The sequence below is a fragment of the Plectropomus leopardus genome, chromosome 16 (assembly GCF_026936395.1).
Source record: "Plectropomus leopardus strain MGB_pleo_1.0 chromosome 16, ASM2693639v1, whole genome shotgun sequence".
NCBI lineage: Eukaryota > Metazoa > Chordata > Actinopteri > Perciformes > Serranidae > Plectropomus > Plectropomus leopardus.
Window position 1 is genome coordinate 34,139,282 of NC_142191.1, and position 142,874 is coordinate 34,282,155.

General features: G+C 44.1%; 3 protein-coding genes, 1 long non-coding RNA gene, 12 other non-coding genes and 2 pseudogenes across 16 annotated transcripts; 10 read left to right on the top strand and 8 right to left on the bottom strand.

Moving 5' to 3' along the window:
• Positions 1–10,915: 10,915 nt before the first annotated feature.
• On the top strand, positions 10,916–17,298 carry LOC148187013 (uncharacterized). Its single transcript, XR_015779164.1, has 4 exons — positions 10,916–11,346; positions 11,456–11,603; positions 16,225–16,406; positions 17,083–17,298. It is a non-coding gene; the product is annotated as an uncharacterized LOC148187013 (long non-coding RNA).
• Positions 17,299–20,420: 3,122 nt separating this feature from the next.
• Positions 20,421–27,095, bottom strand: LOC148187014 (uncharacterized). Its single transcript, XM_088089218.1, has 6 exons — positions 26,991–27,095; positions 26,182–26,340; positions 25,837–25,929; positions 24,872–25,070; positions 22,032–22,208; positions 20,421–20,470 (listed from the first exon to the last, which is right to left on the bottom strand). Exons 1-6 carry the CDS (start codon positions 27,093–27,095, stop codon positions 20,421–20,423), a joined length of 783 nt encoding a protein of 260 aa, XP_087945344.1.
• A 6,764-nt stretch (positions 27,096–33,859) lies between these two features.
• On the bottom strand, positions 33,860–37,189 carry LOC148187015 (uncharacterized). Its single transcript, XM_088089512.1, has 3 exons — positions 36,541–37,189; positions 35,605–35,843; positions 33,860–35,126 (listed from the first exon to the last, which is right to left on the bottom strand). The coding sequence occupies exons 1-3, from the start codon at positions 36,641–36,643 to the stop codon at positions 34,734–34,736; spliced, it is 735 nt and encodes a 244-aa protein (XP_087945638.1). The 5' UTR covers positions 36,644–37,189; the 3' UTR covers positions 33,860–34,733.
• Positions 37,190–46,540: 9,351 nt separating this feature from the next.
• trnav-aac (transfer RNA valine (anticodon AAC)) lies at positions 46,541–46,613 on the top strand. The gene has a single exon. It is a non-coding gene; the product is annotated as a tRNA-Val (tRNA).
• Positions 46,614–47,003: 390 nt separating this feature from the next.
• trnag-gcc (transfer RNA glycine (anticodon GCC)) lies at positions 47,004–47,074 on the bottom strand. Its single transcript has one exon. It is a non-coding gene; the product is annotated as a tRNA-Gly (tRNA).
• An 8,149-nt stretch (positions 47,075–55,223) lies between these two features.
• Positions 55,224–62,414, bottom strand: LOC148187016 (uncharacterized). Its single transcript, XM_088089219.1, has 8 exons — positions 62,229–62,414; positions 61,536–62,085; positions 61,265–61,437; positions 60,805–61,170; positions 60,389–60,651; positions 60,075–60,305; positions 59,441–59,973; positions 55,224–55,399 (listed from the first exon to the last, which is right to left on the bottom strand). The coding sequence occupies exons 1-8, from the start codon at positions 62,406–62,408 to the stop codon at positions 55,224–55,226; spliced, it is 2,472 nt and encodes an 823-aa protein (XP_087945345.1). The 5' UTR covers positions 62,409–62,414.
• Positions 62,415–67,745: 5,331 nt separating this feature from the next.
• Positions 67,746–67,818, top strand: trnav-cac (transfer RNA valine (anticodon CAC)). The gene has a single exon. It is a non-coding gene; the product is annotated as a tRNA-Val (tRNA).
• A 679-nt stretch (positions 67,819–68,497) lies between these two features.
• On the bottom strand, positions 68,498–68,568 carry trnag-gcc (transfer RNA glycine (anticodon GCC)). Its single transcript has one exon. It is a non-coding gene; the product is annotated as a tRNA-Gly (tRNA).
• A 1,517-nt stretch (positions 68,569–70,085) lies between these two features.
• trnav-aac (transfer RNA valine (anticodon AAC)) lies at positions 70,086–70,158 on the top strand. The gene has a single exon. It is a non-coding gene; the product is annotated as a tRNA-Val (tRNA).
• Positions 70,159–71,346: 1,188 nt separating this feature from the next.
• trnag-gcc (transfer RNA glycine (anticodon GCC)) lies at positions 71,347–71,417 on the bottom strand. The gene has a single exon. It is a non-coding gene; the product is annotated as a tRNA-Gly (tRNA).
• A 1,838-nt stretch (positions 71,418–73,255) lies between these two features.
• On the top strand, positions 73,256–73,328 carry trnav-aac (transfer RNA valine (anticodon AAC)). Its single transcript has one exon. It is a non-coding gene; the product is annotated as a tRNA-Val (tRNA).
• A 2,242-nt stretch (positions 73,329–75,570) lies between these two features.
• Positions 75,571–75,643, top strand: trnav-cac (transfer RNA valine (anticodon CAC)). Its single transcript has one exon. It is a non-coding gene; the product is annotated as a tRNA-Val (tRNA).
• A 3,037-nt stretch (positions 75,644–78,680) lies between these two features.
• On the top strand, positions 78,681–78,753 carry trnav-cac (transfer RNA valine (anticodon CAC)). The gene has a single exon. It is a non-coding gene; the product is annotated as a tRNA-Val (tRNA).
• Positions 78,754–79,016: 263 nt separating this feature from the next.
• On the top strand, positions 79,017–79,089 carry trnav-cac (transfer RNA valine (anticodon CAC)). Its single transcript has one exon. It is a non-coding gene; the product is annotated as a tRNA-Val (tRNA).
• A 2,387-nt stretch (positions 79,090–81,476) lies between these two features.
• On the top strand, positions 81,477–81,549 carry trnav-cac (transfer RNA valine (anticodon CAC)). The gene has a single exon. It is a non-coding gene; the product is annotated as a tRNA-Val (tRNA).
• A 994-nt stretch (positions 81,550–82,543) lies between these two features.
• trnag-gcc (transfer RNA glycine (anticodon GCC)) lies at positions 82,544–82,614 on the bottom strand. Its single transcript has one exon. It is a non-coding gene; the product is annotated as a tRNA-Gly (tRNA).
• Positions 82,615–87,899: 5,285 nt separating this feature from the next.
• LOC148187021 (uncharacterized) lies at positions 87,900–91,501 on the bottom strand (annotated as a pseudogene).
• A 4,343-nt stretch (positions 91,502–95,844) lies between these two features.
• On the top strand, positions 95,845–97,877 carry LOC148187022 (18S ribosomal RNA; annotated as a pseudogene).
• Positions 97,878–142,874: the final 44,997 nt, after the last annotated feature.

The window sequence follows — 142,874 nt, forward strand, 5'->3', positions numbered from 1 at the left end:
AAATGCAGCCTTCACCTGCCTGTTTTTGAAGGATACGCCGCTACTATCCTTCGCAGCCTCTCATATCCCAAGAGTCATTGCGCGCTGCACTTAAATGCTGAAAAAAATTGTCACCATGGCGACAGGTAACAGAGACCCGAGCGACGAGTTGACTTTTAAATGTATTTATGTTTTTAGTTAGCGTTAGCTTGTTTCAGCTTATAACGTCGGATATTTTAACCATCAAGGAACCATCATAAAAACTCTGATAACTTTTTGATAAAAGTAGGGCTGTCAACAATTGTAGTTGATTCAGAGATTTTAATGCGCTACTTTTTTTTTTTTATCAATGCGAATGAATCACATGACCAGAAATACGAGTTAATCACCCGACATTGTGTCACAGCTGCACAGGAAGCAGACAGAAAGCTGGCTAGATCCAGTCAGTCTTCAGTAGCTGTGTCCCAATTCAGGGTCTGCATCCTTCGGAGGCTGCAGCCTACGCAGCCTTCGGAGGCGCCTCCGAAGGCTGCATCAACGGTTGTTAATTGGGACGGTCTAGCCTTCGGAGGATTTCCTGGTTACGTCACGAGATATTCCCGCCCTTACCCTACGTCACAAAGGAGTTCTATTGTCAAGGCTCGCGCTCGCGGGAAAGAGAAGAGGGACAACTCAAAAACGAAAAGAAGTTATGGAGCCTGAGCTAATCGTTTTTTTATTTTTAATTTTTATTTTGCTGGAGGAAGAGGAGAAGCGCCTCCGTCAGCGCCAGCGTCGGCGGCTGATTTATCTCCGGCTGAGAGCGGACCATGGAGAGGTAAACCTGTTATTTTAACCCAAAGTAATGTTATCATTAGCTAGATAACAGTTATGCTAGTTAGCAGTAACTAGCATACCTGTATACATTTATTACCAAGAAGTGACAATAACGCTAATTATAGAAACTATTGTGATGTCTTTTATAAGGGTTTTTATTTGTTTGTTCATTAAATAAAGTGCTGAGATGTCAGGCTACAATATTCAAATGTACATTGATGTCCAATATTATTTAGTTAATGTGCAGTACATTACTTTCTACAGTGTATTGTGCTGTATTTGTTTCATTTTATTTCTAATAATTAATATATTCCAAATTAATAAAGTGACTGATAACCTGATGTTGATCATAAGAAAGATCAAGTGATCAAGACAGATCTTTCAAGTGGATAGACAGAATAAGCATTATCTATCTAAGCTATGAAATTAACTAAAAGATCTCGTTAACTCAAATTAAATAGCTTTTGTTGAGATAATCATTTTTTATCCCCTGTTCTCCTCCTTTCCCAATTCAGACCAGACCCCTGTACTGCAGGATAAACCTGGCCGTCCCTGTGCTGGACAGGTTTTTTGGGCAGGGTGACACCAGGCAGGACTTCAGGCTGAGCAGAGAGTCTCTGGCAGTGCTGCTGGATCTTCTCCACCAGGAGCGGAGACACGGATGGGGAGCCACAATAGAGACCTTGGTGTTGCTCTTCTGGCTGGCGAGTGGGGCGTCATACAGGGTGGTCTCCAGAGTGTTTGGGATGCCTCGCTCCACTGTCCACCGCATCGTCCACCGAGTTACTGAGGAGGTGGTGGCGATTCGCCACAAGGTCATCTGCCTCCCAAGGACTGCAGAAGACCTGGCGACAGTAACTCGTGGATTTGCAGGGCTGGCAAGACACAGAGCTTTTGTAAAAGCTGCTGGAGCAATCGACGGCTGCCATGTCAGGATCAAGCCACCAAGCGGCCCTGATGGTCACTGTTACAAGAACAGGAAACTGTTCGCATCAGTTATCCTGCAGGCAGTTTGTGACCATCAGGGCCGTTTCATCGACACGTACGTGGGCTGGCCGGGGTCGGTGCACGACTCCAGAGTACTCCGGCACAGCCCACTGTACAGGCGGGCCATCTACCCTCCTCCAGGGCACTTCATCCTCGCAGACGGCGGGTACCCGTGCCTCCAACAGCCACTCCCCCTCATCACTCCCTACAAGCGGCCGGTACAAGGTGTGGGAGCCCAGCGCTTCAACCACCATCATTCCAGGGCACGCGCTATCATCGAGCGTGCCTTTGGAATGATGAAGACCAGGTTTCGCTCCATCTTCTTGCAGGCGCTGGAGGTGCACCACACCTTTGTGCCTCAGGTACGTCATCACTCAACAGGATTTCATTTTAATAGTGAAGCAGAGTAAATCAAAATTAATGAATTTTTTTTTTCATTTCAGGTCATAACAGCATGTGCCGTCCTGCACAACATCTGCCTGGGGGCGGGAGACATCATGGCCCCACAGGATGAGCTGCAGGACGACATGCAGGATGAGGATGAGGGGGAGAACGGGTTGGAGGCTGTCAGTGGTGCTCGGTGGCGGGACCAGCTGTCTGCGGAGGTGTCTGCCCTGGAGGAGGCTCACCCCGACCATGACTATCTGTAGTCGGCAAGTAAAATCATTTGAAAGCTGATATTCCCTTTTAAAGTGTTTTGTAGGGTGTTTTGTGGTGGGATGTATTTTGTCTTTATAAAGGAGTTTGCACTTTGTTTAATTCTCACCTCTATCTTAAAAAATTCTTAGTGACGTGGCAGCCGTCGAATGAGTCAGCCCTGCAAATCCAGTTGATGGACGATGTGGTGGACAGTGGAGAGAAGCATCCCCAAACACACTCTGGAGACCACCCCAGATGATGTCCCAAGGACAGACAGAAGACACCAGGGTCTTCATTGCGGCATCCCATCCAGTCCAGCAGCACTGCCAGGGACTCCTGCTCAGCCTATTTTATTTTATTTTCACAAGATTAATATTTTTTTTTAACAGCAAACTGTAAATAATTTCATTTAATTTGTAAATAGTAATTTCTGTTGTATTTTTGTAAATAATTGTAAATTTTAAGACTGCTTCCTTGTAAATAGTTAGAAATGTTCTGATTTTTGTAAATAAAAGAAAACATTTGTAAATACTAAATGGAATACACGTGTTACAAAGTAACAATATTTTAATAAATACAACATAAAATCTTAAATGTGAAACAACTATACAAAATAATTCAAAAATATAAACAATATAAAACAGAACTCAAACACTTTCAGCAAAAAACAACAACAAAAAAAAAATCACCGCCTGTCCACCATTCTCTCAAGTAGAGAGAAGAGCCTCTCCATCCTCTCTCTGCTCTCCTGAGCTCTCCTCTCCTCTGCCTCTCTTTGCTGCCTCATGTCCTCCTTAATTAAATTAAGGAGTTCATCCTCTCTCCCTCTCTTTCTCTTCCTCGCTGGCCCTGGTTGGCTCTCCTCCTCATCATCCTCCTCCTCCTCATCCTCGTGATCAGCCCCCGCAGCACTTGGCCCTGGTGTGTCCTCAGGGATGGAGGCAATTAGGACAGGGGGAGCCATGGAAGGCGTCTGTCCTAATATCTCATCCATGAGGACAAACCAGGGCCAAGTTGCAGCGGTGGGCTTCCCGCTGACTCCCTCACCTGTCCCTGGATATTTGCAATCCTGAGGCAAAGGAAATCAATCATGTCAACAGCAGCAGTTTTCAGCAAGTCAGTTTTATTAAAAAGGCCATTATCACAAACCACAGTTTTCCTCAGAGGGCTTTACAGCATAACAGAGTATTTATTAACTTGAATGCGTAAAACAAATATAATTTAGTTTTGAAATCATCATCCAAACCTGTACATACTTTGTATTTTTTTTTAAGATTGTCCCATTTTTTTTTTGCCTGTTGGGGCTCAACCTTCCCCTCCAGGCCCATTTTTTCCAGGATTGTTCTAAACACAGACAAACATCATCAGGACAGACACAAAATCTCTCAAACATTTACATGATGCAATTTGTTCTTTAAATTATCATTTTAGTTTAGACTTTATAAAGGATTTTGGTTAATTTAAGTATCTTTAACATTAAATATTTATAGAATACAAGAGCTATTTTTATTGCCTTACCTCCATCCCACAGTGGCGGTGTTTTTGGCCCCTGTGAACAGATGGCCGTTCTCTCCACGCAGCTTTATGAAGCTTTCAGTTTGCTCCTTGCTCCCTAAAGCAAGATGAAATGTAAAGCATGACAAACATAAAAGTTCTTATGTCACAGAAATAATAATATTTTTTATTATTCTTAATATTATTTTAATTATGTTGAATTAATCTAATATTCAATCCAAACAGTTAACTTGACTCTACAGTTGCACAGTTTAAATAAAGCAGGACTCAAACTTCAGTCTTGGTCCATTTATATAGCTAGTGTTATGAAGCATAAATAACATCTCCACAGTCACAAGAACATTTAAGTCAACCTCTGGACATGTGACATTTGAAAGTGAAGCTTTTAAGGCTTTACATCCAAAGGCTGAGAGCTCCTGGCATCAAGCTAAACGGGCAGCAGAGCCTCGCTCAGTGGGCGGAGCTCTCCTCTGCTGCGGGCAGCACAGCGGGGCTACAGCGCCGAGCTGCTCTACATAGCTACTATGCTAGGTGGCTACATGTTAGCATTACTAGCGTCGCAAATTATTACAAGAAACTGATGTTTTAAGGTCCCTCAAAGTTTAAAATATCTGGCGTTTAATTTTCAAATGGTTTAAAACCCAATACTTACACTTGAATGTAAAATCTGCGCTCCGATCTCCGCTCTGTGCCGCCATGATGACAAAGGAGTTTAACCGGCACGCAAGGAATCTTGGGAAATGGAAGGCCGCGAAGGATAGTAGCGATGCATCCTCCAAACAGAGGGAAAAGGAGGACGCGTTTGTGGGCTGCGAAAGGAGGAGCCTTTGACTTGTGACCAAATGGGACAGCCTTTCACAAGAAGCGCCAGGACGTAATCGGCCTTCGAATGCAGCCTCCGAAGGATGCAGACCCTGAATTGGGACACAGCTAGTCAGTGATGTTACCTTCATTGTCTGCTGGATGAAACAGCTCCGTCACCTCTGGCTGCTGCTGCAGCTGCAGGACAGGTCGTCTGCTCAGAGCAGCCTCCTTAAGTGACCTGAAACATTGCAGACAGTCCCAATGTGATGTGTGATCCGATGTTGAAATCCGTGTTGAAAAATAAAAGCTAATTATCGAACTGAACGAGGTGTTATAAGGTTACATCATGTGTTCAAGGTCGGCTCGAAAAAATGACAATTAGGCAATGGTAACCAAAAAAGTCATCATGGTGTGTTCAAATGCAATTTCAAGAAAAAGAAAATGTAGGTACACAACAGTAATAAAGCTGTATGGTGCACAGTAACGATAAAATTAAAGCAAGTATTTATAGTAATGTAATAGTTACTTTTATCTTGTCATAATCACTTTTACATGCAGTAATTGATAAGTAACAATAATTTGCATGAATAAGGGGTATTTTAAAAATGTGATTTATCATGATTAATCACAGCCTAAAACTGTGATTAATCAGATTACATTTTTTTAATCGATTAGCAGCACTAGCACTCCCCCTTGCAGCACCAACAAGCTGTGTCCCAATTCAGGGTCTGCATCCTTCGGAGGACGCAGCCTTCGGAGGCGACTCCTTCGGAGGCGACTCCTTCGGAGGCGGCATTAACGGTTGTTAATTGGGACAGTCTAGCCTTCGGAGGATTTCCTGGTTACGTCACCAGATGTTCCCGCCCTTACCCCACATCAGCTGATTCCTGCTGTCAAGGCCAGAGAGGGGGGGGGATTATTGTATTTTTAAAATGTACTTTTTATTTAAATTTTGCTGGAGGAGGAGGACATGTGCCTCTGTCCGCGTCGGAAGCTGATTTTTCGCGCAGTAGAGCCTCCGTCAGCGGACGGAGCTCTCCGCTGCTGCGGGCAGCACAGCGGGGCTGCTAGGTGGCTACATGTTAGCATTACTAACGTCACGTATTATGAATGAAATTATGAGATTTTAATGTCCCTCTACGTTTAACATATCTGGCGTTTGATTTTCAAATGAGTAAAAACCCACATTAAGTTAAATCAACGCTCCGATCTCCGCTCTGTGCCGCCATTATTTTTGAAGATCGCGGGCGCGCAAGGAATCTTGGGAAATGGAAGGCCGCGAAGGATAGTAGCGATGTGTCCTCCAAACAGAGGGAAAAGGAGGACGCGTTTGTGGGCTGCGAAAGGAGGAGCCTTTGACTTGTGACCAAATGGGACAGCCTCACAAAGCGCCAGGACGTAATCGGCCTTGAATGCAGCCTCCGAAGGATGCAGACCCTGAATTGGGACACAGTTTATGTGTCTTTTTTTTTAAAACTTTATTTAACCCCATACAACTCCTGTCAAATTCGCCTAAAACGCCTGTCCAAGACACACCCAAAGTAAACTGAAAGCTATTCTTGTTTCTTTTGTAGTACATGAACTTGCATGGTCTCATTTGAAAGGTAACACTTTGACGTTTTATCCCCAGCAGTCAAAATCACTGTAAGTGCTTTGGTCTTTGAGTGACCAAAAAAAAAACTTCTTATTTTAGTGTGTTTACACTAAAATAAGAAGTTTTTTTTTTATCCTCGCCCAATTTTTGGGCTGATACTCACTGTGGGTCCATAGTATAAGTGCTTATCTGCCCTGCCCATCACTCCCATCATCACGAAACCAGTGCACCCTGATGAAGCGGTTGTTGAGTATATTAACAAACTGTTGTTAAGAGTCTACACATGCACACACACCAACACACACCAGCTGGAGTTCATCTCCTCACAGCTCACACTCTGCCTTTTTATTTACTACTCTACTTCACTTGTTTTAACAGTTGATAACTATGATTTTGTATTTATATATTGCTATTAATTGTTTCTTTAATGACCCTGAAGAAACTTGAATTACATATACAGCAAATCTATGCACACAAACACACAGTCTATACACACACACACACACACACAATATGAATGAACAGGTTAGAAAAAAAAGAACTACAGAAACAAATACAAACACCAACGTATATCTCTGAGAAAATGAGTTAAAGCTGCCTTCATTCTCAAGTCACAAGGCATCATCATCTTACCCCACATCCTAAACATAATCAAAAGGATCAGGTAATTGGAGTTTGTATTGAATAAGCAGTTTAGAAAAAAAGACACCTCAATGTGCTTTGAATCAAAGTAGGGCTGGGCGATATGGCCTAAAACAAAAATCTCCGATTTTTTTACTAAAAAAATCCCGATTCACGATTTAAATCGATTTTTTTCACCCCCTACCTAAAACCAATTTGCAGATGACAAAGAAATTGTTCAAAACAAGTTTCAATTTTATTTTGTTTAAATTTTCCCTTCTGGGGTTTAAGTTACACAAACAAGCCACAAAAAAGAGATGGCAAGCCCTGCCTGCCATTGTAAACAGTGACAATGTAACTTTTCAGTAAGCTTTATCTAGTTTCAAAATGACACAATGCACTCTAAAACTAACTTAAAAAAATAAAACAGAAAATTATAAGACCCTTTTTTGAGGTTGATAAAATAAAGTGCAAACAAAACTCTCAAATCCGAGACCATGGTTCTCAGCCGGAAAAGGGTGGCGTGCCCCCTCTGGATCGGGGATGAAGTCCTGCCCCAAGTGGAGGAGTTTAAGTACCTCGGGGTCTTGTTCATGAGTGAGGGAAGGATGGAACGGGAGATCGACAGGCGGATCGGTGCAGCGTCTGCAGTAATGCGGACTCTGCACCGGTCTGTCGTGGTGAAGAGGGAGCTGAGCCGAAAGGCAAAGCTCTCGATTTACCAGTCGATCTTCGTTCCTACCCTCACCTATGGTCATGAGCTTTGGGTAGTGACCGAAAGAACAAGATCGCGGGTACAAGCGGCCGAAATGAGTTTCCTCCGTAGGGTGGCTGGGCTCTCCCTTAGAGATAGGGTGAGAAGCTCGGTCATCCGGGAGGAGCTCGGAGTAGAGCCGCTGCTCCTCCGCGTTGAGAAGAGCCACATGAGGTGGCTCGGGCATCTAATTAGGACGCCTCCAGGACGCCTCCCTGGTGAGGTGTTCAGGGCACGTCCCACCGGTAGGAGGCCCCGGGGAAGACCCAGGACACGCTGGAGAGACTACGTCTCACAGCTGGCCTGGGAACGCCTCGGGGTCCCCCGGGAAGAGCTGGACGAAGTAATCGGGGAGAGGGAAGTCTGGGTTTCCCTGCTTAGGCTGCTGCCCCCGCGACCCGACCCCGGATAAGCGGAAGAAAATGGATGGATGGATGGACAAAACTCTCAGTTTCCTGAACATGTTTTGCATAATAAAGAGGTACTTGTGTGGTAAACAAAAGTATTTGGTCACTATTTTAATTCCCTGAATCATGTTAACTAAATTAAACATCTGCATCAAATAAAATTAAACATAACATTTCTTCTTTCTGCATTAAATAGTAGCTTTCCACTGTAAACAACTGTGAAAATGTAACTTTTCAGTAAGCTTTTCTTACTGACAGTGACATAAACATAACATGAAATAAAATGTATGTAAGCCTTTTTGACAAAACATTTACAAAAGTTTAACAACTTGCTATTCAGTATCCAGTTACCTTAACATATTTTGCATAGTAAAAAAGTGCATGTTCACAAAATGAAACATCTGCATTCACAGCATTATCAACAGCATCAAATAGTAGTGCATGAGGTGCTTCTTTGCTGTTTTTAAACATTTTTAGCCAGGAAGACAAGCCTGTCTACCACCTCTGGCATGAGGCATGCACGGTGGCATGTAACAATGGGGTCCAAAACTTTCAGCAGGTGAATAAACCCCGGCTTTTCCACAGTGTATATATGGGCACCATATCTCTTGCGATATACATCGTGACTGCATCCCTGACAGCTTTCCACCGGGCTCCTTTCTTATCATACAGGATACAGTTTGTCAATGTTTCCAAGACGGTAGGTTGTTTTTTGGTCGCGGTGCTTGGGCTGCCGCGGTCTTGTTCCTTTCGTAGGGAGTAACACCTCTCCCACTCGGCAGCATGCTTCTGTTTGAGGTGCTGCAGTAAATTGGTAGTACTGCTACCTTTTGTAGCAACAGCCTTTAAACAGACTTTGCAGCAAGGTGCTGTTTGTTCAGTGTCTGATGCCACAAACCCGAACCAATTCCAATGACTGAAGTTACGTTTCCGTTCTTCGGAGTGAGATCTGCACCGCTTGCCGCCATGTTGTTTGTGTATCAAGCGCGTGGGGGAGGGGGGCGCGCACTCTGAACTACGGGAGCCCAGCAGGCAGGCGTTGGTTGCGGATGTTGATGAGAAAATCAATTTTCATTAAAACAAATCGACATTAAGTACAAATTGGAATTAATCGATAAAATCGATTTATCGCCCAGCCCTAAATCAAAGCAACAAAGTAAAACACTAAACTCTGACTAGGCAGCTGTGATCTATTCTGCCCTCCCTTCCCATCAACATGATCTTGTCACAAGACATCATCATCTTACCCCACATCCTAAACATAATCAAAAGGATCAGTTAATTGGAGTTTGTATTGAATAAGCAGTTTAGAAAAGAAAGACACCTCGATGTGCTTTGAATCAAAGCAACAAAGTAAAACACTAAACTCTGATTATCTTGTATTTTCCCCACAGTGGCATCAAGGACTTGTGATATTGAGGCAAAACAGATGAAAAAAAAAATAATAATATGCAAGTGGTCAAATTCAGTTCATTGAGAGTTTATTGTAGAAAAAGAGGATAAACTGATAAATTGAAGATCAGCAAAGCAAGTTCCAGGTTCTCAATTCTTCTCCTCAGTCTTCTCCTTTTTATCGTCTACTTTCTTCTCTGTCTCCTTTTTGACCGATTCCTTTCCTTCAGATGCCTTTTACAGAGAGTTCCTCCAGAAGAATTAATTGCAGAAATTAATGATAGTAAAAGATAGTAGCAGATGGTAAAAGATCATACTCAAAGTGATTCGGATGAAGTCTTTGGAGGGTATGACTCTGCAGTGAGGCAGATACTGGCTAAAGCAGAAAAAAGAGGAACTAAGACACTGAGGAAAATGGATCCAGGATAGGACAGCACAACTGAGAGTGAGAATGGAGGCAGTGACTCTGAGGATCAGCGGTTCATAAAGATTATGATTTCAACGCAAGGACAGGGACGATCACGAATGGTGCAGATGACACCTGAAGCAGTTTTCAGTGCAAAGTTGGACTAAAACCCTATGAGAGAGGAAATGATGAAACAGGTTGCAGAGAGTCTGTGGTTACAGCCTCCGGTGTCATTGGTGAAGCACTGAAGATGTCTCACCGTAGGTTGTTTGCCAGACTGCTTTGGCAGCAGAGTGGAGTCAGACACTGTTATACAAGAAAAAGACAAAACCTCTACATCAGTAAGAACATGAAGGACATCTGCCAAGGTCTCACAGGGAGATAAAGCTGCTGACGAGGCTGCAAAAGCAGTTATAGGAGCAGACAGATTGGGAAAGGTCTTTTTGGTTCATTAACATTGCCTGCTTTGAAGCTGTCTTGGTTACTGATACAACTCCTCAGGAGGAGAAGATGAAGCATTGTCCAAAATCCAGGTCATCAACATCTCCATGATCCTTGCAGAAGCCATCCATAGAACTCACAACAGCGAGTCTGTGTCATATCTATTCAGTCATGTTCGCTTGTAACAAATGGTATTTAGCATCTAGTGTGTGCTGTTCCACCAAGAAAAAGAGAAGAGGGAAATCCCCAAGCCAAACACAACCATGAGCAAAGATGTTCTGCTAACTAACCATGAAAGAAAAAAAAGGGGAAAAAAACAACAACTAAACTGTCATGTCTGTTACTAATGCTGACTCCTCTCCTCTGAGTTTCTTACACCTTGAGCAGTGTCCTGTCATGTCTGGGCACCAAAGCATTTGCAAGCTACTAAGTTAGGCTACCATTTGTCTGAAAAATAATGTTTGGAGAGGTGAGAAAGAGCTATCAATCTGTCAACCCTTTCCGTGTCCGGGCCGGGTGAGGTTTCCCGTGTCGAGTCAAATTAAGCCGCAGGCTACACTCCTCCCCAAGTTAGACGTTGTTGACCTCCTGAAGAATGGCAGGACTTTTAATTATAAAGTCCTCAGACAAATTCTAGCAGATGCATGCCCATTGCAAAGGTAGGTGGCTTTACTTCAATATTACCTCCTCCTTCCTCACTGCTCATGCCCCCACTCCCCATTTTCAAATATTTTGTTTTACTATTTCTTTGAGTTTTAGTTTCACAAACTTTATTTCATTAACCATTTCCAAAAATCTTGTTTTCCTTTTTGAAAGACTGACTGAGGAGCTGGAGCGTCATCACTTGTATGTGACTGGAGCCCCCCCCCCCTCTGCCCAATGCAAATGTAGACACCAGGCGGCCAACTGTGGCCGAAGTCCAGGCTGAGCCGTCTCAAGTGTTTGAGCCATCGGACGAGGCGTCAAACAGCAGTGGAGAGCTGTTTCAATGGTGAGAACCTCAGTTTCACAACTTTTCTGATGATGTGTGTTTTTGAGAGTGGCTCACATTATAGCATTATTATGCAAAGCATTATAACAAGTGTTATCCCACATTGCAGTGACCGAGATGTGAACTACTCTGTCACGGCCAGGAGTCACATGCTGGAGAAGGGGCTTTATCAAAAGCATCCCTTGGACCATCCCCTGCTGAGGGACTTTGCCACACACCTTAAGATTGAGCTCCTCAATCAAAGTTTCAAACAGGAGGTGAGGACCATCTTTACACACCCTGTTTATTAGAAATGTTAATTAGAAAGTTAATAAAAGATGAAGCAAGGAGCAAAAGTCATGATTAGAATGTATTTTAAAATTGTGTATTTTTACAGTTTTATTTGGCCTAACACTGCAGAGTGGTCTGTGGAACCCTTTCTTATGACACCTCATGTCTTTTTATGGTGTTTTTGCCCATTTTCAGGACACTTGGTGCATTTTCAGTGCATGCGCTGCAAATGCAGCACATACGTTGCTTGCGACAGGACCCTTCTGGAAAAAAAAAATTTAAAAAATGAATAAATACAATTTTATTTGGGCTAACATTGCAGACTGGTCTGTGGAATCCTTTCTTATGACCCCAGGACCTGTAGATGTGATTTAAGGTATAATAAGCTGTATTCCACCCCAGAGTATTTCTTTACTCCATTGAATAACCTCACTTCTTCAGCAAAGCTAAATTCACTTTCGTGGGGAAGTATCAGCATTTATGCTGACAATCCCCAAATGAGTTAACTGTAGACCTCAATGGTCAGCCTGTAGGTTAGGGGTCAGGGTTATAATGCCATTAAATACTGTGGGCTCCAAATACTATCAGGGCACTGTGCTGGCTCTCTACTACTACTGCTGCTCTGCCATGTCCCATCCCCCGATGAGCCACGTTCCTGTAACGACCCTGCTTTTGTTCTGGCCCTCACTCTTACCTGTGCTGACATTCCCCAAATGATACACAGGAGACAAATAATTGCATTAGCAACACCACACTTTACTAAGACAGACATATTTAAAAAGTACAGTCACAATATATGTTGCCAAAGTGCACAGTGATATATATACTATTATAAATTATAGTACATATATAATAGTGCTATTCATCTGATATACCCAAACTGGAAAGTGATCTGTTGCGGTCTCTGGAGAGAGTGGGAGGGAGGGGAGGTGCAATGTACAGGTGGTGCAGTATTCATGCAGTGCACTGTAGACAGAAGTGCAACAGAAGGTCTAAAGCATGACGCTCGGCAAGTTAGTTGAGCCTGTCGAGTCCTTGACCCTCTCCCTTAAGAGTTCTTGTTGACACCATAATCAAACAGAACTTCTTCATTGACCATCAAAGTCCTGGTTGCGGGGAAAAGGATTACATCTCTTTGCGCTCCGTCTATTTCCACGCTAAAGTACTTCGGCTTGATGTTGGCTTTTTTCTTCGAGTGGTTGATCAACCTGCCGATAGTCTGCATCCCAGGGTGGCAATCACACGTTTCTGATTTTGCATCAATGCACATTTTCTCACCCTTTTATTTGTAAAAAGAAGCCATGGCCAGTCTCTTTGCCAGTGGTGCTTTTGTGAATTTTCTGTCCCTCACGATGCGTGACAACCGTTCCGTGGTAGTCGCAGAGCACCTCGCCAGCCTCAAATCTGCGGGTCGTGGACGATCCCTCTGCCCTTGTCTTCACATTGGTTGATATGAAGTCCTTCCCACTTCTGTGTCTTCACCAACATCTGAATCTGTTTACTGTCCATGATGGTGTCCTCCGATCCAGACGGTGCCCAGTTGTTGAGTACTTCATCAGCGATGCAGCCAGTGTTTTTCCATCCCTGCTTCTTTATCCAAGCCTCGAGACGATCTCTTGTTGGCGCACGCCGACTGAATTGTGCTGTCAAAATAAATAACAAAAGTTTTGTTAGTCATGAATACAATCATTGAAAACTTTGAATAGTGCAATCATTTTTGCTTGAAAATAATGTGAAATATGGTAAGAAAACTACTTACAGCGGACACGTTCAACACGCTTTTCAAACTGCTTCCTCCTCCAGTATGTGTAAAGTTTCCGCTCAAATTCTTCAGACACATCCTGCCGGTGTTTCACGCGTGGCCCTTTCCCAGACAGTGACAGAGGGTACGTTTTCAGTAGGGTTTCAAATGCGGTGAAGAATTTGACCTTCTCATTATCAGCAGGGAGCCTTGGCAGACAGATCACTGGCTGTTTGGTTGGTGAGTCTTGGACAGCATGGCTGGAACAGGCATCAGAAAGCTCACATCCAGTACCTTCCCCAGAAGCCTCAGCACTACATGAAACAAAAGAAATTACTGAGATTATAAGAAAAACATTAGACTTTCAGATATTTGCCTAAATATAGATTATGGTGTGTTTGGTTATGTTTGCATTGTGTTGGCAAATATAAAACATGCTCACCTTGAAACTTTGCTCATCGTGATCAACAGCTGAGAAGTCCTCACAATGAGGTTACGTTGCTTCAAGACCTGTAGATGTGATTTAATATCAAAATGGGCATGGTACTCCCTTCTAGTGAGATTTTTCATGACAAATGGACATGCTTTCTAAATTTACCATGACAAATTTGAATAGTCTGCCCATAGTTTTAGGGTCCCCCTTCATCCAGAAAGCTTTAAAAACTGTCTATACTTATGTTTTCTGAAAGCCCAGGACCTGTAGATGTGGTTTAAAATAAAATATTTCATGGTAAACCCTCCTAGTGAGATTATTTATTGTGAATATACATGCTTTCACATTTTGGCATCAGAAATCTCACTAGTCAGAATGTAGTTTTAAACTAATCCTTCATTTAGAAAGCTTTGAAATGAGTCTATACACACAAGTCTGATACTGTTGGAAAGAGCACAATCTAAGCTTTATTTTGGTGTGTTGTGAGTTGTGCGTTGTGGGTTGTGAGTTGTGAGTGTCTTTTTTCTTGATGTTGAGATTTTGGGTGCACAAATTGGTTACCCATTCCCTTTTAATTAATTTGTACACATTATTGTGAGAGAAATTTGACATTTTGAACAGTTGTTGAAAATAGCACACCGTTGTGTTTATCCTCCAATCATTTAAAAATATTTGTCTCCCAGTCTAAAAAGTCAAAAACTAAATCAAAACTAAAGCCTTATTTAACCAAATAAGCTCACTTACATTGTCCCTGATCTCCATTACCTACACTATATGATTGCATTTAGCACACAGCTGGCTGGCAAAGAGCAAACCAGAATGAAAAAAAACAGAACAGTGAGAAAGTTTGAGAGAAAAATGGAGGAGGAAATGAATGCAGTAAATTAAAAATGTATAATTTGTAGAATAGTTCTGCAATTTGCTCCACAACACAGCTGCTGAGCCACAACAGCCTGTGACCTAATTTAAAGGGGGACTGAGTCAAGAGCACATGACAGTAATTCATGCATATGAATTATTCATATTCTTGATACTTGCTGGACATTACGTGTAACCTGAAGATCTGACGGATTCCCTGGTAAAGACCTCTCTGCTCTGCTCCGACGATTCTCCTGCCTGATCCCTGCCGGTACTGTTGTTTCCGTGGACGGACTTCCCGGTAACCGAACCCCTGCCTGCCCTCGACCACTCCTCCGCTTGATCCCCGACAACGCTCACACACGTGTTGTCGGCTCATGAGCTACGGGTTTCCTCGTCACCAGCCACAGTGGGTACAAGCTTCGTGTCTTCGCTTCGTGTGATTCCCAGAGACATTGCTTGGGCTCACAGCCCGAAGAACGAACTCTCAGTCTGTATCCTGTTTACCATTCGTGTTGGTATTAATAAAGGTTATTACCAACTGCCAGTGAAGCGTACTGTACTGCATCTGGGTCCTCAATACACCCGTTACACAACCTTTTTAATGATTAGTAGATCAGTCAAATCATAGTTTTACTGATTAGTCATTAAAGGTCCACTGTGTCGAGTTTAGGAGGATATACTGGCAGAAATTGAATATTATATGTTTTCTTTTATGAGTAATCAAGTGTCATCACCTAAGAATAAGCTGCTAATAAATACATAGGGAGCGGGTCCTCGTCTACAGAGAAGCGTCATGTGTACTGCCATGTTTCTACAGTAGCCCAGACCAGACAAACTGGCTCTATATAGGGCCAATGGCATTTTTGCCTCAGCCACCGGAGAGAGAAGTGCCTTCCTGACGAGCTGAACAGCGTCGAACAAACAATAGTTTCTCACATGAAACTGCTTTGTTCAGTGTTGTTACCGGTTTAAATGATCCGGGTCAGTTTGTTTTGGAGACAAAGAGACCTCTGCAGATAATTCAGCCCCCAAAGGAATCTTAACCAGGAGTTAAAGCTCATCGTTGAAGTTTCAACTGCTTACAATCTACAACCCTCACTGCTAGATGTCATTACATTTCACACACTGCTCCTTTAAAGTATTTTTTGAGCAAAAAGGCCAAAAAGTTTTATCCTCATCCTGGTTCCAAATTCGAGATTTTTTTTCTCTCTTTTTTAAACTGGTGCAGAGGTACCGTACATAAACACTGGCAGAGGTAGAAACATAAGAGATGAAAAATTACCCTGTAACGGGAACGGCATATTTCTACCGTTTACCATGGTTATTGTTTTGAAATCCTGCCTGTGAGTTTTAGTTTTTTCTCAAACTGGACTTCCTGGACTGTATTTTATTGTTTCACTCACAGCTGAAACATCACAACACATCCCCTCTAATGTGTCGAGGCTGTGTTTGTAGTTATTGTGTTCTGTTGCAACATATTCCACACAGTTATTCCCATCTCATTTCCCCATGGTGCATTCAGCAGGTTAACTAATTCCTGGAATTTTATTTTCATCCTCTCCTTCATCAACAGTCATAAAACCTTCACCAGCCACCGAAATGCACGCCGACCCTGAAGTGATTATGCAGAACGGCACCACGGGAACCCTTCGATGCACCTTTAAGTCTGGTGAGGTGGTCAGCCAGTCCACCTCGGTGACCTGGAGTTTTCAGTCGAGTCAGCCCGATAATCAGTTCTTCAAAGCTCCGTATGTGGTGAGTCCTCGTTGGTCATATCTGTTGCAGAGACAAGTTCCCACAGCTGCAGGACATTTTCCTGTGATCATTAATCTATACTGACAAATGAAGAGCCGCTCATTGTGATGGAATGGTTTCCATTTACAGGTGGCTGCCCTTAACCCTAATGTAACCCCCTTGAAACCTGTTAAAATATGTGCAATTCCTTTCAAAAACATGGAGAGAAAGGGCAACGAGCAACGTAGTAAGAAATTATCAATAAATTGCAAGAGATACATTTTTAATAATAATATTTTTAAAATAGCAGGGGAAAGTGTCTAGGACAAAAGAGAAAACGATGGTAAAAACTTAAATACTTTTCTTGGACTTTTTAGTAATTTCTTACTAATTGTTAGGTTATTTGTACTTTAGTTCCTCATTTCCCTCTTGCTGTGGTTTTGAATGATTTCAAGCCAAATTACTCAGGTTTCAAAGGCTTCAAGAACCGGGCTCAGTACATCTTTAATTAAAAAAGAAAACCATCAAATCCTCACATTTGAGAAGCTGGCATTGGTGCTGTCTTTTTTGCTTGAAAAAATATGAAAATAAGTTATCTTTCAAAATAGCTGTTAAATAATTTTCTGTCAACTGATTAACTGACTAATTGCTGCAACTTGAATAATTTCCATAATGATTCTTCTACAACTTTTTGTAGATTGTCTACTTTTCCAATGGAAAAGCATTCCCGGGACAAGACGAGTACAGAGACAGATTGCAGTTTATCGGAGACATACAAAAGAGGGATGTCTCGATACAGCTGAGTCCAGCTCGGTTCAGCGACATTGGGACCTTCTTCTGTGACGTGAAGAACCCACCAGACGTAACAGGAAATCCAGCACAAACGAAGCTCAGCGTTGTTCTGAAAGGTGAACGACTTTTTATTAAAATTAAATGAATGTTAATAAAAATACGTGTATTGTAAAGGATTTCTTTCTATGTCAGATTTAGCTTCAGCTTGAGGCAGGCAAACTTTGAGATTTTAACTGCACAAGATGCTTTTTAGATGGGCCTGCTTCCTGTTGTGGTATGAGCAGGTGTGTGGTCTCGGCCTTCACTTGTCAGTTGTGTTCACCCACTCACAACTGCACACTCACATGCTGATTGGACGGTGTGAAAACGCTGCACTCTGCTCGACTGTCCCGTCTGTCACGTTTCCAGGCAAAGAGGGGGACTTTTTCCTCTCATTGTGGCTTTTAGTCATATGAAAGGTGCCATTTTTGACATGGTTAGTTGTTTGCACCCCTTACAATTATTAAATCTATGATGAAGTTATGGTTTATCTTAAAATGCTGCTGCTCCAAGCTTAGAATACATACATTGTGCTGGTCACACACATGTATTTTTGGAAGCAAACAGCCTTACACATCTGGCTCAGTGAGCCTCCAATAGATGGGAGAGCCAAAAAAAATCCCATGTACTCCAACTTACAGATTCTATCTCGTCCTTTTGCCGACATTTTCTGACAAAACAAAAGACAAATATGTTCTTGATATGTGTGCATTCGCAGGAATCTCCTCTTTTTTGTGAATGTGTTATTTTGACAATAATTTGGCGGAAAAAGGAGTTTGAGAGCTCACATCTTCCTTAAATTAACCTCTACTCTCCTCTCCCACAGGTGGCGCTTTAATTACCATCGCAATGGCCATAGCACACAGATACACAGACATGTGCGCGCGCATGTGTGTGTGTGTGTGTGCTGAATCTTAAATGAAAAACTACCAAGAGCTGAAGCTTTTAAGACCATGTAAACATTATATATCAGCATTTTTCCTCTATCATATAGTACTGCTTCTACTTTACTGCTTCTTTTCATACTGTTAAGTACTGTGCTGTACTGTGTAGTACTCAGCCGGCACCAGTCGAAAAAAAAAAAATTCTTGGGAAATTGTCTGCATCTTTGAGGTAACAGCACAAAGTCAATGTACAATCACGAGGTTGTTTTTTTGCCACTTACAGACTCAGATTGTTCTATTTATCTGACAACATTAACAACTAACCCTAACCCTGGAAGATAAAGGTTAATCTGAGAAATTGTCACTGATAAAAGACCACCCTCTTCCTGTTTTAAAGGCCACTTTGATAAACTTTGATAAAAGCTGTCAAAAATGAGTCAATGTTTTAGACAAGAACAAGATAGAAGTTATGCGTCGGTTATATTTAAATGATTCTTAAATATATGTGGACTTGTATATGTGGGCTGAGTTTGTTACTTTGTGTCTGACAACAATATGGAATTTTTTCTTCAACTTTTTCATGCATCTAATTCTAGTTCAAAAAAATTTCTCTTTCTGAAGTGTAGCAAGTTCTGTCATTGTGGGCAGGATCATTTTATGCATAATATGCTGTTTCTTACAGAACACGTGTGCTCTCTAAAGGATGTCAGACCTCTAAAGGAGGTCAGACCTCTAAAGGAGGTCAGATATTAGATGGGTTTCAAAATGGAAAGGCCTTTGCCAGAAATACACTACACATACTGTCTAATTACACAGCAGTACTACTAGATATACACACAAGTCTGATACTGTTGGAAAGAGCACAATCTAAGCTTTATGTTGGTGTCTAACATGTTGGGTTTAAGGCACATATGCTGTCACAAATGCTGAGGCTTCCCCAAAAGAGCGAATTGGAGCCCTAAATGGTCAGCCTGTAGGTTAGGTTAGGGATAGTTTTAGGGTCCCCCTTCATCCAGACAGCTTTAAAAAGTGTCTATACTTATATTTTCTGAAAGCCCAGGACCTGTAGATGTGATTTAAGGTATAATAAGCCATATTCAAAGTCCCTCGGTAGGAGATGGTCCAAGGAATGCTTTTGATAAAGCCCCTTCTCCAGCATGTGACTCCTGGGCGTGACAGAGCACTTCACATCTCGGTCACTGCAATGTGGGATAACACTTGTTATAATACTTTGCATAATAATGATATAATGTGAGCCACTCTCAAAAACACACATCGTCAGAATCATGTTACTGCTCATGTCCCAGCTCCCAATGGGCCACTTTGTTTTAGTTAACGACCATCCTTTTGTTCTAGTTGATGGCTCTGTGCTGCTGTGTGAGTGTGTGTCAAAAGCCTTCATAACATGCTTTCACACTCAAGTATTTTTTGCTTTCATCACAGTCCCCTGTAATATTTCTTTTGAGTTTAGTTTCACACACTTTAGTTTCATTCACTTCATGAACCATTTTCAAATATGTTTTTCCTTATTGAAAGACTGACTGAGGAGCTGGAGCGTCATCACCTGATTGTGACTGGAGCTCCTCAACCACTGCCCAGCGCAAATGCAACAGTTGGACCACCGACCAGGCAGCCACCTGAAGATGCTCACACGCTGCCTGATGCCAGTGCTATAGCTGGACCATCCACAAGACAGACTCCTGACAGTGAAGAGGGTGAGCTGTCTGAGGCCGCTGTGGACTGTGGCGAGGTGATTCAATGGTGAGTCTCAGTTTTTCTACTTATCTGATGCTTGTTTTTGCATGTGGCTCACATCAATAACTATGATGCACTATTAAAACAAAACTCTTATCCCTCATTGCAGTGTCCAAGCTCCAAAATACAGCATCCAGACCAAGCAGCTCATGCTTGAGAAGGGCCTATATCAGAGGCATTCTCTGGACCATCCATACATACATATATACTTAAATCCTCTTCCTTCCCCTGACAGATTCCTGGGTTTCCACACGGTCCAAACCAACATGAGGCATGAGGATGAGGCCTTTTTTAAAGAGTGCCAGCACTTCACTGAGTTCACTGGATCTTTGCAGGAAATCATTTCCAAGCAATCGAAGAAGGAGATCATCCAGCTGAGGTTTGTTATTGTACCCATGTAAATGGTGAAGAACTGGTAGTCCTCTCTCTGTCTGCTGTAATATGATGTGTTTTTAAATATTTGTTTGTTTCTTTTATCATAGGCACACCATGTTGATTGACAAACACCAGTTGTCAACAACAGACTGCGTGGCTGTTCTTGAAACATCATGAACTGCCCAAAGATTCAGAGACTTGTGAAGAAACAGAAGTGGAAAGGACTTTGCATCCCACACTCTGAAGGGAAGGGCACAAGAGTTTTCACAAAGCGCACATTTTGTACTGGTGAGGTGGTCTGTGATGATCATGGACGTGTTGTCACAGCCAGTGAGGGCCAAGAAGTGAGCAGCTGTGATTGCCACCCTGGACAGCAGACTCCAGGCCGGTTTATCAAGCGTTCAAAAAAGAAGGCCAACGTCATGCCCAAACATTTCACGTTTGAAATGGATGGAGAGGAACGGCATGTGACTCTTTTCCTTGCAACCAGGACGATTTCAGCACATCAAGAAGTGTTGCTTCCCGGTGGAGTCACCAAGAAATCTTTTGGAGGAGAGGGAGGAGGGCTCCCATAATCTGCCAGACATCAGCCTTCAGTCATTCTGTTACATGTCCCAGACCCGCTGAACTGTAATCGAATACTCTTAGCCAGCCCTGAAGGCTCCATCTCGACACGCAAAGACATTAAACCAGGTCCTAGTTTATTATGCAAAGTGGCCTGCTCTTCTTCACCTGCCTGCATTCTCTAAGTATACAATGTAAATACTGTAATTACAATTATACAAAGCCACATTCTGCTGCTCTTGCTGTCATACACTTTTTGTCAAGTCCACCTCTTTTTCCCACCAAATTGACGCGAGGACAACTCGATTCAAGGTTCCAACTCAAACTTTTATTTTATTTTTAGTTGGTTGGTCGTCTTGTTTCATAGGTTGTAAACCTTTAAAGACAGAAAACAAAATTACCATCCAGCACAGAACCAAAAAGTTGGCACATTACCCATTAATTAATTAATTAATTAATCATTTAAGCCTTTTAAATTGAATAAAGAATAATCAAGAAAAAAAGTAGTGTTTTAACATTTAACAGAATATATATGCTATATTTTTACTCTATTTAAGCTCAAAATTAAATATCTTAATAGCTTATTGGACAGAAAATCAAATCAAATAAATGCTGCACATTTCAGACGACAAGAAGCAAATAAACATTCTACAGACCATTGGCGTCTTTGGCCTGAATCCAAAGGTGGACTTGGGTCTCCTCTCCTTTGTCTCCTCTTGCTCCTTTCTCCTCTGTGTGTGTGTGACTGTTGAGCTCCCCCAGTCCTTCCCAGGTGCTCTAAATCAGAGTGCAATCAAGCACCCTCTTGCCTCTCGCTGTTGCACTCTGGGAAGTGTAGTCCCATGTACTGAGACTCAGCTCAACACTTTTACTGCTCTTACAATGTTATTGTTAATGCACACATGTACAGGTCACATACTTAAATCATCTGTCTGTGCTGTTCATAATGGATATCCATATTGATCTATTTTAACAATGTTACTGCCAATAGACTGCCTGTTTTATATATATAATATATTCTGTCTACAGTGCACTGCATGAATACTGCACCACCTGTACATTGCACCTCCCCTCCCTCCCACTCTCTCCAGAGACCGCAACAGATCACTTTCCAGTTTGGGCATATCAGATGAACATTTATTTTATTTCTCTCCTTTTTTGTTTCGTTGTTTTGGTTTCTGAATGTATATATATCACCGTGCACTTTGGCAACATATATTGTGACTTGTCTTTTTACTTTTTCCTGCGTTACAGGAAGGTGGCTCATCGGGGGATGGGACATGGCAGCTGCCCACAGAGCAGCAGTAGTTGCAGTAGTAGTAAGCCTGGACCCTGGCTTGCTGTGGGGGGAGGGGGGCTTTCAAGTGGGTAGGCTCATTCTGTGTAAGATACAGGTCACTGAAGGCAAGGAAGCCTGACAAAGTGATCACAATTATGGGGAGGTGTGTGGAACAATATCCCCCTGGCTGAGTCTCACCTCCTACACAAAGGCTGCTACTGTATGAGAGGGCCAGAACAAAGTCGACCTCCATGCCAAATACTACATAGACATGCCCCAGACAGTGCCCTGACTGAGGGGACCAAATGGTAAAGAGTGAAGGGTGGATGAGTTCACTTCCAGGAAAAGGACTTCTGTGATAAGACAACCTGGAAAATGACTTGGTAATTTTGAATTTGGCGGCTTTTATGTGATTGGTTGACGGCCAATCGCATTACTTCTGGGAGCGGCCAAGGGTATATATATAGACCTACATGTGCATACACTGTAAATTCTAACAAGTTGAGTTTACTTAATGAAACTTAGGAAACCGAGTACCTTGGGAAAACTAAGTAAACGAACTTATTTGTGTGAAGTAGCTTGAAATTATTATATTCAAGTAAACTATACTTTTTTTTGAAGTTGTGAGCACTTAATGTATCTCAGTATAGTTAAATTCAAACCAAGCTATTACAACTCAAATATTTTGAGTCACATTAACTTAATATATTCTGCCAAAACAAGTGGGCATTACTTGAATTTTGTAATACACTACACTTAAGGGATCTTAGTGTAATCCACTTCAATAAAATTGACACAAACTCAATAAAGATAAGTCACATGAACTTAATATACTGTGCCAAAGTGAGTGAGCAGTACTTAATTTTAAATAAATGCACTAAACATACCTTAGTTTAGCTAACTTAAAATAGGAACTCACAAAATGGCATTATGAAAACCACAATTTATTTTGTATTTCTGTATTTATAATCAACAACAACAATCAACATGCTGTTAATTTTGAAACATGTCTAGAAAGAGACCATCAAAATTCAAGTTTGGGTCAACAATGGGTGGGGGGCTGATAGATAAATAAAATAGTGTTATCCACTGCTACATTGACAATACATTTCCTATACAATACAATCTTTAGGTCAGACCATCTCTGTAGCATAACAATACTTAGACTTTAAAAGGGGTTAACCAAATTTGACCTTTATCAAAAAATATACTGTAATTTGAATAATAGTACTTGGCTATATGGTGAGTTTTCTTAATACTGCAATGAATTGTTCAGCTCTAGTTGAAACCTTTCTGTTAGTGGCGAACCAGGCCAGTCAGTGAGTAGAGGAGAGAAAACGGGGCATAAATGATGCTAAGCAATTGGAGGCAAATCCATCCTTGTTTGCTGATTGGTTCAGATTCCAGCTAAGTTCTGCATTTCTCTAAATTATTTCCTCATTATTATGTGTTTGTAAGTGAGATTGAGTGTATGAGCATTCATGTGTGCGAGTAACTGTGTGTGCATGCATGCAAGTCTGTGCGTGTGCGTGCGTGTGTGAGACAGAAAGTGTATGTCAGTGAGTGATGTATGACAAAATGGGTGAGACTTAAGAGTGAGAATGAGTGTGAGTGAGGTGGGCCGATTGGTCTGGGTGTAAGCTAACAGAAGGCTTTCGACTCAAAATGGACACTTTCCTGTATGTCTCACAGCAACAAACAGACCTGGCAACATTTAGTCTGTAAAAGTTTAAAACCTGAATAAAACCTGAGAATTAAAACTAGATTACTGTACATAGAACTGTACTTGGACATACACCTTCAAAGCAGCTAAACACAAGTCAGCTCTTAGCAATTTAACAACTTTGACATATATTGAACCTGACCTGTGTTACAGAAGCACAAATACTAAACATCAAATACTGTACGCTCATTTCAACAGTTTTTACTCACTAGAAATCCCTGAATACCTTGCTTTGATGGCAGGGTCATGTGACCTACAGAAGGTGTTTTTCTGCTATCTAACTTTTTTTTATGCTTTCCAATCACAAATGTGAAAACAGTGAACAAATACAAAACCGTGTACTCCAATAGAATACTTTGGTTTACTTTTGGTCTTCATGAACTTTTTTTTTCTACTGTTGGCCCCCCAAGTACCTCCTCCCTTTCAGCAATTTTGAGGTAGCAGTAACTGAGCACTTGTAATACTGAGCCAGATGAGAATGAAATGAAAAAAGGCTGAACCAAAAAAACACAAAACAAACGTACTGCTATTCTTTTAACAGTTTTTGTGACTATTCATAATTTTGAGAGCGGGATCATTGTCATTGCGTTGTCCATCAATTCTGTCAGAGTTTCATTATCAAAACATTAAAAAAAGATGAAAGTAAAAAACAATATTCAATTAAGTAAAAATAAATGTTCAGCCACATCACACTCACACTTGTGTAGACAACCAGTATACAGTGTCATGCAATAGTTTTGGTGCCCCTGGTCAAAATTTCTGTTTTTGTGAACAATTAAACAAGTAGAAGATGAAATGTTCTTTAAAAGGCATAACGTTAAACATGAAACACTCTTTTCAATATTTGTCTGTAACTTTATGCCTTTTAAAGGTCATTTCATCTTCTACTTGTTTAATTGTTCACAAAAGAAATTTTGACCAAGGGGTCCCAAACGTGTGCATGCCACTATAGCTATCCCTAGCCACAACATCTAGCCCAGAAGAGCATTTTTTAATGTTTGCAGTTTTGGGCTGAGCTTTTGCTGTCCCATGTTCAACAATATCTTCTGGATGAACTCAAATGTGCTCTTCATACCTTTGGGGTAATCCAGATGGAGTGCATTTATTAAGCCAAAGAGAAGACAAAGTGCTTGAGAGGTTGTAGGAATGTCATCCATGACGATGTTTCCTTCTAGGATGATAGCAACGCTGTTGATCAATGGTGGCATGTCCTCAGTCATGACTCTAAGAACCCCAACAGGCACCTGGGTGAAGTCATCTTCAGTGTCTGAATCCTGTGTTCAAAATGAAAGAACACAAATAAATTTAGGTAGAATGTTATGACCCACGCTTATAATGTCACTCCTGTAATCATAGTCTCTGCAGGAATCATAATTTAAAAATCACATCGAAAAAAACAGCACTCAGGAATAGTGTCTTACAGAGCTCTTTTGAAAGACTGTGAGCAGGTGGAACTGGCCGCATTTCAGCACCAAGCCTTAACAAAATGCATTTTTAAAAAGTCCATAAAGGCTGTTTGTGTACCAAATTTTTGAGCTAATTTTCCTACGGTACTACTCAATGGTGCGATGTACATTTTACGACATCAGACCTCAGTCTCAGTTCTCTGGCATCAGACAAATAATATTGGTGTTTAGACTAAAAAGCTTCAGGTCACTGGGAAAACTTTGTCAGGCCGATGGGCTAGTACAAAGAGGCCTCAAACAAAACGGCTTCAGACCAAGCAGTCTCAAGCCAAACAGACCAAACAGGATCATGCCAAACAGTGCAGCAGCACATGCTCAAAAGAGATCTTTATTTATTTATTTATTTTTTAGATATTTCAACCCAAAGTTTAACAAAACAAAGCCATTATTTTATTACTGTATCCTTTAAGAAATGAGTGTTCTGCAAAATGATTTTACTGCAAAGGGCATCACATCAGTGGGGTTTATTTATATCAGACCTGAACAATGTGTTTTTCTCTGAAATCTGAGAACTGAACCTGAAGATGAAGATGTCCTAAAATGTGCACTGTACGATGGTCATAAATGTACTTACTGAGCAGCTGAGGAAGAATTTGCTGGAATTATCTCCAAGATACAGGGGCAGACATTGCAGGACAGCAGTGCGTGTTGTGGTGATGTCATTGGTCTCATGGAAAAGATGACAAAAACAAATAAGCAGAAGACCATATGAAAGGCAACATTATTTAGAAAACAAAATTTGTGCATATATGCGTGCTCAAGTTACAACTTTGTGCTTGAGGTAGTTCAAGAATTACTTGTACTGTAGTAGTTGAAGTAGTAGTTGTTTTACAAAGTAGTAGCAGCAGCTGTAGGCGTAATTGAAGCAAGCAAGCACACTACCATAAGGTGGTAATAATGAAGAATCTGAAACACTTACTTGTGTACTGATTGGCTGGAGGAGGTGATCAAGTGATTGGCCGACAACTCCTTTTCTGGATTTGAAGAGGTCAGTGAGACGAGTGGTGTGGTGGTCAAGAGCTTCATAGAAGTCTTTCTTGAGGTTCTTACTGGCAACCCTGTAGAACTCAGCAAACACCTTAAAAAACAAAAAACACATCCAAAGGATTGTTTACTCCACTATGGCAGTCATTTTAATGCCAATAGTCTATTTGACTGTTGTATACATTTCTCAAAAAGCAAAGACCAAATTGCAGAAACTGACGATGTGTTAGGTCTACTAAATGATTAATCAAGGAATCTAAAGAACCAACAGAGTAATCTACAATGAAATTAATGATTGGTTGTGGTGTGGTTCAGTACCTAGCTTCAATGATTAATCAATGAACTGATGATCCAATTGATCAACAACTATTTTGGTATTTAATAAATCATTATTTGATTTAAAATGTAAAAAGCCCTCTGATTTCAGCCTCTCAAATGTGAATATTTTCTGATTTCCTTTGTCCTCCATGAAAGCAGACCTATTATCTTTGTGTTTTAGGTAAAACAAGACATTTACACACACCAGCTTGAACTTTGGGAAACAGTGATCAATATTTTTGCCATTTTTCTGATATGTTGCAGACCAAGCCACTAACTTTGGGTTTGGTTCATATTGGTTTGATCCCTCTAGGGCCCAACCAATTACCTGATTAATCAAAACAGTAATTGGCAGATTAATCGATTGTGAAAGTAATCGTTAGTTGCAGCCCTAGGTCAGCGTAGTGCAGTGTAAGTAAGTCATACCTGACTTTCTGTGAACAGTGCAGGCCAGCGTTCCATCATCCTTCTGACTGAAGGCTGTTCTTCCACGATTTCTTTACGTCGCAAAGAAAATGTCTGGTCCATCATTTTCTTCACATTAGCTGAGTCCGGAAGCCTTTTCTTTGCTTCACTTTCAAGCTGTCTTCTAACTGACTCTAGAGTATCTGCATTTTCACCATCAGGAAAATTTGGCAAGAAATTTGTCTCACTTCTTTTGCCCTTTTATGTTACTACATGATGGCTGTCCTTCAGGGAAACCCCTTTTCAACTTGTTGCTATTCACTGTGACATCGGCCATTCCAGATCTTCTCATTTTTGTTCGGAAATTCCCATCTTGAACTTAATGCTATTCTTCCATCCACAATATCCAGTGAGTGATCCAGCTTCTTTCAGGCAGGGATGTTTTGCAATCAGTGCAGAGGCTACTTCTCGACAGTGTCCCTCCGTGGGGTATGCCGTGTACTTGTACATTGTCTCTGCAAGTCTCTCTAAGATCACGTGTTATGTCCCGAGAAACATCCATCCGAGTTCCATCCTTCATATAGGCAAGGTCTCCCTGTCTCAGTCGGTAATTTACATCCACAGAGAATGCTGGAATATCAAATGCAGAAGGCCAAGGATCCGGCCTCATCATTTGAGATTTTTCTTCACTTGCATACAGTATATCTGTATCAGATGTGCTCGGTGAGGACAGTGCGCTAGAGACTGAAGAGAGGGACTCAAGACTTAAAATTTTCAGCGTAGCTCGATCTGGCAGTTCTGACACATCTGTCAGGTTGCAGAGGGCATTGTTAAACAGTGGGTCTTCAAACTGTAGTTTGAAGTCATATGGTAGTTCCAGTTTAACTTTTAAGTGATCCAAAAGAGACTCAAGGTTGCTTGGTTTCTGATCAAGACTGATTCTTCTAATGTCACAATCAGTGACGATGACTCTGATTGGCCACTTCTGTTCCATCATCCTACAAAGAACAGAGTCATAAATTTAGTCCAGTTAACATAATATGTAATGTTTCAAAGAAACAAACAATGTGCCTCTGACTCGGTACGCTGACAAAGGAAAAACATCATTGAACTCAGTCAACTGCGTGGCAACCAAGCCTGTGCTGCTTTGTGTCAATTCATAAGCACGAAGATGCTCATGATACCATGCAGTCATTGGTTTGCACAAGAAAACAATGTCTGCATTAAGCACTAGCACTTGCTTAATTTGCCTGAACTCTGGAAGCCCTCCACATGAACCTACAGAAACCACCATATCTGCAGCGTAGTTCATTCCATCAATAGTGACAGACACAGCTGACAGGACTGTGTTTTGGAGACCACATCTTTGGTGCAAAATGTCTTGGATGTTCTGTGGGAGGGATGCAATTAATATGCTCTTTACTTTGTTTGCTTGGAGTGCTGGTTTGAAGAAGGAAGCACAGTCCAAGTGGTAAGCCATCATCTTTTGATGTCGCCTCGCCAAAGTTAGGGGAACATTTTTGAAGTTCTGAGTTTCATGGATGACTTTTTTAAAGAACTTGTGCTTCCCTTCGAATCTCATTGTCCACATGTCTATGAGAGGTCCAAACACTTTTGTCAAGTGGGGATAGTGCTCGATATAGTGATGCTTTGGACGGAGTCTGCAATCTGGAAAAACATTCAGTCGTAACTTCCTATGCTCTGACACTTTAGACTCTAAATAGAACAAAGATTCATCTGTGAATCTCAGAGATACAGCCAATTCAAGCACATCTTTTAAGACCACGAGCACCTCCCATGCCTCATCTCCCTCAGGTACATGATGCCCAATCATTAAAGGAAGCAACCTGATCAGACACCAGTTTTCATGGCCATTCCCTCCTATTGTCGTCTTTGAAGCAAATGTCTTTGGAACTGGTTGAGGTTTGTCCGTTTTGTCAGAAAAGGAATATGGGAATTCTTTGATGGCTTGATTTAGTGTCTCAAGAGAGATGTACTTCTTTTTAATCAGATCTTGAATGCACAGGTACAATTCAAATGGGACTACTCCCTCCAAAAAATCATGAAGAATATCTGGAGGAAATCCATCCACAGCATGGAAATATTTCAAGCTTTCACTAAGCACACATTCGCCTTTGACTCCATAATGTGCTACTTTAGATTGGTCTTGCTTGACCTCCTGAACCTGTCTGTCATGGGCATCTTTGGTTCTCAGTATGTAAAAACCTGAGCTGACATTCTTTGTTTGTATTTCCTCTCGGCATTGGCCATACAAAACCTGCACATTTTCTCCACAATAAAGCTCTGTTGAAATCCTGCCAATGCATGGGCAGTCAAGTTATCTGCTGCAACATACAGCACAGTCCCCTTTATACTTGCTCCCAACTTTTCAACATAAACTCCATTCTCCTCAAGTGATACTAGGTCGTCAATAAGTGGACGTAGGACTTCATGATACCCCTTCTCTTTAACTGTGTTGACCTTGCATAAAACAGCTAACTGTATGGCATGAAGGGATGAGCGGTACTTTGGGTGTAGATTGGCAAGAACCCAATACACTCCACACAGCTTATGCTTCTTCTTAGATGTTCCAAGTGGGTTTGCAACCTCAAAGTCATCAATATATAAGCCCAGGGCAATTCTGAATTCGTCTTCTGCTAAAATGGCATTTTCACTAAAGTGAGAACCATCCCTATAGTTACTGTATTCACTTCCTTTAGAGCTGCTTGTGGTTAGAGCCTTGTCTAAAACATCATCTTTGCTCAACAGTGCCTGCAGCATTTTAATCAGTGGAATGTAAACTATATTTTGACCCTGCTTGTCAGTGACAAACTCCACAGGTTCCACAACAGGAAATTCTTTTGCTATGTAAGTTGCTCTCCTATTGGAAGTTGAAAGTGAGCCTCCAGTTGATGTGTGTTTCAAAAACACATTTGAGTCAGTTACTGCAGACACTACCTCCTTAACAACAGCATTATCAATATCAGGGTAATGGCGTCTGAGCATCTCCTGAACCACAGAAAACATCAGCGGTTCTGAAAGTTCAAATACCTGTCGTATTTGCTGGATGATTTCTTGGAGAGCACTTTCAGGTATGTTCAGTATTGTCTGCATTTTCAGGAAAAGTGAAGCTAAATTATGCTCAAGTTGAGAGTCGAGGTCATTGACATCAACACCAACATCTGTAAGCTCCTCTTCCCCTAAAATAGTCACATCTTCAGTCACAGGTTCAGCTGGGACAGAGGTGTTCTCCTCAGTGCCACAGCGCTGCAAAGCTATTCCTGGTTTGAACTGCAGACTAGATGTAGAATATTTCTGGTCATGATTCCTACTTTTGTGTGTGTTAAAAGTCGAGTAGACATTTGTCTCAAAGTCACAATCCAGATAGGGGCACTGCACTTTTTGCATCAACTTCAGATGCTTGCGTAAATGTGTAAAAAAATCCTTTTCACTGCAGGGCTCGTTAAACTCACACACTTGACAATTAAATGTTTGCACATCATCTTTTTCACTAGTCACCTGTGAGTGAAATCTGGATAAATGAACCTTCAAGGCATTAAATGATTTGAATGTGCAAATACACTGCTGATGAAGACATGGTATTGGGGAAGTTCTTGTGAAGCCACCATGCTTCAATCTGTAATGCTTTAATAGCTGGCCACGTTTTAAAGAGACAAAAGTGCAAAACCTACATGTCCACTGCATGCCTCTTCCAGTAGACACTTGAAAAAAAAAAATACAGGACAACAATAAATTAGACTAAAAGAGACAGTAACCACCTATCGTAATGACTAATGTTGAAATATTTGGGATCAGCAACCCGTCCCTTTGAAATGTTACTAATTATTCATCATTGTTAGAATTTGAATGATCAAATTTGAAATATAACACAATGATGTTTTGAATAATTTCACAGAGAAAACATGAAAAGAATTTTTAAATAAAGGACAACAAACCTGATTTGCTCCTCAGTGGAGGACAGTTGGCCACAATCCAAGATTTTCTTTTTTACTTGTGAATTTGTACTGTCTGAATCTGTTTTGGAAAGAGCAAACAGTTGTCTATAAAACAATTCCAAACAACTTTTTAGTCACATTTATCATAATTATTTTCATAAAACTTTTTAATATAATAATTTTGCAATGGTGGATCAAATTAAGACACAAAAATAAAATAAACATGAAATAAAACTTACCAAGAAAGACAATACCGTCTCTGAAAGATTTTTGGTCAAGTCAATTGAGAGAGCTTCTTACCAATGACGCAGCAGTGAGGAGGCTGTGTACAGGGACGAAAAACTGCGGTTACTGAGCTGGTCTGGCTGGGTAAGACGATTATCTGGTACCCTGGTGGCCAACACAGTCTTGGTGACTGAGGGTACCTCTTTTTCAAATTGCCACCAACTTCTCTGCCAGAGACACAACCTAAGATAGGCTATATTGAGAAAAAAATAAACACAAAAAAATGATTAAATAAGTACAATTTTAACAGTCATGTGTTACCTCATTCTCATGTCTTTCATATCTAAACAAGATTAAATGATGAACTGATTAATACTACAGACCTGACAACCTTTGACAGTGTTTTGAGTACCACCTCTTTACTATTAATAATAATATTTATATTTATAATAATAATACTTTACTGCACCACTCTTATGGCATCAGGTGGATGTTTACTAGTGTTTAGATATTCATTACACTAATACTAACAATGTTAATACTTTATTATCATGATAGAAAGACCCACAAAGTGAGAATTAGGTAAATTTAAATATGATGCAAAATTCATAATTCACAATTGCATTGTTTAAGACATAAATAATGTTAAAAAAGCTGAAAACAAATTCATGTTGGACATCGATTACATATGCTCCTTTCTACAAAACTTGCATATAGTAGCTTTAATTTGGTGAGTCGCATCGTGTGCAGTGTGCAGTTTAGTGAGGCAAAGAGCTGCACCAGCACGGGAGCAGATAGTTTTTCTACTGTGTGTCTGACTGCAATTGAACTCAGCGACGTGATAGATCAAACTATTCTGCTTCTCTCGTCCATGGCGACTCAGCGTGCACAGACTTGGAAAGGCGAGCCCGTTGAAAATCCACGAGGCATTACCGAGCATTATGCGTACTTTTAGAGCATTAATTCTTACCAGTGTAACTGAATTTCAAAATACGTACAGGCTACGCAAAATGCAGGTCGGTAGGTCGGCTAACGCTCGCTACCTGCCTGCAAGTGAAGCCCGGAGCCGCTTCTGCACAGCCCGTTAAAATAACTGGTTAGCTTAAAAACTGCTGAATTAGCGGCGCGCTTATCCAGCCGCTAACAGAATAGGGGGAGACTTGTTACAGATTAACACGACACTATTGTTGGCTCCAGACTGTTTAGACCAAGTCAAAGCACTTTCATTCAGATTCGCTCATGTTGAGTTGCTGCTAACTTTTTAACGTCTGCTCTTTCAACAGGCGCGCACCCACACACACATACACAGACTGACATGCCAACGGTCTCAGTAAGTCGGAGTTTTTGGCTGGTTTCTTTGAACAATTAGCATTCCAAAAATAATGTTACATTGATAAGACTATGAATAAAAGATTTACACTTACCGAAATCAACGTTAGAGCCAACTTTCCGTGAGAGCCCTGGGTCTGCGTAAACGGCTTTGACCTCTTGCCTCCAGAAGTAGATGCGCGCTAACCGGAAATGGACATGCGCACTGGGGCGCACAGTTCTGAAACTTAAGTCTCATCCCACGAACCATGCTGCATACTCAGAAAAACCAAGTACATATAATTGAATGAAACAAGTATGTGGGTAAAAAGTGCAGAAAACTCGGTGTAAGAAAGTAAAATTATAAAACTAGTGTAAATTAAGTGAAATGCACTATTCCATCTTTAGTCAGGGCAAAGTTGACATTTACAGTGTATGCATCTGTAACGTCAGCAGCCAGGATTGATGCTTCAATTCATGGAAATGCCACGTCTAGGCCGGCCAGATGAAATCTTTGAAATTGTTCCTTTTGCACATTTTTTTGTCTGGTTATATATTGCCTAATGTAGAGTTTATTTGTCCTTCATTCTGCAGTGCAAGCCCCAGATTCACTCTGGATCCCAGGGGATGTGGAAACCGGACAACAACAGCGGCCACCTGAACCGACCGAGGAACCTGGGCAAGTGTAATTCCCGGAAAGATACATTGATATGTGTAATTCAACCAGAAGCGGAGTGATATATGTTTAAATTGAGGATTTTTTGTTTTCCCTTTAGATGCAGTTGCAATTACAGCGAAAACTGTCTTCTTGTGACGCTCGTTACCTTTAACCTGTTTGGAGTGGCGTACATGATCGGCTTTTTCCTTCTTCGCATTCATGGATACATATAATGATGGCGTCAGAGACTGAGCATGGCCAGAGGCTACTGCAGCAGCAACAGTTCAACAACTGAGTTTGCATTATGATAAAACAGGGGTGATGTTTCTATTTGAGTATTTGCTGTTTGTTCTGTTTGGATATGTACATCACCAAATAAAAATATGTTCATGACAGAGACCCAGTGTCTTCTTCCAGGTTTTCAACATTAAACATCATAGAGTAAGTCACATCCCTGAAAAAATTTAAACAAGACTGTAGGTTCATGTTCGGGGAGTGAGACAGCTATGTGATAAATTTGACCACAGTCAAGTAACCTGACTGTGGACCTCCATGCGGTTCTTACCTCTGACACATGCCCTGGGGAAGTCTCTTGATGGGGCGTAAAGTTCCAGGTCCAACTGTGGCTGAATTCACGTTCCAGGAAATGGACCTCCAGGTGGTGCATACCTCGGACACAAGCCCCAGACAGTGCACTCACTCCCGGGAGAAAGGCTGAAGAGTCCCCGGTTGTAATGGAGGTGAATGAATTTAGGAGCTGACTCTGAATTACTGCAGTCACCACAGGTTGTCCGGTTAGAACATCATGGCTTAATGACAAGATGAAAGAATCCACACTCTCTCTCTCTTATGACCACTCATTTATTGTAGAAATGGGTGTACATGTGAGTGTGTGTGTGTGTGTGTGTGGTTACTATAAAGAGAAAACAGAAAAACAACATGCATGTTAGTTATTAATCAAACGTGCAATAATACAAACAATAGGTATAAATAACACAACATTATCCACTGCAAAAATCAATCATTTAAATATAAAATATTAACAATGAAGTATCAAAGCAGAAATGAATGAAATCAATAGGATACTGAAACTGAAGTTATGTCAAAGAAACATGATCCAAATGCAGTGGTCAACTGTAAGGGACCGTCAGCAAATAGCCGTCTCTCAGCTCAAACAGGCTCTCACATACTGTTACACACAGAGGGTGAGGTAAGGAAGTGCGCTACGGTCCCTAAATGGATGCGTCGGCTGGATACACTCGCTAACACACCACAAATAAAACAAATAAATAAATAAATAAAAACTCCGCATGCATGAAGACACAGCTGTGCATTACACACAAAATTATAGCCACTTCTTTGTGACAAAAGTTGTTCATAACACTATTCCAGCATATGTCCGTCAAGTATCAAAAAACACCGGAGCCTCGTTACAGCAACACTAGCAACTGTCAAACTAATGGATACTCACATCCTCATGGACGCACACAAGGGAGTACACTAATCCTGATCAAACTTCACGAGTGGCTGTGCTAAATAGTCCATCAGTGAAGTGTGGCGACATGCTTCTCTCTCCGTCTCAGACCGACAAAGGCCCACGAAGCTGCAGAACTGATACTAACTAACTAATGAAGATTGACAGGTAAAGGAGGATCGTGATTGGTGCAAAGTTGATCGATCCTGGCAACGTCTGTTTGCGCGAAGTACGCATGTCAAGTGGATGGCCTTTTGCACACACACAGATAACACACCCATGTTGAAATTGCGGTGCGCATATCCCGCAGTGTCGGGGCCCCTGGCAGCCCAAGGTCCTCCCAAGCCTTGGTGAAATAATCCCCCATTTTGTCTAACTGTGTCTCTGCCTTTGTGAAAAAAAAATGTTTGTGGGTGTTTTTTGAAGCCAGCAAGCTTCGGCCTCAGGTCCCCAAAGGTCTTCAGTTGCTCCATCATTTTCCCGTTCAAAGACACCATTGCTGGGCCGAAGGATTGAATGGTCTTGTGTTCGTTGACCTGGAAAAGTAAGAAGAAGAAATGGATGAGTAAGTTCAATGTCCGGAAAATGGTCTTTCAATTCCTGGAATTCTACCTTATAATACCACCAAGGGGTAAGTGCTGCAGACATGTCCCTGATTGTTTCCTGACAGAGGAGAAAGGGTTTGTAGTGAACGGGCAGTATTTTGCATTCCAGGAAAGACACCTCTATGTGGTAAGTACCTCGGACTCGTGCCCAGGACAGTTGCTTGACAGAGGGGAAGAATAAGAGTGAAGAGTGGGTAAGTTCATGTTCTGGAAAAGGATCTTTCGATTCTTGGAATTCTACCTTATAATACCACCAAGCGGTAAGGGCTGCACACATGTCCCAGATTGTTTCCTGACAGAGGGGAAAAGGTTAGGAGCATATGGGCGGCAGGCTCCTGTTCTGGAAAACACATTATGGATTCCAGGTATTCTACTTCAAAAAATCTCCATCATTAACCAAAATACTCACTGGAAAGACGTAGGTGTTTTTATAATCCTTGGCCTTGGCGATGTCCTTTGCCGTCATCCCTAGAAAAACACATTTTCGGTGGCCTGTAGCCACCACCATCTGGCCGACCAACAAACCCACAGCGTGGGCAAAGTTTGTGTGATTGTGTGGTTCCCTGGCAAGGTCTTGTAGGGCAATGTCCTGCTCAGCCTCTGCCTTTTTGGTGAATGCTATTATGTCCATGGGCTGAACCAGATTAGCTGCAGAAAAATACAAAGAAAAATACACATCGACCTTAGAGTTTCAGTGGATCAATCTTTCTAACCTCTTTAAGATCGAAACAAACCTTTCTTTTTAGCTTTATATTCTGTCCTTTGGATGACGACTTGAGGGCCCAACCCCTTTCTCCAGTGTAAGAGCTTGTCCAAAATGTAATTGATTGATTTGACTGTCAACCGTACTTTAGGGACATCTCGACCCTCACAAATTTCAAAACACCTCGATGTCCACGAGGACATGTTTTTGACTTGTGGGCTTCAATCTGGAATTGAGGTTTTTCAGGTACCTAATGACGGAATGATGGAATTAATGAGAACTGTGAATATGGTGCTGAATTTTATGACTTGGATTTGGAGAGTAGAAAGCTGAGCTACGTACCTGTTCAGTTTTTTCATCTCTTTAAGAAATATAAGTGTCGGATTGATGTCGGTTTCTCCCCCAGACATGTAGAGCAGGAACTTTTTGACATATGACGTTCTCTGTTTAATGTTCCTCTTAGCTTTCTTGGAATGGTTGGGCCCTATTTGGTTTTCCTCAAACATATCCAACATATTATCTAAGCAAAATAAAAGAGCGAAGGGTGGGTAAGTTCATGTTCCGGAAAAAAACTCTTTCGATTCCTGGAATTCTACCTTTTAATACTCACATGAGGTCAATTTCAACAGTTGTATTACTCACCCAGGTTTGGTGTCAGGCTCCCACTCCGGGCTTTGCTTATGCTGCAGGAGTCAGGGGTTGATGACGGCCCGGCCACTGGTTGTTGAGGGTCGGTGGTTGTCATTGAGGATGGAGCAGGAGGTGGTCCGGCCTCAGGTTTCTGTGAGTTGGGAGTGGGAGTAGGTGGAGAAGCAGCTGCACCCTCGTTGGATACAGCAGTAGGAGGAGATGCACTGGCCTGAGGTTCTTCACATAATGAAGAAGTTACCTCCTCCAAAAACTCCACTTCCTGACAGAGTGTTTTTAGCTTCTCCTTCACCAACTTTAAACTTGTCACCACAAATTTCAGCTTTTCTTGTGGCAGTTGAAGAGCTGGCAGCTGATGGAGGCAGAGAGTGAGGTTCAAGAGCAGGCAGAGAGGCGTGATGTTGACGTGATGGAGGAGCAGGAGGTTGTGATGGAGGTGCAGGGGGTGGTGATGGACGTGCCGGGGGTTGTGATGGAGGCGCAGGGGGTGGTAATGGAGGCACCAGGCGTGTTGATGGAGGTGCAGTGCGTCTTGATGTTCGAGGCAGTGATGGTGTTCCAGAGTATTTCTTCAGGCTTTCCCTGATGGCCAGTTTCTTCGCCTTTGACATCAATTTACTCAAGTGTTTTCCCTGTGGAAAGAGTGAAGAGCGAGAGTGAAGGGTGGATGAGTTCACTTCCAGGAAAAGGACCTCCATGCGGTAAGTATCTCGGACACACGCCCCAGACAGTGCCCTGACTCAGGGGACCAATGGCAAACACTCAGGGATGGATAAGTTCACTTCCAGCTAAAAGGACTTCCATGTGGTAAGTACTGCACACATGCCCCAGACAGTGCCCTGACTGAGGGAAACAACAGTAAAGAGTGAAGGGTGGATGAGTTCACTTCCAGGAAAAGGACCTACATGCGGTAAGTATCTCGGACACACGCCCCAGACAGTGCCCTGACTGTGGGGTGCAAAGGTTAAGAGCGATCGGTGGTGGAGGTCAGTTCCAGGAAATGAACCTCCAATAAGCCCTTTGAGACAAACTGGTTGTAAAAATTGGCCATACAAATAAAATTACACTGCCTTGCTTTGCCTTACAATGAACATTGAAGTCAACTCTATTTTAAAAACAATTTTGTGGTAATTGTATCATACCGCTTTTTTCCCGTGGGAGGACATCAGGTGTTTGTCGAGCCTTACGTATTCTTTCCCTGTCTTGCAGGACTCAATGGGGCAGGTCAGTTTCCCCCCATACCGTAGGCTCCTCTTGCTAATTAGGAGACGCCTCACTGTGGAATCATCCACCTTGTGGACCTCGCGCAGATGGCGGGACACTGAAATGAATCTGTGTCCACATTGTGGACACTAACCCTTGTGCTAGAGTAAGGTAAGTCATGACATGAATGTAAATGAATAAAAAATATTTTCATTTCCAGGAAAAGTACATCTACATCCAGGATATGGTGTGATCTTACCGGCATGGTTGCTAAACAATCCGTTCCAGGACACGTTACAAAGGCTCCTATTTATAGTGGACAGGGTTAGGGAAAATTGACTTAAATGTGTTAAAACTATACAAATGTCCTCACATTTTGATCAGTTACAAAAATTTACAGATGTTTCCATTTCCGGAAATAGTACGTCAAAATCCAGGATTTAGTGTGTTCTTGCCTTTATGGCTGTGCAGAATTTCAAATAGGTGACAAAAGCTCCTATTTATACGATGCAGGGTTAGGGAAAATTCACTTAAACGTGTTAAATCAATAAAAACGTACTCATATTTAAAGGAGTGACATAAATTTACACACGTTTCCATTTCCGGAAATAGTACATCAATATCCAGGAATTAGTGTGGTCTTACCTCAAGGGTTGCAGAGTCATCAATGGCAGAACAGCTAACAAATGTTCCTACTTATAGGGGCGGGTTAACTTTCTATCGACCAATCACAGAAATGGTCACCTTCCAGGGCATCAACTTCACTTTCAGATTGAGTTTTAAAGTGGCAATAACATGAGTGAGGGGAAGAATGGTAAAGAGTTAAGGGTGGATGATTTTAATTCCAGGAAATCGACCTCGATGCCAAATACTGCATAGACATTCCCCAGACAGTGCCTTGAGTGAGGGGAACAATGGTAAAGAGTGAAGGGTTGTTGATTTCACTTTCCTGGAAGTGGACTTTCATGCGTTCTAGGTTCCAAGTTTTCTACCCTGGACAAATTCAGATGACTTTTTAGTCAGAAAATTATTACGTGGTCTCGTGCTGCCATCTAGTGGTAAAAAAGCGCCGGTACAAAAATGCTGATTTTTAAAAAGGCTGTATTTGCTCCAAAAATCATTTATATTCACAGGAAAAAACATTATATATTGTCTCTTAAGTGTAAAGCATTTATTTTGCCCTTTTCCACATCTTTATTGCTTTTAAATCAACAGTTACAGCCCTGTTAGAAATTTCCACATTACGTGCCTTGCCGTTCCATGATTTCGACCCCCGGGAGGATAACCGCGAGCTAACATCTCCTAAATTAGGGTTAGGGGTTAGGGGTTAGGGTTAGGGTTAGGGTCAGGGTTAGGCGTCAAAAACGAAATCCCGTACATCCATATGAAATAATGACAATCATAATAAAATATTAAATCCAGAAAGGAAATATTATGCCCTGAAATACATCCTCTCATTTAAACCCTGTGGATAAGTTGTACCCAGTTTGTTGATCCAGTCTGTCTCTGCTCTGCGTCTTTGTTGTGTGGACCAATGTAGATTGCATTGTAATATCGAGGCCTGTACTGAATCCCAACCATGAGAAATAAAATGTGCTACCACGTGGCGGTCTGTATTTTTTTGTTTAATTATATTATATTTATGACAGGTGAATCTGACTTGGATTGTTAATCTGGTTTCCCCCACATATTTCTTATTACATTGTTTACATATACTTAAATAAACACAATTTTTGGTATGAATGTTTCCCTGAGTGGCCGTTGTAAAAACTTTTTGGAGGGAGGAGTCATAAACATATTTAATTTGTTTGAAATAATTGTTGTTTGTGTCAATTTGGGAGATCTTGTGTGATTTAAGTTTAGCTCGGACTAAATGATCCTGTAAATTTTTATTTTTTCTATAAGCAGCGATTATTTTTATATCTAATTGGGGGTTATTTAAATTAATGATATGCTCAAAATTGTTTTTAATTTTTCTCACCAGAGATACAGATGACGGTGAGTAAGTTGTTATAAAGGGGAGGGCCGTAGTGACTGTAATAGGCTTAGTTTGCAGATAGAGCCTGAAACACTTCCTCAGAAAAGACCTGGAGTACCCTCTGCTGGACAAAGCACGAAACAGCACTCTGGTGGATGTGAGAAAATCCTCTTTCTGTGTGCAGACTCTGTGAAACCTGAGGAGCTGTGATTTGATTAAACCACTAAAGGTGTGTTTAGGATGATAACTGCTTTTGTATAGGAGAGCATGAGTATCAGTTTCTTTGAAAAAAACTTTTATATCCAATTTATGTTCGGTGGCGAATTTAGGTCCCTTAAATGTAGTGGTATCTAAAAAATCTACTGAATTACCATCGGTGGTGGCTTTTAATTTTATAGATGGGTTGTGATTATTTAAAGTATTTAAAAAATTATCAAATTCACCAGCAGAGTGAGTCCAGACTCCCCATATATCATCTAAATATCTAAAATAATATAAAGGTTTAATATTGCATTTTTCTAGCGCTGCTGTTTCCCAGGCTGCCTTAAAAATATCTGCATATGCCGGTGCAAATTTTTTGCCCGTGGCTGTTCCCTTTGTCTGAAGATAAAATTTGTCGTCAAATTCAAAATCATTTTTAGTTAAATTAATTTCTAATAATTTAATTAATTCTTTATCCGGTCTATTTTTGACATAGTATTTTTGAAAAATATCTTTAATAGCTTGTATGCCCTCAACTGTGTCTATATTCGTGTATAAGCTATCTACATCTATAGTAAAAAGAATGGAGTGTTCTGGAATAATCACGTTTTTAATTTTATCTATAAAATCATATGTGTCTTTAATATAACTTTTATGTAATTTGGCTAGCGAGTTAACAAAGTAATCAATATATTCAGCTGATCTATAGGTTTCACTATTACAATCAGACACTATGGGGCGACCTGGTGGAATTTCAAAGGGTTTAGGCCATTTGTTGGGATCTTTATGGATTTTAGGGAGTAAATAAAATCGTCTAGGCCTTGGTTCTGTGTCGCCAATTAAATAATTCCTTTGTTTTGCATTAATACATTTTTTATCATAAATTTTTTGAAAAATCTGTGCTATTTCGGTGAATGTCTCCATGTAAATAGGTCTGTTTAATTTGGAATAATATTTTTTATCTTCTAATTGTTTATGCCCCTCCCATAAATATTGAACCCTGTCCATGACGACGACCATACTGCCTTTGTCGGCTGGTTTAATAACAATATCAGGGTTATTGATTAATTCTTTAAGGGCGGTCTTTTCTCCTGAGGTTAAGTTAGGTCGTATGCTCTTAATATGGAAAGAATTTTCAAAATATGTCAGATCTAGTTTGATTAGGTCTCTGACATACGCTGGGAGCTGAAGCTCAGGAGGGGTCCAGCTTGAAGATGGAGTAAAGGGCTGTTGGGTGGTCTCGTTGGGTGGTCTCGTCATCCCCATAATAGGCCCATAATTTCAACCGTCTGTGATAATTTTGTAAGTCTAATCTGGCCTGTGGCGTCAGATTTTTATTATTCATGGTGGTTGGGATGAAGTTTAGTCCCCTATTTAACAGTGAGAGCTGTTGTATTGTAAGTTTAACTTTTTTAGATAATATCATTACATTTTTGAACCCCTCCTGGTGAAACAGGCTTGTGGGGTCCTTTAGTTTAAAGTGTTTTTCCAGTGGGTTAAAATATTGACGGCTGTGCCGCGGGTCCAGTGGATATTGTCTCTTTCAGTCTTAAAATCTGACCCTGGCAGTGCCGTAAAGTGGTCGTAGTGTTTTATGATGTGAGTTCAGTACCTGGAGGTTGTGTTTCTCCCCGTAGGGTAGGTCAGGAGAGAAGTTGATTTCAGGGATGAAAACCATGGTGTCCGGGAATCTCTCTGCTGCCGTCTGAACAGTCTTTTTCAGTTGTCTGATGATGGTGGGCCTGGCTTTTTGCCGTCTGTTGTTCAGGCCAAAGGAGAGAATGATGATCTCCGGTGCTTGGGTGCAGATCGCTCTCCTCAGGAGAGACTCTGCGTGCCTGAAAGTGGCACCAGGAAAACTGTCCACTTGGACCTGTTTGTTGGCGAAGGGGGGGACTCTGGAAAGGTTGGAGTCCCCCATGATGACCACCTTGTGTGTGATGGTCAGATTCCAGTCTCTTAGTTTGTTGTTGGTGGAGATGTGCCTGGTGAGTCTGCGTCTGAGGAGGTGTGAGTCAAACAGCTCGAGGAGCTGTGAGTCGTCCTCTGCTGCAGCAGGGGTCCCCCGATGGACCAGGCTGGGATGGAGGCTGTGAAGCTGCTCTCTGGGCCACAGATCGGGTCCTGAGTCGGATGGGTGTAAGCCTCACGGGGGGAGGAGGAGGGTGAGGAGGAGGAGGGCTGGGAAGGCCGCTGGACTTGTCTCCCTCACCCGACAGGATCACGGTGTCGAGGGGTTGGACGCATGGATTCTGCGTGCGGGCGGTGGAGGTGGAGGCTGCTACTGGTGCCGTTGCCATGGTAACCGCATGTTGTTGATCCCTCCCGGGCTGCTGCTGCCGTGGCTGGTTCTGAGCCTGTGTTGTAGAAGAGTGGAAAATAGGAAAAAGACCCGAGCGAGGAGCTCTTTGGGGGAGAGGAGAAGCAGGAGGAGGAGGAGAAACAGAGGGAGTAATAGGGGTGGGAATGAGCTCCGGGACGCCGTCTGTCGTCCCATCTTCATCCCGGTCAGGGGTCCAGCCGCTGCCTCTCTGGTCGGTCATCGTGCCAGTCATGGTGTGGATTATAGCGGAGGTCGTGGTCTGGTGTCTGGATGAGGCCTCTGGAGGACAGAGAGTTACTTCGTCTGGGGCGGGTTGTTGGGCTGGAGCTGCTGCCGGCTGCTGGACGGTTGCTGCCTGGACCGTAGGTGGCTGAGCTGCGGCGGGTTGCTGGATCGGAGCTGCCTGGACCGTAGAGGGATGAAATGCTGGACAACATGTCGGTCTGTATGCTTTTGTCTAATTATATTATGTTTGTGACATGTAACCCGTACATGAATAGTATGTCTCGTTTCCCCCACATATCTCAAATTTTTAGTGAAAATAGTCCCCTGTAAAGCCGTCCTAAACACCTTTTGTTTATGTGAATCATACACCCATTTTAATTGTTTGAAATAATTATTCCTAGGAACAGCTCTTTGATTGACCCGTGACCTGACCTTTGCCCTTACCAAAAAATCTTGAAGATTTTTATTTTTTCAGAACGCAGCAATAATTCTAACATGCAGTCTCCCATGAGGCCATAAAAATATCAGCGTATGCTGGAGCAAATTTCTTGCCCATGGCTGTACCTTTTATTTGGAGAAAAAATTGTCCATCAAATTCAAAATCGTTGCGGGTCAGATTAATTTCCAATAATTTGAATAATTCCTTATCTGGTCTTCTTTTGTCGTGAAATTTATTAAAAATGTCTCTAACGGCTTGGATGCCTTCTTGTGTGTCTATATTAGTGTAAAGGCTCTCGACATCAGTAGTGAACAAAAGGGACCCTGTGGGGATGGTGAGGTTTTTAATTTTATCTATGAAATCACAAGTGTCCTTAATATAGCTTTTATGTTTTTTTGCCAATGGGTTTAAATAATAATCAATAAATTCAGCAGACCTGTATGTCTCGCTGCTACAGTCAGACACTATAGGTCGCCCTGGAGGAGTTTGAAACGGTTTGCTCCAAGTGCTCGGATCCTTATGGATTTTGGGAAGGAAATAAAATCTTCTGGGTCTAGGTTCTGAGTCTCCAGTTAAATAATTCCTTTGTTTAGCATTAATCAATTTTTTCCTCATATGTTTTGTTAACAATTTGGGTGATCTGAGTGAAAGTCTCCAGAAAAATGGGTTTATTTAATTTAGAATAATATCTAGTATGACTCAGTTGTCTACGTCCTTCCCATAAATACTGGTCAAGGTCCATCACCACCACCACACTCCCTTTGTCAGCTGGTTTAATAATGATGTTGTTATTGTTCCTAAGTTCCTCAAGAGCCAAATTTTCTTCTGGTGTCAGATTAGATTTAACCCTGAGAACTTCAAATGAATTTTCAAAGAAGCTGAGATCCATCTTAATCAAATCACGAATGTGAGAAGGTAAATTTAATTCTGGGGGGGTCCAATTGGAAGCAGGAGTAAAAGGCTGTTTGACTGAGGTCCCCTTATCTTCATAATAAGCTAAAAGTTTTAATCTCCTGTGATAGGTTTGGAGGTCCAGCCTAGATTGGGGTTTGATATTTTTATTACTGCCCCTGGTGGGAATGAAATTCAAACCTCTGTTGAGTAGAGATATTTGACGAGTGGATAATTCAGTATGTTTTGCTAGGATCAAAACATTTTTAACCCCCTCCTGGAAAACCGGGCTCTCGGGGGCCTCTAGTTTACCCGGCGCATCCAATGGTCCAACATTTTAGAGGCTGTGCGGTGAGTCCAGTGGGTTGTGTCCCTTTCCGTGTCGAAATCTTTGCTGGGAAGCTCCGCAATGAAATCACAGTTTTTCATGATGTGGTTGTTCAGTACCTGCAGGTTAAGCTGTTCCTTCTGTGGAAGAGCGGTGGAAAAGTTTATGACAGGTACGAGGATCGTGGCGTCAGGGAATCTGTGTTTTGTCACTCTCAGGGCTCCCTGCAGCTGTTTGATGGTGGTGACACGGGTCTTCTGCTGCCTGTTGTTGAGTCCAAAGGCCAGGATGATCACCTCAGCCTCGGCAGTGCAGACAAACTTACGCAGGAGAGCCTCGGCGTGGTGGAACGTTGCTCCAGGATAGCTGTCGACCTGCAAGTCCTGGATCTGAAAGGGAGGAAACCTGGACACATTGGAGTCGCCGATAATGAGGAATTTTTTCCGCACACACAGACTCCAGTCTTTAAGTTTTTTTGTGGTGTTAACGTGTCTTGTAGGATCTGTCCCAGACCGGATGGCGTCCGTCTGAAGAGCAGCGACGTCCTGTCTCAGAAGTAACAAATATGGAGTACATCACAGAAAAGATACAATATTTTTGGGGGGATGGATGGCAGACAACATGTGTCACTGTAAAGTGGTTGATTCTCAATGGTAACAAGTACATGAGTGAACGGTCTCTGATAGTCACCAATGTAAATGAGACAGTACCTGTCTTTGGACTTATAAAAAACATTTATGTTCATTGTATTGTTTTGAATATCAGCTGTCCACTAGGACATTGATATGTTGCAGTAGTGATGAGGAATGTGGGTAAAAAAGACAGAGTGTAGGTGATAAAAAGTCAGGTAAGAAGGCAGTGGAGATTATGAAAGCCATTTATTTATCTGTCAAATCAGAAATGTAGTTATGCTGGTGTGGAGCAACTGTTTGAGAGTTTAGGGTTAGATCAAGCAACCTTTGAGGCGGAGTATTATATTAATGTATTAGCAGAAATACACATACTGTATTAAAAAGACAGGTGGATGAAGTATTTATTAACCAATACAGCAAACAACTTTTAAAATGATGTTAACATGAAAATCCAGTATGTTGTTAATGCATGTGTGTTTTGTGGATATTATTTCTTACATTTCTAAAGAAGAGAAGAAAATGGGATTATTGTTCGGGAATGCACATAGAGAAGCATCTAAACAGGGTAATGTGGATTCACTTAAAGGATGCACTGAAAAAATTAGGGAGTGTTTATTTGCATAACAGAGATGTTTAGCTGCAGAGGCTGTGTATAGATGAACAAATATGCCTTTACAGGAATGTTGACAGAAGGTTCAGTTTGTGCCAACAGGACACAGTACTGTAAAAATCAGTTTGTCTTGCAGAATTTTAATTTATTTTTTTTCTCATTTTAATGTTTTGCTAATAAAAGCTGCTTTACAGCAAACTTAGATATGTTAGTCATATGTTAATTTGCAAACTAGACAAATGGGATAACAAAATCTCTGTTTCACATTTTAAAAGTAATCTAACACTGTGTTTGCAAATAAACCCCGATCTTACGTGCAGACAATGAAAATGACATATGTTATAATATTCACCTACTAAAAATGAATGAACTTGCCCACAAGACAAAATCAACTTAAAAAAAATACAAAGGGACAAAAGGCTCCATTCTTACAGCAGGCCTAACTTTAGAAAACATGATAAATGGGTCGAAAAAAAAGCACGATTATATATCAGTCTGAGCAAGAGAGAAATTGAGAACTCCGATTGTCAGCTCTTCCACAGTGACATGTGACGATACATACGATATATAGCCCGAATTAACATTACAAACAATAAAAAAACGTTCATTTCGTATTGCCTGGCAAAAAAAACCTGAGTTAAACAATAAAGTTGAGCCTATTTTTAACAATAGTATACAGTTTACGCACATATACATCTAAATTTAGTACTTAAAAAACAGCTCACTTACATTCGTCGAGTTTGACTTTACGTTTGACACCGCAGTCGGAAAAAAAACACTGTCAAATGGAAAATCCCCACTGAAATCACTGCTGCTCCAGTCGTCTGTCACTCAAAGGACAAGATAAACTCATCTCTTTAAAAAAAGTGGGGGAAACAGCGCCACCACAATTCCACTTTTGGCCAAAAATATATTGCATCTGTAGTGATAATCACTACCATAGACAATGAATGGGAAAAGTTAGTAAAGTTAGTGATCACTATATCCGGCTCCTGCACGAAAGGTCCCCGGTTTCTAAACCGGGCGGAAACATATGACACGTTTTGGAACAACTTGTTGTTTAAACTGTACAACGTGACCATAGGTCGCTTTCAGCACTTATTAACCAAGCATGGAAGACTAATATCTGATTTTCACTTGATGCAGCACAAAGCTAGATATCAAGTTTCTGTAGTGTAGTGGTTATCACGTTCGCCTAACACGCGAAAGGTCCCCGGTTCGAGACCGGGCGGAAACAATAAGATGTTTTCATTATCATGTTTCAAACATCACACATTTCCTGACACCAACTGACTAGCTGCTGCTGCTGGCGATGATCAAGAGGTCTGTAACTTCAGATGTGGCCCTGAACGTGGCCCTCAGGGGGAGTACATGTGTGGTGGTGCTCTGCTGTTTGGTGGCATGTTGCAGAGCTGTAGAGCCTCGTGAGGAGTCGTAGGCTACAAAACTAAACGAACATATACTTCATTCAAATTTACAACCACAGGGGACGCCGGTTATTCCTCTGGTCTTTGGTAAGTGCTCCTGTGTAGCCCGTCTGTGTGAAGTACTACAAAGGACAACTGCATTGGCTGACTAGACAAGGAAGTTGTGCAACCATTGAGTCCATACAGCAGTAAAGACACAGTGCATTGGCCGGGAATCGGACCCGGGTCTCCCGCGTGGCAGGCGAGAATTCTACCACTGAACCACCAATGCTCACATGGCAGTGACAGCCACAGCCACCACTGCTTCTTTGACGCAATCTTGTCTTCATATTCTTCCTAGGCCGAATCAGGCGGGACACGACCGATCCATTTTGTGCCCATCAAGACTGCAACGGTGCACCAAACGTCTTCTTTCATGGGGACCTGCACAGAGCCTGAGGGAGAGAAAGCCTGGGTAAACAAAGCTAGTTGATCGCCACCGTCGTGGTGCCAAGTTATTATGATCATATGACTACTGTAACTCACATTCATATGGTCACAAAAAATATACAAATAGTTATGAAAATGAATAATAATTTGGCAACTAAAATAACAGAAATATAAAGTAGAACTATTTAAAATCCAAAGCCAAACAAAGGAACTTATATAATGAATAAAACAATTCTGATGAATATTAGGATTACTGTCATTTATTCAAAAAAATTTAGTTCAGATAATTCTTACGGGTGGCAGGGAGCACCAACGAGACAGAAGAGGCAGGAAAACATCAAGAGTGAACCCCTGCTTGTTTATACATGAAGACAGAAATGAATGGTTGTCACCAGTGCTCATGTGACAGTGCTGAAAGTTGTCCCTAATCCGTCTACGTCTGTTGAAGATTAAAGAGGAGTTCCACATCCTCGGGAATGAAGCTCCTCCCAAGGTTTAACACAGAATAATCTCTGTTGCTCCTCTGTAGAAGTTAACCAGGATCTTGCTCCAGAATGTAGCCTTGCCAATGTGGCAGGATAGCGCTGCGCTCCCTGCCGTGAGGGGCAGTGTGGCAGACAATTGCGCATCGCCTATAAATAGACCAGGTCGGACCCGTCTCGTTCTTTCCGCTTCCTCTTCCTCCTTCACGGAGCCGACAGCGTGTGTGGTGGCGTCTCGCTGGTTTGCAGGTTAGATCTCCAAACAAAGCGCGGTGTTACCTGGAGCCGAGCTGTCTCCCTCGGGGCAGTGTGTGTGTGGTGCACTCTCTGCGGAGTCTGGGGTGTGCGCTTCCTCCTCCTGCCTCGGTGACATCTCTGATCCTGCTCTCCGTACGCGGCCGTCACGCGCCGCTGTGAGCCTTGCTGCTGTCCTGGCTCTTTATGTGTCCTGGCTCTTTATGTGTCCTGGCTCTTTATGTGTCCTGGCTCTTTATGTGTCCTGGCTATTTCTGTGTCCGGGCTCTTCCTTTGGCCTGGGTTTTGTTTTCTTTTTTTAGTTCATCTTGGCTTCGGCGTTGTTTCGGCTCATGGCTGACCCCCTCTCGTCCATTCTGCGGGGGTAACTGTCCTCCGTGTGGCTCTTCGTGGGACTCCAGCCGCTTTGACTCGGCGCTCCGGGTCGGCCTGCATTTGACTCTCCGATCCGGTCCTGTTGACTGCAGTCAAAGGCTGTGGCAACACAGCCTAGCCAAAAGTTGCCGGCGTGCGCCCAGAGGGGCGTCCTAACTTTTATTGCCACGGAGCCACACCCACCAAGACTGTTTTAAATTAGAGTGGCAGACATTTATTGATTATTATTGGATTATTATTGTGTCTCAGTGTTATATTGGATTTATTGTTTGAATTTATTTGTTATTTCTTTTCATTGGATTATTATTGCTTGAGTTTCTGTTATATCGGATTAATTGTTTAGAAATATTTCTTTTCTTGATTTTGATAATTTGCGATTTAGTATAGTTTCTTTTGGCTTTGGGGTGTTATTTTTGATTATGTTGTGTGTGAGGACTGCCTTGATTTTATGGTTTTAATATTGTTTTCTTCCTGTTGACAGGTGCTGAGGCCCAGAGCGGCAGCGGTTCCCCTGGTGGTGGTTCCTTTTTCACGTTTTGGTTTGCAGTGTCACGGGTGAAGTGTAGTTTTGGATCCCTCCTTTTTTGTTACCGCTGTCGTGGTAAGCCCCAGCCCTGTCCCTTATTTCCTTTAAGTGGCTCCTCACATCATTTCAACATCTTTTATGTTGATTCATTTAGTCTGTTACTCAGTTTAAAAATAATTGTTTAATAAAATATATTTTTATAATTGGAAATCACGCTCTCGTCCTGTGGAGTTATTTTGACCTGCGTGCCTTGTTTCAAATCGAAAACTGGTAACTTATGAAGTCCCGTTATATCCTGGGGTGAAAGCCCCCAGGTGGCGTTGTCAGCAACCTTATGATTCCGCTCGCCTTGCCACAATCTGGCGTTGTCGGCAGGGTCCACAGTTTTAAAGGACAGAGATGTGATTTCCATTTTTAAAAAAAAATTTTGTAGTGTTTGTGTGTAAGCTTTCTAGCTAGGGTTTGTTATAGAGCCAAGACAGCAGTAACGCAACAGTCGTTGTTTTAAAATCATCCCCTCTTTCCTATCAGAGGGGTAGGTGTGGTAGATTTTTGTTGTCGGTATGGAGGAGGAAGTGCAGCAGCTCAAAGAGCTTGTGTTGCAGCTAAGGGCAGACAACGAGCGACTCCGTCAGGAGCATGCTGCGCCTCATTTGGCCCCTGATGGGGCAGCGTCGGTGTCCTCGGAGACAACTAGTGGTGCTAGTGCTAGTGAGGCTCCTCCTCCTGTTGTGTGGAGCGGCTGGTGGTGATTCCCAGGGACCGTAGATGTCCTGTGTTTAATGGTAGGTCAGGTATCGGTGTAGCTGAGTGGGTTGAGGAGATACAGACATGCATGCGAGCCCGCCACCTCTCTGCTGCTGATCAGGCCCTCTTCATCCTTGACCATTTGGAGGGAGAGGCGCGTGAGGAGATTAGGTTTCGACCGGGTGTAGAGCGCGAGGATCCAGCTCGCATTTTTTCCATCTTGCGAGAGCTGTATGGCCATTCGCTGTCTTATGTCATCCTGCAGCAGGCTTTCTTTGCGAGGCAGCAACAGGAAGGTGAGACACTGCAGGAGTTCTCACTGGCTTTGTTAGCTCTAATGGAGAGTATCAAGCAGTGCGCCCCTGATAAGATGCCGAACTCTGAGGTTCTGCTGCGCGATCAGTTCGTAGAGAATGTCCTTGACGGCTCTCTACGCCGTGAATTAAAACAAATGGTCCGGCGCGAGCCCACAGCTTCATTGTTAAAGGTGCGCTGGGAGGCCATTAGATGGGAGAGGGAGGGTTTTCCTGGAGGTGCTCGTGGGCGCAGCTGCTCTCTTCCATCTGCTCATGGTTTGCAGTTTAGTGTCCAGAGTCGCTCCACCCCGGCCCCGGTGGTTGTCCCACAGGGGCCCGGTTTAACTGAACTGATGGACCTCTTAAAGCGCCAACAAGAACAGCTTAACCATCTAACCCGCACCATGGCTGCCTTACAGGCCCCCCAATCTCAAGGTCGGACAGCACGCAACCCAGTTATATGTCGCAGGTGTCAGCAGCCCGGGCACTTTGCCCGTGAGTGTGATGGTGAGCGTGTTCCATCACGTGTTCGCGCTCACTCTGCTACGGGGCCAAATTCCCACCCCTCTAGGCCTGCTTTGTCCACTCAGCAGCCGTCGGAAAACTGAAGCCCGCTGAGCTTCTGAGCCACAGCTCAGTGGGGGCACCTCCAGGCTCTGAAGGAAGTAAACTGTCTGGTTTAATGTCCTCTTGTCCCACTACAAATGTTTTGATGGGCGATGTCTCTGTGCCATGCTTGGTGGACACTGGGTCCATGGTTTCCACCATCACAGAAAGTTTCTTTCAGGAGCACTTTGCATCCTGGGAACATGATCGCCTGCAGTCCTGTAATTGGTTGCGGCTCCGGGCAGCTAATGGCCTACCTATTCCGTATGTTGGCTATTTAGAGCTTGATGTGACCCTTTGTGCCAAGGTGATGTCCCGTTGTGGGATCCTGGTTGTTAAAGACCCCCCTGAAGCTGTGACCTCAGTCCCTGGAGTTTTGGGGATGAACGTGATCAGACGTTGTTATCAAGATCTTTTTGGGGCCTATGGTCGGTCTCTGTTCGATGCACCCCCTGTGTTACAGGCCCCTGGCCCAGTCATTGAGGCCCTTCAGAAATGTCACCAGGTTGCAGCCCAGGGTCTTAAACACCCTACTGGTTCAGTCAGGGTGCAAGGTAAACGGGCCCTTCGCATCCCTGGTGGGGTAATGAAGCTTGTTGCCAGCACTTGCTCCTCGCAGTTTTCAGAGCAGGCTGTGCTGTTTGAGCCCCCTGAGTCTGGTCTGCCAGATGGGTTGCTGGCATCTCCCTGTTTGGTTCGTGTTGTCCGGGGTACGGCTTACATCCCAGTGGTCAATGTGGGGACAACTGACATTCTCTTGTACCCACGGACCTGTCTGGGTGCTCTCAGCAGCGCCCAAGTTGTGAGTTTACCCACAGGGGTAACAGAGGTGCGGCAGGCTACAGCTACCGTCTCTTCCCACGTAGCTTCTAGCTCAATTTCCGGGGTTGCTCCACAGGTAGATCTGTCAATGTTGACAGAGGAAGAGCAGGGGGAGGTGAGGTCCTTGTTGCAGGAGTACAGTTCAGTTTTTGCAACCCATGATGGTGACTTGGGCTGTACCAACCTCATCTCCCATGACATTCCGCTCCTGGATGATGTCCCGGTGAGGCAGAGGTACCGTCGCATCCCCCCCTCTGAGTACGAAGCGGTAAAAGCTCACATCAACCAGCTTCTCGAAGCGCAGGTCATTAAGGAGAGCAGTAGCCCTTATGCCTCGCCCATTGTTTTGGTCCGTAAGAAGGACGGCAGTTTGCGCTTGTGCGTAGACTACCGTCTTCTGAATAGTAAGACCCGTAAGGATGCTTTCCCTTTGCCTCGCATTGAGGAAAGCCTTGATGCACTTGGTGGTGCCCGCTGGTTCTCAACCATTGATCTTGCCAGTGGGTACAACCAAGTGCCAGTTTCGGAGCCCGATCGGCCCAAGACTGCCTTTTGCACTCCATTTGGGCTGTTTGAGTTCAACAGGATGCCTTTTGGACTGTGTAACGCCCCGAGTACGTTCCAGCGGCTGATGCAGAGGATGTTTGGGGATCAGCAAGGTCAGTCTCTTCTTCTGTACCTTGATGACATTGTCATCTTCTCCTCCTCTGTGTCTCAACATCTGCAGCGGCTGAAGGTTGTGCTCGGTCGCCTTCAGAAGGAAGGCTTGAAGGCCAAATTGGAGAAGTGCACCTTCTTCCAGAAGGAAGTTAAGTACTTGGGCCATGTGATCTCCAGTGAGGGTGTCTCCACAGACCCCGAAAAGATTGAGGCTGTGTCCAAGTGGGAGCGGCCTCGTCATGTCTCTGAGTTGCGTTCCTTTTTGGGTTTTGCCAGCTACTACCGGCGTTTTGTTGAGGGCTTTGCGCAACTCGCTAGTCCTCTGCATAAGTTAGTGGCTGAGCTTACCAACAAGAAGTCCAGAAAAGGTTCTGAGCAGGCTCTTAGTGCTGCTTGGACGACCCAGTGTGAGACCAGTTTTGAGGCCTTGAAGTCGAGGTTAGTGTCAGCACCTGTTCTAACTTATGCCGACTTTTCTCGTCCTTTCATTTTGGAGGTCGACGCTAGTCACAGTGGCCTTGGGGCAGTGCTCTCCCAAGAGACCGACAGAGGTGTGCAGCCTGTGGCTTATGCCAGCCGAGGTCTCAGGCCCACTGAGCGCAACATGGATAACTACAGCTCCATGAAGTTAGAATTCTTGGCATTGAAGTGGGCCATGACCGAAAAGTTCCGTGAGTATTTGTTGGGCCATAAGTGTCTGGTTTTTACTGATAACAATCCGTTGAGTTACCTGCAGTCCGCCAAGCTTGGAGCCACTGAGCATCGTTGGGCTGCTCAGTTGGCTGCATTTGATTTTGACATCAAGTATCGTTCAGGTCGCAGTAATCGCAACGCTGACGCACTTTCTCGGCAGTATATGTCTGGTTCTGGCTTGGCTGAGGGTGTTGTGCCAGGCACTTCAATCCCCAATGCCCTCCAGCTTACAGCTGGCCCAGACCCGGTAGTTGCGGCAACCCAGAGTGTGGTATCGGTTTTTCCATCTCATTCTCCTGCTGATATTTGTGCCTTGCAGGAGGCAGATCCCCTTGTAGGGGAAGTCCTGGTGTTCTGGCGGAGACGGGCTAAGCCAACTCCCGCTGAGAGGCTGCAGGTTTCTAAACCGGCAATGGCTTTGTTGCGTCAGTGGGACCGCTTGGTCGAAAGAGAGGGTGTGCTCCACCGACGAGTCTATCAGCCTGATGGCGGGAGTGAATTTTTCCAGTTGATTTTGCCCGCTGCTCTGCAGCACGAGACCTTAAATCGGTTACACCAGGAGCATGGCCACCAGGGCATTGATCGGACCACCGACCTGGTGAGGCAGCGCTGCTATTGGCCGGGGATGTCCGCGGACATTAAACAGTGGGTCCAAGAGTGCGAGCGTTGCCAGGTTGCCAAGGACTCCGGCTCAGTTCCACATAGTTACATGGGTCACTTGCTTGCCTCCGAGCCCAATGAAATTGTGGCTGTTGACTTTACCCTGCTTGAGCCGTCCCGCAATGGTGTTGAAAATGTCCTGATCATGACAGATGTTTTTAGCAAGTTCACTGTTGCTGTCCCCACACGAGACCAACGGGCCTCCACTGTGGCTCAGGTCCTCCTTACTGAGTGGTTCTACAAATTTGGTGTTCCAAGCCGCCTGCACTCAGACCAGGGTAGGAGTTTTGAGAGCGCCTTGATTCACCAGCTCTGTGGTTTGTATGAGGTCGCTAAATCTCGCTTTCACGCCTGCACCATCCGGGCGGGCAACGGGCAGTGTGAGCGGTTTAATCGAACCCTTCATAACCTGTTGCGCACTCTTCCAGCTTCCAGGAAGCGGGACTGGGTCCCCTGTTTGCCTCAAGTGTTGTTTTCATACAATACCACACCTCATCAGGGTACAGGAGAGTCACCTTTCTACCTGATGTTTGGTAGAGAACCTCGTCTTCCCATTGACTTCCTCTTAGGGCGAGTTCAGGATCCTGTACGTGGGGAAGTACAGGACTGGGTTGTGGAGCATCGAGCCAGGCTTAATGTGGCTTTTGAGGGTGCTCGGGAGCGATTGTTGGCTGCTGCTGGTCGCCGGAAGGAGCGCCATGATCAGTGTGTTCGTGAGGCGCCTCTACCAGTGGGCCAGTTGGTGTATGTAAAAGATCATAGTGCCAGGGGTCGGCATAAAATCCAGGATATCTGGAGTTCTGTTGTTCACCAGGTGTTAAAAGCCCCAGTAGATCAAGGAGCGGTCTACACTGTTGCTCCCGTACGTAATCTGCACCAGGTACGAACGGTCCATCGAGATATGTTGAAGGCTGTTCGTGGCCATGTGAATCTAGTAGCCCCTCCTAGGGCCCAACCGCCTTGTAGATCAGAACAGGTGGAGGCTGACTCCCTTAGTGATGGTGACTTGTGGCTCTTGGTACCTGAAACACCTTTGCCTTCTGCGGGTCCGAGTCGTCCCTCTGCCGAAATCTGTTCAGAGGTTCAGGCTAGTTCAAGTGCAGTTCCTACATCGAGGGGCACTGTGCCATCCGTTCATTCGTTGTCCCCCTCAGAGCAACCCAGCACCAGTCAGCAGGTTCTGCGTCGGACTGCTCGCGCTACAGCCGGCCAGCATTCCAACCCCCACCATCTTCCCTTGCCTGCAGGCCCGCATGGTAGCCCCCCACAGCCTGTGTCTAATGCCCAAATGGCCATTTTTAGACCTTGGTGTTAGCTTCCGTAATTTTCTGCTTATCGTCGGGCCGACGACGCAAAATCTGGGGGTAGATGTGGCAGGATAGCGCTGCGCTCCCTGCCGTGAGGGGCAGTGTGGCAGACAATTGCGCATCGCCTATAAATAGACCAGGTCGGACCCGTCTCGTTCTTTCCGCTTCCTCTTCCTCCTTCACGGAGCCGACAGCGTGTGTGGTGGCGTCTCGCTGGTTTGCAGGTTAGATCTCCAAACAAAGCGCGGTGTTACCTGGAGCCGAGCTGTCTCCCTCGGGGCAGTGTGTGTGTGGTGCACTCTCTGCGGAGTCTGGGGTGTGCGCTTCCTCCTCCTGCCTCGGTGACATCTCTGATCCTGCTCTCCGTACGCGGCCGTCACGCGCCGCTGTGAGCCTTGCTGCTGTCCTGGCTCTTTATGTGTCCTGGCTCTTTATGTGTCCTGGCTCTTTATGTGTCCTGGCTCTTTATGTGTCCTGGCTCTTTATGTGTCCTGGCTCTTTATGTGTCCTGGCTATTTCTGTGTCCGGGCTCTTCCTTTGGCCTGGGTTTTGTTTTCTTTTTTTAGTTCATCTTGGCTTCGGCGTTGTTTCGGCTCATGGCTGACCCCCTCTCGTCCATTCTGCGGGGGTAACTGTCCTCCGTGTGGCTCTTCGTGGGACTCCAGCCGCTTTGACTCGGCGCTCCGGGTCGGCCTGCATTTGACTCTCCGATCCGGTCCTGTTGACTGCAGTCAAAGGCTGTGGCAACACAGCCTAGCCAAAAGTTGCCGGCGTGCGCCCAGAGGGGCGTCCTAACTTTTATTGCCACGGAGCCACACCCACCAAGACTGTTTTAAATTAGAGTGGCAGACATTTATTGATTATTATTGGATTATTATTGTGTCTCAGTGTTATATTGGATTTATTGTTTGAATTTATTTGTTATTTCTTTTCATTGGATTATTATTGCTTGAGTTTCTGTTATATCGGATTAATTGTTTAGAAATATTTCTTTTCTTGATTTTGATAATTTGCGATTTAGTATAGTTTCTTTTGGCTTTGGGGTGTTATTTTTGATTATGTTGTGTGTGAGGACTGCCTTGATTTTATGGTTTTAATATTGTTTTCTTCCTGTTGACAGGTGCTGAGGCCCAGAGCGGCAGCGGTTCCCCTGGTGGTGGTTCCTTTTTCACGTTTTGGTTTGCAGTGTCACGGGTGAAGTGTAGTTTTGGATCCCTCCTTTTTTTGTTACCGCTGTCGTGGTAAGCCCCAGCCCTGTCCCTTATTTCCTTTAAGTGGCTCCTCACATCATTTCAACATCTTTTATGTTGATTCATTTAGTCTGTTACTCAGTTTAAAAATAATTGTTTAATAAAATATATTTTTATAATTGGAAATCACGCTCTCGTCCTGTGGAGTTATTTTGACCTGCGTGCCTTGTTTCAAATCGAAAACTGGTAACTTATGAAGTCCCGTTATATCCTGGGGTGAAAGCCCCCAGGTGGCGTTGTCAGCAACCTTATGATTCCGCTCGCCTTGCCACACCAAGTTTCTGTAGGATGTAGAGCCTATTCTGTCCTTTTCTTTTAGCCTGGATGGTGATGTGTGATGACCAACATATGCTCTCAGTGACTGTGATATTAAGGAACGTACAGCTGTTCACCTGCTGCACCTCAACTCAACTGATGTAGACAGGGTCTGTGTTTTTGCCTCCTTCTTTCTACAATCAACAGTCGCCTCAGTGGTTCAGCTGATGTTGAGCAGGAGGTACTTCTCTGTGCACCACTCTGCCAGATTTATTCCCTCCCAGGTAAGGGTTATATGTGTTTGCAAGGCTCAGCCTGACCATGATTTTTTAAAATTTTCCCCGTACAAGGACAAGGCCCGTCAATGGCTGACTGGCGCCAGCGGTGCAAGACACAGCCAAACCTAGGTCGACAAATGCTTACCAACGGTCCGACATTGAGTGTCGGACGACCGTGGGCTCGGTGTGTCAGGGCCCAAAGTGTGTCTTACCTGTCGAAATGAGCAGCCTAGACACGGGAACTGCAAGGAAATTTGGGATGTTTTCTCCTAATTATTTTTTTAAAGCAATTATTAGCTACATAACAAACCTGACACTGCAATTTCAGTCTTGCCAAAAGGTGTTGCACTGACCGGGAATCGAACCCGCGTCTACTCCATGGAGGGCTATGCCCTCCAGACATCTCCTTGTTAGTATAGTGGTGAGTATCCCCGCCTGTGGATATGGTTCAATCTTCTCTGTAGGGGTGAGTAGAAAAAAAAGAGGGGGGCTGGATGAACAGGTAAGTTGCAGGTGGTTGACAGGTAAGGTGCAACTGGATGGAAGGTAAGGTGCAGCTAGTGCAACTGGACAGACTGTAAGGTGCAACTGGTGTAAATGGATGGAAGGTGAGATACAGGTGGATGATAGGTAAAGTGCAGGTAAATTGCAGGTAGTTGACAAGTAAGGTGCAGCTAAATAACTGGTGAGTTGCAACTGTATTACAGGTAAAGTGTAACTGGATGGAAGGTAAATTGCAGGTGCATGTAAGTTGAAGGTGGTTGACAGATAAGATGCAACTGTACACAAGGTACAGTGCAACTGGACGGATTGTAGGGTACAACTGGTGCAAATGGATGGAAGGTGAGATACAGGTGGATGATAGGTACAGTGCAGTTAAGTTGCAGGTGGTTGACAAGTAAGGTGCAGCTAAATAACAGGTAAGTTGCAACTGGATGGATGGTGAATGCTGTGATCCTGCCTTTGGTTGTGCTCGTGCTGTGGCTGTACTGATTCTGTGCCCCCCACTCGCCCTGATCGTGGTGTGGTCCTGGTTGCGCCGATGCTGTGATCTTGCCTTTGGACACCTCTCTTTCAACATATGCATGAGACTATTATCATCTCTCTCAACATCATCAGAGTGCAATTACTAATTTCACACCTACCATTATTGTAATATGACATGCATCTGTTTCTATTATTGCTGTGCCCCCCCCCCTCCTCTCTCCTCCTCTCTCTTTCTCTTTCCTTTTTTGCCATGATTGTATTTCATTTGCTATTTACGACATCTATTGCTCGTCTGTCCGTCCTGGAAGAGGGATCCCTCATCATCCTCTACCGCTCTTCCTGAGGTTTCTTCCTTTTTTTTCCCCCCGTTACAGGGGTTCTTTTTGGGGAGTTTTTCCTTGGGTGATGTGAGGGTCTAAGGGCAGAGGGATGTCGTACACTGTAAAGCCCTCTGAGGCAAACCATGTTTTGTGATAATGGGCTATATAAAAAAAACTGACTTGACTTAAGATTCAGGGATATAAAGTTCTAAAGTTTTATAGTTTTTTTTTTTTTTATAAAGTTTTTCAGGGAGGTAAAGTGCAGGTAAGTTGAAGGTGGTTGACAGATAAGATGCAGCTGATTTTATAGGTAAGTGGCAACTGGATGTAAAGTAAGGTGCAGGTACTTGCTATTAACAGCCCCACCACTTACCTGTCAACCACTTGCTACTTAAAAGTAAGGTGCAGGTAAGTAGCAAGTGGTTGACAGGTAAGTGGTGGGGCTGTTAATTAATGTATGACTGTAATGTATTCTAAATCATCAGAAATAATAAAGCTTCTCAAATGCAAATTGAAGGTTTTTTATTTATATTTTTTCATATGTTGTTTACCAGAAATACTGTCATACAATGGTTCAAAATACTTTCTCAGTGGCTCTCAGACAAATAAGAGGAGGGAGGTCCCGGCCGAAAGAAACAAAAGATGGAAAGCAGCTGAGCCAGCCCACAGAGGGCCGTCAGACTCAGCGTTTTCCCCCTAACTACCTATGAAATAAAGACAAATCTAACTGATGTTAAACAAAACCGAAAACTGAACTACCGGAAACCTCCAACCCAAACTAAAATAACAAAACTCAGCAATCTAAAACATGCTGGGGAAAAGTAAAAAGAGAGCAGTATGCAAGCAGCATGTTTTTCTGACCCACAATGACTTGCTCAGTGGCAGATACGTCACATCAATAAAGCCATAAACAGATACAACTCAATAACAGCTGATTAACAGCTGACAGAGGCCACAGTGATGGATGTCAGCACACTGAAGTGACTGCTGTCCAGAGAGCAGACAGTAATAATAGGAACTGTTTAAGTGGACCAAATAACCCACAATATATCGACATAATTATAATAATAAATAAATAAATAAATAAATAAATAAATAAATAAATAAATAAATTCTCAGCACATTGAAGTGACTGCTATCCAAGAGCAGACAGTAATAATAGGAATTGTTTAAGTGGACCAAATAACCCACAATAAAACGACATAATTATAATAAAAAATAAATAAATAAATAAATAAATTCTCAGCACATTGAAGTGACTGCTGTCCAAGAGCAGACAGTAATAATAGGAATTGTTTAAGTGGACCAAATAACCCACAATAAAACGACATAATTATAATAAAAAAAAAAATAATAAATTCTCAGCACATTGAAGTGACTGCTGTCCAAGAGCAGACAGTAATAATAGGAATTGTTTAAGTGGACCAAATATAAAAACATAAATAAATAATAAAGAAATTAACATAAAGGCAACAATAAAAACACACATATTCAAATTAGAAATGTAACTAATGTTTAAAAAAAGGAAACAAATATGGTTAAGAAAAAAAACTGAAATGATATTTATTCCCCCCCCTGCTTTGCCCCATAAGTTCTTTTCATTTCCTCTCTCCATTCCTCCACGGATTTTCCTCCGACCGATGCGCAGTACGCCACCCCATACAGTCTCGTGTGGCCAGTTTTTCGTACTGCGACATCGGCCGGCGGGTTTTGCTCCCGGTGGTGGCCCCTGCCCTGCAGCAGCAGCCTCGGCCGCCTTCCTCTTCCTGTAGGCTGTAGTTCTTGGTGTTCTTAAAGGTACAGGAAGAGGAGGCGGACCAGCAGGGGCAGGAGCGATGAGGACACCTGGGAGCTGTGCTGCTGTAGGAGGAGGAGGAGGAGGAGGAGGAGGAGGAGGAGGGAGAAGGCCAGAGGGTCCAGGGCCAACAGGAGCAGGAGGAGGGGGAAAAACACCACCAGTTGAGGGCCCTGGCTGCTCCTCATCTGGCGGTGGCGGTGGAGGAGGAGGAGGAGGAGGAGGAGGAGGAGGTGGTAGACCCCTGGTGGAGGGCCCTGGCTGCTCCTCGGGGACTTTAAAGTTAAAGGGCTGCCCTTGTCCCACCTGGACAAAGGACAGCCCTTCGCTTCTGAGCAGGGGCAGTGCTGCTACAGCTGCTGCAGGGACGACCCCAGTTCCCTGCAGCAGCACAGTCCTCACTGCCCCTTTCTGGCGCCTCATGTACCTGGAAGACAAACACGGCTGGTTTTAGATTAATCACAGGACAGATTACAGCAGAGCTTCGTGTTAAAAGTCTCACCACTGGGACAGGGTCCGCTGGTTCACTTCAAAAAGCCAAAAAGCTGAATGTCAGTCTGAGCCATCAGCCTCGGGCTGGCCAGCACTGTCTCTCTGATGGCCACGTAGTCCGAGAGGACAAGGGACCACCGAGTCCTGGTGACCCCCTCGAACCGCGTGGCCCCGGGGTGGAGTTGGCAGAGCCGGCTGCAAATGGCCTCCACCAGGCGGCTGGCACTGGGCCAAGTTGCAGGGCCCGAGGCCTGTCCGAGAAGGCAGCTGAAAGAGTCACGGAGAGGACAGCGTGGGTTAAACAGCAGAACTTTGTGAGAAGAGACAGTAAAATTTGAAATGAGTCTTACCGTTCGACACTCTCCTTGCCAGGACAGGAGGTGTTTTTCCCCTTGGCTGCCTTGAACCGCCCCTTGTGTTGCCTCTCCCGGTACCTGGGAGGGTAGACAACCCGCTTTTTGTCGCGCTCTGGCAGGCGATGCCAGAGCGCGATGAGTTTGTCTACCCTCGAGTCAGGAAGCCCCCGAAGGCTCCGCCCCTCCACCAGGACCTGGGCCAGCTTCAGGACCCGCTGGAACCCTGGCTGGCCGTCAGGCCCGTCGATGTTCTCCTCCTGAGAAGAAACACAAGAGGGGGAAGAGAAAGGAGGAGTGTCTTTAAAAATTTAAACACGTTATTGTTACTATGATTATAGTTAAAACTCTTATCATCAATCTTATCGTCGTTATCATCAGCAGCAGCAGTAGTTTGTGGTCAGTAAACTCACCTCAGGGTCTGAAGAGGGCTGCTGGGGAGCGGGAGCCTGAACCTCAGGGGCCCCGGGGGGGGCATCTTGGTTAGGGGCGGCCGGACGGGAAGGCTCAGACTGGGGTGCGTCAGCTGGATCACCTGACCGGGCTGCTGCCACTGTGCTGGTGGAGGGGATCTCGGCCTCGAAGACGGTCGGGTCCTCAACGTCTCCCTCGATCCCCTCGTCGTCCTCGAGGGACTCGATGGCAGCAGCCTCGTCCGGAGTGTCAGGGTCCAAGCTGACATCCTCAAGCACTTTTCCTGTCTGCTGGTACAGGTACTCAACCCCGATGAGCTCCCCTGTCACACTGCAGAGGCAGAAAGTAAGACTCAGTAAATACTCCTTTGCTCACAGTTACCATGTTGAAATAAAGTAGTGCACATCACATGTACTCAGCAGGCCTGGTGAAGTCCTTAACCATCTGAAGGCCAAGCACCCTTTGGCTCTTCTGGTTAAGGTGCTTGAGGTGGCCACTGTAGGAGTGCAGAGGTGCCATGCCTTCCTCAGCTGCGTCCGGTGGTGCAGCTGCCGCTGCTGCGCGGTCCTCATTCCACCTCACCAGTCCTTCAACCAGGAACGCCTGGAAGTGTTTAGCACTAGCTTGTGTTCCTGAAAAGGCAGGTTTTGGATCAAATATTAATTCATGTCTGCCTGAAATGCGAATACAGAATTGATTTGAGGAGGAGCTGAGAGACACATGAAAGTACCTGGGATGAACCGGTTGAGGTGGAGGTGGAAGGACTCCAGCGACGTGGAGCCCCTCGCGCAGCGATAAACCGGCAGGCTGACTCCGCCCTTCGTCAGTCTGCCAGTCTGGGTGTAAAGCTGCACCCCCGGTGGGTCCTGGATGCAGCTGAGGTGGCACCTCTGCGTACTCCAGATGTCCTGGATGCGGAGAGCGTTCAGCAACGGGACGTCCAGGTTGTTGAGTCCTGCTGGTCCGTTGAAGGTGTCAAGAAGATCCTTGATGAGGAGTGCGGTTTCCATGGCCCCACGTGTCCTGAGCCGACAGTGGAACCTCCACACCTCCTTGGAGATCCTCTTCATCACCTCAGCATCAGTCAGGCCAACCATCCCGTGCTTCCCCTCCAGCTCGGACCGCTTAGCCTCGGTGAGACGGCGGGCATCTTCGGGGTCGACCTCGAAGATGCAATGAGACAGCTGCCTCATGAAGGTTGGGTACAGGTCGTGGCACTCTGTGGTCACACCTGATGCGAAGCGTCGCATCAGGTGCCAGATGTCAAGGCGCACCACGAGCTGTCCCCACTCCTGTGATAGAAGAACGTAGTGCGGTTTAATTTTCATAAACTGTTTGATTATTTCATTTAGGTTTTTGAATGTTGTGAACACAGTGTGATTAGTGTCATGTAAATCTTGTTATTATCAATATCAATATAAACATTCTCAGTTTCAGACCGAAAACAAGCAGCTGTCTTCGACACGCAGTCTCTGTTGCAGCAGTCGCGGTCCACGTAGATGAGCTGGGGGGGTTGTACCCCGGCGAGTCGGTACCGCCTCATCAATCCAGCCGCCATCCTGGACAGGCCCTCAGAGCTCTCAGCGCAGGTGAGGACGCTCATGAGGACCTGCCCGTGCTCATTGTGCCGATGTTGGTGGCCCAGGCGGTCGTGTCGAGCGGTACCTGCGAGCTTCTTCGTTACCTGGACAGAGGGAGGGAGATTTTAAATAAACACACAGCTGTGGTGTAAAAGCAGCTGTGAGAAAAGTGTGAGAAGCTTTACTCGCCTTCTTGGTGGAATCCATCTTCAAGATGGATCCAAAGGTTGAAGTGATCCTGGCCTTGTACTCATCCAGCCGCGTCAGGATGTCGTAGCTGTACACCGTCAGCAGCCAGATGGGTGATGGCAGAGGGGGCATCTCTGGTGGTGGTGGAAATTGCCCCCTCACAGAGGACAAGCCTAGGAACTGCTCGCACACGCCGAGGTACTGGATCGCTCTCCGCATCCAGGCGTCTGAATGTTGCTCCCCCAGGGTGTTGTACAGCCGATTAGCACTGTTGGCCAGGGTGCGAGACTTCAGCTGTCCAACAACCCTGTGGTCACAGGACAGCCTGCAGAAACACAAACATTATGTACAGCTTTGTCACCACATAAATACATCAAACAGGTCACTCAATACAAACACACACCTCTCTCTCTAACTGTATATATATATATATATATATATATATATATATATATATATATATATATATATATATATATATATATATGTATATATTTGTGTGTGTGTGTGTGTGTGTGTGTGTGTGTGTGTTTGTTTAACATGTTTTTTAAATTGATTATAATGTCTTACCTGTACGTGAGTACAGCTGGGAACTGGCAGCTGTAGGTGGGGGGAAGCTGCCTCATGATGCCCTGTGACCACCCGCCGACCTTCTTCTTACATCAACGGCACTCCAGGTATTCAGTGGCCATGAGATACCAGCCGTCAATGTCTAGGACCCTCCGGATGGTCCTGTACAGCCCAGCCTTTGTCATGGACCCTTTGCACAAAGGCTGGGGGCATGTCAGCTGTAGATGCCAGATGCGGTGTGGCATCCATAGGAACAGCCGACATGCAAAGAAGGGGTCGGGGGACGCGGGAGGCTGGTTGTAGACCGGCCGGGGTTGGGGGGGTACCACCAGATGTTCAGCTCACTGATGAGCCGAGGCCTCCCCTAGCTGTCCCTGGAAAACAGCACCCGACAGATCCACTGCTGCTGCTCCACAGTGAGAGCTGCCCGCCAGGACTCTGGCAACAGCTGAAAAACAGAGGAACACAGAACGCAGAATGTTATGATGTAACTAGAATGTTAGAGTTCTAGAATGTTGTTACTGTAGAATGTTACAGTTCTAGAATGTTGATGTAACTGAAGAATGTTACAGTTCTACAATGTTATGATGTAACTATAGAATGTTAATGTTCTAGAATGTTGCTGTTATTGTTGAATGTTACAGTTCTAGAATGTTGCTGTAACTGTAGAATGTTAAAGTAATAAAATGTTATGATGTAAGTGTAGGATGTTACAGTTCTACATTGTTATGATGTAACTAGAATGTTACAGTTGTAGAATGTTATGATGTAACTAGAATGTTACAGTTGTAGAATGTTGTTTTTACTTTAGAATGTTACAGTTCTAGAATGTTGCTGTTACTGTAGAATGTTACAGTTCTACAATGTTATGATGTAACTATAGAATGTTAATGTTCTAGAATGTTGCTGTTATTGTTGAATGTTATAGTTGTAGAATGTTGCTGTGAGTGTAGAATGTTACAGTTGTAGAATGTTGCTGTTACTGTAGAATGTTACAGTTCTAGAATGTTATGATGTAACTAGAATGTTACAGTTCTAGAATGTTGTTGTTACTGTAGAATGTTACAGTTCTAGAATGTTGCTGTTGCTGTAGAATGTTACAGTTCTACAATGTTATGATGTAACTGTAGAATGTTAATGTTCTAGAATGTTGCTGTTACTAATGAATGTTACAGTTCTAGAATGTTGCTGTAACTGTAGAATGTTAAAGTAAGAAAATGTTATCATGTAAGTGTAGAATGTTACAGTTTTAGAATGTTGATAGAACTGTAGAATGTGACAGTTCTACAATTTTTATGATGTAACTGTAGAATGTTACAGTTCTAGAATGTTGATGTCACTGAAGAATGTTACAGTTCTAGAATGTTGCTGTTACTGTAGAATGTTACAGTTCCACAATGTTATGATGTAACTGTAGAATGTTAATATTCTAGAATGTTGCTGTTATTGTTCAGTGTAACAGTTCTAGAATGTTGCTGTAACTGTAGAATGTTAAAGTAATAAAATGTTATGATGTATCTGTAGAATATTACAATTATAGAATGTCTAGAAGGCTACAAAACAAACATATACTTCATTCACATTTACAACCACAGGGGACGCTGGTTATTCTTCTGGTCTTTGGTAAGCGCTCCTGTGTAGCCCGTATGCGATAAGGACAACTGCATTGGCTGGAAATCGAACCCAGGCCTCCCGCATAGCAGGTGAGAATTCTCCTACTGAACCACCAATGCTCATTGACTCCAATGCCACTTTGGTGATGGCACGTGCATACACCTGGAAGTTTGACTCACCGCCTTCTGTGCTTTTGCGTTTTGACTGGTGATGTGAGTTGAGTGTGTGTTGGAAGTGAGCTTCTTCTTTTGGCCGTTCATTTAGTTTCCCCTCTATTCACTGACTCCCACTTTACTTTGGTTTGGGGAGCAAATCTTTGCTTTGTCTATCAGTCAGAGAGAATCAGTGGAGGCTGCTGGGAGCTTTATTTATATGTGATGAGGTTCTATCTGCCGCCTCTTGTGCAGCTCACGACGTTCTTGTAGAACTCTGCAGAATCCTGCACAGACTCTGAGGAGGGAAACTCAGTCTCATTTCAGGATAGTTGAAATAATTTCAGAGAATGAATCTCAGCAGTGACAGGTGAAGGATTTTGGAGCTCTTGACACAATAGTTGGCAATTCACTCACGTTTGTACAATAAAGTAAAGCAAACCAAAAATATACAATATATCCTAACAATTAATAAATGCTTGTGTGTGTGTACTCGGTTATATGCACAACACTGATGAGGCAGTACATGGATTTGCCAAATGTGCATGAGGCTCAGCAGACTGCACAACACTATAATGAGGCACACAGAAAACCCCAGGCCTATGGAGCATGGATCTATTATAAATCTGGATACAGCCGTGGGGGCGGGGCCTCATTCATTCCCATGAGAGCTGCTCAGTGGCACATGAAGCAGAGAAAACTCTTTTTCCGGGTTTAGAAAAGTTCAAAATACCCACATCCACTGGCCCATAGAGCATCCGTAGAAGTGACTAATGACAGCTGAACGCGGCCGAGTGTACCCGAGCACGGACTCCGACTCACTGGCTCACTCACACAGATGATCCAAGAAGCTCGCTTACATTTGTCAAGTTTGACTTTACGTTTGACACCGCAGTCGTAAAAAAAACACTGTCAAATGGAAAATCCCCACTGAAATAAGATAAGATAAGATAAGATAATCCATTTATTAGTCCCACAGTGGGGAAGTTTCCAACATTGCAGTAGCAAAGGGATAGCAAAGTAGCAAGATAACTGTGCAAAATAAACTTAATAATAATAAAAAATTAATAAATAAGTACAAAAACGTGCAGGATGAAGATGAAGGAAATAAGCACACAGGACGACATAAACAAACAATATATACAGTATTTACAACGCCGAGAAACTCAACAGTTAAATAAAGAATGTTCACAGTTGCATGGGTGAAAGTGAAATTGCACTTGTGGTATTAAGCTGTACAAGTGGAGTCAGTTATTGTTGTGTGTGGTCTACTGGGAGCAGTGCTGGTTGTACAGTCTGACTGCAGCAGGGAGGAAGGACCTGCGGTAACGCTCCTTCACACACTTGGGGTGAAGCAGTCTGTCACTGAAGGAGCTTTCCAGTGCAGTCAGGGTGTCATGCATGGGATGGGAGTCGTTCTCCAGCATGGACGACAGCTTAGCCATCATCCTCCTTTCTCCCACCACCTGCACTGAGTCTAAGGGGCACCCCAGGACAGAGCTGGCCTTCTTGATAAGTTTGTCAAGTCTCTTCCTCTCAGCAGTCGTGATGCTGCTGCTCCAGCAGACCACTCCATAGTAAATGGCTGATGCCACTACAGAGTCAAAGAAGGTCCTCAGGAGTGCTCCCTGCACTCCAAAGGACCTGAGTCTCCTCAGCAGGTATAGTCTGCTCTGACCCTTTTTGTAAAGTGACGTTGTGTTGATTGACCAGTCCAGTTTATTGTTCAGGTGAACACCCAGGTACTTGTAAGAGTCCACTATCTCAATGTCCATTCCCTGGATGTTCACCGGTGTCAGAGGGGAGCGTCTGCACCTGCGGAAATCCACCACCAACTCTTTGGTTTTCCCCGCACTGATGTGGAGGCGGTTCCGCTGGCACCAGTCCACAAAGTCCTGAGTCAGTTCTCTGTACTCACTGTCGTCCTCATCTATGATGAGACCGACAATTGCAGAGTCATCAGAGAACTTTTGCAGGTGGCAGTTGGTGGAGTTGTACATGAAGTCTGCAGTGTAGAGGGTGAAGAGGAAAGGAGCCAAGACGGTTCCCTGCGGGGCCCCCGTGCTGCAGACGACCATGTCGGAAACACAGTCCTTAGCCCTCACGTACTGCGGTCGGTCCGTGAGGTAGTTTAAGATCCAGGATGAAAGGTGGGAGTCCACACCTGAGTCCTCCAGCTTGTCCCTCAGAAGCTCAGGCTGAATGGTATTGAAAGCACTGGAGAAATCAAAAAACATGATTCTCACAGTGCTCCCAGGCTTTTCCAGGTTAGAGAGAGAAATCACTGCTGCTCCAGTCGTCTGTCACTCAAAGGACAAGATAAACTCATCTCTTTAAAAAAAGTGGGGGAAACAGCGCCACCACAATTCCACCTTTGGACAAAAATATATTGCATCTGTAATAATAATCACTACCATAGACAATGAATGGGAAAAGTTAGTAAAGTTAGTGATCACTATATCCGGCTCCTGCACGAAAGGTCCCCGGTTTCGAAACCGGGCGGAAACCTATGACACGTTTTGGAACAACTTGTTGTTTAAACTGTACAACGTGACCATAGGTCTCTTTCAGCACTTATTGACCAAGCATGGAAGACTAATATCTGATTGTGGCTTGTGTGGTCTGATGTCCTGACACCGAATGACTAGCTGCTGCTGGCGATGATCAAGAGGTCTGTAACTTCTAATGTGTCCCTAAACGTGGCCCTCAGGGGGAGTACATGTGTGGTGGTGTGCTGTTTGGCGGCATGTCGCAGAACATGAAAATGTACTGCTGGTATAAATCTGATCAGGTGGTCCCACAGCTTTGATATAGAAAGGCTCCCATTGATATCACGTTTCCGTAGTGTAGTGGTTATCACGTTCGCCTCACACGCGAAAGGTCCCCAGTTCAAAACTGGGCGGAAACATTGATAGACTTTAATTATCATATCTCAAAAGATCACACATTTCCTGACGCCTCATGACGCCTCTGCTGGCGTTGATCAAGAGGTCTGTAACTTCTGATGCGTCCCTGAACGTGGCCCTCAGGGGGAGTACATGTGTGGTGGTGCTCTGCTGTTTGGTGGCATGTTGCAGAGCTGTAGAACCTCGTGAGGAGTCGAAAGGCTACAAAACTAAACAAACATATACTTCATTCACATTAACAACCACAGGGGACGCCGGTTATTCCTCTGGTCTTTGGTAAGTGCTCCGGTGTAGCCCGTCTGTGCTAAGTATTACAAAGGACAACTGCATTGGCTGGAAATCAAACCCAGGCCTCCCACATAGCAGGTGAGAATTCTCCCACTGAACCACCAATGCTCATTACTCCAATACCACTTTGGTGATGGCACGTGCATACACCTGGAAGTTTGACTCTCCGCCTTCTGCGCCAAACAGGCACAAAATGCAGCTAGATTTAAGATAGCAGCAAGCCTTTTCTTACCCAAGAAAAGCAGGGGGAAAAGAGTCACAAGTGTTGCTTCTGGTGTGGTGTGTGACGTGTCACTAACGCCAGCATCTTCTAATGCTCCTCTCCCGGGTATTAACTGTAAGAAGACAAAGAAGTTGTGCAACCATTGAGTCCATAAAGCAGTAAAGACACAGTGCATTGGCCGGGAATCGGACCCGGGTCTCCCGCGTGGCAGGCGAGAATTCTACCACTGAACCACCAATGCTCACATGGCAGTGACAGCCACAGCCACCACTGCTTCTTTGACGCAATCTGCGCCCATCAAGACTGCAACGGTGCGCAAAACGTCTTCTTTCATGGGGACCTGCACAGAGCCTGAGGGAGAGAAAGCGTGGGTAAACAAAGCTAGTTGATCGCCACCGTCGTGGTGCCAAGTTATTACGATCATATGACTACTGTAACTCACATTCATATGGTCACAAAAAATATACAAATAGTTATGAAAATGAATAATAATTTGGCAACTAAAATAACAGAAATATAAAGTAGAACTATTTAAAATCCAGAGCCAAACAAAGGAACTTATATAATGAATAAAACAATTCTGATGAATATTAGGATTACTGTCATTTATTCAAAAAAATTTAGTTCAGATAATTCTTACGGGTGGCAGGGAGCACCAACGAGACAGAAGAGGCAGGAAAACATCAAGAGTGAACCCCTGCCTGTTTATACATGAAGACAGAAATGAATGGTTGTCACCAGTGCTCATGTGACAGTGCTGAAAGTTGTCCCTAATCCGTCTACGTCTGTTGAAGATTAAAGAGGACTTCCACATCCTCGGGAATGAAGCTCCTCCCAAGGTTTAAGACAGAATAATCTCTGTTGCTCCTCTGTAGAAGTTAACCAGGATCTTGCTCCAGAATGTAGCCTTGCCAAGTTTCCGTAGGATGTAGAGCCTATTCTGTCCTTTTCTTTTAGCCTGGATGGTGATGTGTGATGACCAACATATGCTCTCAGTGACTGTGATATTAAGGAACGTACAGCTGTTCACCTGCTGCACCTCAGCTCAACTGATGCAGACAGGGTCTGTGTTTTTGCCTCCTTCTTTCTACAATCAACAGTCGCCTCAGTGGTTCAGCTGATGTTGAGCAGGAGGTACTTCTCTGTGCACCACTCTGCCAGATTTATTCCCTCCCAGGTAAGGGTTATATTTGTTTGCAAGGCTCAGCCTGACCATGATTTTTTTAATTTTCCCCGTACAAGGACAAGGCCCGTCAATGGCTGACCGGCGCCAACGGTGCAAGACACAGCCAAACCTAGGTCAACAAATGCTCACCAAAGGTCCGACATTGAGCGTCGGACGACCGTGGGCTCAGTGTGTCAGGGCGCAAAGTGTGTCTTACCTGGACTATTCCCTACATCTTCTTGTTAGTGTAGTGGTGAGTATCTCCGCCTGTCACGCAGGAGACTGGGGTTCAATTCCCGACTGGGAGGGTAGTTTCCTATTTCCTATTCCTATTATAACCACTGTGTCCGATGGCGAAATTGCTGAATTGGCAAAAAAGTACTGACAATAGCAAGAGCACTGTAACAGTCATTGCCTGATTGCCCACTGACATAAAACACATAAAAGAGAATTGAACCACCAATGCTCACATGGTTGTATTACCCACAGCCACAATGCAATCTTTTACCATAGGTCGCTTTCAGCACTTATTAACCAAGCATGGACGACTAATATCTGATTTTCGCTTGACGCAGCACAAAGCTAGATATCAAGTTTCCGTAGTGTAGTGGTTATCACGTTCGCCTAACACGCGAAAGGTCCCCGGTTCGAGACCGGGCGGAAACAATAAGATATTTTCATTGTCATGTTTCAAACATCACACATTTCTGCTGTTTGCTCACATGCACAACACTGATGAGGCAGTACATGGATGAGGCTCAGCAGACTGCACAACACTATAATGAGGCACACAGAAAACCTCACACGCGAAAGGTCCCCGGTTTGAAACCGGGCAGAAACAATAAGAGATTTTCATTATCGTGTCTCAAACATCACACATGTCTGTGTGGTCTGATGTCCTGACACCGAACGACTAGCTGCTGCTGGCGATGATCAAGAGGTCCGTAACTTCTAATGTGTCCCTAAACGTGGCCCTCAGGGGGAGTACATGTGTGGTGGTGTGCTGTTTGGTGGCATGTCGCAGAACATGAAAATGTACTGCTGGTATAAATCTGGTCAGGTGGTCCCACAGCTTTGATATAGAAAGGCTCCCATTGATATCACGTTTCCGTAGTGTAGTGGTTATCACGTTAGCCTCACCTGAAAGGTCCCCAGTTCAAAACTGGGCGGAAACATTGATAGACTTTAATTATCATATCTCAAAAGATCACACATTTCCTGACGCCTCATGACGCCTCTGCTGGCGTTGATCAAGAGGTCTGTAACTTCTGATGCGGCCCTGAACGTGGCCCTCAGGGGGAGTACATGTGTGGTGGTGCTCTGCTGTTTGGTGGCATGTTGCAGAGCTGTAGAGCCTCGTGAGGAGTCGTAGGCTACAAAACTAAACAAACATATACTTCATTCACATTTACAACCACAGGGGACGCCGGTTATTCCTCTGGTCTTTGGTAAGTGCTCCGGTGTAGCCCGTCTGTGCTAAGTACTACAAAGGACAACTGCATTGGCTGGAAATCAAACCCAGGCCTCCCACATAGCAGGTGAGAATTCTCCCACTGAACCACCAATGCTCATTGACTCCAATACCACTTTGGTGATGGCACGTGCATACACCTGGAAGTTTGACTCACCGCCTTCTGCGCCAAACAGGCACAAAATGCAGCTAAATTTAAGATCGGACCAAGCCTTTTCTTACCCAAGTAAAACAGCGGGAGAAGAGTCACAAGTGTTGCTTCTGGTGTGGTGTATGACGTGTCACCAACGCCAGCATCTTCTAATGCTCCTCTCTGGGGTATTAACTGTAAGAAGACAAAGAAGTTGTGCAACCATTGAGTCCATAAAGCAGTAAAGACTCAGTGCATTGGCCGGGAATCGGACCCGGGTCTCCCGCGTGGCAGGCGAGAATTTTACCACTGAACCACCAATGCTCACATGGCAGTGACAGCCACAGCCACCACTGCTTCTTTGACGCAATCTTGTCTTCATATTCTTCCTAGGCCGAATCAGGCGGGACACGACCGATCCATTTTGTGCCCATCAAGACTGCAACGGTGCGCCAAACGTCTTCTTTCATGGGGACCTGCACAGAGCTTGAGGGAGAGAAAGCCTGGGTAAACAAAGCTAGTTGATCGCCACCGTCGTGGTGCCAAGTTATTATGATCATATGACTACTGTAACTCACATTCATATGGTCACAAAAAATATACAAATAGTTATGAAAATTAATAATAATTTGGCAACTAAAATAACAGAAATATAAAGTAGAACTATTTAAAATCCAGAGCCAAACAAAGGAACTTATATAATGAATAAAACAATTCTGATGAATATTAGGATTACTGTCATTTATTCAAAAAAATTTGGTTCAGATAATTCTTACGGGTGGCAGGGAGCACCAACGAGACAGAAAAGGCAGGAAAACATCAAGAGTGAACCCCTGCTTGTTTATACATGAAGACAGAAATGAATGGTTGCCACCAGTGCTCATGTGACAGTGCTGAAAGTTGTCCCTAATCCGTCTACGTCTGTTGAAGATTAAAGAGGACTTCCACATCCTCGGGAATGAAGCTCCTCCCAAGGTTTAAGACAGAATAATCTCTGTTGCTCCTCTGTAGAAGTTAACCAGGATCTTGCTCCAGAATGTAGCCTTGCCAAGTTTCCGTAGGATGTAGAGCCTATTCTGTCCTTTTCTTTTAGCCTGGATGGTGATGTGTGATGACCAACATATGCTCTCAGTGACTGTGATATTAAGGAACGTACAGCTGTTCACCTGCTGCACCTCAGCTCAACTGATGCAGACAGGGTCTGTGTTTTTGCCTCCTTCTTTCTACAATCAACAGTCGCCTCAGTGGTTCAGCTGATGTTGAGCAGGAGGTACTTCTCTGTGCACCACTCTGCCAGATTTATTCCCTCCCAGGTAAGGGTTATATGTGTTTGCAAGGCTCAGCCTGACCATGATTTTTTTTTAATTTTCCCCGTACAAGGACAAGGCCCGTCAATGGCTGACCGGCGCCAACGGTGCAAGACACAGCCAAACCTAGGTCGACAAATGCTCACCAACAGTCCAACATTGAGCGTCGGACGACCGTGGGCTCGGTGTGTCAGGGCCCAAAGTGTGTCTTACCTGTCGAAATGAGCAGCCTAGACACGGGAACTGCAAGGAAATTTGGGCTGTTTTCTCCTAATTTTTTTTTGAAAGCAATTATGTGCTACATAACAAACCTGACACCGCAATTTCAGTCTTGCCAAAAGGTGTTGCACTGACCGGGAATCGAACCCACGTCTACTCCGTGGAGGGCTATTCCCTACAGACATCTCCTTGTTAGTATAGTGGTGAGTATCCCCGCCTGTCACGTGGGAGACCGGGGTTCAATTCCCTGACTGGGAGGGTTGTTTCCTATGCGAACCCACTGTGTCAGATGGCAACAACAAAAACAAAAACGAAACAACGTACCTGAATTGGCAGGAAAGTGCCGACAATAGCAAGAGCACTGTAACAGTCATTGCCTGATTGCCCATTGACATAAAACACATAAAAGGCCCTATGATACAGTGTCAATGAAGCAACTGACAACTACATTGGCTGAGAATCGAATGCAAGGCCTCCTGCATGGCAGTTGAGAATTGAACCACCAATGCTCACATGGTTGTATTACCCACAGCCACAATGCAATCTTTTACCATAGGTCGCTTTTAGCACTTATTAACCAAGCATGGACGACTAATATCTGATTTTCGCTTGACGCAGCACAATGCTAGATATCAAGTTTCCGTAGTGTAGTGGTTATCACGTTCGCCTAACACGCGAAAGGTCCCCGGTTCGAGACCGGGCGGAAACAATAAGATCTTTTCATTGTCATGTTTCAAACATCACACATTTCCTGACACCGAATGACTAGCTCCTGCTGCTGGAGATGATCAAGAGGTCTGTAACTTCAGATGCGGCCCTGAACGTGGCCCTCAGGGGGAGTACATGTGTGGTGGTGCTCTGCTGTTTGGTGGCATGTTGCAGAGCTGTAGAGCCTCGTGAGGAGTCGTAGGCTACAAAACTAAACAAACATATACTTCATTCACATTAACAACCACAGGGGACGCCGGTTATTCCTCTGGTCTTTGGTAAGTACTCCGGTGTAGCCCGTCTGTGCTAAGTACTACAAAGGACAACTGCATTGGCTGACAAGACAAAGAAGTTGTGCAACCATTGAGTCCATACAGCAATAAAGACTCAGTGCATTGGCCGGGAATCTGTCTAACTTACAAAGAAGTACTAAGTGGTTCAAAACCTGCCAATTGCAAATGACTTTGAGGTGCTTTCTGATGGTGTTCAACATTTCTGCTGTTTGCTCACATGCACAACACTGATGAGGCAGTACATGGATTTGCCAAATGTGCATGAGGCTCAGCAGATTCTTGATTCTGACTTAGGGATAGCATTGGTGGTTCAGTGGTAGAGTTCTCGCCTGCCTGACTGTAGAATGTTACAGTTCTACAATGTTGATGTAACTGAAGAATGTTACAGTTCTAGAATGTTATGATGTAACTGTGGAATGTAAAAGTAATAGAATGTTATGATGTAAGTTTTGAATGTTAAAGTTCTAGAATGTTATGATGTAACTACAATGTTACAGTTGAAGAATGTTGCTGTTACTGTAGAATGTTACAGTTCTAGAATGTTATGATGTAACTGTAGAATGTTAATATTCTAGAATGTTGCTGTTATTGTTCAATGTAATTGTTCTAGAATGTTATGATGTAACTGTGGAATGTAAAAGTAATAGAATGTTATGATGTAAGTTTTGAATATTAGAGTTCTAGAATGTTATGATGTAACTAGAATGTTACAGTTGAAGAATGTTGCTGTTACTGTAGAATGTTACAGTTCTAGAATGTTGTGATGTACCTAGAATGTTACAGTTGTAGAATGTTGCTGTTACTGTAGAATGTTACAGTTCTAGAATGTTATGATGTAACTGTGGAATGTTAAAGTTCTAGAATGTTGCTATTACTGTAAATTGTTACAGTTCTAGAATGTTATGATGTAACTGTGGAATGTAAAAGTAATAGAATGTTTTATGTAAGTGTAGAATGTTAAGGTTCTAGAATGTTATGATGTAACTAGAATGTTACAGTTCTAGAATGTTGTTGTGACTGTAGAATGTTACAGTTCTACAATGTTATGATGTAACTGTAGAATGTTAATGTTCTAGAATGTTGCTGTTACTAATGAATGTTACAGTTCTAGAATGTTGCTGTAACTGTAGAATGTTAAAGTAAGAAAATGTTATAATGTAAGTGTAGAATGTTACAGTTTTAGAATGTTGATATAACTGTAGAATGTGACAGCTCTACATTTTTTATGATGTAACTGCAGAATGTTACAGTTCTAGAATGTTGATGTAACTGAAGAGTGTTACAGTTCTAGAATATTGCTGTTAATGTAGAATGTTACAGTTCCACAATGTTATGATGTAACTGTAGAATGTTAATATTCTAGAATGTTGCTGTTATTGTTCAGTGTAACAGTTCTAGAATGTTGCTGTAACTGTAGAATGTTAAAGTAATAAAATGTTATGATGTAAGTGTAGAATGTTACAGTTCTACATTGTTATGATGTAACTGTAGAATGCTACAGTTCTAGAATGTTATGATGTATCTGTAGAATATTACAATTCTAGAATGTCTAGAAGGCTACAAAACTAAACAAACATATACTTCATTCACATTTACAACCACAGGGAACGCTGGTTATTCTTCTGGTCTTTGGTAAGTGCTCCTGTGTAGCCCGTATGCGATAAGGACAACTGCATTGGCTGGAAATCGAACCCAGGCCTCCCGCATAGCAGGTGAGAATTCTCCTACTGAACCACCAATGCTCATTGACACTGAATGACTAGCTGCTGCTGGCAATGATCAAGAGGTCTGTAACTTCTAATGTGTCCCTAAACGTGGCCCTCAGGGGGAGTACATGTGTGGTGGTGTGCTGCTTGGCGGCATGTCGCAGAACATGAAAATGTACTGCTGGTATAAATCTGGTCAGGTGGTCCCACAGCTTTGATATAGAAAGGCTCCCATTGATATCACGTTTCCGTAGTGTAGTGGTTATCACGTTCGCCTCACACGCGAAAGGTCCCCAGTTCAAAACTGGGCGGAAACATTGATAGACTTTAATTATCATATCTCAAAAGATCACACATTTCCTGACGCCTCATGACGCCTCTGCTGGCGTTGATCAAGAGGTCTGTAACTTCTGATGCGTCCCTGAACGTGGCCCTCAGGGGGGGTATATGTGTGGTGGTGCTCTGCTGTTTGGTGGCATGTTGCAGAGCTGTAGAGCCTCGTGAGGAGTCGTAGGCTACAAAACTAAACAAACATATACTTCATTCACATTTACAACCACAGGGAACGCTGGTTATTCTTCTGGTCTTTGGTAAGCGCTCCTGTGTAGCCCGTATGCGATAAGGACAACTGCATTGGCTGGAAATCGAACCCAGGCCTCCCGCATAGCAGGTGAGAATTCTCCTACTGAACCACCAATGCTCATTGACTCCAATGCCACTTTGGTGATGGCACGTGCATACACCTGGAAGTTTGACTCACCGCCTTCTGTGCTTTTGCGTTTTGACTGGTGATGTGAGTTGAGTGTGTGTTGGAAGTGAGCTTCTTCTTTGGCCGTTCATTTAGTTTCCCCTCTATTCACTGACTCCCACTTTACTTTGGTTTGGGGAGCAAATCTTTGCTTTGTCTATCAGTCAGAGAGAATCAGTGGAGGCTGCTGGGAGCTTTATTTATATGTGATGAGGTTCTATCTGCCGCCTCTTGTGCAGCTCACGACGTTCTTGTAGAACTCTGCAGAATCCTGCACAGACTCTGAGGAGGGAAACTCAGTCTCATTTCAGGATAGTTGAAATAATTTCAGAGAATGAATCTCAGCAGTGACAGGTGAAGGATTTTGGAGCTCTTGACACAATAGTTGGCAATTCACTCACGTTTGTACAATAAAGTAAAGCAAACCAAAAATATACAATATATCCTAACAATTAATAAATGCTTGTGTGTGTGTACTCGGTTATATGCACAACACTGATGAGGCAGTACATGGATTTGCCAAATGTGCATGAGGCTCAGCAGACTGCACAACACTATAATGAGGCACACAGAAAACCCCAGGCCTATGGAGCATGGATCTATTATAAATCTGGATACAGCCGTGGGGGCGGGGCCTCATTCATTCCTATGAGAGCTGCTAAGTGGCACATGAAGCAGAGAAAACTCTTTTTCCGGTTTAGAAAAGTTCAAAATACCCACATCCACTGGCCCATAGAGCATCCGTAGAAGTGACTAATGACAGCTGAACGCGGCCGAGTGTACCCGAGCACGGACTCCGACTCACTGGCTCACTCACACAGATGATCCAAGAAGCTCGCTTACATTTGTCAAGTTTGACTTTACGTTTGACACCGCAGTCGTAAAAAACACTGTCAAATGGAAAATCCCCACTGAAATAAGATAAGATAAGATAAGATAATCCATTTATTAGTCCCACAGTGGGGAAGTTTCCAACATTGCAGTAGCAAAGGGATAGCAAAGTAGCAAGATAACTGTGCAAAATAAACTTAATAATAATAAAAAATTAATAAATAAGTACAAAAACGTGCAGGATGAAGATGAAGGAAATAAGCACACAGGACGACATAAACAAACAATATATACAGTATTTACAACGCCGAGAAACTCAACAGTTAAATAAAGAATGTTCACAGTTGCATGGGTGAAAGTGAAATTGCACTTATGGTATTAAGCTGTACAAGTGGAGTCAGTTATTGTTGTGTGTGGTCTACTGGGAGCAGTGCTGGTTGTACAGTCTGACTGCAGCAGGGAGGAAGGACCTGCGGTAACTCTCCTTCACACACTTGGGGTGAAGCAGTCTGTCACTGAAGGAGCTTTCCAGTGCAGTCAGGGTGTCATGCATGGGATGGGAGTCGTTCTCCAGCATGGATGACAGCTTAGCCATCATCCTCCTTTCTCCCACCACCTGCACTGAGTCTAAGGGCACCCCAGGACAGAGCTGGCCTTCTTGATAAGTTTGTCAAGTCTCTTCCTCTCAGCAGTCGTGATGCTGCTGCTCCAGCAGACCACTCCATAGTAAATGGCTGATGCCACTACAGAGTCAAAGAAGGTCCTCAGGAGTGCTCCCTGCACTCCAAAGGACCTGAGTCTCCTCAGCAGGTATAGTCTGCTCTGACCCTTTTTGTAAAGTGACGTTGTGTTGATTGACCAGTCCAGTTTATTGTTCAGGTGAACACCCAGGTACTTGTAAGAGTCCACTATCTCAATGTCCATTCCTGGATGTTCACGGTGTCAGAGGGGAGCGTCTGCACCTGCGGAAATCCACCACCAACTCTTTGGTTTTCCCTCAAGACTGATGTGGAGGCGGTTCCGCTGGCACCAGTCCACAAAGTCCTGAGTCAGTTCTCTGTACTCACTGTTGTCCTCATCTATGATGAGACTGACAATTGCAGAGTCATCAGAGAACTTTTGCAGGTGGCAGTTGGTGGAGTTGTACATGAAGTCTGCAGTGTAGAGGGTGAAGAGGAAAGGAGCCAAGACGGTTCCCTGCGGGGCCCCCGTGCTGCAGACGACCATGTCGGAAACACAGTCCTTAGCCCTCACGTACTGCGGTCGGTCCGTGAGGTAGTTTAAGATCCAGGATGAAAGGTGGGAGTCCACACCTGAGTCCTCCAGCTTGTCCCTCAGAAGCTCAGGCTGAATGGTATTGAAAGCACTGGAGAAATCAAAAAACATGATTCTCACAGTGCTCCCAGGCTTTTCCAGGTTAGAGAGAGAAATCACTGCTGCTCCAGTCGTCTGTCACTCAAAGGACAAGATAAACTCATCTCTTTAAAAAAAGTGGGGGAAACAGCGCCACCACAATTCCACCTTTGGACAAAAATATATTGCATCTGTAATAATAATCACTGCCATAGACAATGAATGGGAAAAGTTAGTAAAGTTAGTGATCACTATATCCGGCTCCTGCATCGAAAGGTCCCGGTTTGAAACCGGGCGGAAACCTATGACACGTTTTGGAACAACTTGTTGTTTAAACTGTACAACGTGACCATAGGTCTCTTTCAGCACTTATTGACCAAGCATGGAAGACTAATATCTGATTGTGGCTTGACACAGCACGTGTTTCCGTAGTGTAGTGGTTATCACGTTCGCCTCACACGCGAAAGGTCCCCGGTTCGAAACCGGGCGGAAACAATAAGAGGTTTTCATTATCGTGTCTCAAACATCACACATGTCTGTGTGGTCTAATGTCCTGACACCGAATGACTAGCTGCTGCTGGCGATGATCAAGAGGTCTGTAACTTCTAATGTGTCCCTAAACGTGGCCCTCAGGGGGAGTACATGTGTGGTGGTGTGCTGTTTGGCGGCATGTCGCAGAACATGAAAATGTACTGCTGGTATAAATCTGGTCAGGTGGTCCCACAGCTTTGATATAGAAAGGCTCCCATTGATATCACGTTTCCGTAGTGTAGTGGTTATCACGTTCGCCTCACACGCGAAAGGTCCCCAGTTCAAAACTGGGCGGAAACATTGATAGACTTTAATTATCATATCTCAAAAGATCACACATTTCCTGACGCCTCATGACGCCTCTGCTGGCGTTGATCAAGAGATCTGTAACTTCTGATGCGTCCCTGAACGTGGCCCTCAGGGGGAGCACATGTGTGGTGGTGCTCTGCTGTTTGGTGGCATGTTGCAGAGCTGTAGAGCCTCGTGAGGAGTCGAAAGGCTACAAAACTAAACAAACATATACTTCATTCACATTTACAACCACAGGGGACGCCGGTTATTCCTCTGGTCTTTGGTAAGTGCTCCGGTGTAGCCCGTCTGTGCTAAGTACTACAAAGGACAACTGCATTGGCTGGAAATCAAACCCAGGCCTCCCACATAGCAGGTGAGAATTCTCCCACTGAACCACCAATGCTCATTGACTCCAATGCCACTTTGGTGATGGCACGTGCATACACCTGGAAGTTTGACTCACCGCCTTCTGTGCTTTTGCGTTTTGACTGGTGATGTGAGTTGTGTGTGTTGGAAGTGAGCTTCTTCTTTTGGCCGTTCATTTAGTTTCCCCTCTATTCACTGACTCCCACTTTACTTTGGTTTGGGGAGCAAATCTTTGCTTTGTCTATCAGTCAGAGAGAATCAGTGGAGGCTGCTGGGAGCTTTATTTACGACACCGCAGTCGTAAAAAAAACACTGTCAAATGGAAAATCCCCACTGAAATAAGATAAGATAAGATAAGATAATCCATTTATTAGTCCCACAGTGTGGAAATTTCCAACATTGCAGTAGCAAAGGGATAGCAAAGTAGCAAGATAACTGTGCAAAATAAACTTAATAATAATAAAAAATTAATAAATAAGTACAAAAACGTGCAGGATGAAGATGAAGGAAATAAGCACACAGGACGACATAAACAAACAATATATACAGTATTTACAACGCCGAGAAACTCAACAGTTAAATAAAGAATGTTCACAGTTGCATGGGTGAAAGTGAAATTGCACTTGTGGTATTAAGCTGTACAAGTGGAGTCAGTTATTGTTGTGTGTGGTCTACTGGGAGCAGTGCTGGTTGTACAGTCTGACTGCAGCAGGGAGGAAGGACCTGCGGTAACGCTCCTTCACACACTTGGGGTGAAGCAGTCTGTCACTGAAGGAGCTTTCCAGTGCAGTCAGGGTGTCATGCATGGGATGGGAGTCGTTCTCCAGCATGGATGACAGCTTAGCCATCATCCTCCTTTCTCCCACCACCTGCACTGAGTCTAAGGGGCACCCCAGGACAGAGCTGGCCTTCTTGATAAGTTTGTCAAGTCTCTTCCTCTCAGCAGTCGTGATGCTGCTGCTCCAGCAGACCACTCCATAGTAAATGGCTGATGCCACTACAGAGTCAAAGAAGGTCCTCAGGAGTGCTCCCTGCACTCCAAAGGACCTGAGTCTCCTCAGCAGGTATAGTCTGCTCTGACCCTTTTTGTAAAGTGACGTTGTGTTGATTGACCAGTCCAGTTTATTGTTCAGGTGAACACCCAGGTACTTGTAAGAGTCCACTATCTCAATGTCCATTCCCTGGATGTTCACCGGTGTCAGAGGGGAGCGTCTGCACCTGCGGAAATCCACCACCAACTCTTTGGTTTTCCCCGCACTGATGTGGAGGCGGTTCCGCTGGCACCAGTCCACAAAGTCCTGAGTCAGTTCTCTGTACTCACTGTCGTCCTCATCTATGATGAGACCGACAATTGCAGAGTCATCAGAGAACTTTTGCAGGTGGCAGTTGGTGGAGTTGTACATGAAGTCTGCAGTGTAGAGGGTGAAGAGGAAAGGAGCCAAGACGGTTCCCTGCGGGGCCCCCGTGCTGCAGACGACCATGTCGGAAACACAGTCCTTAGCCCTCACGTACTGCGGTCGGTCCGTGAGGTAGTCCAAGATCCAGGATGAAAGGTGGGAGTCCACACCTGAGTCCTCCAGCTTGTCCCTCAGAAGCTCAGGCTGAATGGTATTGAAAGCACTGGAGAAATCAAAAAACATGATCCTCACAGTGCTCCCAGGCTTTTCCAGGTTAGAGAGAGAAATCACTGCTGCTCCAGTCGTCTGTCACTCAAAGGACAAGATAAACTCATCTCTTTAAAAAAAGTGGGGGAAACAGCGCCACCACAATTCCACCTTTGGACAAAAATATATTGCATCTGTAATAATAATCACTACCATAGACAATGAATGGGAAAAGTTAGTAAAGTTAGTGATCACTATATCCGGCTCCTGCACGAAAGGTCCCCGGTTTCGAAACCGGGCGGAAACCTATGACACGTTTTGGAACAACTTGTTGTTTAAACTGTACAACGTGACCATAGGTCGCTTTCGGCACTTATTAACCAAGCATGGAAGACTAATATCTGATTGTGGCTTGACACAGCAAGTGTTTCCGTAGTGTAGTGGTTATCACGTTCACCTCACACGCGAAAGGTCCCCGGTTCGAAACCGGGTGGAAACAATAAGAGATTTTCATTATCGTGTCTCAAACATCACACATGTCTGTGTGGTCTGATGTCCTGACACCGAATGACTAGCTGCTGCTGGCGATGATCAAGAGGCCTGTAACTTCTAATGTGTCCCTAAATGTGGCCCTCAGGGGGAGTACATGTGTGGTGGTGTGCTGTTTGGCGGCATGTCGCAGAACATGGAAATGTACTGCTGGTATAAATCTGGTCAGGTGGTCCCACAGCTTTGATATAGAAAGGCTCCCGTTGATATCACGTTTCGTAGTGTAGTAGTTATCACGTTCGCCTCACACACGAAAGGTCCCCAGTTCAAAACTGGGCGGAAACATTGATAGACTTTAATTATCATATCTCAAAAGATCACACATTTCCTGACGCCTCATGACGCCTCTGTTGGCGTTGATCAAGAGGTCTATAACTTCTGATGCGTCCCTGAACGTGGCCCTCAGGGGGAGTACATGTGTGGTGGTGCTCTGCTGTTTGGTGGCATGTTGCAGAGCTGTAGAGCCTCGTGAGGAGTCGTAGGCTACAAAACTAAACAAACATATACTTCATTCACATTTACAACCACAGGGGACGCCGGTTATTCCTCTGGTCTTTGGTAAGTGCTCCGGTGTAGCCCGTCTGTGCTAAGTACTACAAAGGACAACTGCATTGGCTGGAAATCAAACCCAGGCCTCCCACATAGCAGGTGAGAATTCTCCCACTGAACCACCAATGCTCATTGACTCCAATACCACTTTGGTGATGGCACGTGCATACACCTGGAAGTTTGACTCACCGCCTTCTGCGCCAAACAGGCACAAAATGCAGCTAAATTTAAGATAGGAGCAAGCCTTTTCTTACCCAAGAAAAGCAGGGGGAAAGAGTGTGGTGTATGACGTGTCACCAACGCCAGCATCTTCTAATGCTCCTCTCTGGGGTATTAACTGTAAGAAGACAAAGAAGTTGTGCAACCATTGAGTCCATACAGCAGTAAAGACACAGTGCATTGGCCGGGAATCGGACCCGGGTCTCCCGCGTGGCAGGCGAGAATTCTACCACTGAACCACCAATGCTCACATGGCAGTGACAGCCACAGCCACCACTGCTTCTTTGACGCAATCTTGTCTTCATATTCTTCCTAGGCCGAATCAGGCGGGACACAACCGATCCATTTTGTGCCTATCAAGACTGCAACGGTGCGCCAAACATCTTCTTTCATGGGGACCTGCACAGAGCCTGAGGGAGAGAAAGCCTGGGTAAACAAAGCTAGTTGATCGCCACCGTCGTGGTGCCAAGTTATTATGATCATATGACTACTGTAACTCACATTCATATGGTCACAAAAAATATATAAATAGTTGTGAAATTAATAATAATTTGGCAACTAAAATAACAGAAATATAAAGTAGAACTATTTAAAATCCAGAGCCAAACAAAGGAACTTATATAATGAATAAAGCAATTCTGATGAATATTAGGATTACTGTCATTTATTCAAAAAAATTTAGTTCAGATAATTCTTACTGGTGGCAGGGAGCACCAACGAGACAGAAAAGGCAGGAAAACATCAAGAGTGAACCCCTGCTTGTTTATACATGAAGACAGAAATGAATGGTTGTCACCAGTGCTCATGTGACAGTGCTGAAAGTTGTCCCTAATCCGTCTACGTCTGTTGAAGATTAAAGAGGAGTTCAACTGGGGGAACAGCAAGGAAATTTGGGCTGTTTTCTCCTAATTATTTTTTGAAAGCAATTATGTGCTACATAACAAACCTGACACTGCAATTTCAGTCTTGCCAAAAGGTGTTGCACTGACCGGGAATCAAACCCGCGTCTACTCCGTGCAGGGCTATCCTCTACTGACATCTCCTTGTTAGTGTCGTGGTGAGTATCCCCGCCTATCACACGGGAGACCGGGGTTCAATTCCCCGACTGTAGATTCGAACCCACTGAATCACCTCACCTCGTCTGTGTCAGAAAACACATAAACAGTGTCAATGAAGCAACTGACAACTGCATTGGCTGGGAATCGAATGCAAGGCCTCCTGCATGGCAGGTGAGAATTCTGCCAGTGAACCACCAATGCTCACACGGTTGTATTACCCACAGCCACCACTGGTTTTCATTGATCCATTTTGTGCCCATCAAGAGTGCAACGGCATGTCAAACGTCTTCTTTCATGGGGACCTGCACAGAGCCTGAGGGAGAGAAAGCCTGGGTAAACAAAGCTAGTTGATCGCCACTGTCGTGGTACCCATGTTGAGTTGCAGTCTTTGTGGAGCCAGCTAGGGCAAACAAAGTCCTGCGCTGTCTAACTTACAAAGAAGTACTCAGTGGTTCAAAACCTGCCAATTGCAAATGACTTTGAGGTGCTTTCTGATGGTGTTCAACATTTCTGCTGTTTGCTCACATTCTCAACTCAAAGAGGAAATGAAACATTTGAAATGTTCAGCTGAAGAAACTGCTTTAATCTGAATCTCATGTCATCAAAGTGTTATTGTGCTCAGAGCTCCTCAGAGCTCCAAAATCCAGGTCCCAGGTGTGCTGCTGATCAGGAGCTATTGGCTGCAGCTGTGATGTTCTCCCTCAGCTGCTGCCAATCAGCCTGCTGGGAGGCTCTATAGGGAGGTGGGCTTCTCCTGCTCACTTGCTCGTGTGTTTCCAGAGAGTCGACACCTTCAGTCGGCTTTCTGTGCTTTTGCTTTTTGACTGGTGATGTGAGTTGAGTGTGTGTTGGAAGTGAGCTTCTTCTTTTGGCCGTTCATTTAGTTTCCCCTCTATTCACTGACTCCCATTCTACTTTGGTTTGGGGAGCAAATCTTTGCTTTGTCTATCAGTCAGAGAAAATCAGTGGAGGCTGCTGGGAGCTTTATTTATATGTGATGAGGTTCTATCTGCAGCCTCTTGTGCAGCTCACGACGTTCTTGTAGAACTCTGCAGAATCCTGCACAGACTCTGAGGAGGGAAACTCAGTCTCATTTCAGGATAGTTGAAATAATTTCAGAGAATGAATCTCAGCAGTGACAGGTGAAGGATTTTGGAGCTCTTGACACAATAGTTGGCAATTCACTCACGTTTGTACAATAAAGTAAAGCAAATCAAAAATACACAATATATCCTAACAATTAATAAATGCGTGTGTGTGTGTGTGTGTGTGTGTGTGTGTGTGTGTGTGTGTGTGTGTGCTCGGTTATATGCACAACACTGATGAGGCAGTACATGGATTTGCCAAATGTGCATGAGGCTCAGCAGACTACACAACACTATAATGAGGCACACAGAAAACCCCAGGCCTATGGAGCAATCAGCTCCTCCAGAAAAGCTGCTCTTCACTTCTCTGCCAGATCATTCTTCCTCGTTCCGTAGTGTTTCACTCCGTTCCTTCCTCCAGTGGTTTTCCTCTGCTAACCTTCCCGTGTATCCAGTCTTTCTGCTGCTTGTTTGGAGCAAGTGTTTTTCAGCCTTTGTTCCTGCTCATATAAATGATATTTCTTTTCAGATGGACTTGCCTGGAAGTGCAGGCCTAGCGACAACCATCTGCTTGATTTTGCCCTGCATTTCCACCACAGACAGAGAATGCTGCCTGGAATGAAAAAAATCTCACTAGAAGGGACTACCATGCCAATTTTGATATTGAATCACATCTACAGGTCCTGGGCTTTCAGAAAATATATAAGTATAGACAGGTTTTAAAGCTGTCTGAAGGAAGGGGGACCCTAAAACTATGGGCAGACTCTTCAAATTTGTGATGGTAAATTTAGAAAGCAAAAACCCTAAACATGGGCAACGTATGTGCTGCATTTGCAGTGCATGTGCTGAAAACACCATAAAAAGACATGAGGAGTCATAAGAAAGGATCCCACAGACCACTCTGCAGTGTTAGGCCAAATAAAATTGTAAGATACTGGTGTTTGTGGCCCTGGAGATTCTGCTGAGCTACAAGATCATGTTGATGGGAACCGGCATGAAGGCATGGTCAACTTTCTGTGTGATCTGAATAAACACAGTACAACAAACAGTAATGCATGTTTTGTTTTGTTTTTTTTCCTCACAGTAAGTTTCCTTGTATAACTATAGCTATAACTGTATAGTGTTAAGTCACAAAGAATATGATTTTTATTTATTTTATTTTATTTTTTCAGAATATCTAAATTTTCAAAAAGTTTTCAAAAAAATCTAAAGTGCATGCTTCCAATGCAAGTGCCAATAAATATATTCCAAATTATGACCCATATTTATATTCCCTAAGGAAACAATACAAAGGTTACAGATGTTACAATGTTACAAGTATGGAGTCTGAGTGGCAGGGGTGGCAGGGGTGACACTGCATTACCTGCTCTGACCACATGATGGCTATGGAGGGGTAAATAAATAAATAAACCCTCCATAGCTTGGGACAAATGAGCCTACCAACTTGACCCCCACAGACCAGCACTTTGTTCTGGCCCTCTCATACAGTAGTAGCCTTTGTGTAGGAGGTGAGACTCAGCCAGGGGGATATTGTTCCACACACTCAGCATCTGAGATTCAACAATCTCGGTATCACTACTTACGATGACAATCAACATACAACATCACACAACTTTGTTAATCATTAGGTTAACAGTTGTGTTGTGTGATGTTGTATGTACGTTAACAGTAACATTGTTAAAATAGATCAATATGGATATCCATTATGAACAGCATAGACAGATGATTTAAGTATGTGACCTGTACATATGTGTATTAACAGTAACATTGTAAGAGCAGTAAAAGTGTATGACAGCAAGAGCAGCAGAATGTGGCTTTGTATAATTGTAATTACAGTATTTACATTGTATACTTAGAGAATGCAGGCAGGTGAAGAGCAGGCCACTTTGCATAATAAACCAGGACCTGGTTTATTGTCTTTGCGTGTCAAGATGGAGCCTTCAGGGCTGGCTAAGAGTATTCGATTACAGTTCAGCGGGTCTGGGACATGTAACAGAATGACTGAAGGCTGATGTCTGGCAGATTATGGGAGCCCTCCTCCCTCTCCTCCAAAAGATTTCTTGGTGACTCCACCGGGAAGCAACACTTCTTGATGTGCTGAAATCGTCCTGGTTGCAAGGAAAAGAGTCACATGCCGTTCCTCTCCATCCATTTCAAACGTGAAATGTTTGGGCATGACGTTGGCCTTCTTTTTTGAACGCTTGATAAACCGGCCTGGAGTCTGCTGTCCAGGGTGGCAATCACAGCTGCTCACTTCTTGGCCCTCACTGGCTGTGACAACACGTCCATGATCATCACAGACCACCTCACCAGTACAAAATGTGCACTTTGTGAAAACTCTTGTGCCCTTCCCTTCAGAGTGTTGGATGCAAAGTCCTTTCCACTTCTGTCTCTGAATCTGTGGGCAGTTCATGATGTTACCATCAGATCCAGAGGGTCTCCACCCGTCAAGAAGTCGTCGGCTACCGACTTTACCGACCCATGCCTATGTGGTGGCTGACACCAAGGGAAGAGCGCTGTCAAAAAAAGAAGTTGTGTTAGTCATGAAGATAATAATTTAGGACTTTGAATCATGTAATTATATTTACGTGAAAATAATGTCAAAAGAAAATACTCACAGTGAACATATTCTTGTCGCAGTTTCAGCTGCCGCTTCTCCCAGTGCTCATACACCTTTTGGCCAACAGGACACACCCGGTAGAAGTTCCCGTTTTGGTTTTGGCCCGTGAATTGAGACAGGATATTTCTCCAGCAGGGTTTGAAATGACGCCTCAATTTCCTTCCTGACAGCAGTAGAAGAACCAGCAGTGCTGCAGGTAATACGGCTGCTACTCTCCTCAGAAGAGTCACGGCTGCTACCCTCCACAGAAGGTTCAGGGCTGATATCCTCCCCAAAAGTATCAGAACTACAAATAAAATTTAAAAAAAAAAAGATTATAAGATATTTGCCTAAATATAGATTATGGTGTTGACTGTGTTTGCTTAAACTGTTAAAAAAAAAAACTCACCTTGACACACCACCTATGTTCTTCACCATCCCAGCAGCTGTCACAGCGTGTCCGACTGTCCTAACACGGTAGTGTTTCTCCGCTGTTGCGCTGGAATGGTTCAGGTAATCGGCCACCATTGACTTTTGAGCATCAGAGTACTCTTTAGTTGCCGTCTCATAGACTCTGCGTGCCATCTGGCTGGTCACTGGTGTGAGGTTGTACCTTTTGTGCAACCGGTGCAGGTCATTGGAGGCACGGTGGATCTGCCTCCCTGCAGTGGAAATGAAGAATCTCTCTTCTCCATCCATCTCATCCTCCACATCCCTCTTGCGTTTCCTGGTGCTTCTCTGGAGCTCTGGCCGCACCAGTCTGTATCAAACTTTGTCAGTGCTAGATAATCATTAAGTGCTGGGTTTTGGACCTTCTGACTTAATCTACCCCAAAGGGCAAAGAGGAGAAGAGTCAGGTTAAGTGCCTAGGTGTTCTCGGAACAATTGAGTTTTCAATTGTCTCTTAAAAGTAGAAAGGGACTCAGCAGAACGCACAGAGTTTGGAAGTTTGTTCCACCATTTGGGAACAACAGAAGAGAAGAGTGTGGCTAGAGATTTGGAGCCGTTCTGGGCTGGAAGCACCAGGCGTCTTTCGCATGCAGAGCGTAGTGAGTGAGAAGGAGAGTAGACCTGGATCAGGGATTCCAGGTCGGCTGGAGCAGTTCTTGTGATTGTTTTGTTAGCCAAGAGAAGTGCTTTGAATTTCATTCTGGCTGCCACTGGAAGCCAGTGAAGAGAAATTAGCAGCAGGGTGACATGTGCTCTTTTGGGCTGGTTGAAGACCAGACGTGCTGCTGCATTCTGGATCATCTGAAGAGGTTTGAATGAGCATGCAGGGAGGCCTGCCAGAAGAGAGTTGCAGTAGTCAATGCGTGAGATCACAAGAGCCTGAACCAGAAGCTGTGTGGCCTGTTGGGTTAGGAAGGGTCTGATCTTCCTGATGTTGTAGAGGGCATAACGACAAGACCGAGAAACTGAGGCCACATGAACCTTAAAGGTCAGCTGGTCATCAATCATGACACCCAGGTTTCTGGCTGAGTTTGTGGGCACAAGTAGGCCCGAGTCTAGTTGGACACTGCTCCGAGGCTGAACAGATGGACAAGCTGGAAAGACCATGAGTTCGGTCTTAGACAGATTTAGCTGAAGGTGGCGTTCCTTCATCCATGTGGAGATACCAGCCAGACACGCCGATATCCGAGCTGAGACCGTTCTGTCATCAGGTGGAAAGGAGAGGAAGATCTGAGTGTCATCAGCATAGCAGTGGTAGGAGAAACCATGGGAGCAGATCACTGCACCGAGTGAGGTGGTGTACAGAGAGAAGAGTAGGGGACCAAGCACCGACCCCTGAGGAACCCCTGTCGATAGGCCATGTGACCTAGACACCTCTCCTCGCCATGACACTCTGAAGGATCTGCCTGTGAGGTAGGACTTGAACCACCATAGGACAGAACCTGAGATGCCGAGCTCAGAGAGTGTGGAGAGGAGGATTTGATGGTTCACCGTGTCAAAGGCAGCAGACAGGTCCAGCAGCAGTAGGACAGAGGATTGACCAGCAGCTCGAGCCAGTCTCAGTGACTCAGTGACTGACAGGAGTGCAGTCTCAGTGGACTGGTCACACTTGAAGCCAGACTGAAAGGAGTCAAGTAGGTTGTTGTTCTGCAAGTGTTCAGAGACCTGGTTAAATACTGCGCGCTCCAGTATTTGACAGAAATGGTAGAAGTGAGACTGGCCTGTAGTTTTCAACCTGGGCGGGGTTGAGATTAGGCTTTTTGAGCAGTGGGGTGACACGGGCTTGCTTAAAAGTAGCAGGAAAAGTGCCAGTTTTTAGGGAGGAATTGACAATGTGTGTGACTGCAGGTTTGATAGTGGGCAGGATGGTCTGCAGGATGCAGGTGGGTATTGGATCGAGAGGACATGTAGGTTTTGAGCTCAGAAGAAGTCTGGAGACCTCATCCTCGGTCAGAGGAGCAAAAGAGCAGAGTGAAGCGGCAGTAGTGGGTTTGAGCTGACTGGGCCGGTCAGGCTCAGAGAACTGGTTGCTAATTGCAGCCACCTTTTCAGTGAAAAAGGAGGCAAACATGTCTGGAGTCAGTGTAGTGGAAGGCTGAGCAGCTGGAGGAGAAAGCAAGGAGTTAAAAACCATAAACAGTTTTCTGGAGTCAGTAGCAGCACAGATCTTGTTCTGATAGAAGGCTTTCTTAGCGGACTGCAAGGAAGAGGTAAAGGAAGCAAGTTTCTGTTTGTATCAGGACAAATCAGTGGGTTCTTGGGATTTACGCCACTTTCTTTCTGCTGCCCTGAGTCCAGTTCTTTGTTCTCTCAGAACTTCAGAGAGCCATGGACTTGGTTGTCTTTTCTTGGCTGGTTTGGACACCAGGGGGCAGAGTTTGTCCAGAGAGGATGCCAGAGAGGAACAGAGTGTTTCTGTAGCCTCATTAACAGAAAGTGAGGAGAAGTGTGAGTGGTCAGGCATGGCAGAGCTCACCTCATCAGACAGCTGTGCTGCTGTGAGGGACTTATGGTTTCTGCGGAGGGAAATTGTCTGAGTGGGTGTCTGCAATTGCGGAAAGGCGGCTGCAAATTTTACCAAGAAATGGTCTGACAGGTGTAGTGGGGTAACTGTCACATCTGCTATGGAGCAGTTACGAGTCAGCACCAAGTCAAGGACTTTACCAGCTTTGTGGGTGGGAGGAGAAGGAGCTAGTACAAGTGCAAAGGAGGAGAGGAGTGCCAGAAAGTTGTTTGCCAGAGTACTGTCAATGTGAATGTTCATGTCTCCCATGACAATCAGTGGTGTGCCATCATCAGGGATGTCAGAGAGTAACATGTCCATTTCAGAGACAAAGCCATCCAGATTACCCCCTGGTGGGTGGTACACAACCAGAATATATGCTTTGATGGGAGCAGTGACATTTAGAGCATGATATTCAAATGTTGTGTTGCTGCTCAACGGGCGCAGTGTGGAAAAAGACCAGTTGTCAGGAATGAGCACGCCAGCACCGCCTCCTCGTCCCAGTGGAGCGAGGGTGTGGCTTAGCGTAGCGGACTCGGAGAGTGCAGCTGGTGTAGCTGAGTTTTCTGGGCGGATCCATGTCTCAGTCAGGGCTAGGACCTGAATGTCTGAGAGTTTCACTAGTGAACGGATGAATTCGGTCTTGTTGTGGACTGACAGTTCCAAAGAGAAACTGAAACTCAGTGCTAAGCACTTAACGATCCCCCAACACAAAAACAAACCCAAGCAAGATTCACCTTACCTAAGCTGGCTCAACCTTCTTCTGTCTAAGATTCAGTGCTTGAATAGTGCAATCATTTTTGCTTGAAAATAATGTGAAATATGGTCAGAAAACTACTTACAGCGGACACGTTCAACACGCTTTTCAAACTGCTTCCTCCTCCAGTATGTGTAAAGTTTCCGCTCAGATTCTTCAGACACATCCTGCCGGTGTTTCACGTGTGGCCCTTTCCCAGACAGTGACAGAGGGTACGTTTTCAGTAGAGTTTCAAATGCGGTGAAGAATTTGACCTTCTCATTATCAGCAGGGAGCCTTGGCAGACAGATCACTGGCTGTTTGGTTGGTGAGTCTTGGACAGCATGGCTGGAACAGGCATCAGAAAGCTCACATCCAGTACCTTCCCCAGAAGCCTCAGCACTACATGAAACAAAAGAAATTACTGAGATTATAAGAAAAACATTAGACTTTCAGATTGCCTAAATATAGATTATGGTGTGTTTGGTTATGTTTGCATTGTGCTGGCAAATATAAAACATGCTCACCTTGAAACTTTGCTCATCGTGCTCAACAGCTGAGAAGTCTTCACAATGAGGTCACGTTGCTTCATGCGGAAATGCTTCTCAGCTGTCGCACTCGAATGAGTCAGGTAATCGGCCACCAGTGACTTCTGACCTTCCGGCAAGTACTGAGCTGCCGTCTCAAATGCTCTGCGCGCCATCTGGCTGGTCACACACGGGAGATCGTATCTAAAATGCAAGTTTGAACAGTATGTTAGAAATGTATCGAGACATCTCATCTGAGACGGTGATGAACAGCACATGAGCAGAGAGGGGAAATGATTCACTTACTTTTGCTGCAGCCGCATCAGGTCATTAGAGGGGTTGTGAATTGGCTTCCCTGTGGAGGAGACAAAGAACATCTCTTCTGCACTGCAGTCATCCTCCACGTCCCTCTTCCTTTTCTTACAGGGTCTCAGGAGCTGTGGACGCACCAGTCTGTAGTATATATCAAACCACTGTTGGCAGAGGAGAGAAGGGTGTTAAGATTCATTTCTGCTGTTGAGCACGTTCTGACAGGAAATATGATCTCATTGTGATGAACTTACGCGCTCCTCCTCCTGTGACAGGGCAAACACTGCCACTTGATGTGCTGCCGTTTTGTGTTCTTTTACGCCAATCACGTACAGTTGATTTTTTTCAATCCTGTCAAGCCACTCACCGACCTGTAAAAGTAAGATATCCCAACGATTAGTAAATGCAATGGCTTAGCTGTCTGGACAAATGTATCAATACAGACCAAAAGAGCACAGTAACACTCACAGTCATGTTCGCCACCACGCCCGGTCGTTGGAGGTGTTGCAGGATGATTATGGCCTCGAGGTAGTACACCACAAAGATGGCCTGGGCAGGCTCCAGGGTGCCAGAACCACTGTCAGACAGCTCTTTCATAATCTCCAAAAGTGCGGCTTGGCCCTCACCAGCACAGCTCGGCAGTCACCTGGTGTTAATTGTTGCTCGTCAATCAACATGTTATACCTATGAGAAAAAAAAAAACATCAACTGTGTTAAGAAATCATATTGCAGCAGGGAGAGAGAGGACTGCCAGTTCTGTAGTGTAATCCATTTACATGGGGACAAACACTTAAATTTACCTCTTCTGGGCGATCTCTTTGCTGACTTGCTTGGATGTGACTTTCTGGAGAGAACCAATGAAATCAATGAAATGCTTGCACTCTGTATGCAGTGCCTCATCCTCATGCCTCAGGTTGGTTTGAATAGTGTGGAAAAGCAGGAATCTGTCAGAGGAAGTACAGGGATTTATGTTACGCATGTACTATCGACACTGCTGACACAATAATAATAATAATAATAATAATAATAATAATAATAATAATAATAATAATAATAATAAAATGCTACCAACCTTTTCAAACTCTTGAGGTAGTTCTGCTGCGTTTGTTTTTTCAGTTTTGCCTCAGACAGTTCAAGGAGGATCTGTCGGAGCTTCTCTCTGTTTTTAACAAACTGCAGGGATGGTGCCTCAGGGTCCACATAGTAGAGGTACCTTGAAACATTTTCAACCTGAAAATAAAATACACAATTTTAAAATACATTCTAATCATGACTTTTGCTCCTTGCTTCATCTTTTATTAACTTTCTAATTAACATTTCTAATAAACAGGGTGTGTAAAGATGGTCCTCACCTCCTGTTTGAAACTTTGATTGAGGAGCTCAATCTTAAGGTGTGTGGCAAAGTCCCTCAGCAGGGGATGGTCCAAGGGATGCTTTTGATAAAGCCCCTTCTCCAGCATGTGACTCCTGGCCGTGACAGAGTAGTTCACATCTCGGTCACTGCAATGTGGGATAAGACTTGTTATGATACTTTGCATAATAATGATATAATGTGAGCCACTCACATTATATCATTATTATGGGGGGGCTCCAGTCACATACAAGTGATGATGCTCCAGCTCCTCAGTCAGTCTTTCACAAAGCAAAACAAGATTTTTGGCAATGGTTAATGAAATAAAGTTTGTGAAACTAAAACTCAAAGAAATAGTAAAACAAAATATTTGAAAATGGGAAGTGGGGGCATGAGCAGTGAGGAAGGAGGAGGTAATATTGAAGTAAAGCCACCTACCTTTGCAATGGGCATGCATCTGCCAGAATTTGTCTGAGGACTTTATAATTAAAAGTCCTGCCATTCTTCAGGACAGGAGAGAGGGAAATGGAGACGGAGACGGAGACGGAGACTGGGGGGTTCGGCCAGTGGCGATATACCCACTACTTTCAGTTTATAGCTCGAAAGGACAAAAATATTCGAGTGAAATGCACTCTATGCCCAGGCGACAGGCTCCTTTCAACTGCTGTCCTGTATCTACTTGGTAAATTAAGAAATGGGAAAGTAAAGTAATAAGTAGTGAAGTTACTTTTCAAATGCAGTACCTAGTAAAGTAATTTCATTACAATTTACAGAAGTAACTAGTAATAAGTAACTAATTACTTTTTTTGAGTAACTTCCCCAACACTGCTCGTGAGTCTTCATACACTTTGGGCACAGCAGGCAGTGTCGGTTTGAAGGTGTCCTGGACAAAAAAGACAGTAAGGATAGCGTGGTTGATATAGGAATAAAAATAGGTTACTTAACATGCATTAATTAAGGTGCATGAAATATACAATCTGAAAAACACAGTTGGTCTAACTCAAAAGCTAAGCATGTACTCTGAACTTTGCAAAAGCAGACACAATGGGCACAGCAGATAGTGTCTGGATGTAGGTTTCCTTGACAAATAAAAAGGCAGAACCATCTTCACCTATTTATAATCCAGTATCTAAGCAAGTATTAATGTTACTTACCTTGAAGCCATTTCAGTAGCAAGAAAAATGAAAATCTCTGGTGCAGTGTAGTTTACAGCTAGAGGTCTGACTCTAGGTCTGTGTGAGGGACCAAGTTTCTCCTGTATTTAAACTGTGCACCTTACAGCCCCACCCACATTTCACATTAACAGGTAACTCCCCCACCCACCCAGGTCCTGGGCTCTCAGGAAATATTAGTAGAGACAGGTTTAAAAGTTTTCTCAATGAAGGATTAGTCTAAAACTATATTCTGACTATTGAGATTTCTGAAATAAATAATCTCACTAGGAGGGTTTACCATGAAATATTTTATTTTAAATCACATCTCCAGGTCGTGGGCTTTCAGAAAATATAAATATAGACAGGTTTTAAAGCTTTCTGAATGAAGCTGGACCCTAAAACTATGGGCAGACTATTCAAATTTGTGATGGTAAATTTAGAAAGCATGTCCATTTGTCATGAAACATCTCACTAGAAGGGAGTACCATGCCCATTTTGATATTAAATCACATCTACAGGTCCTGGGCTTTCAGAAAATATAAGTATTGACAGGTTTTAAAGCTGTCTGAAGGAAGGGAATCCCCTAACCTACAGGCTGAGCATTTAGGGCTCCAATTCACTCATTTGGGGAAGCCTCACCATATGTGCAGAGGCTTCCCCAAATAAGAGAATTTTTGAGGAGCTCCAGTCACAATCAAGTGATGACGCTCCAGCTCCTCAGTCAGTCTTTCAATAAGGAAAAACATATTTGAAAATGGTTAATGATTACATTTAATAACATTATATTACATTATATAATGTAATGTCTGCCCTATCAACTTTCGATGGTACTTTCTCGACAGAGAGCTCTGGAACGCCTCTGCTGCTCTGAGAAACTCTCTGCGGTGTACCAGGGGCAATAAACTCCCTTCGGTATACCAGGGGTACGACAGTCTATGCGGTGTACCAGGGGTAGGAAACTTTCTGCGGTGTGTCATTCCTTGAGTTGTACCAGGGGCACAAAACTCTACGGTGTACAAAAACTCTGCAGTGTACCAGAGGCACGAAACTCTCTGCGGTGTACCACGGATACGAGACGGTGTCTCAGGGACAGAGACAAACAAAGTCAGTATAATGGCCAAAAACACCATAATATTGCACGTTGACAGGGTTGTCAACTCCGCAGATGCACTGCTCCATAATGACATACCCATAGACTGTTAGCTGAACACCATGCAATCTGCATTTCTCAGCTCCGGGTCTTTCGGGCTCGTACCTGCACAATGTCAGGAAGGTGGTCTAGGTTAGGCTGTAGCACCATCAACACTGGTGCCTCTCTGTGGTCACACCGACTGACTGGCATATGTGACCTGTCTTCGGAGGGCCCCCGCCGGCCGGCCTAGCGCCGGAGTTTGGGCGGGTGGTTACTTCGGCCAGCAGGTTCACCTCTATGGCTGGCAGGGTTAAACTTGTGTGGGTATAACACCCCCCTCTGCACTCCTGCCATGCAGGCCCCATCTCAGACTAGACTAAGATGGCTCATCTGTTCCATTTGTCCTCTGCTTGTCTGCGTGATGGTGATCTGGGAAGCATGAGTTCTCTCTTAGAAACTGATCACATCCAGCCAGTGCGCAATGAAACCAAAATGGCTAAGACTTGGCTGCTCTGGCTCCTCTGCCAGTCAGAGACGGGGTGGCCCCAGAGCACCCTTGCCTTGCCAGAGGGCTACCTGGTTGATCCTGCCAGTAGCATATGCTTGTCTCAAAGATTAAGCCATGCAAGTCTAAGTACACATGGCCAGTACAGAGAAACTGTGAATGGCTCATTAAATCAGTTATGGTTGCTTTGATTGCTCCAACTTTTCCTGGATAACTGTTGCTAATACATGCCAACAAGTGCTGACCTCTGGGGATGTGTGCATTTATCAGACCTCAAACCCATGCAAAGTTGCCCCTTGAGGTGCCCTTGCTGCCTTGGTGACTCTAGATGACCTCGAGCTGATCGCTGGCCCTTGTGGTGGTGATGTCTCATTCAAATATCTGCCCTATTAACTTTTGATGGTATTTTCTGTGCCTACCATGGTGTCCATGGGTAATGGGGAATTAGGATTTGATTCTGGAGAGGGAGCTTGAGAAACAGCTACCACATCCAAGGAAGGCAGCAGGTGTTCAAATTACCCACCCCTGATTCTGGGAGGTAGTGACAAAAAAATAACTATACAGGACTCTTTTGAGGCCTTGTAATTGAAATGAGTATACTTAAATTCCTAATGAGGTTCAGTTGGAGTTCAAATCTGGTGCCAGCAGCTGCGGTAATTCCAGCTCCAATAGTGTATATTTAAGTTGCTGCAGTGTTTGTGTGGAAGAAAACTGGTGTGTATGATTTTACTTATTGGAAACTTTCTAGACATAATTATTTTTGCACTACTTCATGTCCAAGACAGCTTTTGTGAAAACTACAGGAAAACAGTCCTCTCCAGGCTGTCCAATTGCTACAAACACACCTAAATGCAAAAAGCTGGGATTGCATATCAGAGTAGGTTGACTGAAGATATGTCCACACTTGCATTGAGAAGAAATTGGATTTCTGAAATCACTGCTTGAATGACCCTAAAGAAATGCAGATGTCACTGAAATTAGAACATGTTAACAGCTGTCTAAGATATTTGAAAACTGCCTGTCAGAAGCAAAGAAAGCAATGCTGCACTGCACTCTGGTTTCCTTTGACTTTAGCACTTCTGCCCAAATGTATGTAAACAACACTCTAGTACAGTGATGTTTTCTACAATATTTTTATAAAATACTGTTCATCTATTCAACTATTAGCAGCTAGTACATTAGATTTAAATCTTGCAATGAAAAATTAAAAGCATATTATAATGTTTCGAAGTTTATCTTCAATGTTGCTATATGCATTTTTTAATCACCAAAATTGTAAGATTTTGGATGGGTTTCTGTTTAACTGTGGATTAGAGGTTAGAGTATGTTCTCTAATCAGAATAGTGGTTGTGTCGCCAGCTCCTCTGGCCAACATGTGGAAGTATGCTTGTGCAAGATATTAACTCCCAAAATTGCACCTGATGTTGCTTCCTGTGAGTGTTTGTGAATGCTTACTTGAGTAGCAGATGTTATCTTGTATAGTAGCTTTGGCTACTACGGTTTGAAATGTGATATATGATATTAAAGAACCTTAAATGCTCAATGAGTTTTGAAAATTGCTATATAAATGTAATTCATTTACCATTAAAAACCTCATACTTAAATCTTGCCAGTTGACTTGTCGGTTTATTGTGAGGTAATTTGTGTGTCCCAGCACCTACATCTTTGTTAATCCCTTGAAGCTCTCCGTGAGCTCTGAAGCATTTTACTTTGGAAAACATTCAAGTGTACAAAGCAGGCCCGCTCGCCTATTCCAGCTAGGAATAGGGCTTCAGTTCTATTTTGTGGGTTTTCTCTCTGGATTGGGGCTATGATGAAGATGGTGTACCAGGGGTATTTGTATTGTACCGCTAGACGTGAAATTCTTGAATCATCGTAAGATGTGTGAAAGCATTTGCCAAGAATATTTTCATTAATCAAGAATGAATGTTGGAGATTTGAAGACAGTCAGCTACCGTCATAATTCAGACTGTAAACGATGTACACTAACAATCTGCTGATCAACAACCAGGTAACTGAAGTCTTTGGGTTTCGGGGGGAGTATTATTGCAAAGCTGAAACTTAAAGGATTGATAGCAATTTCTCACCTCTCCAAACATTATTTTTCAGATAAATGGTAGCCTAACTTATTAGCTTGCAAATGCTTTGGTGCCCAGACATGACAGGACACTGCTTAACGCGTAAGAAACTCAGAGGAGAGGAGTCAGCATTAGTAACAGGCATGGCAGTTCAGTCTTTGCCCCCCCCCGACTCCACTCTGCTTCCAAAGCAGTCTGGCAAACAACCTACGGTGAGACATCTTCAGTGCTTCACCAATGACACCGGAGGCTGTAACCACAGACTCTCTGCAACCTGTTTCATCATTTCCTCTCTCATAGGGTTTTAGTCCAACCTCGCACTGAAAACTGCTTCAGGTGTCATCTGCACCATTCGTGATCGTCTCTGTCCTTGAGCTGAAATCATAATCTTTATGAACCGCTGATCCTCAGAGTCACTGCCTCCATTCTCACTCTCAGTTGTGCTGTCCTATCCTGGATCCATTTTCCTCAGTGTCTTAGTTCCTCTTTTTTCTGCTTTAGCCAGTATCCGCCTCACTGCAGAGTCATACCCTCCAAAGACTTCATCCGAATCACTTTGAGTATGATCTTTTACTATCTGCTACTATCTTTTACTATCATTAATTTCTGCAATTAACTCTTCTGGAGGAACTCTCTGTAAAAGGAAAGAGATCGATCAAAAAGGTGATCGAGAAGAAGGTAGACGAAGAAAAGGAGAAGAATTGAGAACCTGGAACTTGCTTTGCTGATCTTCAATTTATCAGTTTATCCTCTTTTTCTACAATGAACTGTCAATGTACTGAATTTGGACACTTGTAAACTATTAGTTGTTTTTTTTTCATCTGTTTTGCTTCAAGATCACAAGTCCTTGATGCCACTGTGGGGAAAATACAAGATAGTCAGAGTTTACTGTTTTACTTTGTTGCTTTGATTCAAAGCACATTGAGATGTCTTTTTTTTCTAAACTGTTTATTCAATACAAACTCCAATTAACTGATCCTTTTGATTATGTTTAGGATGTGGGGTAAGATTATGGTGATTTGAGAATGAAAGCAGCTGTACTTTTTTTTTAAAAAAAAAAAAAAAAGCAAGTGCAGCGGAGTAGTAAATAAAAAGGCAGAGTGTGAGCTGTGAGGAGATGAACTCCAGCTGCTGTGTGTGTATGTGTAGACTCTTAACAACAATTTGTTAATATACTCAACAACCGCTTCATCAGGGTGCACTGGTTTCGTGATGATGGGAGTGATGAGCAGGAACAATCTCACTCACAGCAACAGCCCCAGCCGCTGTAAAATTTCATTTTAGAGCTGTTATAAAATGTTTTGCCTCAACACCAACACAAAATATTATTTACCTGTATCCCCCCGCCTCTCTGTCTTTCTCTCTCTTTTCAGTTTGGGAATGAGACTCAGCAGCTGGAGTGAGCGAGCGGAGTGAGAGCTGCTGAAGAAGCTCAGACAGCAGGAGCAGGAGGACCTGGCCATCGCACTCAAACCCATACTATGGTATCAATGCAGCAATTCCCTTTTTTATCAATCAAAATAATATCAAAGTAGCACTTTAGAAAAGCAACACGTCAGCCTTTACCAGGTAGACTCCGAAAGATGCTTCCACAACATTTTTCAGGATGTTCTGTGCATCTGTAGTTTGTACATTAAATATTCTGTTGATGGGAATCACCCAGCCTGAAGGTATGGCCAAGTTTCTGTGTGATGTACGTGTGAGGAAATATGATTAGTGCCTCCTGTAAGATACTGGTGTTTGTGCTCCTGCAGATTCTGCTGAGCTACAAGATCATGTTACTGGAGACCTGCATGAATGCATGCTTAAGTTTCTGTGTGATCTGAATAAACACAGTACAACAAACAGTACTGCATTGTTTGTTTGTTTTTTTCCTCACACTAAGCTTCCTTGTATAACTATAACTGTATGCTGTGAAGCCACAAAAAATATGATTTTTTATTTGTTTTATTTTTTTTCAGAATATTTAAATTTTCAAAAAGATTTCAAAAAAATCTAAAGCGCATGCTTCCAATGCAAGTGCCAATAAATATATTCCAAATTATGACCCATATTTATATTGCCTAAGGAAATAATACAAAAGTTACAGATGTTACAATGTTATAAATATGAAGTTTGACTGTCAGCGGCGACTCTGATGCCAATGGTGAGCTATATGGGTCTGCAGTGTTGAGTCTACCCACTTGAAAGCTCCCCTCCCCCCACAGCAGAGTCCAGAGATGGGATTACTGCTGCTCTGTGAGCAGCTGCCATGTCCCATCCCCCGATGAGCCACCTTCCTGTAATGACCGTGCTTTTGTTCTGGCCCTCACTCTTACCTGTGCTGACATTCCCCAAATGATACACAGGAGACAAATAATTGCATTAGCAACACCACACTTTACTAAGACAGATATATTTAAAAAAAAGTCAATCACAATATATGTTGCCAAAGTGCATGGTGATATATATACTATTATAAATAATAATACATATATAATAGTACTATTCATCTGATATACACTCTCACAGACATTTTACAGATCTTTGACTGACGTACATAGACAGACATATTTAAAAAGTACAGTCACAATATATGATGCCATTGTGCAGTGTACATAGGCCATATATACAATATGTACAGGTGATGCAGTATTCATGCAGTGCACTGTAGACTATATATTAGAAGAATATATTATATATAAAAACAGGCAGTGTATAAGCAGTAACATTGTAAACATAGAATTAATATGGATATCCATTATGAACAGCATAGGCAGATGATTTAAGTATGTGACCTGTACATATGTGTATTAACAGTAACATGAGAGCAGTAAAAGTGTATGACAGCAAGAGCAGCAGAATGTGGCTTTGTATAATTGTAATTACAGTATTTACATTGTATACTTAGAGAATGCAGGCAGGTAAAGAGCAGGCCACTTTGCATAATAAACCAGGACCTGGTTTATTGTCTTTGCGTGTCGAGATGGAGCCTTCAGGGCTGGCTAAGAGTATTCGATTACAGTTCAGCGGGTCTGGGACATGTAACAGAATGACTGAAGGCTGATGTCTGGCAGATTATGGGAGCCCTCCTCCCTCTCCTCCAAAAGATTTCTTGGTGACTCCACCGGGAAGCAACACTTCTTGATGTGCTGAAATCGTCCTGGTTGCAAGGAAAAGAGTCACATGCCGTTCCTCTACATCCATTTCAAATGTGAAATGTTTGGGCATGACGTTGGCCTTTGTGGTGGAAATTTTCTGCTGCTTTTGCTGGTGAAGAATGAAATAGAGACTTCTGTCGGCCGACAAGGTTTTATTTCCTTTGCAAAGAAAAGGTCAATCAACATGTGAGCGGTCAGGATGAAGAAAGACCCCGAGCATGGGGAAAACTGGACATTTTATGCCCTTGGTCTCTTATCAAAGGTGTGAGTTAAACTCATCACAGTTCAAAATACGAACGAATTTGAATCTTGATGAGGAGACAGAAGGGAAGGATGTCTCACGTGGTTGAAATGCAAAGGAACTGAATTCTGACATTTTGGTGAGGCGGTGGGAGGTTGTGTGTCTCACAAAGAAGTCAAAATTACAATTACAATTCCTCCCTTTTGATTATTGATTAATCATACAAAATCAAGAAAAACAATAAAACAAAATGGAAAAAAAATAAAATAAACACAACTCCAAAATTACTACAACTTGATTATCCGACACATTAATTCACATGGATTTTAAAATGTATCATCATGGCAGTCGTTAAAGAAGGAGAAGGGTTTTTGTGCTGCTGGTCTTGCACGTCTAGGTGGTGTCTGTTGAGTTTCTCAGAGTTGTCCCTCGTCTCGTCCTTTGTGGTGCTCGTTAGGTAAATCGGCGCTGCAGTGGCTGGTGTGGACCCACGTTGCTCTCTCAGCGATCTTTACGGCAGGGTGCGTTGTCAGGAGTATCTGGAATGGACCTCGCCAGCGTCTGGAATGCCAGTGCTTCCTTCTTAGGTCCTTTATCATCACCCAGTCACCAGGTTGGAAGTTATGGAGCGATGTGGAAGCTGGAGGTGGAAGGGCGGATTTCACCTGTTGAGAGATTTGAGAGAGAAGGGAAGATAATTTTTTGCAATATTCTAACATGTCATCCTCACATAGGCCAGTGGAGGGGAGTGGCCTGGTTACAGGTTCCACTCCTAGGGAGCCGTTATCGCTACTCAGTTTGGTTGGTATTCCCCATCTGGGGATAATCTCCGTTAGCAGGGCTTTTGCTACCACTTAGCTGCTTTGGTGCTTTGCTGGAAAAGCTTCATCCCATTTTGACCACATATCAACCATCACTAAGCAGTATTTTCCCTTCTGCTGGTGACAGTTCTATGAAGTCCATCATCAAACGTTCAAATGGTCTTTCTGGTGGTGGGTGAGCAGCGTGTGTGATTGGTTTGGTTTTACCTGCGTTATGCGTTGCACAAACCATATATGAGTGACAGAACTTCTGCGCATGAAGAGAAAAACTTTTGGTGAACCAGTGTTGAGTTACTGCATTTAACATCCCCCCTTTTGACACATGGTCCAACCCATGTGTCAATTTTGCAAAGTGAGGGAAGAAATGTTTGGGCAGGCAGGGTTTGTTATCTGGTCCTCGCCACACTTCGTCTGTTTGTGAGGCACCACAGCGTCTCCACAGCATCTTCTCTTGTGGTGTGGCAAAAGATTGTATTGCTGTAAGAGAGCTAGGAATAGAGACAGGTAGTGAAACAAACACAGCATTAGGGCGCATGAGTTGGAGTGCAGCTTTCTTTGCTGCGGCATCAGCTCTTGTATTTCCTAGAGAAACAGAATCTGAGTTGTTAGTATGAGCAAGGCATTTACAAACAGCGATTGATTTTGGGAGCAAAATGGCATCTAAGAGAGCTGCGACTTTGTCATGATGGAGAATAGGTTTTCTGTCAGATTTTAAGAATTACCTGTGTTTCCACAGTGTGCCAAAATCATGCACAAACGCCAAATGCATATCTTGAGTCAGTGTAAATAGTCACAGTTTTGTTACTTGCCAGTTTGCATGCCTCTGTCAATGCTATTAGTTCTGCTGCTTGTGCAGAATAGTGAGAGGGGAGTGGACCAGAGATGAGAGTATCATGATTAGTGACCACAGCAAAACCAACTCTGTTGCGACCAGTTTGTGGGTTGCGAGAAGCAGATCCATCTACAAAAAGAACCAGGTGTGAGTTGATTAGTGGTGTTTCCTGTAGATCTGGTCTTGGGGAGCACACCTGTTGGAGGATAGCAACACAGTTGTGTTCCTCTCCGTCATGTGGTGTGGGAAGGAGAGTTGCAGGATTTAAAACATTGCATCTTTTGACAGTGATGTTAGGCATGTCTAAAAGTATTGTGTTCTAGCGGAGCCATCGTGCTGTGGAGAGGTGAGAAGTTTTTTGCTCAAGCAGAATCATGGACACAGCATGTGGGACCAGGAGAGTTATGTCAGAGTAACCCACAATGTCTCTGGAGGCCATAACTGCCTTTTCAGCAGTGCCCACAGCTCTGAGACATCTTGGGATCTAGTTTTGAAGAAAAATAAGCTACAGGGCGTAGTTTATTTCCGTGATCCTGCAACAAAACAGAAGTCATACATCCATTTTTCATCAACTGTTTGAGTGAAAGGTCTGGTGGGGTCAGGTAGTCCCAAAGTTGGAGCGGTCTGTAAGTCAAGCTTTAGTTCAGTGAAAGATTGTTTTGCTTCAGGAGTCCATGGGATTTTATTTTGCGATTGTAGACCTTTGCCATGAATGAGAGAAGAAAGTGGAGCTTCAAGAATGGCATAGTTTGAAATGAATTGTCTACAATAAGAGCACATGCCAACAAATGACATCATCTGTGTCTTTGTGATGGGTTTTGGAAGATTCTGAATTGCATCTACTCTTTTTGGTGAAAGAGTTTTTTTCTTTCAGAAGTAATGACGTGACCCAAGAAAACAACTTTTTCCTGGACAAATTGAAGTTTAGACAAACTGGCTTTGTGACCAGTATTTGCGAGGTGTTTCAAGAGGTTGACTGTATTGGCTTCACACTGCTCTTTGGTAGGGCTGCAGATCATTAGATCATCAACGTACTGTAGCAAAGCAGTACCTGGAGAGAGAACAAGGGATTCAAGACTTGTTTTGAGAGCGTCATTGTAAATAGTAGGGCTTTCACAATAACCTTGGCATAGACGGGTGAATGTGTAGCCCGTCCATTGAAGTTGAGAGCAAACCAGAATTGACTTTCTGGATGAACTGGAACACTGAAGAAAGCATTAGAAAGATCCACCACCGAAAAGAATTTCGCATTTGGTGGGACCTGAGACAAGATGGTGTAAGGATTCGGAACATTTGGGGCTCTAGGTTGGACTGCTGCATTCACTGCTTGCAGATCCTGAACAAAACTCCATTCTGTTGGTTGATTCTTATCCCTGATTTTCTTGACAGGGAACAAAGGTGTGCGCACTGGAGAGTCCTCACAGGGAACAATTACTCCTGCTGCTTTAAGAGACTCAAATACCGGTGTTATGCCATCAATGGCTTCTTGTTTAAGTGGGTATTGAGCCTTGCAAGGTCTGAAGTTTGATTTTGGAGTGATGACAACAGGTTCACAATTTTTGATGAGGCCAACATCATATTTGCTGACAGCCCACAGTGTCTTAGGGATCTCCTGTAGGGCTGGGATTTCTGAAGCTTGTTCTTCAGTCAAAAAGGAAAAAGATTTAGAAGTGCTTTGTGGTACCAGCTGGGTTGTTCTTTGAGTGTGCACAACAGATGTTAAAGTCTTATAATAGCACTGCAGTGTTGGTGAAAAAAAAAAATTGATCGATCAGATGTTTCTTGCCAATCGGCTGCGCGCTGACATGTCTTTACAAATTGGTCCAGATCTTCCCAGTTATCTGTGTCTGTATCTGTATCTGTGTTTTGCAAGTGTGATGTGTGGGACAGAATGATCCATGGTATACACATCACATTGGGTTGGTGTGAGAGAGACTGATACTGCACATTTATGTTGTGTCCAATAAATGTGAGTCAGAGTAAGTTTGTCTAATCTGTCTCTCAACCAACATTCCTCATATGGTTCATCAGGTCCTGGTGATACATGAGAGGTGCAATGCAGATCCTCTGGTATCATAAAGTCTGTTGCATCTGTTGACACTGTTTTTCTGGCTTCATTTACAAGCTCAGAAGCAGTGGATGGTTGTAATTTCCATTGGTATTCATAGAGCAAATTTGATGTATGGTGAACAAAGGAGTGTGAAAGGTGTGGTTCCAGATCGGATAGTCTGCGAACTTTTACACCTTCTGGTGTTGAGATCAGGCAAAGGCCTAATTTGCACATCAAGTCTCTGCCCATCAGGTTAATGGGGCAGACCTTTGAGAGTAAGAATGCATGTTTGAAATTTGCGTTTAACTCATCCTCACATTTGAGTGGGACAGTAATGTTCTCTTTAATTGTTTGACCTGATGAACCAATAGAGTGCACGTAATTTCCGCTTAGTTCTGGTTTTGTAGTGAGTTCTAAAGCTTTTAGCACAGAGTGTGTGGCTCCTGAATCAACTAAGAACACAACATTTTGGTCTGAAATGGTCAACGTATGTTGTGGGAAGTTCTTGAAATGCTCAGACGCGTACTGAACATATGTTAAAGCAGTTACATGTCTATTGTCTGTGGTCTCGATAGATTGTGTTTTAATATGTTCAGTATGTATGTGTGAGTGTGGTGCAGTACCTTCTTTGGACCTTACAAGTTGGTTTGGCTTGTCAGCAGGAGTCCTTTCCTCTCCGACAGCCCCCGACCATCCTCAGTCTGAAGTATTCTCTGGATCTGATGTTGGTGTAGTAGGACAGTCACGTTTCCAATGTCCAATTTCACCACAGCGATAAAAGGCATCCGTGGCAAAATTATTGAGATGTTTGCTAGCTCTTCTTTCGCTGTTTTTTCCATGGCCACGTCCTCTGCCTTTATTTCCTTGACCTGGTTTTCCATGTCCTCGAGTGGTTGTGTTATACATGGTTATTGCTGCCATGTGAAGTTCTTTTTGTGCTGTTTCTTGTGGTTGTTTTAAACTCCTGGCAAAACGTGAGGAGTTGCTCAGCAAATACTTTTCCTGATGCTGTGGGGTTAGGTAGGTGTTGAGAGGCTGCTGTGATGTCAGCAGAAGTCCATGCACGGAAGACCAATGTTGCACCTTCTGGTCCGGACACTTCAATCATGGGCATGTTGAAGTTAGCATCTTGATTTGGGTTGCGCAGTCTTTGTGCAGTTGGAGAGGAGGGTTTGCCTGTAGTGTCTTGTGATGGAGAAGAAGCTGTTCCTGGACTTGTCCTTTGTTGCATCAGGCTGGAGGGGTCTGTTTCTCTTCCTCTGCTGGGCGTTGTGGAGTTGTATATTGGTGGAGCTGAGGGATGAGAGGGTGGGCTGCCGTCGAGGTCTGGGTCCAACTTCAAAGCTGTCAACTGTGGGTACAAAGAAGGCGAAATCTGCGAGTCATGTGTTCTTTGTGAATGTGAAGTGTCGTTTGTTTCAAATGTTTCTCGTGAAAGAGGTAATTGTTTCTGCATCATTTTCTTATTTCAGTTTTTCTGCTCCCCCTTTCCCCTTTCCCCTTTCCACATTCAACATTCTTTTTGACCCTCTATAGTTTCTAATTTCTTAACAGAAATTTTTCTCTTTTTTTTTTCTCATTTCTTGCTCTTTTTTTTTTTTATTATTTTTTTTTCCTTCTAACTTTGATATGTTTTTTAAACTGAGGGATCCCCCTATTGGGAACCCAAACTCCGCTGCCCAGACATTTAAATATTCTATGCTTTTATCCCCATACTTCTTTTTCATCACATCCACAACTGGGCTCTCCGGAGGCATGTCACCAGAGAGATTACCCCCCATTTTTCAACAAAAAATGTGGTACCCGTGCACGATAGTTACAATACAGACGTCTCTGATAAGGATTGCTTCGTTAAGCTACAAGCAATAAAAAGCATCCAAAGTTTTTAAACTAAAGGATGTCTCACGTGGTTGAAATACAAAGGACCGACGCCCTAAGGTGTGAGAAACACAACCCTCGGCCTCCTATCAAAGGTGTGAGTTAAACTCATCACAGTTCAGAATACAAACGAATTTGAATCTTGATGAGGAGACAGAAGGGAAGGATGTCTCACGTGGTTGAAATGCAAAGGAACTGAATTCTGACATTTTGGTGAGGCGGTGGGAGGTTGTGTGTCTCACAAAGAAGTCAAAATTACAATTACACCTTCTTTTTTGAACACTTGATAAACCGGCCTGGAGTCTGCTGTCCAGGGTGGCAATCACAGCTGCTCACTTCTTGGCCCTCACTGGCTGTGACAACACGTCCATGATCATCACAGACCACCTCACCAGTGTAGCGGATATTAATAACTACGTAAAAATTTGGACTTTGCACTCGTTAAAGTAAAAGGGGCACCATTCTCCATTCAGGAAAAACTATCTTAAATTATGACAGCGTTATAACATGTCATCATTCTAATCAGTCTCACAATCCGTACAGTTTATCCTGTATACATTGATCTTGTTTCTCTCATGAAATAATATTCACAGACAACGACTTGGCGAAAGTGAAGCCTTTTTATTTCTACTATATAAAGTGATAATAAAACAGAATAAGAAATATGGCATATAAATGAGGTTAAATCAAGAAAAGGGAATAAGGTAATGTAACTTATATTCAGGTGATGTAAACGATTAATTATAGATGATAGTGGGGAGAGACGTGTAATCTTATGGAGCGGGGATGTTCGCTGAACAGTAATTTAATATTCCGTAATTTAATTAGAACATCGCCATACGACATCAACTCTGATTGTTAGAAAATGTTGTTTGCCTACTTTTGCCGACTTGAACAGACTTCTCCTGGGAGGCCCAGATCGTCGCTTTGCTCCGGTAGAGGGCTGCTGCGCGTCTTCCAGACGAGGTGACCCACTGAAAGGCGGCGGCGGCGGCAGGGATGATGGAGTCGGTGTGCAGCGGATTTTAACTGGCCTCAGTGTTCGCCTCAGCGAACCGGTAAAAGTCTTTGAACAAAGTCTTTAAGGGCAGGCTGCGGATGCTGACAATTTTGTACAGCAGTAGTTGCCTTCAGATCCGTGGCAGAGTTGACGGCGGATCGCGGAATGTCCTTCTTCAATTAAACTCGCAGTAGTAATCAAAGAGTAGTCCCGTTGGCCTGACGGAGTTACTTTGGACTATTATCTTGAGCTTAATTGAGATGAAATAAACAAAACGTCTTTGCTGACTAAAAAGGCGATTAAAAAAAACGAACGTTAAAAGGAAAAAGGGAAAAACTTAGAAAGTTGCGATTCAACGTCTTAACGTGCAGTTGCGGTTCTTCTTGTAAACTCTTGGAACAAAAGTAAACTTTGGGTGAGCGAGAATCGAGTGAAGAGTTGAAAAACGGATCCGACAAAGAAAGGAAAAGTAAAAGAAGAGAGAGATGGCTGAGCTCTCACTCAGTTTTTATCTCTGAACTTTTGGGACGTGCGAATAGGAGGCGGGGCTTAGCGAGTCTTCACGCTGAGCGATCGCGCATCTGGCATTTCTATTCTTATGAAATATTTAATGCAATTTAGGAGACCACTATGACCTCATCACAGTCAATTCCAATACTTGTTAGAAGATCTTACAGAGCAATTCGTAATATAACACATGACTCTGAAAGCCTTCTTGTTCAATTGGATAAATGACCACACATAACATCACATCCATACCATTAGTTCTAACAACTTGGTGATTATTTGGATATATAATTACCATTTCCTCCATCATTATACAATGAATACAAAACAAGATGTAACTACAAAGTTGGTTACAAACTCACTAATAACTAAGGCCACTAGATGGCAGTATAGCTCCATTAAAGGGAAAAAAAAGAATAAAACTTACTTTACCTAACTCATTCAAATTGCATGAGATAAAAAGAATGGGAGGTGCTCCTATCTGTTCACTGAAGCACCGTGACAACCTCACCCCCAGTCAGAAAGGTTGAGGAAAAGGTGAAATTTTAACTTACAACCTTGGTCCAAGATACTTTGTCAGATGTTAATCACAGCACAGGGTTGTATAATGGCTTTACCCAATGTTTGACCAGTTGGTGATCTCAGCAGGGGAGGCAATACGAGGGTTGTTCAGTATTGCTTGGGTGATCCCAGGAGGTCATTCAGACGCCTTACCTCCTGTGATATGCTGATGGGGCCTTCGGAGTGTTTTTCTTCCCACCATATGTCAGGGTGGAGGGTGCCAGACACTGGCCCTTTGCTGTGGTCTCAAAGACAGGGTGTGTTTGCACACATCCCCAGGGAGAGTAAGTTAAGTTACTTAACAACCTCCTGTTGGATGTTTTAGGTGCGTAAAGCAGTGTCTCTTGACGTGTCCCCCACTTGTATAAGGGAACTCAAGACCTAGAATTGACCCTTCAGAAAAGGAGATTACAGATACCAGTCCAAGGCAGTCCACTACATTCCCCCACTCGATTCAAGGTGAGGTGTCCAGGAACTTTGGATCGTCATGGTGCAGGCAGTCCTTGGCTGGGAAGAACAGGTAGTATAGCAACAGTTCCTACAATCAAAGTTGATGTCTTTGTAGTAAGGTACCTACGATACTATTGATTAGTGATTTCTCTTTTAAGAAATGGCGTTTTACCTAGGCAAAGACACAGAATTTTGAAGTAATATATGAATGGTTTGATCTGAAACAGTGCAATTTACCTGTTACTCGGTAGTGGGACCAAAGCAAACAAGAAAACATAAAATTATAAAAAGGAAATTCTCTTTTTTTTTTTTTTTTTTTTTAAATTATAAAAAGGAAACTCAAAAAACAAAGGAGACGAGAGTGACTAATCTAAGGTGAGGTTACACAATACTCCTAAAGTGAGAGAGTCATGCTAACTTGGGTTATAGGTTAATCATATATGAGCTCTGGGATAGTAGGGGTGACCATCAGCTCAGTCTGGGTCATTTCGCTGTCCCCGTCGACGTCTCTTAAATCTGGGTTAGTAGGTTTCTGCTCGGGCCTCTTGCGTTTAGTCAGTCGCGCTAGACCACTGTGGCACTTATCTAACTTATATTGCAGGGCCTGAGTGCGTTTAGCATAGAAAAGGGCTATTCCAAAAGTTAACAGATATCCCAGACCTACTATGGTGGCTAGCGCAGTGTCGGCTGTTGACCAAGCATAGTTCAGGGGCTGACGAGGTGTTTCGTTCTGAGAAGCAATTTCTTTAAGAACCTCGTCAACAGGGGCGACCTCAATGGTTTTAGTTCCCTCATACTGTAACTGGGCGATGGTGGAGGGATTTAGCTCTAAGGTGTGTTTGCTAAAGAAGTCAGACACCTCAATTTGGCTCTCGTATTGCTCGGGGTTCAGATGGTAAAGAGCTACTTCGCCTATATGCAGGATAGCGTTCTCTGGTACGTCGATCAATAAGGTTTGAGCAGGTAACATGATACGTGTGGTGGTGTCGTGTTGATCGTAAGTCAATGTAGCAACTCTTGCTGGAGTATTGACTAGCCAGCGGTTTCCAACTATCTCGGCCTGAGTGGTGGTAATTTGGGAGCGAGGGGTGATAGTTGTTGGACAACGGGTGTTGCTTTTCATAGGCTTGAGTCCGCACAGTCCCTCCGTATTATCGCGCATGAACGGCTTACTGGGACATAGGTAGTGGATCTCTTTGGTAAGAGTGCACAGATGCAAATTTGGGGCGAGGTACAAATCAGGGTGGTTATCGTGGTAGGCGATCACGGCTGGTGTCTGCACCTTGACGTGCGTATCGCCTTGCCAGAATTCAACATTGACCACATCTTTTAACCGATAGATACTTTCCGACGCTATTATAGGTAGGTTAACCAGGAAGGCTATTTCACGGTCTTCCGGATTAACGTAGATCGGTACAGCACTACCTAAGGTGTATGCAAGGTGTGCCTGAAGGGGCGTAACAATCTCTTTAGGAGCCGATGTCAATAGATCCTGTACCAGAGAAAGTGGGACAAGGTAACGGGGAATCCTCCCAATGGCCAGACTGTCCACGGAGGACCCAATATCTCGCAGCATGTCAGCCATCAGCATATTTACAAGTTGTGTGTGAGCGTAATCCACCTGTACTACTGATAGGAGGGCGTTCACTGCACGCATGGTTTTGTTAAGTGCCACACTGTGTGTGTTAACTACCAGAACAGTGCCACGTACGGTCTGCCCGATAGTCTGCAGCTGTGTCTATTGTAGGTTGATCTGAGCTCGGATGGCTGGGATCTCAGCTTCCAACTCACCCACATGGCGTTTGACAGTGGACAGGCTGACAGCGTTCACAGACGACAGCCCTATGCTGAAGAGGGAGCCAAAAGCTGCAGCAGCTGTCAGCAAACCTCCTATGAATCGCTTGGACCTCCTGTTGTGTCCCGCCAGTTCAGCCTGAGTGATGGTAAACTTCTGTAACTGCTGTAGCATGTGTGTGGTGTCTGCTTCAGCGTGCTGCAGGACCTGTCTACTCCAGCTCGTACCAGCCCAACTGGTTAACCCAGAAGTGATTGGAGCGTTTTCCCTGAGAACGTCTAGGGGATTCAACCTGACAAACACTTTCTGTGTGTGCAGGTGGCAGTCAGTAATCAGCAGCCCAGATTGCTCCTTAAGAACAATTCCCGAGCTTGGTCCTGGCTCTACCAGGTCAGAGGCGGCGGGGGCAGTTGACAGGCCGAGGATCAGGAGGGCGAGCAGCCAAGACATCCCGATGGAAGAAACATGCATCGTTAGGGATCTTGTCTGGTGAATTGTTATAGTTTAGATCCAATAAGTTCGTACTCAATGGATATTTAGTAACTCCACTCTGAACCACTGGTCAGATGGATCACCAGACAAACTTAAGGTAGTAGATAAACGACAAACAAACAAAAAAATATTCTCTCAGTATTGCCTATATTTGATTTTATCTGGCAAAACACCCTCTCTGTGTACTCACAAACAGCTAGTGCACCTTGGTGCTTATAGTGAACTTTTCTTTTATGACCTAACTGGGGCACTGCTGTCCCCTTCGAGTCCCATGGGGCGTTTGTGTGGTTTGATTTGGTTGCGATGAACCCATTTCAGGGTGGGTTCTTTTTGTCCCTTGGTTACCTTGATTTGGTATATCACGGGTGAAAGTTTGTCCGTGATCACATAGGGACCAGCCCAGTGAGGGAGGAACTTGCGTGCAAGTTTTCCCGAGCCCTGGTGGGTCTTTCCAATTGGCTGGACAAAGATGTAGTACCATACTTTGTCCCCCACTTGGAGTTCATCATGAGACGCTTTTTGATCATAGTAGGTTTTGCGACCTTCAGCACTTGCGTTCAGGTTTTTCTGAGCAAAGGCAAACGTTGCCCTGAGGTGTTTGTTCAAGTCTGACACATACTGGTGTGTTGTGTAGGCCGTCGCAATGTTGGGGGAGTGTCATCTGTCTGCCAGTCATCATCTCGAAAGGCGACACCCCTGTAGCTGTATGTGGTGTTGCCCTGATGGCCATCAGAACTAGGGGCAACTTCACATCCCAGTCTTTATGGTTAGAGGAGACATACTTCTTTAGTATGTCGACCACTGTTCGATTTGCTCGTTCCACCTGGCCGGAAGCCTGAGGGTGGTGACTAACGTGAAGGTCTGCTTTCACGCCCAGTAGCTGCCATAAATGTTGTGTGACATCAGCTGTGAAGTGTGTTCCCCTATCTGAGTTGACCCGAGTTGGCAGACCAAATCGTGAGAACACATGGTTCATTAGCAGGAAGGCAGTGGTTAGGGCAGTGTCATTTGGGGCTGGTAAGCATTCCAACCACTTTGTAAATGCACAGGTGACTGTGAGGAAGTACCTGTTGCCTCTAACTGACTTTGTCAGCGGACCCACCCAGTCAATTTGCAGGTCTGACCAGGGGAAGGAGATGCCTCTTTGTTGCAAGGGGGCTCTGTGGAGCAGATTTGATGGTTGAAATTGGCAGCAGACTAAGCAGCCTTTGACGTAGTCGGCTACGTCTTTGTGCATGTGGGGCCAATAGGCTACCTGACGAAGCGCTTTGAGTGTGGCTTTGGCTCCTTTGTGGCCTGCACATGGGGAGTCATGGGCATGCATCAACATTACCCCCCTGTGGCTCTGAGGAACCACGAGCGCAGGCGAGGTGAGTTCGTCAGGGACATACACGAGAAGGCCCTTGACGAGGCGGAGAGAGGAGCGGACACGGTACAAGTGTTTCAAGCCAGGAATAGAATCGATATCGTCGGGGGAGATATCGTGGGGCGATGCACTGGAAAGCGAGAGGACGAGCTTGTGAATGGCTGGGTCAAGAGCTTGAAGTGTAAGAAGGTCAGAGTCCGAGAAGGCAGGCGCGATTGAGAGGGAGCCTAGGCCTGAGGGGTCAATGAGGTGTCGAGCGGTGGCTCGAGAGCAGTGACGACACAGACAGAAGGGGAGGGAGGGTTGGGGAGCGAGTCTGTGTCAAAGTGCCACGGCGTTCCATTCAGCGCACCCTGTTTAGCTAAAGCGTCCGCTTGGTCATTTAGCTCTTTGTCTTGACCTGGGGCACGAGAGTGGCCTCTGACCTTTTTCCAGTAGACGTGCAAGTCATGGGTTTCCACTAGGTGATCACACGCCATGAACAGTTCCTTGTGTTTGACTGGTTTCTTATTCGAGGTGAGGAAACCGTTGCGTTTCCAACCAGGCAGGTGGCAAGAGAAGCTGAGACGCGCGTAGTTAGAATCTGTGCAGATCAGCAACGTCGTGACATGTTCAGCAACAGCCAACTGGAGTGTGATTAGTACACCCGCGATTTCCGCGTATTGAGAGGATTGGGGGCCGAGCTGAAATTTCTGAGGTGCGTAGGGTGTGTCATCGATCCATACCACACCTGCGCCAGCACGGATGCTGGTTTCATGATGGAAAGAGCAGCCATCGACATATGCGGTAATCATTCCTTTACAGACATTTTGGTCAAAGTAGTGGTGACGTGAGGGTTCAAGCGGCAGAGGCTCGCAGATGGGAGCATCAGTTGATGGGGTGTCATCTGCACATCGTTGACAGGCCAAAAGTTCATCGCCCAAGGGGGTTTTGCGGTTCTGTGCGTACCGTACTTCTATATCAAAGCTTTGCAAAGCCATCAGCCACGAAGCCACACGGGCATTCGTTACAACGCCATCTCTGAGACGTTGGCTGTTGAGGAAGGTTACCGGTTGGTGGTTTGTTTCAACAATTACTTTCTGGCCACCAAGGTAGTTCGAGAAGTGTTTGAAAGCCCATACTGTGGATAACAGTGACTTTTCGCAGTCACTGTATTTGATTTCGGGCACCAGCAGTGTTTTGCTGGCATAGGCCACCACGCGTTTGTCTGAGTCGTGTATTTGGTACAGACCTGCGCTTAGGCAGTGGTCGGAGAATCCAACTTCCAGATGGAACTCTCGGCTACAGTCAGGATAGGCTAAGCACGGAGCTGTACAGAGTTTGTCTTTCAACGTCTGCATGGCCTGCTCGTGAGGTTTGCTCCAAGCAAACGGTACGTCTTTTTTTTGTAGGTCAGTTAGGGGTTTGGCAATTTCAGCGTAGTGTTCAATGAATTGCCGGGAGTAGTTGCACACTCCCAAGAAGCTGCGGAGTTCGGAGACGTTGGATGGCGGCTTGATGTTTGCGACGCCCTGAATACGGTTTGCCTGAGGTTCTACACCCTGTGAGCCTACCAAGAGGCCGACGTAGTTGACCTTAGTCTTGCACCATTGGCATTTGGACAGAGAGATCTTAGCACCAGCTGCTGTCAACTGTCCAAGTACATGGCGGATCTCTTCCAGGTGAGACTCAAAGGTGGGGCTGCGCAGCAAGATGTCATCCACATATATAAGAGTGCCGCGCTTTGCAGCATCGGGGCAAGCTTTATTCAAGAAGATGTTGAACTCTGCGGGGGAATTAGCGTAGCCAAACGGACATCTGGTGAATGTGTACTGTCTGTTGCCAAAGCTAAAGGCTAGCTTGTGCACGTACTGGGATAGTCCAGAATCCTGAGGCCACATCCATGGAGAAGAAGTACTTGGCGTCCCGAATTTTTGGGAGCTCCTGTACTAACTGGGTCATGGGCCACCTGGATAAAGGAACTTGTTTGTTGAGTTTGCGATAATCAATGGTTAGCCGCCATTTACCATTTGGCTTCATTACCGGCCAGATTGGAGCAGAGTAGGTGCTGTTGCAAGGCCGAATGATTCCCCTGTCCAACAGGTCGTCTATGATTTCCTGTACGGGTTCATAAGACGCCAATGGGATTTTGTACTGTCGTACAAAGGTTGGGGGAGCGTCGGGGACATGGGAATGCGCACGGAGTGTAGGGTCGTTAACCCACAGTCTAGAGAGTCTTTGGCGAAAGACTCCCGATGTTCAAGGAGAAGTTCACGTAGTTTACTGCGCTCCTCCTCGTTGCACAGAGCGTCAGCTCCAACCACCACTTCACAACCACCACCACTTGCGAATTCCAAATCGGGTTCAGTTGTCGTTTTACAGACTGGCTGTGAAGACGTTGTGGCTGGGTCAGACGAAGAGTCTATCGTCAAGACAGTAACCGCTTCAAGAATCATTTGTTCTAGGTCAGTCAGATCAACTCGACAGATGGAGTCGTAACCTGACGGTAGGCAGGAAAAGACAGCAATAGCTCGAGATGGCTTAGTGAACACCACAGCCCCGTCCAAGTGGTTGGGGGTGAGCAAGGGAGGAAGACAACCCATCACTGGGATGCACAATTCGAAGTCATGAAATTTAGTGCTGATCAGCCACCCGAGCGGGGTGGATTTGGGGATCAGAATGTCTCCAGTGGTGCTGTTTTGCGCCAACAAGTAGGTCGATCTGAGGCACAGTTCCATTAGAGGCATGCTTTCTAAGGACAGTCCCAGTTCAAAGAAGAGGGGGGAGGGCTGAAAGAATGCCTGCGAATGATTGAGGCATTGGCCGGGTTGCAAGTTTAGACGTATGGACACGTCTTTGGTGTTGGCTGGTACCACAATGTCATGTTCGTGAGCGACTTGGCAAACCTCGGGAATTGTTTGACCCGATATCATGTTTTCCACTTCAGGGAGAGGTGCATCGTCTTTGACTCTCGTGAGTGACCACACAACATTGTTTATGGTGTCCAGGTGAGCACCCAGCCTGACCAACACGTCACTACCAACATATGCCGAGTGTGGGAGATTTGGAGCGATCAGGAAGAGGTGGACCAGCTCTCTTTGGTTCCAGGTCAGTTTAAGGAAACAGACGCCTTCTTCAGTCACAGTGTTTCGTTGGTTAGCATATAACGGAAAGCGAAACGACTTCTTCACAAGTTGTAGGTGGGGGTTGGTCTGCAGCATAGCATTGAACAACCAGAGACCACTCCCAGTCCGGTAGGCCCCGATGAGGAAACACTGGAGCTAAAAACTAACACAATAAAATAAGGTAAAGAACATAAAAGCTAAGAACGTAAGGGACTGAAACAGTAAAATAAGACAAAGAATACAAGTGCACAGTAAAATAGTTTAAAGGTTATAACCGCTAATAATTAGATAAATAAATAAATGGGAGACTAAAACAGTGGGATAAGATAAAATAAAAACAGTAAAATAAATAAATAAATAGTTAGTTAGTTAGTTAAAAGCCTGATTGAAAAGATGGGTCTTGAGCCTCTTTTTAAAAACCTCAACACTGTCTGTGATCCTGAGGTTCTCCGGCAGGCTGTTCCACAGACGGGGGCCATAGTAACTGAAAGCCGCCTCCCCATTTCTTTTAGAGCTAACTTGTGGTATGGTTAAAAGGCCAGTGCCCAAGGACCTCAGGGTCCGCGAGGGTTGATAAGGTAAAAGCAGCTCAATTAGGTAAGAAGGCCCAAGACCTTTGAGACACTTAAAAACAAGTAAAAGAACCTTAAAATCAATCCCGAAACGCACCGGGAGCCAATGAAGCGATTTTAAAACCGGTGTAATATGCTCCCGCCCTCTGGTCCTCGTCAGCACTCGTGCGGCCGAGTTCTGCAATAGTTGTAAATTGGAAATGCTCTTTTTGGGAAGACCAGAGAGCAGGGCATTACAATAATCTAGACGACAAGAGATAAAAGCATGCATCAGTACCTCCGTGCTGGCCTGAGAGAGAAACAGGCGGACTCTGGCTATGTTCTTTAGATGATAAAAACCAATTTTTGTTGTGTTTTTGATGTGTGGGATAAAAGTAAGCTCAGAGTCAAAAATCACACCCAGATTTGTTACAGATTGTGATGTTCTAAAAGCCTGTAACTTTGGTAAAAGTCTCTCTTTCTGGCCTTCAGGACCGATGACTAAAACCTCTGTTTTGTCCTGGTTGAGCTGTAGGAAATTTGCTGCCATCCATGACTTTATGTCTGAAATGCAGTTAAAAAGGGCATCAATAGGCCCTGTGTCATCAGGACACAGCGATGTACAGTTGAGTATCGTCAGCATAACTATGAAAGCTGATGCCGTGACTCCTGATGACGTCCCCAAGGGGAAGCATGTACAGATTAAAAAGAGTTGGGCCTAAAATTGACCCTTGGGGAACCCCACACTTTATCTCATGGATTCCTGAGGAACATGTATCCATACTTACAAAGAAGTGTCGATCTGTGAGGTAGGAGTCAAACCAGTTCAGAACAGTACCAGAGAGGCCGACCAGGTTCCTCAGTGTATTTAATAAAATGTGATGGTCTACTGTATCGAAGGCGGCGGTTAGATCCAGTAGTACCAAGACAGTGAGTTTATGATTATCTAAGTTGAGCCTGATGTCATTTAAAATCTTTACAAGGGCCGTCTCGGTACTGTGATTCCTCCTAAAACCAGACTGACACCTCTCTAAAATGTTATTTGTGGTTAAAAAGTCATTTACGTGGTTAAACACAAGTTTTTCCAAGATTTTACTTAAAAATGGTAAGTTCGATACAGGCCGATAATTATTAAAAATGTTGGGATCTAAATTGCTCTTCTTCAGAAAGGGCTTCACCACCGCCGTTTTAAAGGAGGTGGGGAAGACACCCGTCTGAAGAGAGCAATTCACCATGTATAACAATTGTTCCTCAAAGAATGCATGAAACGTTTTAAAAAATGGAGTGGGAATTGGGTCTAAGAGGCAGGTTGTGGGCTTTACTTGGGAGAAAACTCGACCAAGTGTCCTCGCATCTACCAGGGCAAAACTCTCCAGTGTTTCCTCCGGTAAAATCAATGATTCAACACTTAAAATCTGATGCGGTAAAAGACTCGATCTGATGTCATTGATTTTACTTCTGAAGTGGTCTGCAAAATCCTCACAAAGGGCGTCACTTGGTATCTTGGAGGGTCTATTAAAATTTGCGTTTGTTAAAAGGTCGATTGTGGAGAAGAGGAATTTTGGGTTGGTTTTATGGTCGTTGATTAGTTTTTGAAAGTGAGAAATTCTTGCCTGTTTGACAGTGTTATTGTAGGTTTTGAGGTGTTCACGGAATATTTCGTAGTGAACTGTTAACTTTGACTTTCGCCATCTCCTCTCAGCACTCCTGCAGTTTCTCTTCAGCTTTTTGATGTTCATATTTCTCCAGGGCGGTGTAGGTTTTGTTTTAACAGTCTTCAATTGAAGTGGGGCCACTGAGTCCAGTGTTGTCTTTAATTTATTGTTAAAACTGTCAACAATGAAATCACACGGTGCTGGTAAAATATCTGCTGGAGTGCTCTGTAAAATCCGGATAAACTTTGCAGCCACTTCAGAAGTTAGGTAGCGTTTCCTCACTGATCTCACCGGGGCCTCCCGTTGATTAAAACTGGTGACTGTAAAAAACACACAAAAGTGGTCAGACACAGCCAGATCCACAACAGATGGCGCACCAATGGACAGGCCATAAGTTATGACCAGGTCCAGGGTGCGCCCCCTGCTGTGAGTTGGCTGTGTGACATGCTGTCTAAAATCTAGGCAGTGTAAAAGGTTTAAAAATTCTCTGGACACTGTGTCTGAGGAGTTGTCCATGTGCAAGTTAAAATCACCAGTTATTAAAATTCTATTGTATTTACTATAGATAATTGATAAAAGTTCGGAAAACTCATTGATAAAAGATGATGAGTACCTGGGTGGTCTGCAGACGGTTAAGCAAAGAATGGGGGGGTTGCTAAAAACAAAGGCATGATGCTCAAATGATACGAAGTTGTTAAAAAATACTTCATTTGAGCACATGGTAATCTTTGTAATTGAAGCAGTTCCGCCTCCTTTTTTGCCCTCTCGAGTTGAAAATAAAAAGTTAAAATTTGGTGGGGAAGCCTCAGTGAGAACGACAGGTGCATCAGTGCCAAGCCACGTCTCTGTCAGGAGAATGATGTCTAAGTCGTTGTCTACAATAATGTCATTTATAATAAATGATTTGTTTAAAAGGGAGCGCACGTTCAGGACAGCTATTTTAGTGTCTGCACTGGACGTGTGCTTGTCACCTCCAACTCGGGGGATGTTAAAGATACAGTTAGTTCTATGAACAGACCCTGGTCTTACCTGTCTGTTGTTTGTAATTCTGGTTTTGATTGTCTGAATATTATCCTGCGCCTGTATAGTGGAGGGTGACGCTGGAGGTGAAGGTAATTGGGAGGCAGGGGGTCTGTAAGTGTGTGTGTCCTTAGTGAGTCAGGAGGAGGGTGTGGAGCATGAACGGATAGTCAAGTCAATGTTCACAGATAAAAGATGTGAACCATTCTTGTTTGGGTGGAGGCCGTCGTGTTTGAAAAGGTGGGGCCTGTTTAAAAAAGCTGCAAAGTTGTCAACAAATGGGATACCTTTTCCCAGGCAGTATCCCTTCAACCACACGTGCAGCTGACGAAGGCGGGAGGTGGTGACGTAAAAGTAAAAGTTTACACAGGAGCGAGCGATTAGCCTAGCCACCAGGCTAAAAACAAACCTGCTAAGCTAGTCCATAGAGTCCGGTAGGCCGGATAAACTAAAGACCCAAACGTGCGATGGTTAAAATCTTCGACCTCGGTAAAAGATGAAGGTAAAACAACCACAGTCTAAAAGTAAGAAGTATAAGAAGTCGCTTTAAAAGTAGATAAAAACGTTAGTTCATGACAGAGTAACTGGCCGTACGCTCAAAACACGCAAAACGCTGACGCATGCGCAATCAAAACATCATTTTATGATGTGTAGCAGAGAGAATCTGAGTTAGAGACTGCAGACTGCAGCCTCTCCAAAAAGTAGGTCAGCTCCTCTCCTTTCCCAACCTCCTTAAATCAGCAGCCTACTTAAGACACCTGTGACATGAAGGCTGCCTTTCTCTTTGTCTGTGCCTGGTGGCTGCCACATGGTCATGTCTCTGAGTTTACTGTCTGCTGTGCACTGATGACCTGGTCGTCGTGGTGTCCATTAAAACGGATTTGAGTGGTGAATTGTTCCAGACTGTTTGAAGGACATCAGGGTAATTGTAGTACCTGCTCAGACACAATCAGCTGCTGTTTTGTTTTGGGCTGTTTTGTTTTTGTTCTGTTTGCTCTGTTGAGATGAGTGTTTGTTTTAGGTAGTTTTGTAAGTGTTATTAAAATTTGCCTTTTTAGCTTGAATTAACTGGTCTAATACAGTTTTAACCGTTTCTTTAGTAATATTTCCTTTTGTCCCCCTTACAGTGCAGTGGTTGCTGGCTAGCGGTGAAGGCTAGGCACTCAGGGTGGTTCCCAGCACCTTTCTGTTGTAGTGATAAGGGCACTGGGACACGATAGTTTGCACCCGTTTGCTGTGTGTTTGCTGTGAGTTCACGAGTGGTGGGTAAGTGCACTCCTGGGACACTTCCTTTGGTAGTTTGCCTCCCCCTCGCTAGCTTCCACTCACTCCCCCTTTCCCTTGTTTTTTGATAGTTTTAATAATTTACTTTGGAAGTGTTTTTATTAATTGGAAAGAGTTATTAAGAGCATAAATTGTAATAAATTTTCATACCTTCTCCCGTAATTTTGACCCGCATTCATTGCTCACTACTAATTCCTTCTTTTCCCTCCACAGACACTTCCAGTTTTAATGATTATTTTTTTTTAGCTTAAATAATTAGTAATAAATAAATCCTGATTTGCTTTTGAACCACGTCTCTGTCTTGTAGTGCTTGAACCTGTGTTTGCCTTACTGCTTAGAATTGGGTAAAACTCCTTGGGTGAAAGTCCCTAGGTGGCGTTGTCTGCCTTGCAATTTGTATCATTCTGTTACAGCCCCTTTATAATATAAAAGTACCCACTACCACGTCGCCACACGTGAAAATAATGTCAAAAGAAAATACTCACAGTGAACATATTCTTGTCGCAGTTTCAGCTGCCGCTTCTCCCAGCGCTCATACACCTTTGGCCAACAGGACACACCTGGTAGAAGTTCCTGTTTTGATTTTAGCCCATGAATTGAGACAGGATATTTCTACAGTAGGGTTTGAAATGACACCTCAATTTCCTTCCTGACAGCAGTAGAAGAACCAGCAGTGCTGCAGGTAATACGGCTGCTACTCTCCTCAGAAGAGTCACGGCTGCTACCCTCAGGGCTGATATCCTCCCCAAAAATATCAGAACTACAAATAAAATAAAAAAAAAAAAAGATTATAAGATATTGGCTTAAATATAGATTATGGCGTGTTGACTGTGTTTGCTTAAATTGTTCAAAAAAAAAAAAAACCTCACCTTGACACACCACCTATGTTCTTCACCATCCCAGCAGCTGTCACAGCGTGTCCGACTGTCCTAACACGGTAGTGTTTCTCCACTGTTGCGCTGGAATGGGTCAGGTAATCGGCCACCATTGACTTTTGAGCATCAGAGTACTCTTTAGTTGCCGTCTCATAGACTTTGCGTGCCATCTGGCTGGTCACTGGTTGTTGAGAATTTATTTGAAGGGACATATTGTTTGTAAGAATTAAGAAGTTGAAATATAAGTTAACATTAATATTCATAACAGCAGTTAATATGTTCAGTGTGTAGAAAAAAAAAGGACCTGCGCGAGGTGATGACGTCAGTTGTTGTTGTTGGCTGCCGTGCTGTACCTCTCGTTTAGTTAGCGCACTATGTATGTTTTCCCTCTTTTAATTCACTAAAGGACGTTCGCTTTCAATCAGAAGTCTCGCCTCGTCATTTTTTGTGATAAGCAGAACCTGCAACATTTTTGGTGCCGAAACCCGGGAAGCAGGAGATTATGGCTGACGAAGATAGAGACACGGAGCGACTGGACGGTGGGGAACAACGTGCTGAAAGGTTAAAAAGAAAGCGTCGGACAATACGGAGTTCCACCACGAAACTGCTGAATCAGATCGATGTTGAATTATTAAAGGAAGACCCGGACATTGGCCGTGTGCGAGAGATGCTGGCTGTGTTGTCGGCTAAGGAGGACAGCTTGCGCGAGCTTGACCACGTAGTGGAGGAGCACACTTCGCTGGAGGACGTGGAGGCGGAGATTGAACTCGCAGAGGAATACAGAGACCGCATCATCGGTAGGAAGGCGCGAGCTCACCAAGTGATCAGAGCACACGAGACTGTGAGTAACGACAATCCCCGGCCTGCTCGGCTAAGTGATGCTAGCGCAAACTCCGCCGGCTCTCAGCACAACAACCCGATCGTGAGACTGCCGAAGCTGATGATCGACAAATTCAACGGAGATGTAAGTTTATGGCAGGAATTTTGGAGCCAATATGAGACTGCTATTCATAGCAATGATGCCCTTTGCAAAAGAGAGAAGTTTACCTACCTGAAAACTTACCTCACTGGAACGGCTGCAAAGGCAGTAGCAGGGCTCACACTGACAGACAGTAACTATGATGCTGCAGTTGATATACTGCAAGGCAGATTTGGAAGGAAAGATCTCATTGTAAATGCCCACATGTCAAAGCTGCTGAATCTCACTCCTGTGAAGAAATCATCTGATGTCAGTGCATTGAGGCAGTTATATGATGACTGTGAAATTCAAATCAGAAGCCTAGAGTCACTGGGAGTGGTATCAGACACCTATGGAGGTATGTTATGCCCAATACTGCTCCAGATGATGCCAGAGGACATGGCTCTTGATTACAGCCGTCAGAGGGGAGATGAGGATGAGTGGAGGGTGCCTGATGTGCTCAAGTTCCTGCAGAAAGAGGTTCAGAGCCGAGAAAGAGCTTTGCAAATGATGAGATCATATAACCAGAGAGGGAACCAGTCTGCTAACAAAACATGCAGCAACTCATATTCAGCCAGTGACACGAAACTAAAGAAACCAAGCATGACATCCGCAGCTGCACTACACACTGCCAACCAGAAGACACAAAACTGCCTGTTCTGTGATAGTGCTGAACACAAATCTGAGAACTGTCCAGACCACCAGGTGTCAGCACGTAAAGAAAGGCTGAAGAGGCTTGGCAGGTGCTATGTGTGTCTGGGGCCCAAACACATCGCAAGGTTCTGCAGGTTAAAGGGCATGTCATGTGCCACATGTGGAGGCAGGCATCATGCAGCCATTTGTGAGAAAAGTGAGGCACCCCCCCCTGCTGTTTCTGCCAACATGGACACTGTTATCTCCTCAGTAATTCCCCAAGCAGAAAAGGGTGAGCTTGATAGTGACAACACTGTGCTGCTACAAACCGCCAAGGCCTGGGTTGTAGGGCCCACAAGCAGGAAGATGGTCCGCTGCTTGCTAGATGGAGGCAGCCAGGGGAGTTTTGTGCATGAGAATGTGGTGAGGGCGCTCCAGCTACCTGTCATTAGACAAGGGACAATTACCCTTCACACATTTGGCTCCTCTGCTCCAACAACGGTGAAGCGCAACATAGTGAAGCTCAGCTTGGAGAATATCTGGGATAAACGACAGAGCATTGAAATAGAGGCAGTTGTGACCCCTAAAGTGTGTACAGCATTGATGAAGGTCCCTGGTGAACATATACAGAAAGAGATGAAAAGGAGAGGTCTCCAACTCGCAGACTTCGCTGGAGATGACAAACCTGAGCTTTCTGTGCTAATTGGCTCAGATCATTACTGGCAGATAGTATCAGGCCGGGTAGAAAGACTGACAGAGAGCCTGGTGGCACTGGAGAGCACCTTCGGATGGGCAGTACAGGGCCCAGTAGCAGTGTCCAGCATGACAGAGACAACATGTATGCAAATTCAGCTCAGTGAGGATGCACAGATTGACAAACAGCTGCATGCATTCTGGGAGCTTGAATCTCTGGGCATCACAAGTGAGAAGCCTGAGAGCCCAGAGGATGTGGAAGCATTGCAGCGGTTCGAGGAAACCACCATCTTCAAAGATGGGCGTTACCAAGTGGAGCTGCCATGGCGACAAAACCACCCTCCACTCCAAGACAATTACCGCATTGCAAAAAGGAGGCTGGAGAATTTGAAAGGGAGACTAAGAAAGGATGCCACACTCTACAGCAGATACAATGAAGTTGTGGAGGACTACTTAAACCAAGGAATGGCTGAGGATGTGCCAAGGGAGCACACCTTACAACCAAGCAATGAGACATACTACTTACCTCATCACGCTGTACTAAGGGAGGATAAGGTGACAACAAAACTACGGGTTGTGTTTGATGCTTCATCCCACGAAGATGGAAGTCCCTCACTAAATGACTGTCTCTTAACAGGTCCTAATCTGAATCCAGATCTGATGAGTGTTTTGATCAAGTTTAGACTGCATGAAATTGCATACATGGCAGACATCAAGAAAGCCTTTCTGCAGATCTCACTCTCAGAAAGAGACCGGGATGCTGTAAGATTTCTGTGGTTCACAGGCCCACCAGCAGAAGAGAAGGACGAGAAGCTGCGCATGCTCAGGATGACAAGAGTTGTGTTTGGAGCTTCGTCAAGCCCCTTCCTACTCGCAGCCACCATAAGGAAGCACTTGAGACAATATGAGTTAGAACACCCACAAGTGGTGGAAAACATCAGCTCCTCACTTTATGTGGATGACTTTATTTCAAGTGCAAGTGAAGTGACAGAGGCCCATGCAGTGACAACAACAGCCAAGAACATTATGTCTGCCGCAGGCATGGAGCTATGTAAATGGGTGACGAACTCTCCTGAGCTCAAAGAAAAATGGCAAGAAAGCTCAATGGATTGCACTGTACAGCCAGAAACATGCGGGTCAGTGCTGAAGGTTCTGGGCTTGGTGTGGAGACCAGTCACCGATGATTTTGTGTTCGACCTCAGGGGGCTGCTTGATATTCTGAAGGAAAGGCAGAACACAAAACGAAGCGTTCTGCAGTCCTCTGCTCGCATTTTTGACCCTCTAGGATTCCTGACTCCCTTCACCATCAGAATAAAGTGCTTATTCCAAGAGATGTGGGAGAGAGGGCTCAGGTGGGACGAGGAACTGCCGCCTGATTTGACAGAAAAATGGCAACAGTGGTGTTCAGAGCTCCCTCAACTGCACCAGCTGTCAATCCCACGGTGGTACGAGACACACACGCAGCAGAATGGCCATGATGTAAAACTTCATGTATTCTGTGACTCAAGTGAAAGGGCTTACTGTGCAGTTGCTTATCTGCAGGGAGAAACAAAGGATGGAGAAGTGACCATAAGTCTGGTTGCGTCCAAGTCCAGAGTGGCCCCACTCAAAAGGATGACACTGCCACGCCTGGAGCTGATGGGAGCTGTAATAGCAGCCAGGCTGGGGAGCACCCTCATGAAAGCGCTGCAGCTAGACAAGACACAACTCAGACTATGGACCGACTCTATGATAGTGCTACACTGGATTCGCAGTCCTGCTCACAAGTGGAAACAGTTTGTAGCAAACAGAGTGACAGACATCCAGGCTCAAACCGACCCACAGTCATGGTCTCACTGCAAAGGGAAAATGAACCCAGCTGACCTTCCCACCAGAGGCCTAACGGTGCAGGATCTGAAGCAGAGCACATTGTGGTGGAATGGACCTTGTGTTCTGATGTCACCTGAGCAGGCGGAGAGCACTCAGGATGATGTTCAGGAAGATGAGGTAAAATCTGAACTCAGATCCAAATACCAGATTGCTGTACAGCTGGTTAATCAAGACACAGACTTCTTAAAACCTGTATTATGTTTGGAGAAGTACAGTAAACTAAAGACAGTGCTCCGAGTGACAGCCTGGATGAAGAGGTTTGTCACCAACACCCGCTCAAGCACAAAATTGAGTGGTGAACTGACAGCAGAAGAGCTGAATGAAGCAGGAAAACATTGGATAAAGGTGACTCAGATCCAGTGTTTCAGCTCAGAAATTGATCTGCTGAAGGCAGGAAAATGCCCCAACACTGACTCCAGAATCCAAGAGCTAAAACCATTTCTGGATGAAGATGAGCTGCTCAGTGTGGGAGGAAGGCTCCAGCATTCTGACCTTTCTTACAGAGAAAAGCACCCATGGATTTTGCCCAACGACCACAGATATACAGAAATGTTGGTGCAGTATCAGCATGAGAAGATAATGCACGCAGGTGTACGAGACACTTTAGTGCAAACTAGAGAGAAATATTGGATTTTGAGGGCACGACAGGTAGTCAAGAAGGTTGTGTCAAGATGTGTACTTTGTTATTCTGTCCTTTGGCAGTGGTGCAGTAGTCTGTTGTCCAGCCCTTGCTTTGAATTTTTTACAGAGTCGCCCCCATTTGAGATCACAGGTGTTGATTTTGCAGGGCCGCTCTACGTGAAAACACAGAGCTCCATGACAAAATCATACATAGCGCTGTTCACTTGTGCTGTAACCAGAGCAGTGCATTTAGAGCTGGTCTCAGATCTGTCCACGGAGAACTTCCTGCTAGCTCTGAAAAGATTCATCTCAAGAAGAGGATTATGCAAGGTGATTTACTCAGATAACGCCAAGACCTTCAAGAAAGCTGATCAAGATTTGAAGGAGCTCTGGAAAGGCATCAAAGATCCACAGCTACGAGAGTTCTTCTCAGAGAAGGGCATCTCCTGGCGGTTCATCGCTGAAAGAGCAGCCTGGTGGGGCGGATTCTGGGAAAGGCTGGTAAGGTCTGTCAAAATTATTCTCAGAAAAGTGCTTGGCAGAGCTAAACTCAACTTTGAAGAAATGTGCACCATTCTAACTGAAGCTGAAGCCATAATAAACTCGAGGCCGCTCACTTATGTGCACAATGATGTGGATGAGCCACAGCCACTGACACCTGCTCACTTCTTGGTGGGTCAGAGGCTGACATGCCTGCCCCCTAAGCCATTTCCGGCTGACACTAACCATCCAACAGCAAACAAGGAGGAGATGACACGTAGGTGGCGATACAGACAGAGACTTATGACCAACTTCTGGAACAGATGGCGGAGAGAATATTTGCTGGATTTGAAGTCAGCACATCGCTGCGACACCCCACAGCCTTCTCTGCTGAAGGTGGGGGATGTTGCGCTCATCGGAGAGGATAACACACCAAGGCAGAGCTGGAGACTGGGAAGAATCGAGGAACTGTTTCCAGGTCGTGATGGCCTTGTGAGATCATGTGCAGTTCGCACTAGTTCAGGGACTGTTCTGCGGAGACCCATCCAGCTGTTGTATCCTTTGGAGCTTTAGATAAACTGTAGTTTATCGGGGGGGAGGATGTTGAGAATTTATTTGAAGGGACATATTGTTTGTAAGAATTAAGAAGTTGAAATATAAGTTAACATTAATATTCATAACAGCAGTTAATATGTTCAGTGTGTAGATAAAAAAAAAGGGACCTGCGCGAGGTGATGACGTCAGTTGTTGTTGTTGTTGGCTGCCGTGCTGTACCTCTCGTTTAGTTAGCGCACTATGTATGTTTTCCCTCTTTTAATTCACTAAAGGACGTTCGCTTTCAATCAGAAGTCTCGCCTCGTCATTTTTTGTGATAAGCAGAACCTGCAACACTGGTGTGAGGTTGTACCTCTTGTGCAACCGGTGCAGGTCATTGGAGGCACGGTGGATCTGCCTCCCTGCAGTGGAAATGAAGAATCTCTCTTCTCCATCCATCTCATCCTCCACATCCCTCTTGCGTTTCCTGGTGCCTCTCTGGAGCTCTGGCTGCACCAGTCTGTAGTACGCATCAAACCACTGTTGGCAGAGGACAAAAGGAAATTGAGATTACTTTCTGCTGGAACAGAAATTATGTTCTGAAAGTGTAATAACAATGTTATTATGTAAGTGTAGAATGTTACAGTTCTAGAATGTCATGATGTAACTAGAACGTTACAGTTCTACAATGTTATGATGTAACTGTAGAATGTTAATGTTCTACAATGTTGTTGTTACTGTACAATGTTAAAGTAATAAAATGTTATGATGTATCTGTAGAATGTTACAGTTCTAGAATGTTATGATGTGACTGTGCAAGGTAAAATTAATAGACTGTTATGATGTAAGTGTAGAATGTTAAAGTTCTAGAATGTTATGATGTAACTAGAATGTTACAGTTGTAGAATGTCTCTGTTACTGTAGAATGTTACAGTTCTCGAATGTTATGATGTATCTAGTATGTGACCGTTCTAGAATGTTGTCACTGTAGAATGTTATAGTTCTAGACTGTTCATGTGACTGTAGAATATTACAGTTTTAGAGTGTTGGAATGTAACTGTAGAATGTAAAAGTAATAGAATGTTATGATGTCAGTGTAGAATGTTACAGTTCTAGAATGTTATGATGTAACTGTGCAAGTTAAAAGTAATAGAATGTTAGTATGTATCTGTATCATGTTACATTTTTAGAATGTTGCTGTGACTGTAGAATGTTACAGTTCTAGAATGTTGATGTAACTGTAGAATGTTACAGTTCTAGAATGTTATGATGTAAATGTGCAAGGTAAAAATTATAGAATGTTATTATGTAAGTGTAGAATGTTAAAGTTCTAGAATGTTATGATGTAACTAGAATGTTACAGTTGTAGAATGTTATGATGTAACTAGAATGTTACAGTTGTAGAATGTTGCTGTTACTGTAGAATGTTACAGTTGTAGAATGTTATGATGTATCTGTAGAATGTTACAGTTCTAGAATGTTATGATGTAACTGTGCAAGGTAAAAGTAATAGAATGTTAGTATGTATCTGTATAATGTTACATTTTTAGAATGTTGCTGTGACTGTAGAATGTTACAGTTCTAGAATGTTGATGTAACTGTAGAATGTTACAGTTCTAGAATGTTATGATGTAACTGTGCAAGGTAAAATTAATAGACTGTTATGATGTAAGTGTAGAATGTTAAAGTTCTAGAATGTTGTGATGTAAATAGAATGTTACAGTTGTAGAATGTTGCTGTTACTGTAGAATGTTACAGATGTAGAATGTTGCTGTTACTGTAGAATGTTACAGTTCTAGAATGTTATGATGTAAGTAGAATGTTACAGTTCGACAATGTTATGATGTAATTGTAGAATGTTAATGTTCTAGAATGTTGCTGTTATCGTTAAATGTTACAGTTGTAGAATGCTGCTGTAACTGTAGAGTGTTAAAGTAATAAAATGTTAAAATGTAAATGTAGAATGTTACAGTCTAGAATGTCATGATGTATCCGTAGAATGTTACAGTTTTAGAATATTGTTGTGACTGTAGAATTTTACAGTACTAGAATGTCATGATGTAATCGTGCAAGGTAAAAGTAACAGAATGTTATTATGAAAGGGTAGCAGGTTGAAGTACTAGAATGTTATGATGTAACTAGAATGTTACAGTTGTAGAATGTCTCTGTTACTGTAGAATGTTACAGTTGTAGAATGTTGATGTAACTGTAGAATGTTATAGTTCTAGACTGTTCATGTGACTGTAGAATATTACAGTTTTAGAGTGTTGGAATGTAACTGTAGAATGTAAAAGTAATAGAATGTTATGATGTCAGTGTAGAATATTTCAGTTCTAGAATGTTATGATGTAACTGTGCAAGGTAAAAGTAATAGAATGTTAGTATGTATCTGTAGAATGTTGCAGTTTTAGAATGTTGCTGTGACTGTAGAATGTTACAGTGGTAGAATGTTGATGTAACTGTAGAATGTTACAGTACTAGAATGTTATGATGTAACTGTGCAAGGTAAAATGAACAGAATGTTATTATGTAAGAGTAGCAAGTTACAGTTCTAGAATGTTATGATGTAACTAGAATGTTACAGTTGTAGAATGTTATGTATCTGTAGAATGTTATGATGTAACTAAAATGTTACAGTTGTAGAATGTTGCTATGACTGTAGATTGTTACAGTTCTAGAATGTTTTGATGTAACTGTGGAATGTAAAAGTTCTAGAATGTTATGATGTAACTAGAATGTTACAGTTGAAGAATGTTGCTGTTACTGTAGAATGTTACAGTTCTAGAATGTTATGATGTAACTAGAATGTTACAGTTCCACAATGTTATGATGTAACTGTAGAATGTTAATATTCTAGAATGTTGCTGTTATTGTTCAATGTAACAGTTCTAGAATGTTATGATGTAACTGTGGAATGTAAAAGTTCTAGAATGTTATGATGTAAGTGTAGAATGTTAAAGTTCTAGAATGTTGTAATGTAACTAAAATGTTACAGATGTAGAATGTTGCTGTTACTGTAGAATGTTACAGTTCTAGAATGTTATGATATAACTAGAATGTTACAGTTCTAGAATGTTGCTCTTACTGTAGAATGTTACAGTTCTAGAATGTTATGATATATCTGTAGAATATTACAATTCTAGAATGTCAAGAAGGCTACAAAACTAAACAAACATATACTTCATTCACATTTACAACCACAGGGGACGCTGGTTATTCTTCTGGTCTTTGGTAAGTGCTCCTGTGTAGCCCGTATGCGATAAGGACAACTGCATTGGCTGGAAATCGAACCCAGGCCTCCCACATAGCAGGTGAGAATTCTCCTACTGAACCACCAATGCTCATTGACTCCAATACCACTTTGGTGATGGCACGTGCATACACCTGGAAGTTTGACTCACCGCCTTCTGCACCAAACAGGCACAAAATGCAGCTAAATTTAAGATAGGACCAAGCCTTTTCTTACCCAAGAAAAGCAGGGGGAAAGAGTCACAAGTGTTGCTTCTGGTGTGGTGTATGACGTGTCACCAACGCCAGCATCTTCTAATGCTCCTCTCCCGGGTATTAACTGCAAGAAGACAAAGAAGTTGTGCAACCATTGAGGCCATACAGCAGTAAAGACATTGGGCGGGAATCAGACCCGGGTCTCCCGCGTGGCAGGCGAGAATTCTACCACTGAACCACCAATGCTCACATGGCAGTGACAGCCACAGCCACCACTGCTTCTTTGACGCAATCTTGTCTTCATATTCTTCCTAGGCCGAATCAGGAGGGACACGACCGATCCATTTTGTGCCCATCAAGACTGCAACGGTGCGCCAAACGTCTTCTTTCATGGGGACCTGCACAGAGCCTGAGGGAGAGGAAGCCTGGGTAAACAAAGCTAGTTGATCGCCACCGTCGTGGTGCCAAGTTATTATGATCATATGACTACTGTAACTCACATTCATATGGTCACAAAAAATATACAAATAGTTATGAAAATGAATAATAATTTGGCAACTTAAATAACAGAAATATAAAGTAGAACTATTTACAATCCAGAGCCAAACAAAGGAACTTATATAATGAATAAAACAATTCTGATGAATATTAGGATTACTGTCATTTATTCAAAAAAATTTAGTTCAGATAATTCTTACGGGTGGCAGGGAGCACCAACGAGACAGAAGAGGCAGGAAAACATCAAGAGTGAACCCCTGCTTGTTTATACATGAAGACAGAAATGAATGGTTGTCACCAGTGCTCATGTGACAGTGCTGAAAGTTGTCCCTAATCCGTCTACGTCTGTTGAAGATTAAAGAGGACTTCCACATCCTCGGGAATGAAGCTCCTCCCAAGGTTTAAGACAGAATAATCTCTGTTGCTCCTCTGTAGAAGTTAACCAGGATCTTGCTCCAGAATGTAGCCTTGCCAAGTTTCCGTAGGATGTAGAGCCTATTCTGTCCTTTTCTTTTAGCCTGGATGGTGATGTGTGATGACCAACATATGCTCTCAGTGACTGTGATATTAAGGAACGTACAGCTGTTCACCTGCTGCACCTCAGCTCAACTGATGCAGACAGGGTCTGTGTTTTTGCCTCCTTCTTTTTACAATCAACAGTCGCCTCAGTGGTTCAGCTGATGTTGAACAGGAGGTACTTCTCTGTGCACCACTCTGCCAGATTTATTCCCTCCCAGGTAAGGGTTATATGTGTTTGCAAGGCTCAGCCTGACCATGATTTTTTTGAATTTTCCCCGTACAAGGACAAGGCCCGTCAATGGCTGACTGGCGCCAACGGTGCAAGACACAGCCAAACCTAGGTCGACAAATGCTTACCAACGGTCCGACATTGAGTGTCGGACGACCGTGGGCTCGGTGTGTCAGGGCCCAAAGTGTGTCTTACCTGTCGAAATGAGCAGCCTAGACACGGGAACTGCAAGGAAATTTGGGATGTTCTCTCCTAATTATTTTTTTAAAGCAATTATTAGCTACATTACAAACCTGACACTGCAATTTCAGTCTTGCCAAAAGGTATTGCACTGACCGGGAATCGAACCCGCGTCTACTCCATGGAGGGCTATGCCCTCCAGACATCTCCTTGTTAGTATAGTGGTGAGTATCCCCGCCTGTGGATATGGTTCAATCTTCTCTGTAGGGGTGAGTAGAAAAAAAAGAGGGGGGCTGGATGAACAGGTAAGTTGCAGGTGGTTGACAGGTAAGGTGCAGCTAAATAACTGGTGAGTTGCAACTGTATTACAGGTAAAGTGTAACTGGATGGAAGGTAAATTGCAGGTGCATGTAAGTTGAAGGTGGTTGACAGATAAGATGCCCCCCCCCCCCCCTTCTCTTTCCTTTTTTGCCATGATTGTATTTCATTTGCTATTTACGACATCTATTGCTCGTCTGTCCGTCCTGGAAGAGGGATCCCTCACTATCCTCTACCGCTCTTCCTGAGGTTTCTTCCTCTTTTTTTTCTCCCCTGTTACAGGGGTTCTTTTTGGGGAGTTTTTCCTTGGGTGATGTGAGGGTCTAAGGGCAGAGGGATGTCGTACACTGTAAAGCCCTCTGAGGCAAACCATGTTTTGTGATAATGGGCTATATTAAAAAAACTGACTTGACTTAAGATTCAGGGATATAAAGTTCTAAAGTTTTATAGTTTGTTTTTTTTTATAAAGTTTTTCAGGGAGGTAAAGTGCAGGTAAGTTGAAGGTGGTTGACAGATAAGATGCAGCTGATTTTATAGGTAAGTGGCAACTGGATGTAAAGTAAGGTGCAGGTACTTGCTATTAACAGCCCCACCACTTACCTGTCAACCACTTGCTATTTTTTCATATGTTGTTTACAAGAAATACTGTCATACAATGGTTCAAAATACTTTCTCAGTGGCTCTCAGACAAATAAGAGGAGAGAGGTCCCGGCCGAAAGAAACAAAAGATGGAAAGCAGCTGAGCCAGCCCACAGAGGGCCGTCAGACTCAGCGTTTTCCCCCTAACTACCTATGAAATAAAGACAAATCTAACTGATGTTAAACAAAACCGAAAACTGAACTACCGGAAACCTCCGACCCAAACTAAAATAACAAAACTCAGCAATCTAAAACATGCTGGGGAAAAGTAAAAAGAGAGCAGTATGCAAGCAGCGTGTTTTTCTGACCCACAACGACTTGCTCAGTGGCAGATACATCACATCAATAAAGCCATAAACAGATACAACTCAATAACAGCTGATTAACAGCTGACAGAGGCCACAGTGATGGATGTCAGCACACTGAAGTGACTGCTGTCCAAGAGCAGACAGTAATGATAGGAATTGTTGAAGTGGACCAAATAACCCACAATAAAACGACATAATTATAATAAAAAATAAATAAATAAATAAATAAATAAATAAATAAATAAATTCTCAGCACATTGAAGTGACTGCTGTCCAAGAGCAGACAGTAATAATAGGAATTGTTTAAGTGGACCAAATATAAAAACATAAATAAATAATAAAGAAATTAACATAAAGGCAACAATAAAAACACACATAGTCATATTAGAAATGTAACTAATGTTTAAAAAAAGGAAACAAATATGGTTAAGAAAAAAAACTGAAATGATATTTATCCCCCCCCTGCTTTGCCCCATAAGTTCTTTTCATTTCCTCCCTCCATTCCTCCACGGATTTTCCTCCGACCGATGCGCAGTACGCCACCCCATACAGTCTCGTGTGGCCAGTTTCCAGTCTTTTGGGCTGGCCACACTTTTTGCAGGCGTACTGCGACATCGGCCGGCGGATTTTGCTCCCGGGTGGTGGCCCCTGCCCTGCAGCAGCACAGTCCTCACTGCCCCTTTCTGGCGCCTCATGTACCTGGAAGACAAACACGGCTGGTTTTAGTTCCGTCAGCTCTCGTAGAAAGATTAATCACAGGACAGATTACAGCAGAGCTTCGTGTTAAAAATCTCACCACTGGGACAGGGTCCGCTGGTTTACTTCAAAAAGCTGAATGTCAGTCTGAGCCATCAGCCTCGGGCTGGCCAGCACTGCCTCTCTGATGGCCACGTAGTCCGAGAGGACAAGGGACCACCGAGTCCTGGTGACCCCCTCGAACCGCGTGGCTCCGGGGTGGAGTTGGCAGAGCCGGCTGCAAATGGCCTCCACCAGGCGGCTGGCGCTGGGCCAAGTTGCAGGGCCCGAGGCCTGTCCAAGAAGACAGCTGAAAGAGTCACGGAGAGGACAGCGTGGGTTAAACAGCAGAACTTTGTGAGAAGAGACAGTAAAATTTGAAATGAGTCTTACCGTTCGACACTCTCCTTGCCAGGACAGGAGGTGTTTTTCCCCTTGGCTGCCTTGAACCGCCCCTTGTGTTGCCTCTCCCGGTACCTGGGAGGGTCGACAACCCGCTTTTTGTCGCGCTCTGGCATCGCCTGCCAAAGCGCGATGAGTTTGTCTACCCTCGAGTCAGGAAGCCCCTGAAGGCTCCGCCCCTCCACCAGGACCTGGGCCAGCTTCAGGACCCACTGGTACCCTGGCTGGCTGTCAGGCCCGTCGATGTTCTCCTCCTGAGAAGAAACACAAGAGGGGGAAGAGAAAGGAGGAGTGTCTTTAAAAATTTAAACACGTTATTGTTACTATGATTATAGTTAAAACTCTTATCATCAATCTTATCGTCGTTATCATCAGCAGCAGCAGTAGTTTGTGGTCTGTAAACTCACCTCAGGGTCTGAAGAGGGCTGCTGGGGAGCGGGAGCCTGAACCTCAGGGGCCCCGGGGGGGGCATCTTGGTTAGGGGCGGCCGGACGGGAAGGCTCAGACTGGGGTGCGTCAGCTGGATCACCTGACCGGGCTGCTGCCACTGTGCTGGTGGAGGGGATCTCGGCCTCGAAGACGGTCGGGTCCTCAACGTCCCCCTCGATCCCCTCGTCGTCCTCGAGGGACTCGATGGCAGCAGCCTCGTCCGGCGTGTCAGGGTCCAAGCTGACATCCTCAAGCACTTTTCCTGTCTGCTGGTACAGGTACTCAACCCCGATGAGCTCCCCTGTCACACCGCAGAGGCAGAAAGTAAGACTCAGTAAATACTCCTTTGCTCACAGTTACTATGTTGAAATAAAGTAGTGCACATCACATGTACTCAGCAGGCCTGGTGAAGTCCTTAACCATCTGAAGGCCAAGCACCCTTTGGCTCTTCTGGTTAAGGTGCTTGAGGTGGCCACTGTAGGAGTGCAGAGGTGCCATGCCTTCCTCAGCTGCGTCCGGTGGTGCAGCTGCCGCTGCTGCGCGGTCCTCATTCCACCTCACCAGTCCTTCAACCAGGAACGCCTGGAAGTGTTTAGCACTAGCTCGTGTTTCTGAAAAGGCAGGTTTTGGATCAAATATTAATTCATGTCTGCCTGAAATGCGAATACAGAATTGATTTGATGATGAGCTGAGAGACACATGAAAGTACCTGGGATGAACCGGTTGAGGTGGAGGTGGAAGGACTCCAGCGACGTGGAGCCCCTCGCACAGCAATAAACCGGCAGGCTAACTCTGCCCTTCGTCAGTCTGCCAGTCTGGGTGTAAAGCTGCACCCCCGGTGGGTCCTTGATGCAGCTGAGGTGGCACCACTGCGTACTCCAGATGTCCTGGATGCGGAGAGCGTTCAGCAACGGGACGTCCAGGTTGCTGAGTCCTGCTGGTCCGCTGAAGGTGTCAAGAAGATCCTTGATGAGGAGTGCGGTTTCCACGGCCCCACGTGTCCTGAGCCGACAGTGGCGCCTCCACTCCTCCTTGGAGATCCTCTTCGTCACCTCAGCGTCAGTCAGGCCAACCATCCCGTGCTTCCCCTCCAGCTCGGACCGCTTAGCCTCGGTGAGACGGCGGGCATCTTCGGGGTCGACCTCGAAGATGCAATGAGACAGCTGCCTCATGAAGGTTGGGTACAGGTCGTGGCACTCTGTGGTCACACCTGATGCGAAGCGTCGCATCAGGTGCCAGATGTCGAGGCGCACCACGAGCTGTCCCCACTCCTGTGATAGAAGAACGTAGTGCGGTTTAATTTTCATAAACTGTTTGATTATTTCATTTAGGTTTTTGAATGTTGTGAACACTGTGTGATTAGTGTCATTTTAATCCTATTGTTATTATCAATATCAATATAAACATTCTCAGTTTCAGACCGAAAACAAGCAGCTGTCTTCGACACGCCGTCTCTGTTGCAGCAGTCGCGGTCCACGTAGTTGAGCTGGGGGGGTTGTACCCCGGTGAATCGGTACCACCTCATCAATCCGCCCGCCATCCTGGACAGGCCCTCAGAGCTCTCAGCGCAGGTGAGGACGCTCATGAGGACCTGCCCGTGCTCATTGCCGATGTTGGTGGCCCAGGCGGCCGTGTCCGAAGTGGTACCTGCGAGCTTCTTCATTACCTGGACAGAGGGAGGGAGATTTTAAATAAACACACAGCTGTGGTGTAAAAGCAGCTGTGAGAAAAGTGTGAGAAGCTTTACTCGCCTTCTTGGTGGAATCCATCTTCAAGATGGATCCAAAGGTTGAAGTGATCCTGGCCTTGTACTCATCCAGCTGCGTCAGGATGTCGTAGCTGTACACCGTCAGCAGCCAGATGGGTGATGGCAGAGGGGGCATCTCCGGTGGTGGTGGAAATTGCCCCCTCACAGAGGACAAGGCCAGGAACTGCTCGCACACGCCGAGGTACTGGATCGCTCTCCGCATCCAGGCATCTGAGTGTTGCTCCCCCAGGGTGTTGTACAGCCGATTAGCACTGCCAGGGTGCGAGACTTCAGCTGTCCAACAACCCTGTGGTCACAGGACAGCCTGCAGAAACACAAACATTATGTACAGCTTTGTCACCACATAAATACATCAAACAGGTCACTCAATACAAACACACACCTCTCTCTCTAAATGTATATATATATATATATATATATATATATATATATATATATATATATATATATATATATATATATATATATATATATATATGTGTGTGTGTGTGTGTGTGTGTTTGTTTAACATGTTTTTAAATTGATTATAATGTCTTACCTGTACGTGAGTACAGCTGGGAACTGGCAGCTGTAGGTGGGGGGAAGCTGCCTCATGATGCCCTGTGACCACCCGCCGACCTTCTTCTTACATCAGCGGCACGCCAGGTATTCAGTGGCCATGAGATACCAGCCGTCAATGTCTAGGACCCTCCGGATGGTCCTGTACAGCCCAGCCTTTGTCATGGACCCTTTGCACAAAGGCTGGGGGCATGTCAGCTGTAGATGCCAGATGCGGTGTGGCATCCATAGGAACAGCCGACATGCAAAGAAGGGGTCGGGGGACATGGGAGGCTGGTTGTAGACCGGCCGGGGTTGGGGGGGTACCACCAGACGTTCAGCTCACTGATGAGCCGAGGCCTCCCCCGGCTGTCCCTGGAAAACAGCACCCGACAGATCCACTGCTGCTGCTCCACAGTGAGAGCTGCCCGCCAGGACTCTGGCAACAGCTGAAAAACAGAGGACCACAAGGAGCATTTTACAATCTGAGGACATCGATTTATGAGGTGGGTGGGCAGAGCGGCCACAGGTGAGGCCTGACGTGTTAGACAGACAACCTTTACCTCAGCACTGCTAGCAGGTGGTGGGGGAGGGAGGAAGGCAGGCCCGGCAACTCCTCCTGTACTCCCTCCTCCTTGGCGGAGGCTTGGGCGGGGGCAGGTTTAGGTGAAGGATGGGGAGCTGGTGTCTCTGCTGGCTCGGCGATGACGAGGGCTGCTGGGGGTTGCAGGAGGGGGTGATGTTCTTGGCTGGCCTCCAGCAGCTCCTCGTCTGTGGGCTCACCCAGCGCAGCAGAGTCACCAGCCCCCGTCTGAGTTTCCAGTGAGGTGAGGGTGGGAGGTGGATGCTGCTGGAGCGAGAGAGGGGCCGGTACATCTGACGTTGACAGAGAAAAAGAACGATTCAGTGACATGAAAAAATTAGATTTTAGCGTTGACATTAAATGACAGACACAGTCAGCCAAGCTGCTTCTACAGAAACCAGGAGAAATACTGTTATGTTTTAATAACATACAATATTTATATTATACATATATATATATTACAATAATAACTTACAATATTTTATATTAAAGAGAGAAAGTGAGCGATGCAGGCTGCAGACAGGCGGGTTACACAGGCAGCGAGGAAAAGGATGATGAGGAGAATGTTACAGATAACAGATGCTCTCATGAGTGATGCTTTGACCGGCGATCAGCAGGCAGAGCTGTTAGTGATTGGAGACGAGCCGACGCAAGATATTTTTACATTCGACTAAAACTTTCCTGTTGTTTGCTGTCCTCTCTGATTACAGAAGCATTTATAAAGCAAAATAAAACATAAAATTAAAAAAGAGAGGCGTCAACTCGAGGGGGCTTGTTGGATCAAATCGAGCCATCCATCTTTGGATGCCCAAAAGTTGGATCCTGTGTTTGGCCGACGCTGTTGGTTCAGGGCAAATTAGATGGTGTGATTGGCTGGATGCTGTTGGTTCAGGAATGAACCACTGACAAAAATCAATCAATCGATGAATGCTGATTTACAGTGGTAAATTCAAAACTTTTAAAAGTAAAATAAATACATAAAATTAAAAATGTAAGTCATGCATTCAGGGATGAATGAACACGTCTGTAAATTAACACATAACTAAGTTTGCTGTAAAGCAGCTTATATAAGGAAATTTTGAAATGAATACTCAATAAAAGTATTATTTAACCCTTTGAAACCTGGAAAAAAATAGCTTATCTTCAGAAAAGATTAAAAAAAAAAAAAAAAATGAGATCATCAGAAGAGATACGTTTTTAGTTTTCTTTCGAAAATATTTGGCGAGGTGGTTCCTCGGATATTCATAGGAAGTATGTCCCAGAGCTTTGGGACCTTAGACCAGAGCAGACTTTGGCCGCGTAGTTTGGCTACAAGGCATCGGGAACGTTTAAAGTTTAAAACAAGCCTTGTCACACTACACTCGTAGCATAGTTTGTTGGATTTGGCCTTATAATGCTGTTTTGTAGTATTTGTTTACAATTACATATATAACAAACTTTGGCCACAGAGCTCACAATTTGGAAATTGGTTAGCTTGTGTGTCACTTGTGTTGCTGCTTACGGCCACACCACCCTGAACACTCCCGATCTCGTCTGATCATAAGTCAAGCTCATTCTTGGTAGTGAAGGCCAATCACCTTGCCATGTGTTACCAAGAATTCTAACAAGATTTAACCAATCGGCGCTCGTATCGCTACCAAGACTTGAACCCGCCTCCTCCAGCGGTGCAGAACACCAGTAAATGGAGACGGAGGACACCGACCGCCATACTTTTTTGGAAAGTAGGTCAAAGCTTTACAGTCTGGCTGTTGTCATTACCAAATAGTAATAGTTTTTGCATATGTATATTTGTTTTTTTTATTGAATGAATGAATGAATGAATGACCCGTCGCTCAGCGATGTTGTTGACGACTTGTTTGCTAACGTTATCTCTCCCTTTACTTACTTAAATAGCCTGAATGTTTATTTGTTTGTCCTGCTTCTGATTTATTTATTTCTTATTTAGCTGTTATACAGACACACACACGTTTTTCTAAGTGTTTTTTTTTTTCTTTTTAATAAAACAGGTTGCAACGTTTCTCTTTTGATTTCATCTTTGTCTTTTTCCATTTACTATGACTTGATCAAATTATTACAACGACTTAAAAATCTACAACTTTTATTATCTCACAAGACAGAATTATCTGAACTTTTTGTGTGTACAATTTGCATCAGGCAACTAGGCGTTGGTGGTTCAGCGGTACAATTCTCATTTCCCATGCGGGAGACCCAGGTCTGATTCCTGGCCAATGCAACGTGTTTCAGACTGCAGACTGTTAGAAATCAGCCCTTGAAAAATGTCTTTGTGTTATTGTAGTCAATAGCTGGAGAGACACATCAGAAGGTGCTGCCCCCCCCCCCCCCCCTTTCAGAACTAAGCCCGCCGAAGATTTACTGCTGTCTGTACTTTGGCTACATTATGCACCTGGTTTACGCAGCAGGCAGTGCGTCACTGTCGCAATCCGCAGGTCTTGAGTCACCTGTGCTGTCTTACTTACTACTTTGTAAGTTAGACAACGCAGGACTTTGTTTGCTCTAGCTGGCTCCACAAAGACTGCAACTCAACATGGGTACCACAACGGTGGCGATCAACTAGCTACTTTGTTTTCAGGTCCCCATGAAAGAAGACGTTTGGAGCACCGTTGCAGTCTTGATGGGCACAAAATGGATCGGTTGTGTGCTGCCTGTTTCGGCCTAGGAAGTATAGTGGATAGTAGTTGTAGTGGCTATCATAATAATGTAAGCATTGGTGGTTCAGTGGTAGGCCCGGGTCCGATTCTCAGCCAATGCAAGAATGCTTCGTTGAAATTGTTCAAAAGGGCCTTTTATGTGAGCTCATCATGAAATGACTAATACAGTGCTCTTGCTGCCACTTTTCCAGCCGATTCAGCAATGTTGTTTAGCCATCTGACATGGACGAGGTGAGGTGATGTGATGCAGTTCGTTCGAAAAGGAAACAATTCTCCCCGTCAGGAAATTGAACCCTGGTCTTCCGCGTGACAGGCGGGGATACTCACCAATATACTAATGAGGAGGTTATCTGCATCTGTGTCCTTTTGGCAAGACCGAAACTGCAGTGTCAGGTTTGTTATGTAGCAAATAATTGCTTTAAAAAAATCAGTAGGAGAAAACAGCCCAAATTTCCTTGTGGTTCCCGTGTCTAAGCTGCTCATCTCGACAGGTAAGACACACTTTTGGCCTTGACAAACCAAGCCCACGGTCGTCCGATGCTCAATGTCGGACCGTTGGTGAGCATTTGTCGACCTAGGTTTGGCTGTGTCTTGCACCGTTGGTGCCAGTCAGCCATTGACAGGCCTTGTCCTTTTATGGGGAAAATGAATAAAATCATGGTCAGGCTGAGCCTTGCAAACACATATAACCCTTACCTGGGAGGGAATAAATCTGGCAGAGTGGTGCACAGAGAAGTACCTCCTGCTCAACATCAGCTGAACCACTGAGGCGACTGTTGATTGTAGAAAGAAGGAGCCAAAAACACAGACCCTGTCTGCATCAGTTGAGCCCAGGTGCAGCAGGTGAACAGCTGTACGTTCCTTGCGATCACAATCACTGAGAGCATATGTTGGTCATCACACATCACCATCCAGGCTAAAAGAAAAGGACAGAATAGGCTCTACATCCTACAGAAACTTGGCAAGGCTACATTCTGGAGCAAGATCCTGGTTAACTTCTACAGAGGAGCAATAGAGATTATTCTGTCTTAAACCCCATCACGAGTTGACATAGTTTGTGCACTGCCCACGACAGGAAGGATCTGCAGCGGGTGATTGAAACTGCCCAGAACATCACTTATTCCCATTGACAGAGCTTCAGTGACATGGTTGACGTGAAATGGCTGCACGGGGTCCAAAGGATGCTGAGAGACAACACCCACCCCAGCCACCTTGCTGTTCACCCTGCTGCCATCTGGCAAAAGACTCAGAAGTATCTGCTGTCATAACGCCAGACTTGGGAGGAGCTTCATTCCTGAGGATGTCGAAATCCTCTTTAATCTTCAAAAGACGTAGACGGATTAGGGACAACTTTCAGCACTGTCACATGAACATTGGTGACAACCATTCATTTCTGTCTTTGTTCATGTATAAACAAGTATGAGTTTCACTCTCGATGTTTTCCTGTGTCTTTAGAATGTTACAGTTCTAGAATGTTATGATCTAACAGTGGAATGTAAAAGTGATAGAATGATATAATGTAACTGTAGAATGTAAAAGTAAGAAAATGTTATAATGTAAGTGTAGAATGTTACAGTTCTACATTGTTATGATGTAGCTGTAGAATGTTACAGTTTTAGAATGTTACTGTAACTGTAGAATGTTACAGTTCGAGAATGTTATGATGTATCTGTAGAATGTTACAGTTCAAGAATGTTGATGTAACTGAAGAATGTTACAGTTCTAGACTGTCATGATGTAGCTGTGGAATGTAAAAGTAATAGAATGTTATGATGTAATTTTAGAATGTTAAAGTTCTACAATGTTATGATGTAACTAGAATGTTAATGTTCTAGAATGTTGCTGTAACTGTAGAATGTTACAGTTCTAGAATGTTATGATGTATCTGTAGAATGTTACAGTTTTAGAATGTTGCTGTGACTGTAGAATGTTACACTTGTAGAATGTTGATGTCAATGTAGAATGTTACAGTTCTACAATGACATGATGTAAATGTAGAATGTTAAAGTAATAAAATGTTACAATGTACGCGTAGAATGTTAAAGTTCTACAATATTATGATGTAACTATAGAATGTTAATGTTCTAGAATGTTGCTGTTATTGTTGAATGTTATAGTTGTAGAATGTTGCTGTGACTGCAGAATGTTACAGTTGTAGAATGTTGATGTAACTGTAGAATGTGACAGTTCTAGAATGTTATGATGTAAGTGTAGAATGTTAAAGTTCTAGAATGTTATGATGTAACTAAAATGTTACAGTTGTAGAATGTTGCTATTACTGTAGATTGTTACAGTTCTAGAATGTTATGATGTTACAGTTCTAGAATGTTGCTGTTACTATAGAATGTTACA

Bases quoted from the DNA above. Each gene is read 5' to 3' on its own strand.
- LOC148187015 (XM_088089512.1), bottom strand. From the start codon at position 36,643: ATGACAACCACCGACCCTCAACAACCAGTGGCCGGGCCGTCATCAACC. The intron at 35,844-36,540 runs GTGAGTAATACA...ATTTTTCTGCAG, and splicing joins GAGCCTGACACCAAACCTGG to CTAATCTGGTTCAGCCCATG. The intron at 35,127-35,604 runs GTGAGTATTTTG...TTACTTTTCCAG, and splicing joins AAAACACCTACGTCTTTCCA to GTCAACGAACACAAGACCAT.
- LOC148187016 (XM_088089219.1), bottom strand. From the start codon at position 62,408: ATGAGCGTCCTCACCTGCGCTGAGAGCTCTGAGGGCCTGTCCAGGATG. The intron at 62,086-62,228 runs GTTTATATTGAT...GAGTGGGGACAG, and splicing joins TTCGGTCTGAAACTGAGAAT to CTCGTGGTGCGCCTTGACAT. The intron at 59,974-60,074 runs GTGAACCAGCGG...TTTGTCTTCCAG, and splicing joins CAGCTTTTTGGCTTTTTGAA to GTACATGAGGCGCCAGAAAG.
- LOC148187014 (XM_088089218.1), bottom strand. From the start codon at position 27,095: ATGATGGACCAGACATTTTCTTTGCGACGTAAAGAAATCGTGGAAGAA. The intron at 25,071-25,836 runs GTAAGTACATTT...TTTTGAACACAG, and splicing joins AATTCTTCCTCAGCTGCTCA to GATTCAGACACTGAAGATGA. The intron at 20,471-22,031 runs GTAAAAAGACAA...CCTTCCCTTCAG, and splicing joins TTCCTGTAACGCAGGAAAAA to AGTGTGGGATGCAAAGTCCT.